This window comes from Castor canadensis, chromosome 9 (genome assembly GCF_047511655.1).
Source record: "Castor canadensis chromosome 9, mCasCan1.hap1v2, whole genome shotgun sequence".
Lineage (NCBI taxonomy): Eukaryota > Metazoa > Chordata > Mammalia > Rodentia > Castoridae > Castor > Castor canadensis.
The window spans coordinates 46482579-46626757 of record NC_133394.1 but is presented as its reverse complement, the minus strand read 5'-3'; the positions used below and the strand labels follow the sequence as shown (position 1 = coordinate 46626757).

At 36.3% G+C, this 144179-nt stretch overlaps 1 protein-coding gene and 1 pseudogene across 1 annotated transcript; both read left to right on the top strand.

Annotated features, from left to right (window-relative positions):
- The first annotated feature begins 67206 nt into the window (after positions 1-67206).
- Positions 67207-141886, top strand: Arsj (arylsulfatase family member J). The gene is made up of 2 exons (XM_074041588.1): positions 67207-69083; positions 136790-141886. The coding sequence occupies exons 1-2, from the start codon at positions 68686-68688 to the stop codon at positions 138189-138191; spliced, it is 1800 nt and encodes a 599-aa protein (XP_073897689.1). The 5' UTR covers positions 67207-68685; the 3' UTR covers positions 138192-141886.
- Positions 91942-97604, top strand: LOC141410866 (pseudouridine-5'-phosphatase pseudogene; annotated as a pseudogene).
- Positions 141887-144179: the final 2293 nt, after the last annotated feature.

Genomic DNA, 144179 nt, shown 5'->3' with positions numbered 1-144179 from the left:
TTTTCTATACACCAACAATGAACTAACGGAGAAAGAATACATGGAAACAATTCCAATTACAGTAGCCTCAAAAAAAAAAAAATACTTAGAAGTAAACGTAACAAAGGATGTGAATGATCTCTAGAAGGAGAACTACAAACTCCTGAAGAAAGAGATCGAGGAAGACTACAGAAGATGGAAAAATCTCCTGTGCTCATGGATTGGTAGAATCAACATAGTAAAAATGGCTATACTCTCAAAAGTAATCTACATGTTTAATGCAATTCCCATCAAAATCCCAATGACATTCATCACAGATATTGAAAAATCTACCCTAAAATTCATTTGGAAACACAAGAAACCGTGAACAGCCAAGGCAATACTCAGCAAAAGGATCAATGCTGGAGGTATTACAATACCCAACTTCAAACTATATTACAAAGCAATAACAGTAAAACACCATGGTACTGGCACAAAAACAGACATGAAGACCAGTGGAACAGAACAGAGGACCCAGATATGAATCCACACAACTATAACCAACTTGTCTTTGACAAAGCACTAAAAATATACGATGGAGAAAAGACAGCTTCTTCAACAAATGTTGTTGGGAAAAGTGGTTAACTGTCTACAAAAAACTGAAACTAGATCCATGTTTATCACCCTGTACTAGTATCAACTCAAAATGGATCAAGTACATTAATATCAGACCCCAAATTCTAAAGTTGGTACAGGAAAGAGCAGGAAACACTCTGGAAGTAATAGGTATAGGCAAAGACTTCCTCAATAGAACCCCAGCAGCTCAGCAACTAAGAAAAAGTACAGACAAATAGGACTTCATAAAATTAAAAACCTTCTGCACAACAAAAGAAATGGTCTCTAAACTGAAGAGACCACCCACAGAATGGGAGAAAATATTTGCCAACTATACATCAGAGGACTAATAACCAGAATATACAGGGAACTCAAAAAACTGAACTCCCCCAATGTAATGAACCAATAAAGAAATAGGCAACTGAACTAAACAGAACTTTCTCAAAAGAAGAAATTCAAATGGCAAAAAAAAACTACATGAAAAAATGCTCACCATCTCTAGGCGTAAAGGAAACGCAAATCAAAACCACATTAAGATTTCACCTCACCCCTTTTAGAATAGCCATCATTAAAAACACCACTAATAACAGGTGTTGGCGAGGATGTGGGGAAAAAGAAACCCTCATACACTGCTGGTGGGAATGCAAACTAGTACAACCACTCTGGAAAAAAGTTTGGAGACTTCTTAAAAATCTAAACATAGATTTGCCATATGATCCAACAATCCCACTCCTGGGGATATACCCAAAGTAATGTGACACTGGTTACTCCAGAGGCAACTGCACACCCATGTTTATTGCAGTGCTATTCACAATAGCCAAGTTATGGAAACAGCCAAGATGCCCCACTACTGATAAATGGATTAAGAAAATGTGGTACTTATACACAATGGAATTCTACTCAGCCATGAAAAAGAATGAAATTTTATCATTTGCAAGTAAATGAATGGAACTAGACAACATCATTCTGAGGGAAGTTAGCCAGGCTCAGAAGACCAAAAATTGTGTGTATACCCTCATATGTGGACTTTAGATGTAGGGCAAATATAGCAATGTGGTAGGACTTGGGTCACATGATAAGGTGAGAGCACACATAGGAGGTATGAGGATAGGTAAGAAACACAAAACATGATAGTATTTGATGTCCCCACTCCAGAGGAACTAATACAGAAATCTTAAAATGACAGAGATCAATATGAAGTCAGTTAGAGATGAATCACCTTAGAATGTAACATACTTGTACATGGAAGCAATGCTAGTAATCTCTCTGTATAGCTGTCCTTGTCTTAACTAGCAAAAACACTTGGTCTTTCTTGTTATTGTTTATACTCTCTCTTCAACAAAATTAGAGATAAGGGCAGAACAGATTCTGCCTGGAAGTGAGTAGAGGTAGGGGAGAGAGGGAGGGCATGGGAGTAGGGGGGAGAAATGGTCCAAACAATGTATGTACATATGAATAAACAAAAAAAAATCAATGTAACAAAATAAAGAGACCATAAATATATTTGTGTGGTTTTTTGCAAAAGTGACCTTACCACACAGTGCAAAATGATGGGTTTTTCCTCAAATGATGATGATTTAATGGGATACCTGTATGTAAAAATTCAATCTTGGCTCCTACCTCATGCCACACACAAAAACAATTACAGATAGACTGCAGATATAAATGTGAAAATCAAAGTAAAATAATACAAGATCATATACTTACAACAATGATTAGGTAAAGATTTCTTAAATATAAAGTAAAAAGTTCTAAAAATAAATTACTTTAATACAGAACTTTTGCTCCTCAAAAAGGTGGCATTAACAAAGTTAAAAACAAAACAGCTAGTCACAGGGGTTTTGGGGTATAGCTCAGTAGTAGAGAGCTTGCCTAGCATGCATGAGGCTCTGAGGTCAAACCCCAGTAACAGGAAAAAAAAATCACAGAATGAGGTATAAACAAATACATTCAATAAACAGATACTGATAATAACCTTATATGTGGGCAAAAACCAATTAAAAAAAACCCAAAGAAATCTGAGCATGAGCCATGTACCCAAATGCCCAACAAATAACATGTGAAGTTGTGTGGAACAGAACTAGTCATCAGGAAAACGTAATAGTGCACGGCTGCATACTCACTAGAATGGCTAAAATCATAGGACTTTCAGTACCAAGAAATGACAGGGAGGTGAAGCAATTGGAATTTCATACGCTATTGGTTAATGTGAAAATCCGTCTGAAGAACTTGGAAATCTGTCAAGAAGTATTCACAAAAATTGGACATGCACACTCAATTCCTATTAGGATTATTTCCAACAGAAATGCTTGCACACTTGTCTCAAGAGACATACAGAAGAATTTTTATGGCAGTATTATTCATAAGTGTCAAAAACTGGAAACCATCCCAATTTCTATCAATAGTGAAATACATAGATAAATTGTGGAATCTCTGGTGTAACAATAAACAGCAGTGACAGAGAATGAAATACTGCCAATCATAATGACCTGGATGAATCTGAGAGATAGAATGTTGTAAGGAAGAAACGAGGCATGAAAAGCACATATTTCATGTTTCCATTTATATGATTTTCAACTCAGGCCAAACTATGGTGAAGTAGGGAAAGGATAGAAATTGGGGCTAGCTCTTCTATAGAGCTGATCATTTTTCTATTTTTTGGCCTAGAAAGTACACAATTCATTACACACTATATTCATATATTGTTCACTTTTTGATAAGCAGATTGTATATTAAGTAAAAAATTTAAAACATGGTGGATAATATATTTTTTCTTCTTTCACTAATTTTTAAAAATTTATTGATGCTATTTTTCTAGAAAAGTTTGGCAACTATAAAACACTCTATGGATGTCTTTCTAGTTTTTTTTGAATACTTTTAAATTCAGGCATGCATTGAAGGTAGGATTACTAAGCATTTAAATAAAACTCTCACTGAGCAGGAAAATATTAGTGGTTTAACAGAGAATAAGCCAAGTTTGACTAGTTTAAATGATTTAAATTTAAATTTCCAAACTACTAAAAGTTTTCCACATCAAAGTCTGAAAAAAAATTCTACTAACATGACTGTGGGTTAAGGGAACATTTGTCAAGGATAAGAAATTGGCTCAGAACAACAGGAAAAAATGAAAGAAAGGAATAAATTAAGTGAATTTAAGTGTATAAGAATATGGGTTAACAAGAAGTTGTGCTATCCGGCATTCTTATAATCAATGGGGTAAACAACTCACATCTTTTCTCTTTCTTGGCTGTACTGGGGGTTGAACTCAGGGCCCCATGCTTGCTAGGCAGTTGCTATACCACTTGAGCCACTCCACCAGCCCTTAGCATTGGGTATTTTTGAGATAGGGCCCCAAACTATTTGCCCAGGTTGGTTTAGACCCTTGATCCTCCTGATCTCTGCCTCCATAGTAGCTAGGATCACAGGTGTGAGCCATTAGCACCTGGCTACAACTAACTCTCTCTTTTTTTTTTTAAATTTCTTTTATTCTTATGTGCATACAATGTTTAGGTCATTTCTCCCCCCTTCTCCCCACCCCCTCCCTCTCCCCCTCTACCCCCTCGCTTCCAGGCAAAAACTATTTTGCCCTTATAGCTAATTTTGTTGAAGAGAGAGTATAAGCAATAATAGGAAGGACCAAGGGTTTTTGCTAGTTGAGATAAGGATAGCTATGCAGGGACTTCACTCGCATTGCTTTTACAACTAACTCTTTATGTTTACTTTGATGAAGTCTGCCTTTGTCTTCTCTCATCTTTCCCTTAGAAACCTTTCTATTTTGCTCCTTTTGTTCACTTACTCATTTGTCTCACAATTATTTATTGGGGAGTATTACACAAACAGCTATTGTGCAGACCACTAGATTTTCAGTGGTAAACAAGTTGGATGATCTCAGTAAATTTGTATTCTACTAGAGAACACAGACAATAACAAAGTAGACGAGTAAATAAGTAAGATAAGTGCACAGGGCAAACCTGCACTTAAGGCTACTAAAATGATAGGTAATATGATTAAAATAATATGTGATAGTGAGCAATTTATTCTAGTGAGAGTGCTACTTTAGACACAGTGTTTAGAAAAGGCCAACCTTACGAGAAGAACATCAGCTAAGACCTTAGGAGTGAAATGTGTTCATTTACTTAACTCAGCAAATATATATTGCACACCTACTGCATGACAGGCACCATTGGTAAATCAACAATGAATAAGAAAGACAGAGGTGATATCTTTATATCATTGATATTGAGGTCTGAAAAAAGTTCCATGGTGATTCAACAATGACTGCAAAATAACCCACATGCAAAATAACCTTGATAGGTTTATTAAACTTCTCTAAGGACAGAGTGACAATAACACAGTGAACATTGGGGGAGGATACTGCAGTAGATTTGAAGTAGGCAGAGACCAGACCATAAGTGACTCTGTAGGTCATAGAAAGATGTCTGCCTTTTATTCTTAGTATATTTAAAAGCCACTGATGGGTTTTAAGCAGAGGAATGATAAGATTAGATTTAATTTTGAGATCCATTTGCTGCTTTGTGAAGAATGATCTGAAAGGAACAATAATAGAATCAAGAACCAAGCCAGTGAACTATATACCAGGCAAGAAAAAAATAGTGATATGAACTGAAATAGGAAAGTGGAGGTGAGAGAATTAGCCATAATAGGAGAATTACTTAGGCATACACTTAACAATTGCTTGATAGATGGATACAGTAAGGAAAAGAGAAAAATGAATTATTCTTACCTCCAGAAGAAACAACGAGGTGGATTTTGATGCCATTTACTAAAGTGGCAAAGAGAAAGGAATTTGAAGAGAAAATTCAGGCAGAAAATCACACTCCTGCTTTTTTTGGTAGATTATAATGCAAAGAATACAAAGCACCAAAGTGTGATGTCAAATTACCAGTCCAAAATGCAAGGCAAGACCTAAGTGTAAGTATAGCATTTGAGAGCCAGCATAATAAATGTTGAAATTATATTTATGTCAACCAGTGAGATCACCTAGAAAAAGTATGGTGAAGAAACAAAGATCTGGGATCTAGAATTAAGCAGCCCAAACATTTAAAAGTTTAGTAGAGGAGGGGTAACTAGCCAAGGAGATTAAAAAGACCATTAAGTTAAAGAAAATCTATGACGTGATGGACAGAAGCCAAAGCAGATCACAGTAATCTACAGCAATTTATGTATTTCAAAATGACTAGAAGAATCCAAAGGTTTCCAACACATATGAAGATAAATGGGAGATGGAAATGCTAATACCCAATTTGATCACCAAACATTATATAAATTTATAGAATTGTCATACTTTCCCCCATCTCTGTGTACAAATACTATGCTTCCATTTTAAAAAATTTTCAAATTTAGATGTGTGGGGAAAAAACAATTGCTGATGTCACATACTGGGGAGAAAAGAGCAAGATACAGACAGTGGAATATTAATGGTGACTTAGCGAAGAGAATTTTCAGCAGAATGCTAGCCAGAGTGCTGGGCACAGAAGGCTGACCTTAGTATGTTGGAGTGTAAATAGAAGGGAAGAAAGTGAGACAGCGCAATGATTACTCGAAACTGCAGATAAAGAATTCATGGCTTTCATGGTTGAAGCCAGCCTCCAGTGGCTCATGCCTATAATCCTAGCTAGTTGGGAGACTGAGAGCAGGAAGATGGCAATTTGAGGCCAACCAGGACAAATAGCTCATGAGACACTATCTCCAAAATAACCAGAGCATAAATAGACTGGAGACATGGCTCAAGTGATAGAGTGCTGGCTTTGCAAGCCCAAAGCATTCATGGGTGGTTTGAGAGAGAAAGTATGAATTCTTATCTCAAAAATTATCCCATTAGAACAAAATGACAGGATCAATGAGTATTATTGAGTGGAAATTGGGGATTTGAGATCAGAGTTCACAAAGTTATAATAATTTTAGTAATACTTAAATATTCTATGAAAGTTGTTCCTTGGTATAAATGATGTAATTTTGAAATTAAATATATGTTTTAACAATTTTTCTTTAAATTAGTAGACTGTAAGGGATTTGGGGAGAAGTAACACAAAGAAGCTAACATAAACCAAAACAAACAAATTACAAAGAGTGCCTTATTCAGTTTAAAGCTAAGTTAAACTAGTGTACACATGCTGCAAGTTTATGCTGCCCCAAGGCAATACTAACTTGTGTAACCAAACTTCACCTAGCTGATTTTTGTTACACCTCTAGCATTGCCACAGTTTGCAATCGGTGTGAAATGAGAGTTCTTTGCTCTTTTCTCTTTTAGGTAAGTGAGCCAAGATTTTTAGGTAGTTAGCCAAATAGCTACTTAAAAGTTAACTTATAAATGGTAACCATATTTGATCTTTAAAGAAAAAAAGCAAAATTTAAAATAATAGGTATCTTGGTCTTCACATTTTTAGACATAAGTAATCCCATCAAAAATTGCAATTTTAATAAATTTGCTAAGGGTTATTAACCTGTCCAGTATACATGCCTCAATTTCAAATGTATATAACAGAAGATGCATAGATAGATAGATAGATGATAGATAGAATGCAATACAGATTATTTCTGTTTCATGATCAATAATCCACACAGAATTTCATATATAGCATCCCAACAGAAATTTTGGTGGCATTCATAATACCATTGTCCATTTTTTTAGCACTCCTTCAATTTTTCACAAACTATATTTGCATTTTGAATTATGATTCAGACTTCTTCCTACTTACCAGAATAGAGAAATTTATATTAAAATGTGAGGAAGTAAAACTGACTGTACTTGTTGAAAGACAGGAAAAGGTGGTAATTCTTCCAAATTAAGTTAATGTAGAGAATGTCTTTTAAGAACTCAGTAAACAAGTATCTTTTGTGAAAGGGATGTTTTGTTTTGTTTTTTTCTTGCAGTGCTGGAGCTTGAACCCAGGGCCCAGCCTACATGCTAGCCAAGCATTCTAACACTGAGCTAACCAGCCCTGTGGACAGGATTATTATTTCTACACACTGCATGCTCAAAGTATCACAATATTTGTAAGAAAACTTTCATGTGGAGAAGAGTAAATATTCAATAAAATGTTGATTTTATTTGGTACTGAAATGATTATCAAATTTTATTTGATAACTTAGTTTCATCCAGAACTAAACTGCATAATAAAGATAAACTATGAAGGACTTTTTCAGTTGCTGCTGAAGATGATCACTCTTTGTTCATGTAATAATAACAAAGATACAATAAATTGCCTTAACTACATCTGATCTATTGGGAAGTTAAAGGCAAGGATGGAAGAATGTTAATTTTAGCATCCTCATCCACGTTCTAATGCATGGACTCTCTCTAGAAACAGTGCTAACTACTTAAAGTACAGTGTGCTTTCAATTTCTATTAGTTATTGCTTTAGGTTTTTTTTTTCCCTCTCTCTCTCTCTTGTTTCTTTTTTGGCAGTACTGGGGTTGAACTTAGGGTCTCACACTTGCTAGGCAGGTGCTCTACCACTTGAGCCACTTCTCCAGCCACTGCTTTAGCTGTCTAGGGCTGCTATAACAAGATACCAAAGACTGTGCTGCTTAATTAGGGGTTCACCCTAACCTCCTCTTTGTAACTTAACACCTCTGTAAAAGGGTGTATCTCTCCAAAACAATTCCCTTCTGGGGCATTGTAGGCTAAGGCGTTCAACATTTTTGCGGGGAATTCAAGTTAGCTTATCGCAGTTATTATGAATTTTATGTGGTGGTACTGGAGGTTGAACTCAGGACCTTGTACTTGCTAGACAGGTGCTCTACCATTTGAGCCACTCCTCCAGCCATTTTTGTTTTGGTTATTTTTTAGTTAGGGTCTGGAGTTTATGTCTAGGCTGACCTGCATCACAATCCCCCTATTTATACTTCCCCTACCTCTTATTTATGACAGGCACAGGCCACCATGTCCAGCTACTGGTTGAGATAAGGTTGACTCAACTATTGGCCTGTGACTAAACTTGAATCAAACATCCTCCCGAGGAGCTAGGATTTCAGACTTGAGCCATAGTGCCCCACTACGAATTTTTTTGTCATTATTATCTTCATCAAGTTTCTTAAACAGTAATTGGAAAAACTAGAATGTCTTCTCTGAAATTAAGTCTCCTCTGGAAAGTTCGTACTAAGACAAGTTGTTATATGGATATACTGTTTCTGTTTCACTCTTTCTAGCCTGCTCCCAGAACAGCTAACTTGTAGTGCAAGAGGGCATGCTCTCATGATCCCGGCAGTGCACCCACACACAAATCAACCTCACAAGTTGTTGACCCAGCAAAATTTCTTCAACTCTTAGCTGCAAGTCTTACCTCCTCTCTGCTCAGAAGTCAAAGCTGCAGTCTTGGGGAGTAAGCTCTTTTTCTTCATCACAGGACTTCTTCCATCAGGGCTTTGGCTTCAGTGTTGGGGAAAGAAAAGCTACCATCTTGGAAATGGCCAAAAGCACATCACTAAGTACATGACAGTGAGATAATCCTACATGCTTGCAAGTAGAGTGTGGTTTCCATGGCAGCAGCTTTGGAGAAGAATAACAGCAGCTACTGATTTTTTTTAGCTGTCCTTACTGTTTTTCCTTTAACATGAACCAGATATTTGAATATATCATAAACTATCCAACAAATAAGCTCTGGGACCCTCCATTGGGTCTTTACATTTGGTAGGATCTTTATTTTACTTAAACTAAACTCTTTTAGGAGTTGCAGTGTTTTCTCAAGTCCATAGGGATCTACACAGGCCTCCACCTCACATTATTCTATCAGACCACACAGATGTCTTTATTTCTGCTTCTCTTTACACTGCTTATTTCATTTCTTTCTCTTTTCTCTAAGGAATATGTCAATTGAAAGAATCATGTGCTCTCCTGAATTCTGCTTAGGAAACAAGATTATTTTGTTCCTATTTAGAAGAATTTAGCTGTAACAAAAAAATTGTTAAAGAAATCCATAGAAAGCTATAACTAAAATCTTATTTCATCCTCTGTAATTCTCATCTGTGCTTAATTGTTAGGAGTAAAGAAATGCTGTGAATCTCTAATGATTTGAACAGGTTAGATATGTTTCCTTGTTTTGTCACATTATGTTTTCACAAATTAAAAAATTGTTATATGACTGTAGTGCTTTCTTTTTAAATATTACACAATAGAATATTTTGAATTAATCTTTAAAAATTAGTCTATATAGATGCTGTTTATAGCATACTTCCAGTATTTTTCCAAATGGGTGACATTTTAGTAGATGATATTATTTCCTTTTATAACAATGTAGTGGAAAATTTCTTCCACTATATAATAATAATATATATTATAATATATAATAATAATTTAGAACATTTATGTCCATTTTTACTAATTTTATTCTTCTTCCATTTTATAACACATCTTTTTATTCAACCATGAAAAGGGAAATACTTCAACTTTGGGTAACTTTCTGCACATTCTCTACCTCACTAAAATAAATGGCCCCTTGGCCTTTTCACAACAGGCTTCCTGTGGACTGTTTTGTTTGTCACCTTACCCAAATAACTGTTAATTCTCAAGCTTAGATGTGGAACTATGTCTTTCAACACCAATTGATTTTAAACAGTTGATTTGCTTGTTGAAAGGAAAAGTAGATGCACTACCAATGGGTTGGGTTTTATTTGGTTTATAAGATAACATTTTATTTTTACTAGAAAATACTCAGCAAAGGAACCAGTTAACTTGTAACACTTTTATTGGCAAGTCTATCAAATAGCAGATGTTCATGTCCTACTTATATATTGAGTACAGGGCTAGAATTAAACTCAATATGCAAACGTGAACTTTGAGTTTATTTTTAATGTGAAAACCTATAGCTGACCTTTAAGTTTTTTCTGTTATTCAGAACACAGGAAATCAGCACAAAATTCTTAAATATTGTGCAATCAATCTATTGGTAACACATTGTCATGCTTTCTGCCAGCTGGCACCAGGATAGGAACTTTGCTCACAGTGTTAAGCAAATGTTTAGTATACTTATTTATAAAAATAATAATAATAGTTAATGGTGAGGTAGTTGGAAATTGAAGGAACAATTAATCTACAACCTTACTAAGTGGAAGTCACTGGACTAAAGATAAAATATGGCCTAAAGAGAAGGCTATGCCTTCAAGAATTTCCAAAATACTTTAGGAAATATAATAAATAAAAAATATATCAACCCTAAAGACTAACTGGTATACCCCATTATTTTAAGAAATGGGATATTTGGTGGATCAACAAATATTCTCTTATAATTTTTTGTAATGAGTCTTAAGACATGCTTTTTCTGAGAGGTTAGATTACATGTGTAAAATTATCTCTGCTCCCATGTCCATCATTCCCTCATAGATCTTTAAAAGTATTGCATCTTGGGCTTATCAGAATTTTAAGATTTCAAAAATATTATTGGCTCAAAAATATAAAAAGAAAATTATAAATTAAGATATCATTAACTGATATAAAATGTATACAACATATATCAACTATCCATCCACATTTAATCTCAATTTATCTAGCTAGATAAAAATAGTGCTTAATGTGGAATGTGAGGGCAGTCTAATAGAGTCCACCCTTAGTATCTGCATGTACATGGCCTGCCATTGAGAGTAACCTGCACATGCCCAGTCTGCATGGCAATCAGTGCTGTCCTGCAGATGCTGGATTCATTTTTTTCCCATAATACTGCCCAAATTCTGCTAAAGACATGCCTTACAACAAATCTCAAATTTTCACTTTCTCACTTCAAATAAATACATTGCCTTGCTTTTGGGGAGGCAGATTTTCAAAAAATTAAGGGCAGGGAAACATTAAGCAGATCACACAACAATTTAAACACCACTGATGATGACACAGGGCTGACTGGGACCTTCTCTGCATCAACTGAACCATGTAATGTACATAGGAATTTAAAACTTTTGTTTTGGAAATTTCTTTTAATTTTATTTATATATTTTAAACTGTGTACTTGGCGAAAAAATCTGTGTGTAATAAGTCTATAAGTAAAGCAGACTTACTACATACTTAATATAACAGAGGTTCAAATCTCTAAGAGCCCTAGATTGTAGAAAGGTTTATAAGTGGTCATGCCTCAAAGGATTCACGTGACACGGTTAAACATCAGTAAACAACATTCAAACAAGAAATCAATGTTTACTTCTATTAAATAATGTTGCTAAGCATGATGGGTAAACAACATTCTGACAAATTAATGTTCATTTCTGTCCACCACTTAATCACATAGCAGAACTGCTACCATATGAACAATTTTATGAAATTCAAAGGAAATGGAATGTCATTAACAAGATATAAAAAAGAATACAAAAATGTTTGGCTTTGAATCTACAAAAGTCCTACCATGTATTAAAATTTCAGGAAATGTAACAGCCAAATCACTTCGGTGACATTCTAATTGTACTGGCAATCATTTCTTACTTAACCATTCTTCTGGTAATTCTGTTGTTAGACTAATTTGCACACTGAGATGTTATTCTTACCTTCAATCTCAGTTTATGTTTTCCTCAAAAGGGAAGTCTTTGTTTTTCTTTCTCTACATCAAAAGTCCCATCTCTTCAATCTTTGCATTGAAAGGAAAATCTACATGTGCTAAGAAAACATGATTTCATGATTTTGTCATGAAAGACACATCTATTTAAATTTTGATAAGATTTTCAACTGCTTTAGTCTTTTGGTCAGTTTCTTTAAATCCACTGAATGGAAACCAGATGGAGAGAAGTACAATATGATTTCAGACACTATGGACCAGAACTGCCTATGCTCACCCTGCTTCATAATCATGTGTTCCCATTGCTGGCTCTTGACCCCTAAAACTAGGAGTGCTCTTCCAAAAGTAACCTAGTAAAACTAACTACATTCCCCAGGTTCCTGAGCTAGGGCTCAAGATCAATTCTGCTTCCCAGGCTCCCTGTCTTGGTTCTTGATCCAGGGTTCAGGAATTTCTCCCTGCGTTTTGGATTTGTTTTCTACATCTGTCCTTCAGCATTGCTACATGGTTCTCTGTCTTCATCATTCTGACCTTCACTATTCAAGCTTGCTCACTCTGAGGTCTTCCCCATCGTTCTGAACTGTTCATCTACCATTTACCTTTGTTATTATTTATTATCCTTCAGCTGTGAGACTCTTTTCTACCTACTCTAACTTGACAAATATTTTTCTCCAGGTTGAACTTATTCATCTTACATTAGAAAATTTATTGTTGGTTTTTCTAATTTTATTTTTCCCCAATTTTATTGTTATCATTGACAGTTAAATTTGTTTATATTTAAGTGTACAATTTAATGTTATGATATATTTATGCATTGTAAGATAACAAATCAAGTTAATTGATTTTTTAACTAAACTAACCATACATGTTGTCACCAACCTATTGTAACCTCTGTGAGGTATCCCACCCTTGAAATAAAACCAGAATCATTTTTTAAACTGGCTATGTTTTCTTACAGATTCACTTGATGTATTTTTTTCAGGGATGTTCCATGTATTGCTTCTGCTTAAAGGAAGAATATATTCCCTGGTCTAGATTTTGTATTAACCTCATTCTTTCTCTTGCTTTCTTTTCAAATTTGAATAGCAGTTATTTAATACCAGTAGTTAGTTCAGTTTAAATTTTGGAATAGGAGCTGGGCATCGGTGTCTCATGCCTATAATCCTAGCACTCAGGAGGCAGCTATCAGGAGGATCATGGTTTGAAGTCAGCTCAGACAAATAATTCACAAGACTTTATCTTGAAAATACTTGTCACAAAATGGGCTGGTAGAGTGGCTCAAGGTGAAGGCCCTGAATTTAAGCCCCAGTACAACAACAACAACAAAAAATTGGAATAGGAATTTTCTCCCCCTGGCTTAGCATACTTTCATAAGGACCATGACCATGAGGCCATAATCTTATGGACACCTTCAAGTTGACATTGTGTATGGGGAAGAATAAAATGAGGCACCATCCTCATTTTCTACAATAATTAGCAAAAGAAAGTACGTGTTATTGTGTTGTTCATAAAAAGGGATTGAATTATAACTTAAGCATTCTAAATTAAATCTTTCTACTAGAAAACCATTAGTATTTTTCAGAACTTAAGGAAATTCTTTATTGTATCACTATATTCAAACTAAAACCAAGATTCAAAACTCATTCTTTCCTCCGAGACTTTCTAGATGTTTTACAGCCTGAAGTCAAGCATTGATTTTTAAAACTGCAAACTGAGATACATAAGGTAATTACAATTTTTTTTTGTTACTCATGCACTTTACATCAAATGTGCCATCAAAACACACAGAAGTTTAGAGTAGTAAGTAAATCTTCAGATTGATGGATTAAAAAGGTAAGAATAAAGTATCTATATTGTTATTTTATGAGACATGGTAGTGAACATAATTTTTCCCATATTTGCACAATGGATGGAAATGAGGGATAGAGGTATCCAGTAACATTCTGAATCAATTAAGGTTTTCCTGGGAGATACAGAGAGAAAAACCAAGATGTAGGAATGAGGACTGTTCACTGGACACAGTAATGCCTTATGATGTTGATAATGTTCCTACAATGATCTCTCATGGTTACAAAGTCTTTTTAGTCAATACATCAATAAAATAAATTCAAAATTGATGTTTAATGTCCAAAGTAAAGAAAACTAAAAGAATTATGTTGTTTCAACCTGATTTTTCATTTACAGTAGAGCCAAGTAGATGGATTTAAAGGATGGATGTCTGGTCAAGATTTCATATAAAAGATCTGAATTGAATGTGGTTGATTCTGGAATAAGTCCAAAGAAGGCAGAGGAGGACTACTTCTGAGATAGCAGCCAGAGGAGGAATTATGCCAGGAAAGAGTTTTAAACACCAGGAAATGAATCAGGATGGTTGTGAATGGAGAGAGTCAAACATATCACTAAATCAGGAGGACTAGGCAGACAGGAAACCAGAGAAATGTACCAGGCTTTGGTAAATGCTCATTACAAATGAGATTGAGGCTAGATAAAATTATGTTTGCTGACTTATTGATCCACCTATTGTTCTTTTTACCCATAACCTGTTGGGCCATGGTAATTTCCACAGAGCAAGACAGGCCTACTTTCTTTAGGTTCTCATGTTCCTTAAAGAGAGAAATCATGTTTTCTAAATTTTGACTTTTTGTCAGGTATTTTGCCTTTTGTAAACTCTGAAAATAAGCTGAGGAAGACTTTAAGATTTAATATAAAAGGCATTTTTTCAGAAAGGAAAATTGGCATGTAAGCTATGTTGAATTTCTGACAATTATTCATTCACATATTCAACTAACATACATTTTACTCTGTGCAAGCCAGGTGCTTGGGCATAAAGACTAAGAGTAATCCTAAATGGCCATGGTTTGGAGATTTAGTAATGTAAATTTAGAAGGAAAAAGAAAGCCTTTCATCACATTAATATTGCTCAAAGCAAGCTATTACATATAAAGCTGACAAATAAAAGAAGTAGCAATTAGATAGTGTATTTATGCCTCGAAGGTCTAAGCAGAAAGAGAATGTTTCTCATTTATTTTGTTTGGATAAATTCCATGGTCTGTATGCCTTATAAAAAGATTGACCGGATGGACAAATGGGACTGCATGAAATTTAAAAGCTTCTGTACAACAAAAGAAATGTTCTCTAAACTGAAGAGAATACCCACAGACTGGGAGAAAATATTTGCTAGCTATACATCAAAGGACTGATAACCAGAATATACAGAGAGCTCAAAAAACTAAACTTCCCAAAAATTAATGAACCAATAAAGAAGTAGACAACTGAACTAAACAGAACATTTCAAAGGAAGAAGTTCAAATGGCCCAAAAACATGAAAAAAATGTTCGCCATCCCCAGCAATAAAGAAAATGCAAATCAAAACCACACTAAGACTCCACCTCACGCCTGTTAGAATGGCTATTATCAGGAACACCACCAACAACAAATGTTGGCAAAGATGCCAGGAGAAAAGAACCCTCCTATACTGCTGGTGGGAATGTAAGCTAGTACAACACTTTGGAAAACAATATGGAAGCTTCTGCCATATGATCCAATAATACCATTCCTAGGGATATACCCAAAGGAATGGGACTCAAGTTATTACAAAGGCCTCTGCACACCCATGTTTATTGCAGCTCTATTCACAATAGCCAAGTTATGGAAACAGTCAGGATGCCTTTACTATCTATGAATGGATTATGAAAATGTAGTATTTTAACACAATGGAATTTTAGTCAGCCTCAAAGAGGAATGAAATTTTGTCGTTCACAAGTAAATGGATGGAACTGGAGAACATCATCTTAAGTGAAGTTAGCCAGACTCAGAAGACCAAAAATCGCATGTTCTCCCTCATACATGGATTATAGACCTAAGAAAAAAATGCAGTAATATTAACGGACATAAGTCACACACTAAAGGGAGAACATGCATGGGAGTAGTAAGGAAAGAGAAGGAAACCTAAAACTTGAATATGGTTGATGTGTGCACTATAAAGGAGCAAATATAGTAATCTTAAACTGGCAGAGGCCACTATGGGAAGTAGCAAAGAGATCTGGTAGAGATTAACCAATGTGGGTTGCAATACACATGTGCATGGAAGCAATGCTAGGAATCTCTCAGTATAGCAAAAACGCTATGTCTTTCATATTATCTCTTATGTTTCCTTTTCAACAAAATTGGAGAACAAGAGGGCAGAACAGGTTCTGCCCAGATGTGGGGTTTTGGTGGGTGGGGGCGGTGGCCCAAATAATGTATACACATGCAAGTAAATGTAAAAACAATAAAATAAAAGAAAGAAAAATAAAGATTGATCTCTTTGCACATCAATTTAGTAGATAGTTTTGTAAATCTTACATTTATAATTTGAAAATTTAACAAGGTATTTCTAAAAAGTATGTTAAGATTTTTATCAATTATAACTAAAATTACACTTAGTGGCTTGTTTAAGATTTCTCTGCAAATCAGTAGTTGGAATGAAATCTTTATTTTATTTAAACAATGATATTTACCAAGACCACACTGAGTTTTCTCCACCACAGGCTACAAACTTTGTCACTTTCATTGGTGCTCAGGGAGTGGGAACAGAGCTGCCCAATCCTGCTTTATAAGGCATTAAAGAAGGAGAGTTCTTTAGATGAAAAAACATCCATTGAGATAACTTTGAAACCCAAATCAAATTACACCCCGGCATTGGCTTTTCGTTGCTTCTTTTTATTTTATATATAGTTGTTGATAAACTGATACCCTCAAGACAGACTTAAGAAAGTGAATAATACACTTACTTCTCCTAAACTAAAAAGGTGGGAGAATGTGTTGTTTTGAAGCATATTTAATTTCCAATTTCTTTAGCTTTCCTTTTTAGTTTCATTTGGTTGCTTATTATAATACTAAGTTATGTAAAGTTGGTAGGATGGTATGTATATATAGTTATTAAATAGTCTGTTGATCTTCACAATTGCCATAAGAGATAATGAATTACAATCTTTATTTTATGGATTAAGAAACTGAAACACAAAACTGTCTAAATAACTTACCATAAAACTCAATGCCTTATATTTCAAAACTATCACTAACATTTTCTGTTCTCATATCACAAATGAACTATTTCTTGAAGGATTTTCATGTAATATCGCAGCATGGAGGTATTTGCTTCCAAATTATTGATTTTTTAGTTAAAATATTGTTTCTAACTTAATATATTCTCCTAACTTGAGATTAGACAGCAATACAATGTCTATATGAGTTTAGTAAAAGATAAAAGTTGTATACAGTCTGATAAAACCAGAGTATTTCACACAAATTTAGGATCAAACCCATCTAGTCACTTTCATCAGAAATGAACAGACATACTTGTTATTATTTGAAAACTATTTTCCTTTCATATGTAAGTAGCAAATATTTTTCACATGAAATAAAAAGTATACAGATAAGTCTCTTTCTTTGTCATTCCTCTTTTATTCAGACACTATTTTCTTTTTTTCCAAAAAGAAATATTTTAAAAATTCATTGACATTGCTTTGGAATTGAATCAAAATGTTCAGTACATTTATTCAATACTTGAAGTGGTACAACTCAACTAAATACCTATGAAAAGCTAATTTCTTGTTAGAGAGATTATTCTTAATAAGTGTTAAGCAATCAGATATGGTCCAGCCAAATCTTTCATCTGTCAGGCTTAAAAGAACACGGTACTACCCATGAATTTAGTAACAGCTGTGAAATGGGCTTGGAGCCCATTCTTTCTAGGTGCTTCAGTGTTGTCTTGGTAGTCTTTTATATTTGCCTCTTCCATAGGGAACAGCAAAATTCTGTATGTTCATAACTTTAATGTAGGTCTTTTCATCATTTGCAAAGAGAAAAATCACAATATTTTGTAAAGCTACCACCAAGAGTTTTAGAATATTTGCTCAAAGCTGAGTGTGAATAATAGAAAAATTACTTTGTGGTCAAAGGCTGACTCTAATGATCTAGCTAACTAGGTTAGTAGGTCACTGAAATTCTTTACCCTTCCTTGAAGCTAATCTTTGTTGGGGAGAAAAATTCCATAACCAAGTATCAACAAGATCAGTTTTGTATTGTGCCTGAGTACAAAAGGAGACATTGTTGAAACAATTGAGTACTTTCTGCATAGGAAAACAGGATAATTTAAATAAAATACTAATGGAATAAAAAAATCAGTTTTATTACAGTTTTTAGAAATTAGCTCGAGAAAAATGAGTAGACTGAGTTAAATTCTAAAACTTTATAAGAAGACACTGTTTTTCCCATTTCTCTTCAGAAATGCTGCAGACAGTAAGGACTGAAGTGTTGTTTTTGTGTTTCCTGTCTCTTCCTAACTTGCTCTCTTCACTGGACCAGCAACCAAAATAGATAAACATGCAACTTCTCTGTCATTTTGACAAATTCCTTAATTGTCATCTTGTTGCTTCAATGTCCTTCTGTTTGTTTTAGCTCTGAGACTTGCATGTGCTTAATTTTTCTGTTTACACATTTCCATTTTTGGAATTTGACCTTATTTTTTCCATTTCAATTATCTTTCATTTACCATTTTAAAAATGTGAAGTTAAACTGGGCACGTTGCTGCAGAACTGCCAATCCAGCATTCTGGAGGCAGAAGCAGCAGGGTCACAAGTTAGAGACCAGCCTGAACTACATAGCTAGACCTTGTTTTAAAAATTTTATAAAGCCAAGCACCAGTGGCTCACATCTGTAATCTAGCTACTTGGGAACCTGAGATTAGGAGGATTGTGGTCCTAAAAGTCGGTAAAGAACATCTTAATGGGCTGAGGGTCAAGAGGCAGATGGGGGAAGATGAGCATTATCCAAACTGCAGAAGGAAACATAAAATATAAGGATCAGCGTCCAGGTTGGTTTTGGCAAAAAGCCATACTCTACCTGCAAAATAAGCTGCTCAGAATGGTCTGAGGCACGGTTCAAACAGTAGAGACCCTGTCTAGCAAGCATAAAGCCCTGATTTCAAACCTCAGTACCACACCCCCCCCACACACAGTAAAGTTAAAAATTGTATGTTCCTTCCATTTTCAACTAAATATTAGAAGTGTTTATTTAATAAGAGAAGAAGCAACAGAATGTATGGTAGATGTCAAACTGGACCAGAAGTTAAGGATCCTAAGTCTAAAGCCCAGCTCCTTCATTCAGACACACTATAGCAAATGTTTCTAGATCTTAAATTCTGCACAAGATACTGAAATAATATAATGCACAATACATTCATTGTCCCTGTTCTGATACTGAGAGCCTGATGAGGAAGGAATCAGAATGCAATGACAAAATGTAGTAAGTACACAGAAATAGATTGCTAGACCCATGGAATGAAGACTCAGAAAAAAGTCCATCCAACTACATGAGAAGCTTGTTCTCAACATAGGTGGCAAAAACATGTCAGATAAAATACAGCTCTTCAACAATGGTGTTGGAAAAACCTAATATTCACATGTAGAAGACTAAAATGAGATCCCTATCTCTCATCCTGTACAAAAATCAATCCAAAATGGATCAAATACCTTAATCTAAGACCTGAAACTTTGAAAATACCACAGTAAAACATAGAGAAAACCTTTAAAGATATAAGTAAACACAATGACTTTCAGAATAGGACTCCAATAGCTCAGGAAATAAGAGCAAGAATTGTATAAAATTTAAAAAGCTTCTGCATATCAAAAGAAACAATTACTAGAATTGCAATTATAATTGTAATACTAGAGATAGCTTGCAAAATGGGAGAAAACCTTTGCCAGCTCTTCATAGGAAAATAGATTAATATCCAGAATATATAAACAACTCAAAAATTTAAAAACCAAACGAACAAATAATACAATCAACAAATGGGCAAATTAATTGAATAGATACTTCTCAAAAGAAGGAAAATGGCCAATAAATACATGAAGAAATGTTCAACATCCTTATCCATAAAAGAAATGCAAATGAAAACTATAATGAGATTCCATCTCACTCCAGTCAGAATGACAATCAACAAAAAACCAAACAACAGATGCTGGCAAGGATGCAAGGGAAAAGAAACCCTTATACACTGTAGGTGGGAATGTAAGTTAGTGCAACCACTGTGGAAATCAGTATGGTGTTTCCTCAAAATATATGAAATAGAACTAAAAATAGAACTTCCATATAATTATGCTATACCATTCCTAGGCATAAATCAAAAGCAGTGTAAATCAGTGTACAATAAAGTTAGATGACATCCATGTTTATTCCAGCACTATTGCTGTAATAGCCAAACTATAAAATCAGTTTATGTGCTCATCAACAAATGAATGGGTAAAGATAATGCCACAAACACACACACACACACACACACACACCCTGGAGTATTGTTCAGCCATTAAAAATAATGAAATTATGTGGTTTGTATAAAAATGGATGGAGCTGGAGATTATCATGTTAAAAGAAATAAGTCAAGCTCAAAAAAACAAGTATCTTATTCAGAATCTAGACCTAAAAAATGAAAAAAAAATGGCATGAATGTAAAAGGATACTGTTTGGGGGATCACTGGAAGGAGAGAGAATGAGAAAGGTAATGGGATGGTGACTATAATTGAAATATATTGCATGCATGTATGAAAATAAAACACTGAAGCCCATCAAAATTCTAAAAAAAAGTGGGTGGGGGAGGGAAAAAGTAATAGAGGTGATAAATTTGATCAAAGTGCACTATACGCATGTATGGAAATATCACAATATACAATTAATATGTGCTTAAAAAAAGAAAGTAGTGGAATTTGAAGATAGCAGAGAAGTTAAAGTTTGCTTCCTGGAGCAAGTGGTAACTGTCCTAAGGTATGACATGCAGAATGGGATCGGGTCTAGGAAAGATTGGTCCAAGCAAGGGGAATTCATTAAAGGAAGGCCCTGAGGCAAGAGAATAGTTTAAATGAGAACCCATAATCCCCTTAGGGAAGGTGGAGAGAGGGTCCACATGTGACAGGAGAGGCTAAATCTTGCAGGACCTAGTGGGACTTGTATATGATTCTGCTATTAGTGCCAGCAACAATTCAAAAATATTAAGTCGATGTGATTTGATCTTCATTTAAAAAAAGTTACTAAGCCTAATCTGTGGAGAATGGATTAGAAGAACAGAAGCAGGGAAGAGACTTTCAGAATGTAGACTGTAGTCATCAGGACCAGAGAGATAGCAAGAGTAAGACAGGAAAATAAAGAGATTCATGATGTTCTTTATTTAAGAAAGGCAATCAACAGGACTTAATAAATGACTGGATATACTGGTGAGAATGTTGTCAAGGACTTGAATATTTTCCATTGACTGGAAAGAGGTACATATTTACAACAGAAGATCCTGAGTTTCGTTTTAGACTGCAGGCTGAGTAGCCCTTATGCTGCTTGGGAACAGAAACATCTTGGACTTCAGTTTTTTATTCAGATTTTGAAATATCTGCATATATATAATGAGAACTTTTGGTGATGGAACCCAAATCTAATCTTGAAACTCATTTATGTTTCATAGAAACCTTAAACACATAGCCTAAAGGTAATTGTATATGATATTTCAATAATTATGTGCATGAAACAAATTTGTGTACAGTGAGCCATCAAACTTGTCATGCTATGTCAGCACTCAAAATAAAATTCATATTTTGGAGCATTTCAACTGGTTTGCTGTTTCTTATTACTATTGTTCAATATATATTAAAGCATGTATCTTTGAACTCTAGCTCTCAAACTGGAGCTTTTAAAGATTTACTTTCTGTATTTACAAAGGGAGATACTGAGAAAATCATCTTTAAGATATTCCCTTCAGCTATCTGCTTTGATTTTTTTTTATTGTCCACATCAAGTCTTCTCTGGAAATGGAGAAATTGAATGTCCTTGCTCTAATAAATTACCTGGTTATAAGCAGATATTTTTAAGATTGGGACAGAAAGAGTTCTACCCTGATCTTGACCAAGCATATTTTCAAAGTTAGAAGAAAAGATATAACTGTAGTTTATTTTTCTTGGCCTTTAATTGAATACAGAATTAAATACCTTATCCAATTTCTTCACTAGTGGTCCTCCAACATTTCTACACGTCTCTTTTCCAAGGAATGTGGGAAATAAAAAATAGTAATAATCAAATTGTTTAAATTTTTGAAATGTTTTAAATATAAATAAAATTATAAAATATTGAATATAGAATATTAAAAACGTAATTACTAAAATAGTAAAAAGGTAGTAAATGCACAAAAATAAGAGGAAAATAAATATTTTTTTGGTAGGACTAGTCATTGAACTAAGGGCTTTGCACTTGAACTGGTGCTCTGTTCCAGCCACACCTCAAATACATTTTGCACTGGTTACCTTTGTACGTGGGGTCTTGCTAACTGTTTGTCCAGGCTGGCCTCAAACCACAATCCTCCCCATCTCAGTCTTCCAAATTTCTAGGATTATAGGCACCCTGCAAATAAATAATTTTAAGGTCAAGTTGCAAATGTATTAATGGTGCATATATTTCAGCAAATATAAGTCCTCTTTAGCCCAAGATAACACTATATTTTCAGTGATTACACAGGAGCCTTCCTGAAAAATGATAGCCAATGAGCTATCTACACAGGCATGTTAGACACAGGATTTCAGCAAATGTGGTTGGCATGGTCCCTGAGGATCCCTACCTCCCATCATTTACTGCCTTAAATAAAGGCTGCACTTACTGCTTCCAGTACAACAAATAAAAATGGCAAAAGATGGATTATCACTTCCAGTATTCAATTCTAAAAGATGCTGATTACTGCCCAGCTGGCACTTTCTTTCTCTTCTTCTTAGATCACTCTTTCTGATTCAGCCATATGGAAAAGGACCAACGCCTGCCAATTGCCACTTGCATGAGTTTAAAAGCAGATCCCTTCCCAACCTCTACCTCAGGCAGGTCTTAAGATGAGACTATAACCTCAAAAGTTCTTCCAGACCTTGACCTAGAGGCAACCAGCCAAGACATGCCTTGATTTCTTACTCAAAAATTGTAAGGCAATAAGTGTTCATTATTTTTAAGACATCAACTTTTGGAGTAATGGCTTATGCAATATGGTTGCCATTAAGTAATTTCCAGACACCAATATAAAACATTAAATTAGATTCTTCAATTATCTCTATTAAACACATGCCAATTTGGCTCATGTATACCAAAACAGTATCACTCTTAATAATTTATTTTGCTGCCAGTAAATAGCCCTTGATTGTTAAACCATGAAAGTCTATAGAATTTCCCATTTTTTCCATAGGGGCTGAAAAGGGACTGAAACTTCTGCATCAGTTCCTTACCTCTTGGCCGACACTGCTCCAATGGACCACGAACTTTACTTCAAACAAACAAACAAACCAACCCTAATCTATATCTGTACTTTCTCTGAGGAAATGCAAAGTGGAGAAAGCTGGGCAGTGAGGATCACAGTCTTCTGACAGAATTTTTGTTTTTAGTTGGAGATGGTGTACAACTTGGGAAGACTCAGTTAATGTGCTTTTCCAAAGAGCAGGATGGTATCAAATGGAAATGGAAGAGGAGGAGGGCTGCACTTACACTTAGAGTATATAAAATTACAAAAAGTCATCACTTCAACCAACAATGAGAAAAACCCAGATAACCTATAAGATAGACATGTTAGTCCCATCTGAGACCTTAAAACTCAAGGCAATGGGTGAACTTAATTGTAAAGGGCATTAAAACCCTTCCTAAGATAAATAGGACATGTAAACTGTGTACAATTTTCCATAGCAGAGAAGATATAATAATCTCCAAAAGAGGTAAGAAAAAAATTAGTAAAATGTATAAAAGCTGTTAAAAGTAAGGACTGACTATCTTGAATATTTAGAGCCCCTTGACAAAAGAAGAACCCACATGTACCCACCAGCTCCACAAGACTCCTCCAGGTGCTCAGAAGTTTGGGAGGAAACCTGAGAGATTCCCTCCCTCACAATCAACTTTACAACACAACCAGCCCTACCACAAGGTCTGCATCTGCAGGTTCTGTATCCATGGGTTCCACCAACCAAGGATCAGAAATATTTTCTTAAATTACATGCAATGTACAGACTCTTTTTCTTGTCATTATTCCCAAAACAATGTGGCAAAAAATCTATTTACATAGTATTCATATCATATTAGGTATTGTAAGTAATCTAATAATACTTTAAAGTATACCCAAGGAAATGTTAAATTATGTATCAATACTACATCATTAAATGTAAGACTTGAGCATCTATGGATTTTGGTATCTGGGGGGGTGCCTAGAACCAACCCCCTGCAGATGACAAGGGCAACAGCACTTGCTACAGTTTGAGTACAGAACAGAAAGAACTATAAAGACCTATTCAACTTTCAGGCATTGCTGCTGGGAGACAATAACAAACCCACCTATGCTCCAGACTTTTCTCAGATCTTAAGCAAAAATTTTGGTGGAAGAGCAAGAAATCCAGCCATGTCCAATGCCCTGCATTGACACAAGGACAAAGTTGTCTTCTACAGTTGTATGGACATTTGGATCTCTTGTCCTTACAATTCCCTTTGAAGGACTCTTGCTGTCTTCACCAAGTCTATCTGGATGTACTCCCTACCTAACTAGAAGCCAAGAACCCAGCAGAAACATCTTTCTTATTTATAACATATTCAGAGCTAACAAGTCATCTTTTAGTTCTCCATTTGGAAGATTCAACTATGAGAAGGATCACAGCTGTGTCCCAAAACTTTTAGCTTCTTATCCAAGGTCAATTATACACCCTAAATATACCTTTATACTTTCTCACAAGTGTATTAATCATCCTTTCATGAACTATAGCAGTTGACCAGTTACACATTTTGAAAAATTCTGGAAGGATAAAAATAGCACACTAACATAACATTTTACCAGGTTAAAGCTTCAGTAATATACCACGTGTTTACTTCAATCCTTAAACTGTGTGAATAACATATTACTAGTACATTCATAAATAAAGAACTTGGTACACTGCTACAGCTCAAATATCTGCATTCCCTCCAAAATTCATAGCAAAACTCCATTGAAATAGTATGAAGAGGTGGAACCTTTAGGAATTGGTTAGGTGGTGAGGACTCCTCTCTCATGAAAGTGATTAAAGCGCTTATGAAAAGCTTCACACATCTTCATCTCTTTTTCCTTCCACCTTTCACCATGTGATGATGAGGCAAGTACCGCCTTGGAAACAGAAAACAATGCCTTCACCAGACCTTGAGCCTGCCAGCACCTTGATCTTGTACTTCCAGCCTCCAGAACTGTGAGAAGTACATTTCTGATCTTTATAAACTACCCAGTCTTAGGTATTTTGTTATAGCAACCCAAATTGACTGAGACAAACACTTTAACAAGTGCAACATTGTCTTAATAAGTTCAGGCTGCCACCACACAATACTTAAGCAACAGAAATACATGGAATTGGTTCCTTGGTGCAAGGCCTCTTCCTGACTTATAAAGAGAGAGACGAAGAGGGGGAGAGAGAGAATAAGAACTCCAGTCCTCCTTCTTATAAGGACACTATACCATCTTGGGGTCCCCACATTCATGACTATTACTTCCCAAAGGCCCTACCTCTAAATACCATCCTATTGAGGGTCAGGTTTCAACATATGAACTTGGGGGAGACACAGTCATAAAAATGACAGTATTCAAGGTCTAGTACTAAATAGAGCAAGGCTTATAGCAAACTCTATCTGATTCTGAACTGTACTGTTCCATGGCCCTATTCCAATCCCTAAAAGACATGCTCAAAGAAGGCAGTATACAACTTTTCAAAAGGGCCCTTTTAGATATTACCAGCTACCTAGAAGTCCTCATTTTCTCTTGGATCCAGTAGCAGATTTTCTCACATCTTCAGTGTTGGAGATGTTTCTTATTATTTTAGAATTCTCCGGAAAGCTTGGATATGTGTTCATAGAATGAGCCTCTTCCAATGTTATCTCTCCCATGGAACAAAATAGTTTTTCTGCTTCATTTTTGTTCAGTTTCATCTCTCTCATCTCTATTGACATATTTGTAGTACATTTGTATGTGTGTGTGTACGTATGTGTGTATATGGAGGGGTTGGTGGTAACTGGTGGTAACCCAGGACTTTGCACTTGCTAGGCAAGCTTGAGCCATATCTCCATTCCTTTTTATTCTGGTGATTTTGGATAGGATCTTGCTTTTTGCCCAAGCAAGCCTGAACCACAGTTCTCCTATTGGATGTTTTCTATTGGCAATGGGATAACAGGCATGAAACACCACACCCAGCTTTTTTCCCCACTGAGATGGAGTCTCACAAACTTTTTTGCCTGGGTTGGTCTGGAACCACCATCCTCCTGATCTCAGCCTCCCAAGTAGCTAGGATTATATGTGTGAGTCACTAGCAACTGGCATGCTGTCGGGTTTTTGAGATGCTCCTTATGCCTCTTCTCAAATTATGATGCTACATTTGCCATCAATAGGAAGGAGTAAATAATTCTCCAACCAGCCAACCAAACAGACTTCCAGCTTCGATTCCATTGTTGGGGTTGATATTTCTAACGGAAAGCTTTCCTCTTGAGACACAGTCCTTAGCAATTTGCTTAACAAAATATGCGATAGAAACAAATGCATGCATTGTTTTCATTGAAGCTAATCCAAGCAAGATTTCATGTCAAGCTTCCACTTGAGGAATGGTGGACTTTGTTTTTTGGTTTGGGCTTCATATTCTTAAAGAAGAAACAATATTTGTACCATGTAAAATCAATTAACAAGTTCTCTAGAAGGTAACTGTTCTCTTGAGGGAAAGAACTTCCAAGCAGGAAAAGTGGCCTGTGAATCAATATGGCATCTCAGTGTGCTATAGTACTACTGCCTGTGATGAAAGAGGCCTTGACAAATGGTCAAAGTTCTATTTGCTGCCATCCTAGTAGTTAGTATGATGTACTTGTTAAATATTTGGTGAATAAAAGGGGATGAATAAATTAATGAAGAGCTAAGTTATCTCAGTGTATTTGTGAAAGACAACAACTGTTTGTCAGCTGGACATGTGATGGGGTGTAGTAGCAAGAGCATCAAGAGTTTTCCAGAAAAATGAAAATGAAAAAAAAAAAAAAAGTTTTCCAACCAATCTTTCACATCCAAAGATGGGGGGTTGTTCAATGAGGCATTTTTAGAATCAAAGGATGCAATATGAAACATTCCCTGAAATAACTAGATTTAATGTAGGAAGGACTCTGTTCCATGCATACAACATCAGTCTCCATGGTCTCTTGCTATTCAGCTAATATTTAGTAAGCACTTGTGATGAAACATGCACCGTATTAGACTAGAATGATTAAAAAACTGATCTGTTTCCTTCTCCACTATATTTGTGTGCTACCAATCAGCCAAGGGCTCTTTTGCTCAATTTTAATAGAAATCATGAAAGTACAGGGCTTTTTGGTGTCACTAGCTCTCAGCTCTCAGTGTGATCAGCAATTAGTATGACCAGTTCCACTGAGGATCCTTTGCTCACTCTGAGATAGAAATCACAGGAAGGCAAAATTATACCATCCAAACAAGGCTCTATTGGCTTTTATGCTCAAGCACTAAGGAGGCAGTAATGGGGTAGAGTTCTAGGATTAGCTGTCTAAGGAGAAGGCATGAAGCTTATGAAGGCAAGGGGATGGGCAGTTAAACAATTACCTGCTGACTCTACAGTCTCTGCACTGCCATACTAGTTACTTGCCTTCAGCTCAGGGGTTTGCACTTTATGGAACATGCAGGTTGGGTCAGTCTAGATTGAGATGTCATGAGATGATATAGGTACTCACTACCACCACCCCCCATGAAGCTGTGGGAAAATCCTGTGACAAACCCCATAAGCTGTGGGAAAATCCTGTGACAAACCTAGAGGCCCATCATCCACTGGTCAAGGAGGTGTGGAGATGGTTACCACGGTAGCATCAGAAGTAGCATCAGTTGCCGTATACGTGGCTTGGCAAGGTAGCAACACAGGTGGTGGCAGTGGTAGCAAGGTAGGTCGCTGTGGAAGTGACAGTAGTGGTGATGGTTGTCACTGTGGGATGGAAGATGCTGATGTTGGTCCCAAACTATCCCTGCAATGGCTGATCTCCTGACTAGAAAGTGACAGTGGCCTGGATTCCAAACTCTGACCCATTTCCTCCCTATCCCACAGGCACAGCACAGGCCCCTCTAGTTGTACTCCCATGACAGTAGGCATCCATAAAAACAACCTATGTCTAGGAGAGGCATAGAAAAGCATAACAATTTTCCTCTTAAGGAGAAAGATTTCCTTTGAGGTGGGTCAGGCCCCTCCTATCCTATCTTATGTGTAAGGGGTGGGAGTTAATCAAATATCCACATCACCTTTATAAATTGAAAGTAATGTTCTGAAGAAAACAAAGATGGCATAGATGAAGGACAGAGCTGATGTATGATTAGCTGCATCAAAATTTTTAAAAACATAATTGAGAATAGAAAATAGATTGGAAGAAATCCAAATAATTTCTCAGTAAGTGGTAAAATGTTCTGATGTCACTTTGAAAGGGAACTGGCTTTTTGTATTAGATTAATAAAAATGCACATAGAAATTCATTTTTATGTGCATTTTTCTGGAACTCTTTAAAAGAAACCTTATATTCTGTATGGAAAAACCTGTAACTTGGAAAGTTCTTAGGTAAAATTTACCTAGGTTCATAGTTCTTTTGATGTTTTAATTGTGTGTTCTTTTTACACATGTTTTAACTAGAGCAGGGTCTGAGTGGGTGGCAAGTAATCACCCTTTGTTAAAACTTGCTCTAATCTTTTCTTCATAACACAATTACCAGTGGGACCAGATTCAACTAGTTGCTTTTTAAAAAAATTTCTGAATCAAAGTACTAGGTCAACATGTATCCTGAAAAGAAATTAAAGCACAAAATTGCCTCTTAATACTAGATTCACCTAGTTACTTCCAGAAAATAACATGATATGGAAATATGGATATTTTAATAGCATAGGAAAATGTTAGTCTTTTATTGAAAGTGACTTAAATAAAATAAAGGTCAAAATATATAAGGATTAGAAGCTACACTTTACAACTTCTCTACGGCTCAGAACTGAAACAGCCAGAGAGCAGCAGCTTAGCAAGGTAGGTGATAGAAGGAATGAACTGACGTTCAATATTGGACAGAGACTTCAGGAGACCAAAAGACTGGTTATCAAAGGAAAGAGCTAGAAAGAGTGTATCAGTGCTGAGTCCTCAGTACCTCAGGAGTATGGCTCAGGGTTGGGGCAATGGGGAAAGAGGGAGAGACCTAGTGGGCAAAATTGACCCAAAAAAGATGCAGAACAGAAAGGCAGTCTGAACTTAGCTGATATGGAGGCTGTGTAGAGGTCTAGTACTCCAAAATTACTCTGCATTTCTGAATTAAGAGTGAGGTGCTGTAATAAAGAATCCATCTTGAGAAGGCCGTGCCTAAGCCTATATTGCTTTGTGAAGCAAATATCCCTATAGTTTTCTTTCCTATACATTCATAGCAAGTAATGTCACACTGTCTAAGCCAGACTCTTCCCTGTGGCCCAATGTAGCCTTGGCAGAACACCCCTTAAGTAAGCTCATTGGGAAAGATATACATTAGGATTCTGGTCAGAAACACAAATATAGTGGAGCTTGCCTTCCCTTTAAGACTGCCAGCTTCAGCAGTCACCCGAAGAGTGTCAGCAGGCATGTGAGATTATGTACAGGGCCTGGGCTTTATTTATTTTTTTTTTTTACAAATGTTTACAGCAGCTTTATTCATAGTTGACAACACCTGGCAACAAGTAGCATGTCTGTTTTTTCCCTCCCTTGTCTTTGTCTAATTTTGGTTATCAGGATAATACTGGCCTCGTGAAATGAGTTAGGAAGTTGCTCTCTCCTCTTCTGATTGCATAAAATCGATACTAATTCTTCTTCAGATGTTCAGTAGACTTCCCAGTTTACCTCTCTGGGTCTGCAGAGTACTTTTCTCAGAGGCTTTCTAGTTACAAATTAAATTTCCGAAGTGGTTTTATGACTATTCATATGACTTCGGCTGCATTTTGGTGTCTTGTACTTTCCTCCATGTTCTTGAATTTCTGAGTCTATACTTGTTCATTATCTGATGGGGGCACTGGTTCTCAACTCCCTCCCTTGCTGGAGCGAGCTTTCTCTTTCACTCCTGGTTATTACTGGACATAACTGGGCTTAACTGCGGGTGACTGGAGATTTTATTTTATTTTTTTTTTTTTCATTTTTCTTTTATTATTCATATGTGCATACAAGGCTTGGTTCATTTCTCCCCCCTGCCCCCACCCCCTCCCTTACCACCCACTCCACCCCGTCCCGCTCCCCCCCTCAATACCCAGCAGAAACTATTTTGCCCTTATCTCTAATTTTGTTGTAGAGAGAATATAAGCAATAATAGGAAGGAACAAGGGGTTTTGCTGGTTGAGATAAGGATAGCTATACAGGGCATTGACTCACATTGATTTCCTGTGTGTGGGTGTTACCTTCTAGGTTAATTCTTTTTGATCTAACCTTTTCTCTAGTTCCTGGTCCCCTTTTCCTATTGGCCTCAGTTGCTTTAAGGTATCTGCTTTAGTTTCTCTGCATTAAGGGCAACAAATGCTAGCTAGTTTTTTATGTGTCTTACCTATCCTCACCCCTCCCTTGTGTGCTCTCGCTTTTATCATGTGCTCATAGTCCAATCCCCTTGTTGTGTTTGCCCTTGATCTAATGTCTACATATGAGGGAGAACATACGATTTTTGGTCTTTTGGGCCAAGCTAACCTCACTCAGAATGATGTTCTCCAGTTCCATCCATTTACCAGTGAATGATAACATTTCATTCTTCTTCATGGCTGCATAGAATTCCATTGTGTATAGATACCACATTTTCTTAATCCATTCATCTGTGCTGGGGCATCTTGGCTGTTTCCATAACTTGGCTATTGTGAATAGTGCCACAATAAACATGGATGTGCAGGTGCCTCTGGAGTAACAGTCTTTTGGGTATATCCCCAAGAGTGGTATTGCTGGATCAAATGGTAGATCAATGTCCAGCTTTTTAAGTAGCCTCCAAATTTTTTTCCAGAGTGGTTGTACTAGTCTACATTCCCACCAACAGTGTAAGAGGGTTCCTTTTTCCCCGCATCCTCGCCAACACCTGTTGTTGGTGGTGTTGCTGATGATGGCTATTCTAACAGGGGTGAGGTGGAATCTTAGTGTGGTTTTAATTTGCATTTCCTTTATTGCTAGAGATGGTGAGCATTTTTTCATGTGTTTTCTGGCCATTTGAATTTCTTCTTTTGAGAAAGTTCTGTTTAGTTCACATGCCCATTTCTTTATTGGTTCATTAGTTTTGGGAGAATTTAGTTTTTTAAGTTCCCTGTATATTCTGGTTATCAGTCCTTTGTCTGATATATAATTGGCAAATATTTTCTCCCACTCTGTGGGTGTTCTCTTCAGTTTAGAGACCATTTCTTTTGATGAACAGAAGCTTTTTAGTTTTATGAGGTCCCATTTATCTATGCTATCTCTTAGTTGCTGTGCTGCTGGGGTTTCATTGAGAAAGTTCTTACCTATACCTACTAACTCCAGAGTATTTCCTACTCTTTCTTGTATCAACTTAAGAGTTTGGGGTCTGATATTAAGATCCTTGATCCATTTTGAGTTAATCTTGGTATAGGGTGATATACATGGATCTAGTTTCAGTTTTTTGCAGACTGCTAACCAGTTTTCCCAGCAGTTTTTGTTGAACAGGCTGCTATTTCTCCATCGTATATTTTTAGCTCCTTTGTCAAAGATAAGTTGCTCATAGTTGTGTGGCTTCATATCTGGATCCTCTATTCTGTTCCACTGGTCTTCATGTCTGTTTTTGTGCCAGTACCATGCTGTTTTTATTGCTCCTGCTTTGTAATATAGTTTGAAGTCAGGTATTGTGATACCTCCTGCATTGTTCTTTTGACTGAGTATTGCCTTGGCTATTCGTGGCCTCTTGTGTTTCCATATAAATTTCACAGTAGATTTTTCAATCTCTTTAATGAATGTCATTGGAATTTTGATGGGAATTGCATTAAACATGTAGATTACTTTGGGGAGTATCAACATTTTTACTATGTTGATTCTACCAATCCATGAGCATGGGAGATCTCTCCACTTTCTATAGTCTTCCTCAATCTCTTTCTTCAGAAGTGTATAGTTTTCCTTGTAGAGGTCATTCACATCTTTTGTTAGGTTTACACCTAGGTATTTGATTTTTTTTGAGGCTATTGTAAATGGAATTGTTTTCATACATTCTTTTTCCGTTTGCTCATTCTTAGTGTATAGAAATGCTAATGATTTTTCTATGTTGATTTTATATCCTGCTACCTTGCTATAGCTATTGATGATGTCTAGAAGCTTCTGAGTAGAGTTTTTTGGGTCTTTAAGGTATAGGATCATGTCGTCTGCAAATAGGGATATTTTGACAGTTTCTTTACCTATTTGAATTCCTTTTATTCCTTCTTCTTGCCTAATTGCTCTGGCTAGGAATTCCAGTACTATGTTGAATAGGAGTGGAGATAGTGGGCATCCTTGTCTGGTTCCTGATTTTAGAGGGAATGGTTTTAATTTTTCTCCATTAAGTATAATGCTGGCTGTAGGTTTGTCATATATAGCTTTTATAATGTTGAGGAACTTTCCTTCTATTCCTAGTTTTCTTAGAGCTTTTATCATGAAATGGTGTTGGATCTTATCAAAGGCTTTTTCTGCATCTATTGAGATGATCAAGTGGTTTTTGTCTTTGCTTCTGTTAATGTGGTTTATTACGTTTATTGATTTTCGTATGTTGAACCACCCCTGCATCCCTGGGATGAAGCCTACCTGGTCGTGGTGAATAATCTTTTTGATGTGTTGCTGAATTCGATTTGCCATTATTTTGTTGAGGATTTTTGCATCAATGTTCATTAAGGAGATTGGCCTATAGTTCTCCTTTTTGGAGGTGTCTTTGCCTGGTTTTGGGATAAGTGTAATACTGGCTTCATAAAATGTGTTTGGCAGTTTTCCTTCCCTTTCTATTTCATGGAACAGTTTAAGGAGGGTTGGTATCAGTTCTTCTTTAAAGGTCTGATAGAATTCAGCAGAGAATCCATCAGGTCCTGGACTTTTCTTTTTGGGGAGACTCTTGATTGCTGCTTCAATTTCATTTTGTGTTATAGGTCTATTCAGGTGATTAATTTCCTCTTGGTTCAGTTTTGGATGATCATATGTATCTAGAAATCTGTCCATTTCTTTTAGATTTTCAAATTTATTTGAATATAGGTTCTCAAAGTAGTCTCTGATGATTTCCTGGATTTCCATGGTGTTTGTTGTTATCTCCCCTTTTGCATTCCTAATTCTACTAATTTGGGTTTTTTCTCTCCTCATTTTGGTCAGGTTTGCCAGGGGTCTATCGATCTTGTTTATTTTTTCAAAGAACCAACTTTTTGTTTCATTAATTCTTTGTATGGTTTTTTTGGTTTCTATTTCGTTGATTTCAGCTCTTATTTTTATTATTTCTCTCCTTCTATTTGTTTTGGGGTTTGCTTGTTCTTGTTTTTCTAGGAGTTTGAGATGTATCATTAGGTCATTGATTTGGGATCTTTCAATCTTTTTAATATATGCACTCATGGCTATAAACTTTCCTCTCAAGACTGCCTTAGCTGTGTCCCATAGGTTCCGGTAGGTTGTGTTTTCATTTTCATTGACTTCCAGGAACATTTTAATTTCCTCTTTTATTGCATCGATGATCCATTCTTCATTAAGTAATGAGTTATTTAGTTTCCAGCTGTTTGCATGTTTTTTGTCTTTACTTTTGCTGTTGAGTTCTACTTTTACTGCATTGTGGTCAGATAGTATGCACGGTATTATTTCTATTTTCTTATATTTGCTGAGGCTTGCTTTGTGCCCTAGGATATGATCTATTTTGGAGAAGGTTCCATGGGCTGCTGAGAAGAATGTATATTGTGTAGAGGTTGGATGAAATGTTCTGTAGACATCTACTAGGTCCACTTGATCTACTGCATATTTTAGATCTTGAATTTCTTTATTGAGTTTTTGTTTGGATGACCTATCTATTGATGATAATGGAGTGTTAAAGTCTCCCACAACCACTGTGTTGGCGTTTATATATGCTTTTAGGTCTTTCAGGGTATGTTTGATGAAATTGGGTGCGTTGACATTGGGTGCGTACAGATTGATGATTATTATTTCCTTTTGGTCTATTTCCCCTTTTATTAGTATGGAATGTCCTTCTTTATCTCGTTTGATCAATGTAGGTTTGAAGTCTACTTTGTCAGAGATAAGTATTGCTACTCCTGCTTGTTTTCAGGGGCCATTGGCTTGGTAAATCTTCTTCCAGCCTTTCATCCTAAGCATATACTTATTTCTGTCGGTGAGATGAGTCTCCTGTAAGCAACAAATTGTTGGATCTTCTTTTTTAATCCATTTTGTCAAACGGTGTCTTTTGATGGGTGAATTAAGTCCATTAACATTAAGTGTTAGTACTGATAGGTATGTGGTGATTCCTGCCATTTAGTTATCTTAGTTGTTTGAAGGTTTGATTGTGTGTACCTAACTTGATGTTACTCTCTACTGTCTTGCTTTTTCTTATCCTGTGGTTTGGTGCTGCCTGCCTTTTCATGGTTAAGTTGGGTGTCACTTTCTGTGTGCAGGATCCCTTGCAGAATCTTTTGTAATGGTGGCTTTGTGGTCACATATTGTTTTAGTTTCTGCTTATCATGGAAGACTTTTATTGCTCCATCTATTTTGAATGATAGCTTTGCTGGGTAGAGTATCCTGGGGTTGAAGTTATTTTCATTCAGTGCCTGGAAGATCTCACCCCACGCTCTTCTTGCTTTTAATGTTTCTGTTGAGAAGTCTGCTGTGATTTTGATGGGTTTACCTTTGTATGTTACTTGCTTTTCTCTCTTGCAGCCTTGCAGTCAGTGAGTTCTTGCATTTTCTTTTCACAGGTCTTGAGTTGTTTAATTAATAGTTCTTCAGTTTTTCCTTTAATTACCATTTCATCTTCAAGTTCTGAGATTCTGTCTTCTGTTTGTTCTATTCTGCTGGATTGGCCTTCCGTTTTGTTTTGCAGTTCTGTTTCGTTCTTTTTTCTGAGGTTTTCCGTATCCTGGCAGTTTTCTTCTTTATTGTTGTCTATTTTTGTCCTGAGTTCATTTATCCATTTATTCATTGTGTTCTCTCTTTCACTTTGGTGTTTATACATTGCTTCTATGGTTTCCTTTATTTCTTCTTTTGCTTTTTCAAATTCTCTATTTTTATTGTCTTGGAATTTCTTGAGTGTCTCCTGTACATTTTGGTTGACCCTATCCAATATCATCTCTATAAAATTCTCATTGAGTACTTGTAGTATGTCTTCTTTTAAATTATTCTTGTGGGCTTCATTGGGTCCTTTGGCATAGTTTATCTTCATTTTATTGGAGTCTGGATCTGAGTTTCTGTTCTCTTCATTCCCCTCTGGTTCCTGTACTAATTTTTTGCTGTGGGGAAACTGGTTTCCTTGTTTTTTCTGTCTTCCTGTCATTGTCCTTGGTGTTGTTACTGTCCCTGTACTGTGTGTAATTAAGTATTTTCTAGCTTGTAATAATAACAATGGTCATATTGAGAATGGAAGAGTGAGCTGAGATTGAAAGCAAGAAGTTAAAGAAAAGGGGAAAACAAATATACAGGCAAGAGGGAGAAAGCAGAACAAGGTATCAGACAAGAGAGTTTCAAAGGTATAAACAGGGAGTGTTAGTGTGCTAATCGACAGTAAGCTGAACAGACAATAGAGAGACAGAGAGAGGATTGAAAATCAAAGATAAAAAAATAAAAAATAAGTATATGAAAGTAATATCTATATATAAAAATGAATTAAAATAAAATGGAAAATAGAAAATTAAAAAAACAAAAAACCAAAAAACTTCCAAGTTTATATGCAATGCAATTTCAGTCTTAATAATTTGCATGTCCGTCTCAATCTCCAGTCCTGGAGTTGGTGCCTCAGATGTTGTTCTGTAGTTGCAGGGCCTGGGCTTTAGAAAACCATAGTCCTGGGTTGTAGAATGGGTGGGACTTGTCATATCCTCTCCCCCAAGTACACTTAGTTGCTGTGCTTTCTCTGTGTGCTTTATAGGGATATCTAGAACCCAACTTGTTGTTAGTCCTGCCCTAGGGGGTACCTCATGCTAATCTGTCCAGGGTAAACTCTAACTGAAAAATCTTTAGTTCCATGCCACCTTGATCTAACAAGCAGGGAAGTTAAAATTTATTCCAACTAGCTTTGATCTTAAAACACTCCCACTGACTAACTGACAAGCAACCCCAAAAATGGAAAGGACAAATATTAACCATGCTTTGTTCTCTCAAAGGGGCACATAGTCAAAGAAGACACAGAAAGAAGTGCGGGTCCTCATATGTGCTGAATATCTACTTCCACCCAAATGAGCACACTACCAGAAATAATATTTACATTTTTTTATTAAAACTTTTTCTTTGTATTTGTTGATTTGGTTCATTTATACACATATTTGCTTTCTTAGAATCTATCATTTTTTCTTTCTTCCTTCCTTTTTTAGTTTCTTTGTTCCATACATGATTATTTTTCTTTTTTGGAAGTACTGGGTGTTGAATTCAGGGACTTGCAATTGCTAAGCAGGCACTCTACTAACTTGAGCCATGCTCCCAGCCCTACATGTTTTTCCTTTTTGTTATTATTTTTATTATACTCTCTTCCTCCATTAGTCATCAATTACTATAATTATCTATCTCCCTTTTAATTTTGCTCTTTATTTCCCACCTTTCTCCTGAGTTCTCCCTAATCACTTTTTGACTATTTTAATTTTTCCTTCTAACTTCCTATTTTCTAATCTCTTAATAATTTTCTCTCCCTCTCTTTTTTTTATCATTTTCTGAAGCTTTTTAGTTTATATTGTACCTACCTTCACCAGTCCTGCTGTTGTTAGTTGTTCATGTCATAGTCGGTAATTGATTTTTACTTTATTTTTTGTATCTAGTTTACTACTATTTGTTCCTGTCACTGTCATTTGTTTTTCTCTTTCTGCACAGTGCTGGGATAGAGCAAATCACTTTGAATACATTGTGTAGAGGCTCTGCCACTGAGCTATACTCCTAACCTGATTAAGAAATGAAAACCTTGTTCTGTGAACAATACAGATCTGGACAGTATGCATTGTGCCAAAATACACTAATCACCACCACAAAAGTAAGGAGGAAGCTGTACAACAAAACCCAATGGAAAAATATTCAGCACTACACAGCAATCCAACAGTCTGACAACCCAGGACACATCATCAAGAGAAGGCTATTCACATAAAAAGGCTCTCACATAAAAGTCAAAGAGATATCCATCTCAACAGATATGCAAATCTTATCAAAGAAATACAAGAAATATGGCATCATATTTCAAAAGTTCACAATTCTCTGTCAATACTCAAGATATTGAAGTGGTTCAAAATTCAGATAAATATAAAATAATGATTTTTTTTAAGAACACTGAATTCCAAGAAAATACAGAAAAGCAGCTCAATGAATTAAGGATGATAACACAGGATATGAGTGAGAAATTTAAAAAACAGACAGAGTTTGGAAAAGAATCAAATAGAAATCTTAGAAATGATAAGTTCAATAAGTCAAATAAAAAAAATCTTTATGGAAAACCTCACCTACCAACTATCTCAAATGGAAGGAAGAATGTCAGGGCTTGAAGATGAAATTGATGAATTAGAACATTCAGATAGGAATAAAGAAAAATAAGTTGTACACAAAGCCTCTGAGGCACAATTTACATATTTTTGGTGTAGAAGGGGTGAAGGTAGAGACTAAAGGCATAGAAAACCAATCCCATGGAATTATTACAGAAAATCTCCCTAATCTTGGAAAAGATGTGAACATTCAGATACAGAAGGCATTTAGAACTCCAAACATGACTACAGGAATAATCTTCTCCAATTACTTTATGGTGAAAATGCTAAGAGTACAGAACAAAGGAAAGATATTAAAAGCTGTGAGACAGAAGCACCATGTCACTTGTAAGGCAAGCCCATCAGAATAATGGCAGATTTCTCATCAGAAACTAACAGCCAGGAGGGCATGGAATCCTAAAATTGAGCATTCAAAAAAAATAACTGCCAACCCAGATGACTATGTCCAGCAAGGTTATCCTTCAGAATTTAAGGGAAATAAAGGGCTTCCAACATACGCAGAATCTAAAGTAATTTATGATTTCAAAGTTGGTGTGCAGAAAATATAAGAATCTACCCACAAAAGAGAAAGATATATACAATTAAGAGGGCACACAAAGGAAAGAATAAAGTGCCAACACAAAAGTAAATAAGCAAATGAGAATTGTGAAAGAATGAAACATTAGAAAACAACAAAATTACAGGAATTAGTTCATATTTTAGTAATAATTCTAAATGTAAATGGGCTTTAATTTGCTAATTAAAAGGCTGAGTGAATGATTAAATTAGGATGGCAAGTGATAGTTCAAGTAAATGGAAGCTAGCAAAAGTAGTGATACTCGTATCAAATGAAGCATACATTAAAGCCAAAAGTAGTTAGAAGAGACAAATGAGATCACTATATATTAGTAAGGGGATCAATACAACAATATATAAAGATTGTAAACATATATGCACCAAACATCAGTTATGCAATTTCATAAAACAAACACTATTGGCCTATTAGGATAGGCCTTCCTACAAAAACAGTGGGTGAACTCACTACTCCACACTCATAAAGAGATAGGTAATTCAGACAAAAAAAATCAACAAAGAAAAATCAGAATTAAACTCTACTCTAATAAATTTAACAAATACCTTATAGAATATTTAATCTAATGAAGCAGAATACACATTTTTTTCAGTGGCTCATGGAACTTTCTGAAAAATAAATAATATTTTAGGCCAAAAAACAAATCATAACAAATAAAAAAACTGGCATAATTTCTTGCATCTCATTAGATCATAATGTAATGAAACTAGAAATCAACAAGAGAAACTACAAATACTATGCAAATGTGTATATGGAACAATACATTTTAAAATGATCATTGAGTCATTGACCTCTGTTGTTTTAAGGTTACTGTATTAGCTCCTCTGCAGTGGAGACATCAAATACTTTCAAGTTTTCAGTTTCCTACCTATCCCCATTCCTCCCATATGTGTTCTCCCCTTAGCATGTGACCCAAGTCCAACAACATTACTGCATTTGCCCTAGATCTAAAGTCTGTATATGAGGGAAAACATATGATTTTGGGTCTTCTGAGCTTGGCTAACCTCGCTCAGGATGATGTTTTCCAGTTCCATCCATTTGCTTGAGAATGATAAGATTTCATTCTTCTTCATGGCTGAGTAAAACTCCATTGTGAATAAATACCAGATTTTATGAATCCATTCATCAGTAGTGGGGCATCTTGGCTGTTTCCATAACTTGACTATTGTGAATAGTGCTGCAATAAACATGGGCGTGCAGGTGCCTCTAGAGTAACCTGAGTCTCATTCCTTTGGGTGTATCCCCAGGAGTGGGATTGCTGGATCATATGACAGATCTATGTTTAGATTTTTAAGAAGCTTCCAAATTTTTTTCCAGAGTGGCTGCACTAGCTTGCATTCCCACCAGCAGTGTGTGAGGGTTCCTTTTTCTCCACATCCTCACCAACACCTGTTATTAGTGGTGTTTTTAATGATGGCTATTCTAACAGGGGTGAGGTGAAATCTTAATGTGGTTTTGATTTGCATTTCCTTTATGGCTAGAGATGGTGAGCATTTTTTCATGTGTGTTTTTTGGCCATTTGAATTTCTTCTTTTGAGAAAGTTCTGTTTAGTTCACTTGCCCATTTCTTTATTGGCTCATTAATTTGGGGGAGAGTTTAGTTTTTTGAGTTCCCTGTATAGTCTGGTTATCAGTCCTTTGTCTGATGTATAGCTGGCAAATATTTTCTCCCACTCTGGGGTGTTCTCTTCAGTTTAGAGACCATTTCTCTTGTTGAGCAGAAGCTTTTTAGTTTTATAAAGTCCTATTTGTCTGTACTTTTTCTTAGTTGCTGAGATGCTGGGGTTCTATTGAGGAAGTCTTTGCCTATACCTATTACTTCCAGAGTGTTTCCTGCTCTTTCCTGTACCAACTTTAGAGTTTCAGGTCTGATATTAAGGTCCTTGATCCATTTTCAGTTGATACTAGTACAGGGTGATAAACATGGATCTAGTTTCAGTTTTTTGCAGATGTTTAACCACTTTTCCCAACAACATTTGTTGAAGAGGCTGTCTTTTCTCAATCATATATTTTTAGTGCTTTGTCAAAAATAAGGTAGGTATAGTTGTATGAATTCATATGTGGGTCCTCTATACTGTTCCACTGGCCTTCATGTCTGTTTTTGTGCCATTACCATGCTGTTTTTATTGCTATGGCTTTGTAATATAGTTTGAAGTTGGGTAATGTGATACCTACAACAGTGTTCATTTTGCTGAGTATTGCCTTGGCTGTTTGTGGCTCTTGTGTTTCCAAATGAATTGCCAGGTAGATTTTTCAATTTCTGTGATGAATGTCATTGGGATTTTGATGGGAAGTGCATTAAACATGTAGATTGCTTTTGGTAGTATAGCCATTTTTACTATGTTGATTCTACCAATCCATGAGCACAGGAGATTTTTCCATGTTCTATAGTCTTCCTCAATATCTTTCTTCAGGGGTTTGTAGTTCTCCTTGTAGAGGTCATTCACATCCTTTGTTATGTTTACTCCTAGGTATTTGATTTTTTTTGAGGCTATTGTAAATGGAATTGTTTACATTTATTCTTTCTCAATTTGTTCATTGTTGGTGTATAGAAAAGCTAATGATTTTTGTAAGTTGATTTGTATCCTGCCACTTTGCTGTAGCAGTTTATCTTGTCTAGGAGTTTTAGGGTAGAGTTTTTTGGGTCTTCATGATAAAAGATCATGTCATCTGCAAATAGGGATATTTTGACAGTTTCTTTACCTATTTGTATTCCTTTTATTTCTTCTTCTTGCCTAATTGACTGGCTAGAAATTCCAGGACTGTGTTGAATAGGAGTGGGGATAGTGGGCACCCTTGTCTCATTCCTGATTTTAGGGGAAATGATTTCAATTTTTCTCTATTAAGTATGATGTTGGCCGTAGGTTTATCATACATATTCTTTACAATGTTGAAGCACATTTCTTCTATTGCTAGTTCTTTTAGAGCTTTTATCATGAAGTGGTGTTGGATCTTGTCAAAAGCTATTTATGCATCTATTGAGATGATCAAGGTTTTTTGTCTTTGCTTCTATTGATGTGCTGTATTACATTAATAGATGTGCATATGTTACACCACCCCTACATCACTGGGATGAAGCTGACTTGGTTGTAGTGAATGATCTCTCTAATGTGTTGTTGGATTCAGTTTGCCGTTATTTTATTGAAGATTATTTCATCAATGTTCATTAAGGAGATTGGGCTATAGTTCTCCTTTTTTGGAGGTGTCTTTGTCTGGTTTTTGGATGCATGTAATACTGGCTTCATAAAATGAGTTAGGCAGTGTTCCTTTCCTTTCTGTTTCATGGAAATGTTTAAGGAGAGTTGGTATCAGTTCTTCTTTAAAGGGCTGATAGAATTCAGCAGAGAATCCATCAGGTAATGCACTTTTCTTTTTTGGGATACTCTTTATTGCTGCTTCAATTTAATTTTGTGTTATAGATCTATTTAGGTGATTAATATCCTCTTGGTTCAATTTTGAATGGTCATAAGTATCTACAAATTTGTCCATTTCTTCAACATTTTCCAATTTATTGAAATATAAGTTCTCAAAGTAGTGCCCGACGATTTCCTGGATATCTGCAATGTTTGCTGTTATCTCCCCTTTTGCATTTCTGATTTTACTGATTTGGGTTTTTTCTCTCCTCATTTTAGTAAGGTTTACCAGGGGTCTTTCAATCTTGTCTATTTTTTTCAAAGAACCAGTTTTTTGTTTCATTGAGTCTTTGTAGGTTTTTTTTGTTTGTTTGTTTCTATTTCATTAAATTTGACCCTTATGTTTTTTACTTCTCTCCTTCTCCCTGTTTTGGGTTTTGTTTGCTCTTGTTTTTCTAGGCGTTTGCAGTGTAGCATTAGGTCATTGATTTAAGATCTTTCTGTCCTTTTAATATGTGCAGTCATGGCTATAAACTTTCCTCTCAGAACTGCCTTTGCTGTGTCCCAAAGGTTATGGTAGGTCATGTTTTCATTTTCAGTAACTTCCAGGAAGTTTTTAACTTACTCTTTTATTTCATCAATGACCCACTGATCATTGAGCAATGTGTTGTTCAGCTTCCAATTGTTTGCAAGTTTTCTACTGTTGTTTTTGTTGTTGAGTTCTAGTTTTAATGCATTGTGATCAGATAGAATGCATGATATTATTTCTATTTTCTTGTATTTGCTGAAGCTTGCTTTGTGCCACAAAATTTTGGAGAAAGTGCCATGTGCTTCCAAGAAGAATGTATATTGTGCAAAAGTTGGATGAAGTATTCTGTAGACATAAGCTAGGTCCATTTGATCTATGGTGTGATTTTGTTCTAGAATTTCTTTATTGATTTTTTTGTTTGGATGACCTATATATTGGAGATAGCTGGGTATTAAAGTCTCCCACTACCAGTGTGTTGGAGTCTATATATGCTTTTAAGTCCTTCATAGTGTGTTTCATGAAATAGGTGCTCTGATGTTGGGTGCATATAGGTTGATCATTGTTATTTCCTTTTGGTGTATTTCCCATTTTATTAGTATAGAGTGTCCTTCTTTATCTCATTTGATCAGTGTGAGTTTGAAGTCTACTTTGTCTGAGATAAGTATTGATACTCCTGCCTGTTTTGGGGGCCCATTGGCTTCGCAAATCTTCTTCCACCCTTTAACCCTAAGCCAGTGGTTATTTCTGTCAATGAGATGGGTCTCCTGTAAATAGCAGATTGTTGGATCTTCCTTTTTAATCCCACTTGGAAAATGGTGTCTTTTGATGTGGGACTTAAGTCCATTAATATTCAGGGTTAATATTGATAGGTATGTGGTGATTCCTGTCATTTAGTTGTTTTTGTTGTTTAAGAGATTGTGTGCAGCTAAACCAGTGTTAGTCTCTGATTCCTTATCTTTTCTTCTCCTGTGTTTTGATATTTCCTGCCCTCTCATGGTTTTGTTTGCTTTCATTTTCTGTGTGCAGAATTCCTTGAAGAATCTTTTGTAGTGGTGGCTTGGTGTCATATATTGTTTTAGCTTCTGCTTATCATTGAAGACTTTTATTGCTCCATATATTTTGAATGATAATTTTTCTGGGTAGAGTATCCTAGGGTTGAAGTTATTTTCATTCAGTGCCCAGAAGACCTCACTCCATTCCCTTCTTGCTTTTAAGGTTTCTGTTGAGGAATCTGCTGTGATTTTGATGAGTTGTTTTTTCTCTCATACAGCCTTCAATATTCTTTCTCTGTTCTCTGTGCTTGTTGTTTTAATGATAATATGTTGTGGGGTAGATCTATTTTGGTCAAGTCTGTTTGGTGTCCTGGAGGCTTCGTGTACCTGAATGAGCATAGCTTTCTCTAGATATTGGAAATTTTCTGTTATTATTTTATTGAATGTATTATGAATCCCTTTTGCTTGCACCTCATCTTCTTCAATACCCGTGATTCTCAGGTTTGGTCTTTATATGGAGCTGTGAGTTCTTGAATATTCTTGTCACAGGTCTTGAGTTGTTTGACTAATATCTCTTCTTTTTGTCCTTTAATTTCCAATTTATCTTCAAGTTCTGAGACTGTGTCTTTCCCTTGTTCTAGTTTGCTGGAGAGGCCTTCCATTGTGTTTTGGGATTCTGTTTCATTCTTTTTTCTGAGGTTTCCATATCATGGGTCCCTTCCTCTTTAATATTGTCTATTTTCATCTTTAATTCATTTATCTCTCTATTTATAGTGTTCTCTATTTCACTTTGGTGTTTATTTAGGGCCCCTTTGAGTTCATTTATTTGTTTCTATGTCTTCTCATATTCTTTATTTTTGGTGTCTTGAAACTTCTTGAGTGCCTTTTGTACGTTTTGGTTAACCATGTTTAGTAACATCTCCATTAAATTCTCAGTGATTGCTTGTAGGATTTCTTCTTTGAGGATGTTCTTATGGGCATCATTGGGTTCCTTGGTGTTGTTTATCATTGTTTTCCTGGAGTCTGGAAGTGGGCATCTCTTCTCTTCATTTCCCTCTGAGTCCTGTATTAAATTATTTTTGGGGAGGAGAATGGTTTCCATCCTTTTTTCTTCTTCCCATCACTCCACTTGGTGCTGTGCAACTATGTTCTTGATAAGGCTAGTTGATGGTTTCAGTCACCTGTTTTCTTTCCCCTGGTTTAATTTTGTTTTATGGATGTATTGGGTTTTTAGCTAAGTGTGTGTGTGTGTGTGTGTGTGTGTGTGTGTGTGTGTGTGTGTGTGCTATGTCTGTGCCTGATCTGGGTATAATTAGTGTTAACTACTTCACAATTATAAATCTAACAAAAAAAAAAAAAACAAAGAAATCAACGGGGAGATATGAACAGACAAACACAACCAGACAAGAAACAAAACAAAACAAACAAACAAACAAAAAAATTAGAATTTCAGTCTTAGTTCAGGAACAATAGCATTTCAGTCTTAGTTTTAGTTTTGGTGTTACTCCTTCAGCATCCAGTCCTGTTGTTGGTATTTAAGTCAAAGCTCTGTACTCTTGCCATGAGGTTGGCTTTGTGGGTAGTGTTTATTTTCTTCTGTCTTTCAGCGGCAACTGCTTGGTCAGCTCCTTCCTCAGTAAGGTGTAGCAGTTTAAGCTTGTATGTTGTCCCAGTTTCCAGAGATCAGCTCTGTGGTCCACCACCTGTCCTGCTTTAGTGTTGGATTTTTGCTATGTTGGTTCACTGGGGGCTTGTTTGTTTGCTTCACCCCCTTTCTCTGGGGCAAGATCAGTGATCCACCACCCAGACCCCTCTGTCTGCGTGTTGTGATGATTGACTGTTTGTTTTTCAATTTTGCAGAGCCATTTGGCTTTGGGTGTTCCTCACTGATTCAGGAGATGACCTTTATAGACCACTACCTGCCCTATTTCAGGCAGTGACTTATCACCTACCCACTCTGCCTTTTCAGTGTTTGTTTACTGACGTTCCAGTGGAGATCATCTCCTTGCTTCTCACCCTCTTCTCCAATGTGCTTTCAGAGTTCCCAACCCCTTTGTTGTGTGCTAGTTTTCAGTTCCTTGATTATTGTTCAGCTTTTTTTTTTTTTTTTTTTTTTTGTGGTAGGATCAGTCAATCTGCTGAGGGGGCTATGATGGTTTATCCCAGTGGTGGCTAGGGGAATACTGTGTGATGCTTGGAGCTCACCTGTTTGTATCCCAAGCAGGTTTGGAGCCAGTGTCTGACAGCCGCAGCAGCCCACCTATTTTCTCAGTGTAATGTGGTATGGAGAAGCTTTCTATGGGCTAGGGGTTCAGGGTGTCAAAGTTTTGATTTGCTTTTGTGTTTTATTTCCTCCAAGTGTGGTTCCAGTGCCTCAGCAAGATTTTTGATTCATGGAGCTCACGCTGTCTGATTCTGCACCCTAGTCACCATCTTGGATCCTCCTAGTGCTATTCTTAGTAGCCAAGATACAGAATCAGCCTAGGTGCCTAAGAATGCATGCATGCATAAAGAAAATGTGGTACATACATACATCCATATATATACACACATATATAATATATGTATATATCATATATATACACACACATAAGCATTGTTGTTCAGCTGGAGGTAGTGAAATCATGTCATTTATAGGAAAATGAATGGAAGTAGAGATTATCATATGAAGTGAAATAAGCCAGACCCAGAAAGAAAAGTGTCACATTTTCTCTCGTTTGTGAAACTTAGAAAAAGAAAAATGATAATAGGAAAGTAGAAGGGCCACTGCCAGGGAAGAGGTAGGGTATCAGTGGTAAAGGGAGGGGTGGAATTCAGATGATTTTTAGCATTATAAGGGTTTCAATTCCTTTTTTTGCATTTTTGGCCTTTCTTTACTTTGTAGATCAGGATCTTAATCCTTTTGTTCTGGATACTAACACAAAACCTTATGCTGGATAAGTTAGAAAGAAAATAGTTTATTTGAGCTTACATTTCTGGAGGTGCAAGAGCAAGGAACCACATCCGGTGATGGCTTTCTTCCTGGCAGAATCCAGAAGGAGCACAAGAAATGATGTGACAAGAGACAGGAAGTATGTTTGTCTCTTCTGGTCCCTCTATCTCTTCTTATAAAGTCACCAGAATTCCATAATAAGGGATTTAACATAATGATTTTAATTCCAATCATATTCCCAAACCCTTACCTTTAAACACTATAGGATTAAGTATCTACCATTTTAATCTAACAATGAGCATTAAACATGAACACATGATACCTTGTAGAACACACTCAAACTATATTCAAACCACAGTAGTAACTATGTATAAGAAATTCCTTAATTTCAAACATAATTAAAGTTTACAGACATGGGGGAAAGAAAAATTAACCAAAATCAAAGCTATTTTCCACTTAATTTATGAATTTCAAAAGTTTCCATCATGCCAGCTGTACTTATAATGGTTATTTTATGTTGAATTAAAATACATGTAAGTTAATTGCATTTTCCACAAAGAAATGCTAAATGTTGAAATGTATATTTACATGTAATTTTTGACAAACTATTAAAATATCATTGCAAAGGAAATACGGTTTCTTCAATCAATTCATACAAAAAGAAAGTTAAGAATGTTATACAACTAGTTTTCATATGGCATTAAACTAAATAAATACATTCAATTTATTTCCAAGGGGGTTTTAGGGTGCATCTTTTTTAATTTTAAATTTAAGTCAGACTTTATGGCTTAGAATATTCAAGATGCTAATAGAAACATCTGCGCAAAATCTGTTTTCTTATTTATTGTGGCAAGAAAACACAAGATTTTCATTAGGAGAAGTATTTTTTATAATATCTTATTTTTCTGAAGCATATCTTTGATATCAAAAAGAAATTTAGCCTAGTATAATAATGCTTAAGTTATTGAAGTATCAAATATATTCCTCATGAGATTATTTTAATAGGAAAACCCAATAAATAACACTTTAAAATAGCAGATGCTATTTGAAAATGTATTTTTGAAACCTATTAAGCAAAATAAACATTTCATATTTTGCACCAGGAGTATTCCAAAATATCTCCAGGTGTTTTAATGTTGGCAAGCAACAGTTTTTTTGCCTCAGCTGACCTAGTGACTTAAATCAAATGCTTCCTAAAAGAATGTGGGGGGGGTGCTGTATTAGGGTTCTCCAGAAGAATAGGACCAATAGAATGCATGTTTAATGATAAGAAGAAATTTATTACTTTGGCTCTAGTGATCAGAGGCCAAATAGTCCCATAACAGTTGACTGCAGACTGAAAAGCTGGGAAAACAGTAGCTGCTCGGTCCAAACTGTATCTTCAGAATAAGAAAGACCAACAATGCAGTCTCAGTCCAAAGCTGATGGCTCAGGGCACCAGATTCACTGCTGTAAGTCTGCATTCAAAGGCTAAAGATCCCAGAGTCTGATGTGTGCTGTCTGATGTCAGCAATATAAAATGTATCCTCAAAGAGTTCCCTCCTTGGTTTGCTGATCCACATGTCAATCATATCTGAAAATACCCTCAGGACACACCCAGAAGTGTGCTTTACCAATTTAATATGTGTCACTCAATCCAGCCAAGTTGAGGGCCAAGATTAACTATCACAGAGACTGAGAAGGAAAGAAAAAGAGGGGGGCTTCAGAAGACTTCCAACATAATACAAGAGCATATTTATTATCAACTCAATTTAGCTTTTGAAAATTAAATTATTTCTGAACCAAATATATAACCTGACCTTATTAGTAAATTTTTTATATAATGCTATGTTTTTGATGTTGTCTCAATTAAAATCTTCTGGTGTTTACAAAAAAGAAGTAAGACATATACTTTCAAAAATAATAAACGGACATGATGTAATAAATGAGGAAGGCACAGAAGCAAAGGCAAGAGGCTGTGATTACCACTTAAACACTGATTTGCTATGTGACCATGAGAAAGTAACAATTCAAAGCCTGTCTTATTTGTAAAGCAGATACACAATAACAGTTAACAGCTGTTTTCAGGTTTAATGAGCCTGGGTGGGGCATTCCCAAGTAAAATAAATATACTCCAGTTTGGCATGGCTGAGTCTATATACTGCTAAACAGACAGGCTTTATCGAAAATGGCTGGGACCCAATCCAGACACCAACCAAAATGGCACCAGGCAGCTCAGATGAAAGCGATGCTCCCACACTGCAAGACAAGTCCTCTTCTGGCCTTTGCAGGATCAAGAGTGGAGAGTGAAGAAAGAGATTAAAAAGAGAAAATGGGGGGAGAGAGACAAAACTAGCATACTTGGAGCACCTGCTGTAAAATGCAGATAGTAATACTACTTGAGAGAGAAATCATGAGAATTACATGACTTAATTTTACTTGTGAAAAATTTAGCAAAATTTCTGAAATAAGAAGTGCTAAAACAAACAAACAAACAAAAAAACTCCTTGGAACCAGACTGACTAAATTCAGACTCATACCGACATGTTAGCTGTGTTGCTAATTACCTAACTTTGCTCTGGCTCAGATTTTTTAATTTTAAAATGGAGGCGAAGATACTGTCTACTCATAGGACCGATGCAAGGATTGAATATGTTAACACATACAGCACAAAGAACTGTACCACCACCTGGCACCCAAAAGTCATCAATAAGTGTTAGAGGTGTAACAAGCACTTCATATCCTGCAAGGTACCATGCATGATGCTTTCGCAGCATTGTATCTTTTTCCATGCCCAAATTAAGGGTCTTTTTTGATGAAAGGTAGGGGGTAGACTATATGGTGACCTGGGCTCTCCTAAAGCAAGATATCACAAAGTTGTCATGATGTTTATAACCTAAATAAATATGATGCAAAATAATTGGTAAAAAGGGGAAAGTATTAGACAATATGCTTATGCTCTTACTAATCTTGATATACTCCTGATTGGAAAACATCCATTGGATTCACTTATTTTCCAGGTTAGGAGACCCCAAATGAAACTGAGCCCAAGGGTATCTAAAGTGGAGCTAAGTAGGACATTAGACAATTAAAGGACTTAATAAATTAGGGATCTATACTTTAGAACTAAATAAGAGGGACACTTGTTCTGTATCCTACCTTATAAAGAGGCTACTCTCTGTCCCTCCTCTAGTCATGTCTCTTCCCAGAGGGTAAAGCATCTACCCTGAAGATAATCCCTTCCAGTTCACGTTTTTAATATCTGTGGCTCTATTATTCCTCACAAATCCTTCTCCAGGTCCATTCTCCTGAGGGTAGACCACACAATTATTATATGTTCCCTGGAGCAGAGTGTGAACCAAACTGAGTTGTCTGAGAAAGGTTTAGACAGTTTGGACAAGTGGTCTAGGGTATCTATGTGCTGTATCCAAGGGCCTTAGGGCAGGAGCAGGGACAGAAAGAGAAAAGAGTAAGTTTGGGATGGAGACCAGAAAATCAACAGATAATGACATGGAATCCTGGCAAGTCTAGGAAATGTAATCTGGAACCAGGGTTCCAGATCATTTTGAGGTACATATACCTTCTAGCTCTTGAATTATACCTTTGTTTCTTTTGCATCATTCTTCTTCCTCTTTAATCAAAGAGAATTTAAGAGTTTTGGGATAGAAACCAGTTGATCATCAGCTGAATTTAAGTCAAAGAGATTTCAAATGGAAGCCAGCTAGAGGAATTTGTTGTAGAAGAGAGAAGGATAGAACCTAATTTATTAAATAATTTAAAACTTAACTTTTTATACACAGTTCTCCAGTTTTAAAAATTGTTGCAGCCCTATAATATTAAGGGTAGGCTTAGCCATGATGCTTACCTTGGAATCAAAAGCTATGATTCTGAAATTGTCGGTCTCTGCACATTGGCCTCAACTGGTTAAGGGGACCATTTCACAGCAGCTGGCTTTTAGGTTTAATAGTTCCACTTACTTTTTAGATGGAAACTGACTTATTTATTTTCTCAGAAGTCCCATACAGAAAAGGGCTTCTGAAGTCACAGAATTGGAGAAAGATGGGGAAAGGTTAAGAATTTACAGTGATGCAATGGTTACAAACATTTTCATATGAAAAATAAGAACCCAATTCTTTAAAAAGCCCTTAAAAAGCAGATTGGGAAGACCCTCTTAAAAGGTGAGAGAATTTAAAAAGCACTTGCACCTTGATTGATAACAAAAATAGAACTTGAATTTAGTCCTTAGCAATCATTTAAAAAACAAGTGATATGTTTATAAAATTTGAAAGATTTTAAAAGGACAATATATATACACCTATAATATCTCTATACAGTTTCATATTGAGAAGATGGTTTATCAGTTTTTGAAAAGGCACATCTCTGGGTAGCTTTTGTTTGAAAATTCTCAAACTTCACCATTGCAGCTGATGTCCAACTGGCATCTGCCCTAGAAATTCTTCACTTTCTTCTACTAAGGATAGAGAAAAGGAACATCAGAGAGAAACAAAAGATACAATTTTAGGGCAGAAATACATCAACTCTATATATTTATTTCAGATCATCAAAACTTAGAAAAGTCAAATGAATTTATCTGAAATCAAAACAGATGGAAGGAAGAGCCAGGCCATGAAATCACATCAGATTTAGAATTCCAGGCTTCCCCTTTCTTTCCCTGTGTCCCATGAAATAGTCTTCACTCAGTCCAGTTAATTTTGTTCCTTGTTTTCTTATCATCTTCTCTTCAATTTAACACTGTCTCTGCCTAACAATTCAGAATTGCTAATTTGAAGCTATTGAATATATCTCTATGTATATATTATGTATCTTATGTAGTCAACATATATATTTTATAGATAGTTATAAGTTTAGCATACAAAATATTTGTTATTTGTCCTCTGCATTCCATATTTTGTTTCTTTATTATATTCAAAATGATCACTTCTAGTGATTATAGCATCATACCATATTCATGCTCTATAATTTATCTGATTCATTTTCCTATTAATTAATATTAAGATTTGTCCCATGTTTTCTTTTGTAGCTGACACTGTTGTGACACTTTCATAACTACCTCTTTTCTTCAGCTGAATTATTTTATTAGAGTCAATGTCAAAGAATGATATCACTACTGTGCTGTGTAGAGATTCTTATATTGTTTGTTATTATTGCTATATTATGGAGAGAGCTTTCTCTCACTCCTGGTTTTTACTGAACCTAACTGGGCCTAACTGGAGGTGATGAGAGATGCAGAAAGGACACAGGACAGACAGAAAGTTGGGTCAGGTGTGCTAGGTTCTCAGTGGAGATACACAACAACCTCATTGCTTCTCATCTCTATTAATCTCTTGTCTTTACTCTGCTTCTTTTCTCTCTCTTTTCTTTAAGGGCTTACTCCTTTACAATTCTTTAAAACCTTGCTTCTAAAAGTAAGTATCTTTCCTTAGATTCCCTCTGTCCCATGTTTTCTCTTAGCTTTTCTTTAGCTTATCTTTTCTAAAGCATATGTATAAAGTTCTTCATGCAGACTTGCACTGTCCCATGTTCTCTCCTTAGCTTTCTTAAAGTCTCAGCCCTCAGACTTGCAGACAATCAACAGAAGCCATTCCCTCACAAACTGCCAACTAATTCTATAAACCTCTCTTTAGCAATTCCCCTTTGACAATTCTTTTCCCTTCAGCAATCCTCCCTTCAGCAATTCTCCCTTCAGCAATTCATTTTCCCCCTTCAGCAATCTCCCTCCAGCATTTTCCCTTCAGCCAAAAACCCCTCATCAAAATCCTCCCCCATCAAAAAAGCCTCCCTTCATCCAAAAGCCTCCCTTCATCCAAAAGCCTCCCTTCATCCAAAAGCCTCACATCCTCCTTCAGTGAGTCTTTCACACCCAGTGATAAACAAGGAGGTGGGGCAAAAATTCACAGGGAGGGGCATGACATTATAACAGGAGAAACCTACATTCCTGCTTCTAAGCAACTTAGGAAAAGCAGCTGAGCTGCAGCTCGCCTTCTTGCTCTCTTCTGTGGCTGGGGCTGTGCCAAATCTCAGCATACAGATTATTTGACATAAAATAATCTTAGGAAAAGCAGCTGCTCTGCATCTTAACTCTAGCCTTCTTCTGTGGCTGGGGCTGTGCCAGTCTCAGCCTGCAGAATATTAAGTACAACTTGTGCTTATGTCCTCATAGGCTTCTCCTACTCCACTCTCCACAGTATTATTTTAAGAATACTATATCAAACTAATGCCCTTTACCAGTTTCACTCCAATCTTACCTATATTATATCATACGCCACATTTTTGCTAACACGATAAGTACGAAAGTGTACCATGTTGGCTTACTTTTATTCCTTCACTACTGAGAAGACATTTTACTTTCTTTTCACTCATTTCTATTTGCACTATTGCTCAGACTCTGTATTTATTATTGACAGATGGTTTTATTATAAATCTGAACATATTCTTTTTAATGAAGCATTTGCTTGCTATGTTACTGAAAATATTTTCTCAGGTTATTGTCTTTCTTTGGTTTAGTTTTGTAGTTAATTTTCATACGACTAAAAATTGTACATCTGTTATACTGAACAAGTACAACAAATAATTTAGGCAACTTTTATTTCACAATGTCTCTAAATTCTGTGGACCTAATTCCTCTTGACTCTGAGATTTCTGCAGTCACTTAACTAACAATTAGGCTTTTGATTGCTGCACATCACAAAACCTGATGTCAGTAAAGAAATACGATGAGTAACAATATATAATCATGAAACTTCTAATCCTTGATTAAAGCAAATCTCTTGTTCTTTTTCCAGATCTGGAAGCATGAGGTATCTCCCTGTTTCATCATGTAGTATTTCTACTCCTCCTTCCTTAAGTCGTCAGCCTTAACTTCTCTTCTAGGATTGATGTGCAGAAAGGGAGAAAACACAAGAGTTGAGTAAGTTCTTAAATGGCCAATATGATGTACTCTGTACCTGCAGGGGTTCAAAGGTGACTTCCCAATAGGGGCTCCACGCTCATCTCTGGGGACCTCTTATCTGAAGTTCCCATGAAATGGGGTGTGGTATCTCAAGCATGCTAGAGAGTCATCCTTTCAGAGTGGCGAACTGACCCTCCCATCTCTTTATAGAGGCCTGTTTGAGCCACATGAGGCCTGCCTACCCAGAACCAAGGACAACCAGGCCAGTTTTCAATCACACATGGCTCATACCTGGTTCCCAGCCAATACTCAAGCAGCCTTTACCCTGATGAGCTTGTGGAGAGCCAATCAGCTACTGTAAGCTCCTCTCTTCCTCTGGTTCACCAGAAATCAATCCTGAGGCTTTCACAGGCAGAAGCCAGGCGCCAGACCCCTGGAATTTCAGGAGGTCGGTATCCCCTGCCCTGGCCATGTCACAGGAGTAGGTCATACCATGATTTTTTTTTCAAATGTCTCTTCACAAATCCTCTCCAAACTCTAAACATTCTACCTGTGTTATTACTTTGGTAGGAGTAAGAATTTTAAGAGTTGTCTAACTGGTTTTCAAAAATCTCTTTGGAAAATTGGCATCTAGTTCTGGCACACTTATTTGGAAAATCACAGTTTTGAATTTTGGTTCCTCAGTTAAAACTTCTACTTTAATAGTGTGTTAAATTCATTTTACACTCAGTCATTTGTCATCGAAAGTTCTATATTATTTAAAATCTGAAAGCAAAATCATTCCCCACATATCTGACAATTAAATCTTCTCTTTGGATTTCATTAATCTAAATATATATTTTCATTTAACTTTCTAATTTTAAATAAGTATGACTTTCTTTTGGCATGTGCTAAAAGATATGAATCAATTTTCAGTATAGTTACATAATAATATAAATATTATGTTTGTTACTTGGAATGTTTATCCTTTCTTCCATTTTGAGTTTATTTTGATATATTTTTTATACTATCAAATCCATTTTTGGGCTCTCTTTCACTAATCAACATATATTATTATTGTATAATACTATGTCTTTATAACAAGGTTGGAGAGTCTTTTTTGAGATTTCTTCATGTTGCTTTCTAAATTATTATCTTTGAGTTGATGTTTTGATTGCAGCAACACTAAAAATATAAATGAGTTTAGGAAGAATTATAATAAGAATGGCAAATGGAAACAAATATTAATGGAGATTACAATGGATCCTACATTTTTTTACATAGTTCTCAAATATTACCTAATTTTATTCTTGAAACTATGGTAGATTTAATTATTAGTCTCAATTCTTCACCCCTTTCTGTACCTACAGCTTTACCATAGCCTCATCCTGGAGGGATGCATTTAATTTGGTCTTGGTCATATGATTTGCATCAGCCAACGGGATATGAAGAAAAAAGATGAGTCTTGGTGTATACTTCCTTGGTTGGGCTTTCTCTTTTGTGCTTTGGTGATTGGCATAAGGAAATCATGTGTCTTTCTCACTGGTCACAGCAAGACATGGGAAACACTGAAGGAGAGCTGCCCTAATGCTCAGATTTGTAAGGATAAGTTATAGTTGCCTTAAATCACTGGGTTTGGGATATTTGTTAAACCACATTTCTTGACAATAACTAACTAATGTGACACACAACAAAGTAGGTACTGCTGTTATCCCTACTTTACAGATGAGAAAAATGAGACAAAGAGAGGTTAAATAGCATTAGCTAACAAGTGGGGATGTGGTTCTAGAGCTTATGCTTTTATTCATTTTTTTAATATTTAATACTTAGTTTTGGGAAAAGAGTTAATTCCAACATATTGGTTCACTTTTGTTATCTCCCAACGTAAATACATACTTTTTTATGAAGACTCTATGTGACACAGGGATTAGGCAAGGAGTCTAGAAACTTTTTTTGGGGGGGGATATTGGGGTTTGAACTCAGGGTTTCCCATTTGTAAGACATGCTCTACCACTTGAGTCATGCTTTCAGCCCTTTCTTCCCTGGTTATGTTGGAGATAAGTTCTCACTATGTTTTTTGTTTAGGTTAGTCAGGACCGTAATCCTATTTTAGGCTTCCAGCTACAGCTGAGATGAAAGACACATGCCACTGTGCCCCACATTTTTTTCCATTGAGATGAGGCTTCAAGAACTTTTTGCCTATGCTGGCCTGGAACCATGATCTTCTCAATCTCAGTCTCCCAAGTTGTTAGGATTAAAGATGTGAGCCTTTAGGATTAGACTGTGGTTAGGAAACTTTATGGCTGAGAATGATGGCTTGGATGATGATTAAAAAAAAACATATCCTGGCCTGTTAATGTTAATGGAATGACTCCTGACCTACAGTAGGTTCCCATTGTCCTACAGCAACTCAAGCCCATAAAGAATAAAAAGTTCCTGTGGCTGTGATGACTGTTAGGTGAACTTAAGGCTAGTTAACACATAATTACCCTTGAAGTTAGACAAAATGTCCATCCACCCAGGTGCCATGACAGTCCTGATGTGACCATCTAAGGTCAAAATCCACCTTGCCTGGGAGAAGCTGATGACTTATAACTGAGTTCTCATGACAATTCTCCTGTTTCCCAAAAAGGACCACCCTGATGTCTGAAAGCATCCCAATAAGACCTTGAAATCCTAAGCTCCTCAGGGCAGCCACTAATTCTCCATCATGCCAACTCTCCTGTCATGAGAGTGTACTTTCATTTCACCTTTACTTTACTTTCCATTAATAAACCTGCTGCTCATTCTTAGCCTCCTCTGTGTCTGTCCTTGAATTGTTTCTCTGACAAAACCAAGAAACTCCTAGCCCCAGACCTGGTACCTGGGATCTGTTGACATCTCTTGGCAAACCATCTGGGAGAGTCAGACCCTCCTACCTGGGACCAGGTGACATTATTTTCTTTTGATTAGAGCAGGTTAGTCTCTCTACCCCTGTTCTTCTTGCTTATACCTTTTTCCTTTGGATCAAAACCAAACTGCCACATGCTGAAGGCATGGGTTTAGCACATAAGTTGTACTAGGATGCTCATAGATTGAAGGCTTCGATGACAGATTGACAGGGTCATGGAATGGTACAGAGTGACCTTAGGCCTACCTTCCCTCACAAGTCAATCTCCGTGCAATAATGTAAGCACCTTGTGAATACCATCCACATCATCCAATCCCTAAAGCTCATCCCTTTTAGAAATTTTTTTCCTTTTCAGTTTTTTTTTTTTTTTTTTTTTTCATTTTTCTTTTATTATTCATATGTGCATACAAGGCTTGGTTCATTTCTCCCCCCTGCCCCCACCCCCTCCCTTACCACCCACTCCACCCCCTCCCGCTCCCCCCCTCAATACCCAGCATAAACTATTTTGCCCTTATCTCTAATTTTGTTGTAGAGAGAGTATAAGCAATAATAGGAAGGAACAAGGGGTTTTGCTGGTTGAGATAAGGATAGCTATACAGGGCATTGACTCACATTGATTTCCTGTGTGTGGGTCTCATTTGTTTCCTTTTTTTTTTCACTCTTTTCCGTGAGTGAAAAAAATCCACCTTGTCTTTTATCAGCTATTTCATCTCATACTTATTTTGCTACCCTGTTGTCATGATGGTAGGGAAAGGAAGTATGTGGCTATTTTTGTCATGCAGTAGTCAGGCATTTCCCTGTAAGGCAATGTCTAATTTTTACTGCGCATTGGAATGTTTTCTCTTCTAACCATTTTATTTACTCTTAGAAGATCCAGAGAGCCATGATTTCCTCTCATAGGCTTATCTCTTTTATTATCTGATCTCCTGCCATCACATACAAAAATGTGGTATACTCCAGTTAGTTTGACTTGGACTGACTGAACTTTGGGAGATCCAGGTGTACTGAGAAACCAGAAACAGAGTGCTCAAGGGTTTTCTTTTCTAGTGACAATGGCATGTTTTCAACTGGCATAAATGAGACTCTAAAGAGGGGAAGGGAATCTTAAGAGAACTTAGGGTAAGACAGGATGTAGAAACTAGGAGACTTTACTCTGGGATCCCCAAGAGAATCATTAGCTATAGACTGTGGAGGACCCAAAGAGGCTTTGAGCCCCAGAGTGGCCAATGGTGGACTGGATCATGGATTCCAAGACACTGGAGTGAAAAGGGTGTTTGTTCAGGAGTTCACTCCCTCCTTGGCAAAAAGACTAAGCAAAAACTCCAAGATATTTGTTTCTCCTCCAATCCTCTGGGTTTCCTCTAGGAAGACCTGGTTCCCATTATTTCAGATTTACTCTTTTCCTCTTGTCTCTTATAGACCATAGAGTTTCTCAGTCTTTCCTGACCAACTCCTGTCTGGGACGGCATTCCCAAACATTGAAAGCAGCTTTCTATCGATTTCTTTTGAGAAAAAAGGTTCTAATCTATTTCTGTAATATTATTTAGCCCAATATAAATTAGAGGATGAAGATATTTGGTCTGAGAATGGAAATGTAAATTATATTATTCTGCAAGTGGATCTCTTCTGTAGAAAGCAGGACAAATGGTCTGAGGTGCCATATGTAGGGGCCTTTATGACCCTGAGGAACAAACACAACTCATCTATAAATGTTATCTCCATAAGAAAACATAATTTATTCTTAAGGCCTTTGTTGGTTCCTAAGCCTCAAACCCCACACATCATGGCTATGGCACCATCTCACGTCCCGTTATCTGAAGTGGTCCTTTTCCAGACTCTGGACAGCCATTCCTGTACAAATGTCTATGTACCATTATGCATGAACTAGTTTCATTCATTCAACTCCAATATCCTATGCTCAGATGCCCACTCTTCTTAGAGTGGTCACAGTAGCCATTAGAAAATGGCTGACCCATTTAGGTCACTCCCCAATTGATTGGGCAACCATCTGAAAACATTAAGAAGAAGCTCTAAAAGTTAGAACAGGGACCAAGACCTCTCAGAACCAACTATTAGATGTAGCCTCCTCAGTCCTTAACAGCTGAGATCAAGCAGAGGAAGAGCAACATGTGCACAAGAAGAGAGATGAGGCCAGAAGCTGGACAAGAGGCAAACTAAGATCTGGCTGCCTTGGAGCCATGACACCTCCAAGTCACTTGGGAAGTACTCTCCCAAGGTTTCAAAGTAAATAGGTTTGCTTTAACTGCAAGCATCCTAGACACTAGAGCAAGGAATACTCTGAAGAATGGCAGCCACCAAACATTCCCAGTCTCATATGCAAGCAAAAGGGGCATTGGAAATAGAATTGTGCTCATCTTCAAAGTGAGCCAGAATAAAGCCCAGAAGGGCATATGTTGGCCATGTTTGACTGAAGCTGCCAAGGGTCTGCTGCAACCCTCTTTAGGACCATCTCCATCAGAGGGGAAGAGCTCCAGGTGACTCTGGATGTGTCTGATAAACCTACCTAATTCCTCCTTAATATTAGAAGGTCACCATCTCAGCTTTGCTCTTATTCTAGTCCTTTACCTGCCAAAAACTGAAGTATTATGGAGGTTGAGGGAAAGCCTCAACAGTAGAGGTTTATTCCCCCTCTGTCCGGTGACTGGGAAGACCAAATAATTACTCATCACTTTTTGGTCATGCCCAAATGTCTGACTCCCACCCCACTGAATCAAAAATTTCTACAAAATTTGAGGAGCACTATCAATTTTTCACCCTTGATGAAGCAAGAAGATATAAAGTAAGCACTGGGGAAAGGCAAGTGCTCTGGGTCCAGTCTGCCACCCATGCAACCAATGATGGATTTTCTTTCCAGCCTATTCCCATCAGATTCCCTACTCTGGCCCTCCAGGGAAGAGTAGCCATTTGCCATCTCCCTTAGTTCTTCAGGGAAGAGATGCCTTTTACAACCTAAACTGCAATTACAGGGTTAACACGTAAAGATTTTTGGCTCTTTGTGTATTCTCTTTCCCTTCCGCTTTTTTTTCTTGCCTGCACTAAGATAGTTTTGCTATTCAAAGTCATTTGGGAATTTTGTTATCATAACCAGAGATGGCTGGAATGCAATGTTCTGTAACTCTTACACTCATAGGAGATCAAGGAAAAAAATGTATAGAGTTTTTTTTTTCTTTTTTAAACCAAGGAACCAGTAAAGTCTGTGTAAGACCTGCAACAAAATAAGAAAACCTAGTTTAGCTATGTGGACAAGTGATAATAATTCATTTCATAATGTCATGAATGTAGTTTGGATTAAAGAAAGAAAAGTAGAAAGAAACCAAGAAGTAAGAGATGAAGACAGATGTAAAGAAGGTTATAAGAAAGAGAATATTTTTTGGGTAAGAAATGATTTTATACTATGAAATAAGGCTTTGTCCAAAAGTAGAGGGTTATTCTAAAATGGAAATATCACAAGAGAATGTGATAGGTAGGAGGAGGAGATACAAAGAAGGTTATAAGTAAGAGAACATTTTCTGGATAAGAATGGATTTCATATGGTAAAATAAAGTTTTGTCTTAGAAGTAAAGGTTTGTCCCAACATTGAATACATAGAGAAGGGAAAAAAACAAAGGGTAAAATGTATGTTGCAGAAGAAATGTGGCAGGATGTGCCCATCAGTGCAATAGTGGTACAACTAACTTGGGTGCAACCAACAGGTCACTTTGCAGAAGGGAACCCATGTTTGGTACTATAAACCAGGACAGAAACTGTGTCTGGGAAAGTCATAGGTCCCAATGGTGAAGTGAAGCCACTGCTATTGCTTTTTTAAATGGATATGATGTACCAGTAAACAGCTATGTAAACATTTATGTCTGTTCCCATAGATTACTGCTGCTGCTAGCGACAGTTTAGGGGAACCTCTTGCCAACATCCAGCAGCAACCCACAACTAATCCAAATGTTGGGCTTCAAAAGTTTCACCTGTAAATGATGGTAGACCAGAGCTTTCAACTAATACTGTAAAGTGAGCATCATAAACAACTGGAACTTCTAGATCGGCCCTTCACATCGTTCTATTTTATCCTTTCAGTCTCAGTCATCACCCCTAATAGACAACAAAGAGAATAGGTGGACTCATAGGTAAGGCCAATATCCGTTTTCAGCAGGGAGTAGTTTTGAAAAAAAGAGATCTGTAATTTCTTGCCTTATAAGAATATATGGGTCCACATTTCTTGAGGGAGGAATAACAGGGATTAGGCAAGAAGTTCGGAAACTTGGTGACTAAGAATAATGGCTTAGATGTTGATTTTAAAAAAACACACATCCTGATCTAATGACATTAACAGAATGTCTCATGACACAGAGCAGGACCTTGTTAATCTATAACATTCACAGCTCAGAAGATGGAAGGTTCCAGAAAGGTTGATGACCAGAGCTGAGACATTATCTCTACTCACTCACATGTGCCATGACAGTCCTTGTCTGACCATCTAAGGCCAAAAACTACTACACCAGGCCTGTGGAAGGAGTAGATGGCAATGCAGTTCCCACAAAAATCCTCCCATTTTCCAAGAATGACCACCACTCATGTCTACAGACCCCAATAAAATCTTAAAATCTCATGCCTGTCAGGTCAACCACTTATTCTCCAGCTTCTCCACTCTCCTGTCTCCAAAGTGTATTTTCACTTTGTCTCACATAAATATACCTATCCTGCTAAGTTTCCTCTGTGTCTGTCCTTGAATTCTTTCTCTGACAAGACCAAGAAACTTCTGGCCTCAGACACATTGCCCCAAACCCAGTATCAAACATGTCTCATGTAGTTTTTTTTTTTTTTTAACATTTATATTATTTGGCAATTATCAGCTCTTTTTATAGATTCTGTATTAAAACCCTGTTTCCTTTTCAATTACCAAATTTTTAGTACTTTAGAGCTCTATCTTGTCAATTTTTAAACACACAGATAAGAAAAAAAAAATTGTAAACTATTCAGAGGGACTCTCCTAATAAACTATTACTGCTATTTTGCCTTTTACCACTGGTCCTCTACCTCTCTTGACCCTGTCATCCTCTTCCATTTCCTGGTGTTCTATTTTGTTTCTTTTATTTTTATCTTTGTTCTTTGGATATTTGATATACAGTTCCCTTATGATGTTCTTTTCTTGCTTTACAACCCTTTATATAACCAACTTTCTTTTCTTACATGTACCTACCTGCATAGGGTTAGTGTGATGAGCACTAAGATATTGCATGTGAAATAATTTAACATAGTACTGGAACCATACCATTACTGAGTAATGCTAATAAATGTTACTATTCTTTCAGTTACATTTCTCCCATTATTTCTTATCTTCCCTTGCCTTAAATTTTTCTCTTTTAGATACCTTTCTCACTCCTTAATCTTTACTTTTTCCTGGGAAATTCTACCCACTCTATCCAGGTACCAGGGAAATTTCCCATCCTGTGCTCTTCCCTGAGGTCCAAATCCATCCTGCACTCTTCCTTTGAGATGCTTCACAGAATTCAAGTTCAACAGCATGAAAATAAATTTTTATCTAATCTACAAACCTTCTCATTCTTTTTGTGACTTTTACCATTGTAAATGATAATACTATGCAGCTATCCAAGTCAGAGACTAGTTATAATCATTTATTTCTCCTCTTTCTTATTCTCCACTCACCAAATTCTATTGATTTTACTACTGAATACCTTAAAATTCATGAGGCCATATCAGAAACTTCCTCTTACTGATTAGCCTACCCTGAATGGCACAAATGTCTACACTCATTGACAAACTAGCCCCCTTCAATCTCAAGAAGAGGTACCACATGTAGAATACCAGGAATTGATCCAAAAACATAAATTTGGGGAAACTACATCCAGAAGTTAGTTTTTCCCTAGTGCTTTGTTTGACTGTATCTGAATCTGACAACCAAGGAATGCTCAGATGGCTCTGACATGTACCCAGTTAAGTGTTCTATGGTTTTCCTTTCTTTCCTTTATCGTGATGACATGGCCATATTTCAACCTTGCTTCTTTCTGCCATCTTACAGGAAGGGAATGCTCAGTCCCCAGATCTTCTGAATCTAGACTTACTCATTTGTTTTATAGTTAGGTTTCCTATATTGTTATTTGGTGAATGGCAACAACCTCACCAATTAAACAATCCCATTAAAAGTGTTTTGATGCTTTAGGTTCTGGTTCAGTGGTTTCCAAAACACAATACACATAGAAGCACCTGGAGAACTTTTTGTTATAGAAATGTTTCTAGACTATAGATAGTTTGCTTGAAGTCTTGGGTAGGGTTGGGAATTTCCTTAAAATAAAACTCTGTAATGGGTTCTAATAGGGAACCAGATTTACAGATTGATATTCTAAACAGAAAAATGATATGTAAATAATATAGAATTTAATTTACAATTTAAGCAATAGGAACAGATTTTTAAATTTAGAAATTATAGGATTTTCCCACAATAACATTTTTTCAAAAAGTTAGCTTTAAAGAAAAACATTTGATGAGTGAAAGAAAGGTCTCTTCTTGGAGAATTTAGATTTTTCTGAGTTTCTAAAGCCAAAACCATGATAATTTTGAGTGGCTACATTGAAACTTCAGTGTTTCTCATATCATTCTCTCCCTTATAAATTATTAGTTTGCATCCAAAAGAGACTTCCCCCCAAAATGAAGGAACTAAAGCCGAATAATTATTAAATTATCCTATTTGGTCTTATCCAGAAAGCTCATATTGCTTGTGATTATTTAATGGACCAAAGTAGCTTTAGTTCCATACCTTATAAAGAGTTTAACCTGTGGGGTTCATGTTGAAATGACCATATTAGGATAAACATCCATTTTAGACTGTGCATTAGTTTAAGCATGGTGATTTCCTTTCATTTTTAAGTACTTAATGTACTTATAAACCCAATAGCAGTTGAATTTTAAATCTTTTTAGTAGTCTTTTAATCCCAGGATTGGCAGTTTCACATTTTTTAAGCTACATTTAAAAATTTGTAATATCACTCAATCACCTATTTAGTTGAAAATAAATACCTACAGAATTGATGAATCAATTTGGGTTGTAATACACATGTGCTTGGAAGCAATGCTAGGAATCTCTCTGTATAGCTATTCTTATCTCAACTAGCAAAAACTCTTTGTCTTTCTTATTATGCTTATGCCTTCTCTTCAACAAAATTGGAGAAAAGGGCAGAACAGGTTCAGCCTGGAAGCCAGGGGGGAGGGAGGGAAGAGGAAGGGGATGGGGTTGGGGGGAGAAATGGCCCAAACAATGTATGCACATATGACTAAATGAATAAATTAAAAAATGACAGCAAAAAATGCTGGGCAATGGAAGGGACTTAGTCCTTGCTAAAGATACAAAGGAGGGGAAGTAATCATGCCGAAGGGGAAAGGAAGGGAAGCAAAGGTAACTCGTCTAGGTCTCCTTCCCAAAGGAGCAGAGATTGCTGCAATCTTGTTCCAGGGGTTCTGAAAAATAGACAGGAACTTGGACAGTTACTGACAATCTCTAACATAATAAAAAATATTGAACTTCAAAAAAATACCTCCAGAAGGAAAGGGAATATGTGGCACTCAGGTTGTCTTTGTAGGCCTTCCTTCAAAAGAAGTGTAGGTATAATCGATTTGCAAATTAAAGTAATTCTGTACATGCCCATTGAGGAGCTATGGGAAGTGTCAGTTTTATGGTGAGATTTAATATGGATGTTTCAAATAAATTCTGTTCAATTACTCATTTTACTGATTGCCTGGAATGTTCTCAGTTAGTGACCATCCTTTCAATTTGCCCTTTCTTTTATTTTTCCATTATCCAAATAGAGTCCTATTTGGGGTCCCTTATTCTTTTTTCTCCTCCTTTTCATTTAATTGGTTAGTTCTTTCTAATCTTCTAATGAATGTTCTTCTTAGGCCATTAGCCTAAGGAATATTTTTCTGAGCAAATTTTAGTCTCTGTAGCAGTTTAATGATTCTAGTCTTCATTTCTTCAAATCTTTCCTGGAAAATGCCCTAGATTGCTTTTTCTATATTTTCATCATGTTTTTAAAATATGTCAATAGATTTAGACCTCTTGGAATAAAATGACAACTAGTGGTACTGGGGCTTACATGCTTGCTAGAGAGGTTCTCTACCACTTCAGCCACTCCACCATCCCCTTTTTAAGATAGGTATTGCATACTATTTGCCCGGGCTGGCTTCAAACCACCATCTTCCTGATCTCTGCCTCCTGAGTAGCTAGGATTGCAGGTGTGAGCCACCATTGCCCAGCTAAAACTACAACTCTTTAAACTGTGATGAACTGAAGGAGCCTATTTGTTAATTCTATTCCTGTAAATTCAGCCTAGAAATAATGACCTCACTAAAAATACTTTATCTTGCTATGTTCTGCTATATCTTGCTATGCTATACAACTTCATCATTCCCAATGGCCCCAGAAACAAATTTCATCTTTTCAAAGCATCTCAGTATCAGAACATCCTAACATCATTTCCTATTATCTTACAATCCAAACATGTCTTCAAACAGCTGGTGTTCTCTTTTCTTTTACCTGAAATGCCTTTCATTTAATTTTTTCTCCTCTTCTCAAATGCTATTTTAAGAAATGTTTCAGTATCACAGTATCACCTCCTGATTAAGTCTGACCTGAAATCTACAGTAATTTCTCTACCAAGTAATCCTGATTTCTTTTTTTTTTTTCTCCAGTACTGAGGTTTGGATTCAGGGCTTCATGCTTGCTAGGCAGGTGCCTCCAGTATGACTCTAGCTACTTTGGAGACATCATCTTGCTCTTTGCCCAGGCTGCCCAGACTTGGATCCTCCTATTTTGTGCTTCTCCTTGTAGCTGGGTTGCCAGACATGTGCATCTCATCTAGCTTTTTTTTTTTTGCTTTGGTTAGCCTCCAACAACTTCCCAAGTAGCTAGCATTATAGAGGCACTGGCACCCAGCTTCCTTTCTCTTTTCCCCTGAATCAAATTGTCCCTTTAATTTTATATAGCCATTTCACAATTAGAGGGATTTGTTTGCAACGTGAATATATACAAACTGGATGAAACTAAAGATGGGATTCTGTAAGCTAATTCCTAAACACCAAAATGCTCATTCTAAAATCAGGAAAGAATTACTAAGTTCACACTTCAACCTGAAACTTCATAAGGATGGTAAAACTATCATTTGGAGTGCATGAAACCCAATCCTATAATGAGGAATACAGTTTATATGCTTATGATACAATATACATGTATATTAAAGCCCAGGGCATTTAACAGATTCTCATTTCATTCTTTAGGTCTTCCTTAAGAATGTTAAAATAACCCTGACTTGCCGTGGTAGGGCCCCCAACTGACCTTTATTTTCTTCTTTGAGTCACATCTTACTTGGTCTATTATTGCATGACTGTTCTTGCTTTTGGCTCTTTGAGTAATTTTGAATTGTTCTTAGCCTTCCTTCATGTCAGTCTTGTTTGATCCAGAAATGGCTTCTTAGGCCAGAGTTCTACTTTCTTTTCTATCCTGAGTGTACAGGGTCTGCATGCCTTGTAGGGAGATAGGATCCTAACTCTATCAGCTGTGTTCACTCTGCGCTTTGTGGCTGGAAAAATTTTAAAACCCATTTGCAAGAAGAGCTATGTTTTCTCCTTTATTGTTGTGCTGGGTGGGGAGTACATTGTGGCATTTGCAAACCTTACCAACACTGAAATGTACAGTACTTAATCATTCTGTAGCATATTTTCTGCAGTCTCCTGCTACTCTTCTTTTCTTTTCTTTTCTCTCTTTTTTTTAATTTGGTACTGGAGTTTGAACTCAGGGCCTACACCTGGAGTCACTCCATCAGTCATTTTTTGTGATGGATTTTTTTTTTTTGAGAAAAGGTCTCGCAAACTATTTGCCTGGGTTGGCATTTAACCACCACCCTCCTGATCTCTGCCTTCTGAGTAGCTAGGATTACAGGTGTTAGTCTCTGGTACCATGCCATTTACAAAGGCTCTTGCATTGTATCAAATGTATCATACTTGAGTTTACTCCCTCTACCATTTTCCCTTTCCCCCCTCTCCCAATTCCTGGTACAGTTTCAACAGGTATCATTTTTGCAAAGCAACATCCCCTCAATTAGAGGTCCACTAACCTGAATTACCTCATTCACTAACCACATCCAGTCACCAAGTTTGTTTGTTTCAAAATTTCTTTGAATTGTGATCCTTTTCTCCAAAGCACTTATCTCATAGGGAACTATTGGAGTTTGGGTGATTAGTTGATCAGTATATTTCTTCCGGATCATGACAGAGATTCCATTACAGCAGAGATTGGGTCTAGTTTAATTCACAACGTTCCCAGACTCTAGCATTGCCCTAGCTCTCAAATATGGCTGGATATAAGGATGCTTCATAAATTCAGTGGGGAAGAAAAAGAGATAAAGTATTTATAGCATTAAATAAATATTACGTAGCATATATGGATGTGTGTGCGTGAGTGTATCAGCGCTCATGTATTAGTAATATACTCATATCAGAGTAGTATGGTTAACACATGGCAAATATTCCACAAATATTAAGCATATCAACTTGTTTGCGGCATCTAACCTGGAAATGGCTACCTCTCAGTGCTTTTTAGTCCCTTGATATTCAAGACTGTCAACACATGTTTGGAACTTTAAACTCACATTTCCATATATGTCTTATAAAATGGACCATCTCTTCCCAGACCAACCAGAATGGCTTTAAGGAATAACACATGCTGGTAGACAGAAGGCCTACACATGCTAGCAAAATTACTGCATAAAGAATCATCCTGTATTCCATTTTTACCAATTAAGTAATTAATTGGTATTAATTAAGTTTCCATTTTTACCAAGTTGTGCTGAAGAATTCAACAAGAATGTTAGCAACAGCAGAGAATTAAAAATAAAAGACCAAATGAAACCTAGACTAAGTCATGAATTGAAAGACTCTAATCTAACATGTTATAACGGTAGGCTCAATTAAAAAAAAGTGCTGAAAAAATTGTGAAGAAAACCATACCTCAGTGTCACGGTTTTGCTAAGAGGCGTTGCTTGCCTCTTCTCTAAAGGGATACCATGAATCTCGTTCCTGCCTTTTAGCAATGCTTTAAAGTACTACAATTCTAATAAAAGTAGTTGTATTTTCTCATTCAAGACAAGTTTTTTTTAATGCCTTTATGAAAGGAAGAAGGGGAGAGAGAGAGGAGAGAGAGAGAGAAACTGGGGGGGGAGGGAGGAGAGGAAGAGAGGGATGAGGAGAGGAGGGAAAGGAAGGGAGGGAACTACTGAGGAAAGGAGGGGAGAGAATAGAAGCTCCCGAAATTATTGGATGCGGAGCAGTGGTTTCTTCATATGTCAGAATTCAGACTGGCTACGCGGTTCTTGCGGGTGAAATGTGTAATTCCCTTCCTGTCCACGTTCTTGGCTGGAGAAACCCTGTGATTAAGTTTGAAGAGAGGAAACAGGAGCGGGCAGTTGTAATATCTTCCCTTAGGAAGAAGCTAAGGAGTAAATCAGGCTGTAATGGTCGAAGAAATTCAACTTTAAAAGTTCTAGTTGTCACTGTCAAAACAAGAAAACTGGGCGGAGAGAAAAAGAAAAGGAAAAAATGAGACGGGGGAGAACAAGGGGTAGAAGGACTAGTGGAGGAAATGCAGAAGAGGAAGGAAGAAAGAGTATGTTATGCAATTTGCTGATTCTCCTCTGTCTCACTCGCTCCAGAAGCTTGAAAAGGTTTGGGATGGGCAAGAGGGTCCTTGGTCCACAGACCCAGAGAAAACAACTTCCACTTCACCCTTCCTCCTTCCTGCCGTGGTCCTTTCCCCCTCTCGGGATGATGAAGGGCAGCAGGCGACACTCTTGGGAAGCAGTGGCCTGGCGGATCCCCCTGGATCCTGGAAGGCCCGCACAGCCTGCAGCTGTCCCTGTGCCAAAGCCACCTTCCCTGTCCATCCTCCTCGAGGAAAAGAAACAGGGCAGCCTGAGGCTCTCAGCCGGCCTTACCCCCTCCCCCTCTTCCTGGGGGAGCTGAGGCAGAAAGTTCTGTGATTCACCGGCGAGAAAAGAGGGAGGAGGCAAAAGAACTCCGAGAGCCAAGACTCAGTAAGTTCGCGCAAAAAACGCACACAGCTTGCCGCGCCTGGCTGCGCGCAGCTCCCTGCGGAGAACGAGTGGGCTCGGCCAGCACCGGCCACGGGCCTAGGTCCCCACGCACTCCCGCGACAGGGACAGAGATCCGCGGCCCACGGTCCTGCAGGAAGGGGATGGTTAGCAGTGGCGGGAGATCAGGAAGCCGCCTGGTGAGTGTTGGGGAGACTGGCAAAAGCCTAGGAGACCTGGCAAAGTGGAGAAGGTGATCGGTTCCGGGCAGTTTGTCATTCGCAGGGGACAACTTCGCAGTGTTTCCAAGGTGTTGGGACCGCTGCACCGGCTGCCATCCCACCCCGCTGCGTGCGCGCGTCCAGGACATACCGGTTCCCCATCGTGGAGGACACTGTTCTTCTCCTGAGAACTTTTGGGTGGAGATATTAACTTTTTTGTGGCTGCTGCTCTAAGCAATGAGGAGGAGGAAAAAGTGAAACCTGCTAGGGAAGTTTGCCGGACGTCCCATCGGTCAAACCATCACTTCTAGATTACAGTTGTGGGGCTTGGTGACAGCGGAGAGGCGCGCAGACTTGCTTTCCATCCGGTGTGTCCGCCCTCCTGCTTGCATGTGTGCGCCAGGGGCGGCGCGGGGTGCTGGCTTCTGCGCCTGGAGTCTCGGCTGGGACCCGAGTGAATGGCCCCCAGGGGCTGCGCGGGGCCGCCGCGTCCCCAGCCTCCACAGGCCTGGGTCTGGCCTGGAAAGATGTTAGCTATGGGTGCCCTAGCAGGCTTGTGGGTACTCAGCCTCCTCACTTATGGTTACCTGTCCTGGGGCCAGGGCTTAGAGGAGGAGGAAGAAGGGGCCTTGAGAGCTCAAGCTGGAGACAGACCAGAGCCCAGCGGAGCTGCCACCTCCCAGCCTCACCTCATCTTTATCCTAGCGGATGATCAGGGATTTAGAGATGTGGGTTACCACGGATCTGAGATAAAGACTCCTACTCTTGACAAACTCGCTGCCGAAGGAGTTAAACTGGAAAACTACTATGTCCAGCCTATTTGCACACCATCCAGGAGTCAATTTATTACTGGAAAGTAAGTGTTACTACTTCTTATTTTTATTCCTTGGAGAAATCTTAAGTATTTATTTAAGATTCAACTCCTAATTTAAGGGAATAATATGGGGAACGACTGAATAAATGAATGAATAGATGAATGACTGAACAATGTATGGTGTTGGGTTGTGGTATTACAATGGGTGTCCTGTTAATAATCTTGACAACCTAGTCAGTAGTCATCTTCTTTCCTCACAATGAGAGAGCCACCTGTGAACTTTTGAATGCGATCAGGACTTGTAACATTCATCTAACAACTGGAGAACTTCAGAATCCTTTCCTGTCTTTTCTAGTCTTATCTAGTCTTTTCCGACTTTTGAGTATGCTTAGACTTTGTTTCAGATGTCACAGTAGAATTCATACTCACCATCACTGATAAGAAAGACGACCAAAATTACTGTGCAACCCTTGATTTTTTGCTAAATCTAGCATTGGGTGGTCAAAGCCACAAGTCATCACAGGGAGAAGAAGGGACACAAAAACACATGGAAGGTAATATAAAATATGAGCTGTGCACATGACTCTGCTTGGGTCTTTGATGGATCATTTTTTCTTACGGTATCACTAATGAGGCCATATTTAATTCTCAAAATGCAATTCTCAAATTGCAATGAAATTCCATGCTAAATGCTCAACAGGTACAGAATTTCATCTGAAGTTTTCTGCTGCTTTTCCTGTGTCTGGAAATTTTCTGAGTAACTAACAAAGCTAAGATTATTTAGATGCTGAAGTGGAGTGTTTTTAATATTATCCTCACTTTGCTTAAGGTGTTCTTTTACCCTGACAGAATATGGGCTGCTGTAACTGACTTTACTGTGTAAATTCAGTCTGGAATGGAAATAAAGTGGGAGGGCCAAAGGTCAAGCTACCTGTACAGAGGTAGAACAGAGGCCTTGGTGGATTCCATCCATGAGCCTTGTGATTTCAGTTGTGGGACAGAGAACCCTTCCTTCTGTCAAGTTGTTCTTGGAATTGGATCTCGTAAGAGTAGCCAGTGTCCAGTGGAAAAATAAAGACTACAGTAGTTTGTAGGAATCTCCGTCTTGCAGACTTTTTGCTTACAGCATAATTTCCACTGCTTAGAAAACTGTCAAAATTTAGCAACACTGCCAGAAAAAAAATACCCTATCCTTAGAAAGAAGAGGAGGAAAGAGAGAAAGATCTCAGTATACTTCAGAGTCATTTTAAAGGCTAATCATGGCATCCTAAAGTCAAGGGGATTTAATATTTATAAAGGAGCAGATTGTTGGCTGGAAAAATGACAAGTCCATCTGGTAGCCTGGAGGTCAAGTTTTTCATGTTTAATCTTGACCATCTTTATATTTGGCTTATGAATAAATGTGTCATAAAGCTTCTTCAACTAATTTACAGAATTGAACTTTGAACAAATAGCCAACAATACTTGAAAAATATGTAACTGAATTATGTGATTTTATTTTTACCATATATGTTCAAGGCTTTGCACCAAAATAGAAAATTTAGTTCTAAATATCTTGTACTGATAAAATACTTGGGTTTTATCTTTTTAGTCTTTATGTTTACTTAATAATATGGAGCAAAAACTAAGCTAGAAATATTCCTAATTTTTTCTCTTTGGTCAAAGGTTGACTCTTCTGTATATTCAATGCAGTCAGACATTTAATGAGAAGATTTGTCTTCATATTAAAATTTCCTATTCAGCATTTTACAACAGACCAAAGTTTAAATAACTACTATGATTTGCCTTAAATTTCTACTTGAATTAAACAGTTGATATTGTTTCACTTGCAGTTCTTCTTTTAGATAAATTTCTGGAACTTTCCTTTAACTGAACACAGATGTATGAAAGAAAACAAGTATAGAAGTTTAGTTCCAGTCTTAATATTAATAAGGCAAGTTCCAGAAAATATGGTCACTTATCCTCTGAGTAAGCACATATCTGATTTCTGGATCCTCTAAAGTAAAAAAAGGAAACAACAGAACCTAAATCTACTGGATTATTTTAATGGGGAAATGTGACAGGATTCAAGTATGCTTCATATGACTTAACAAGAGTTTAAATGACCAAAGATGAATTTACTTTTGACACTATTAACCAAAAATCCCTCCTTCCCTTTATATTTTGCAGGAACCAATATGTAAACAATCTTTTTTCTGATGCACACATCTATAACAAATTCCAGATTCTTTTACTAACTTGTATCTTACAAGTGTGGACATAGTAAAGTCAGCCCATCAATAAGCATTTGTCGCATGCACTGTATGGGAGCTATGAGGAACAAACATGGAGCCCTAATCTCTGGATAGTAGTTCTTAAATTTGAGTGTGCAAATTGAACCATCTAGAAGATAGCTAGAATTTCTGGGCCCATCCAGTGATTCAGCTTCAGTAGATGAGAGGTTAAATCTAGAAATAACTACTGATTTAAAGCATGATGTCAGGTTATTCTTATGATAAGACTATAGTAATAAAGAGCACTGGCATTAAATGCTAGCATCTAGTGAGTGGTCACTGAGTTCTGGGATAACGTATTTTACATGCATTATGTCATTTAATGCTTACAAGGTAGTAGCTAGTGTTTCCATTAGCAATGAAGCAGCAGATTCCAAGAGGGGGATACTACAGTGGCTTTGGTCATCAGATTCGAGAAACGCACAGCACTCTAAGGTGTTTAGAATTGGCCTGGTGAAAAAAATAAAAAGTTGACTGAGAAAGCAGCTGCCTCCATTTGATTGATTTCAAGGTGATTTTCTTATTGTTTAAAAAAAGAATTTTCCAAATAATGACACGGAGAAATGACAGCATTTTTTCTTAAAAGAGAACATAATGAGACTGGAGGTGTGGCTCAAGTAGCAGAGGGCCTGCTTTGCAAGGATGAAGCCATGAGTTCAAATCCCAGTGTGGTGGGGAGAGAGAGACATAATGAAGGCTTCAGAGAGAATTATAAGTTTGTAAAATTTAGACATGCATTTTTGAGGAGTTTGGAGTAGGAAATACTGGCTATTTGAACTGAACTCATATGTTTGACATAATTTTGTGTTTTTACTATTTTGCTATCACTTATCCCACTTGAAATGCCATGATGATCATTTTAACAAATGCAAAGGTAACTCAAATAATGTGCCTCTGGAATAACGTATGTGATAAATTCCTTTCACTTAAACCAACTCCTGGGAAGTTGGTATGGTTATGGTGTCTCACATCTATAATCTCAGCCATTTGGGAGGTAAAGAAAGTAGGATCACAATTCAAGACTAGCCCAGGCAAAAAAGTTAGCTGGACTCTATCTCCAAAAACAAGCCGGGTATGGTGGTGCATGCCTAAAATTCCAGCAATGTGGGAGGCATAGGTTATAGGATCTTAGTCAGAGACTGATCTGGGCAAAAAGCTCAAGACTCTATCTAAAAAAATAAAGAAAGAAAAGAAAAGGTAAAAATGGCTTAAGTAGTAGAGAGTTTGTATAGCCAGAGTAAAGCCCTAAGTTCAAACCTCAGTACCTCATAAAAACAAAAACACCAAACCCAACTGCTGCACCCTGTCAATGATAATCACTTTCCTGTCTTCTAACACCTTACATTTATCTGTCTGTTATTGATCTTTATATAAATGGAACTACAATGGAGGTGTTACTTTATGTCTGACTTCTTTCCTTCAGCACTCTAAAGTGTTCCCATGTTGGTGCCTATGTGTATACAATTTGTTCATTCTCGTTGTTGGATAGTGCTCCTTTGTATACATTTACTATTAATGATTTATCCATCCTACTGTGAGAACATTTGGGTAGGTTGCAGTACTGGTCTGTTATGAATGGGGCTGTCATAAACATACTAAATATGTTTTTGATGAACATGTGTGTGCATTTCTCTTGAGTACCTATCAAGAAGTAGAACTGCTCCATTACAAATATCTGAACATACAGCTCTTGTATGGACTGCCCAGCAGCTCCCAAAGTGGTACTTCCATCCACACTGTCATTGCGAGTTTGTGGAAAAGCACATCTTTGCCGACATTTGGTATTATCTCTCTTCATTTTAGTCTTTCTGGTCCTTATGTGCCACTACACAATCCTTGTTAAGACTTGCATTTCCCTGATAAATAATGAGGTTGAGTAAATTTTCAGAAGTATTTAGTGAAGTCTTTTCCTCTTTAGGTGATTAGTTTCTCCTTATCAATTTGCAGTAGTTATTTATATATTCTATTCCTTTGTCACATATTTGTATTTCAAATATCTTGCTAACTCTGTGACTTGCTTTCTTACTCTCTTAATCATATGTTTTTGGTGAACAGGTTTTAATTTTATGGTGATCCAATTTACATTCTTCTTCTTTTCATGTCCTGTTTAAGACAGTCTTATCTATACCATGATGATTACAATAGTCCATTTTTTACCTAAAAGGTTTATTGCTTTAGTTTTACATTTAGATCTATAATTCATCTGGAATTAGTTTTTGATAAGGTATAAATCAGAATTCAAGATAGTTCTTCTTTCCTATATGTATCCATTTTGTCCACATTTTCATTAAAAAGACTACACGTTCTCTACTGCCCTGCACCTGCTCCATAAATCGGGTGAATGTAACTTTCATCTGTTTCTGGATTCTATTATGTTTCATTGTCTATCTTTATGCCAATACTGCATTCTCTTAACTACTATAGCTTTATAATAAATGTTGATATAGAAAATGAAAATCTTCCTGTTTGTTCTGCAAAATTGTCTTAGCTGTTCCTTATCAGTCCATTCATTCTAATGGAAAAGTAGAGAAAATGGATGTAAGATGCAAATAAGTTGGGGTATTTGTTTGGGGGGAATATGAAGTAGTTCTCTTCTGAATTATACTACTTTATAAGTAGAATATAAGTGTGACCACCAGCTAAGAATGAAGATCTAGAAGTTTAAAAAGAGATATACAAAATATTTTTCCAGGATAGTAAGAAAGTGAATTGAGTAGAGAAATTCAGTAAAATTATTGGTCAATAATGAATACACACTTGAGACTTCTAGTCATAAATTTTAACAATCATCATTTGTTTGTTTTTCTCCTACCATACTCAGGTGCTTATGTGAAGGAGAATTATAATTGAAGAGGTGGTTTTGAGAAAAATTGTATATTTCACAACTGAGTAGACTGGTGGATCATGGATTCTGAACATGGAAAGGAAGAAAGGAAGGGGGGGTTAATGCTGTCTAAAAAAAATAGCACCCAGGGGTTGATGACTTGAATGTCTTAATGGGGGTGAGGTGAAAACACAACAGTAAATTTGGAATGCTGAAATGATAGGTAATAGTGAAGTATATGGTTGAGACCAAAATTTTGTAAGTTGTACAGTTTTTGAAAAAGATAGGAGAGTGAGTGCTAAAGTGAAATGGAGGAAGTGAGGAAAGCAAGGCATTAGAAGGACATGGTGTTGTATGGACCATATCTGTGGACATTTAGGTCATCGTAAATCACAAGAAAAGTAGTAGAAAGGGGGCAGTTGCCAATGCTGATGTCATCTATGAATGGGGGATCAGGAAAGGGACTGTAATTGGCTAAAAGACTCTAAGAAGAAAGTTACTAAGTCTAGTCTGTTATGCTGCTTTTCAAAGGAGTTGTGCTTTCAGAGGGAAACAGGAACAAAAAAATAGTCTACAAGTGCCAGCAAGGAACTAAGAAGATACCCATCCCTGCTCCAAGCTCTGTGAGAACTGTAAGGTGGTGAAAGACCATCCTTAAATTGAGATTATGACAGAAACAGATGTCAATCAATTAGAGCAGAAAGGCAGAAAGGTAGAGGAATGCCCAGGAAAGAGACAAGATCAAAGGAGAATTTCCAAATAATAGACTTTCAGTAATAGCTTATTGGAAAGGTTTGGAGAGTTGGGATATAGGGAGGGATTGAATGAGAATTTAGGAAGGAGACATTTAGAGATTTGAATCACAGCAGACATGTTGGGAAAATTGGATTTGTGGTGAAGACTTAAATAATGGAATTCCTATTCCAAAAACTCTTCAGGAAATAATAAGGGGTTGATTTTCATGATAATCTCTAGAATCCGATTGAGCTGGGCCTCCCACCATCCATCATGAGCCATTGCAACCACACTGTGTCAGTCAGAAGTTCCTGGGGCTTAGTTTGGCCCAGGACGATAAAGATCCAGGTAGGCCTCTCTGTATACTGCCGAGGGTTACCAAGACAGGGGAACATGTCTTCCAGGAGTTTTCTCAATTTATGTTATGCTAGTTTTACAAATCCTGAAAAACAAACTGTTTGAAATGCTCTCACAGTAGAAAGAGTTAGGAGAAAGTATAGGGGAATAGGGTTTGGTTAGTTCATCTCTTTGGCATCTCAGCTTACATTGTAAGTGTCAAGGTGATGCACGCTTCCTCTTCCATTCTTATACCTTTATTCAAGGCCTAGTTTTAAGTAGCATTCTATATCTAAGAAATTCTATACCCAATAAATATCAGTTACTAACAGTTCACTTACTATCTGCATAAATATTTAGTTCATATTTAGACATTTAGAGAAATGTAAATTTTCGGTTAGATGTTCAGAAGAAACAGGCATTCCTTCAAGTCTTACTTCTCCTTTGGAATATGAACATAACAAGTGGAAAGGATGACTTTCAGTCCTTAAATATGCATTTCATAAGGAATGGCTCAACAGTCAAGACCATTCAACAGATAGTTGCCTATTCCTATTTGACCCTGTGGATTATTGATAATAGAAGCATGTTCAAGCAAACTATTGACATACCTGATGATCGAAGCCCCTAATTTTAAATGAGTCTTTTAAAAAAGATATCCTTTCAAATAAACATCCATTCAGGTAATACTGTTGGGTTTTCCGTGTAGCTGCTCTAGAAGTGGAAATTTATCCAGGTGCACAGAGCTAAGAACATCTGTTTTCATCTAATGACCTTTTTCAGAGATCAAAGATGGATGACCAAAAGACTTGGAGCTCCTGCTTTTAATGTGGGCTCAGTATGAAAGCTTCTTTTATGTCAAAGTTTGGTTTCAATCTTGGTTTTTTCCTCTATGGTAATATTCTAGAATTAATTTTGATTTGATCTTTTCCTGTGTTTTACTGTGATATATAATTAGTTTGTTGAAATGTTCTTTTATCATTTTAGTTATTAAAAATTCCCAGTAATGTTACCTCATTCAGGCATCTATTTCTCTTGTGTTCTCTATTATAATAAATAATAAATTTCTGCTTCTAAGTTTTACCCCTTTCCTCTTACTAATTTATCCAATGCATTTGCTTTACTAAAGCATGACTCTCATTACATCATCCCTCTCAGCACACACCTTCCTTGGCTCCCCACTGACTACCAAAAACAGGAAGAGATTAATTTTTACTGAGGGCCTTTGTGTGCTACTTGCTTTTAAAGTATCCTGTTACTTGATCTTCACATCCACCCAGAAAGTAAACTGTTTTTATTATTTTCAAAATATTATTTTGAAAAGATTAAGCAAATGTCTTAATGTATGGATGCCATATAAAAATTGTAGAAGAATTATATAAGTTTGTTGTGATCACAGTTTCTAAGCTTCAAAGCACATATTTGAATTTGAACTTCTATGGCTTCAACAAAACCCTTATTGTTTATGTCACCCCATTCAGCCTGCCACATAAATTTCAAGCACCTTAGTATAGTCTTCACACAATTTTTGAATCCTCTAGCTCTTCAAACTTTCCACACCAGAGAAATAGATGGTTCACAGTTCTCTGAGTACATCTTGATATCCCTCTCCTTTTGCTCATACTGTCTTCACTCCTTGAAATTCACACCCTTTTTCTTTTTGCCCAAATGCCAGCCACTCACTAAGACTCAGCTTAAATATCACATTTCTCATACAGCTTTCCATGATTCTTTAGCCAGAAATAATTTATCTTAACGATGACCTCTCATAATTCTTTTTATAACTGTCTTATTAGGCATGATTTTCCACTCATTCGCAGCTATTACTGAACCTTTTACCACCCTTGCTGGTCCCCTGAGAAGCCAGACTCTGATTTATAGTCTCCATAAATCTCACAGCACCCAATCCAGCACTCTGTACTAAGACAAGCTAAGTAAATGTGTGAAGAGTGAGTGAATGAAATGAATAAACGATTATTTACTTCCCTCTGGCAGGCAATGCAATTGAGCAAAAATAGCATAAGAATTTATAGTGAGGAAATCTGAATTTCAGTAAGCACTGATTCAACAAATTACTTACTGACCTTGAACAAGTCATTTAATCTTCCTGAGACACACTTTTCCATCAGTAGAATAGGAATAATGATCTTATTTACTTTTCCAGCCTCAAAAGTCATCTCACTGACCAACTGAGGTAACATAATAGAAAATACCTTGAGAATGTTTGCATATTATATAACTAAGTAAATTTTATTTTAAACCTCATCTCCATGATTTTTAATCATACACAAATCTTAAAATAACTGGCTATCTATTCTTTTTAAAAGCTTTCCATGAGTATAGCCATGTCTCTTTTTTTTCCAATTTCAATGTCAGTAACAAGATATATTTTAGTGTATATATCTGCCAAGATTTTCCAGGTCGCAATGTTAGTTCTGAGATATCCTGGAGATAGTTAGTTCTGAGATGTGGGGATTTTGTTTGTTTGCTTGTTTTTTGTTTTTAGTTTCTGCACTTGCAGACCGTTTCTGTTGTTATTGGTTGTCATGTGTGCCAGATCCTGCTGGAAACCTGCTAAGCCTGGGACAAGTGAAACATTTAAACAGTGATGTTAAATGAGAAGAACTGAAAAGAGGATAATGGAAAAGCCAGTGGCAACTTCAAATTTCTTCAACTTATTTTATTTTACTTTACATTTAATTTTCTCTTACCTCTTCTTATTTTATTTGTAGTACTGGGCTCTACCATTTGAGCCGAGCCTCAGACCAATCATTAATTTCAAAATATTTTATTAAATAACCTTATGTATGGTATTCAGTTTTGAATACCAGCTCACACCAAGGGCCACCACTCAATATGTACACACACAAAAAGGTCTGGAATTAACACATTGTTCTAGGTTTCATGGAGATTGGACTTCATGTGCTTTGTGATCACCATTTAAGTAACCTCTTAAATGGTTATAGGGCATATTGCATCTGAATCCACATTCCACAAACTTTCTGAGTGAAGGTTCTGCAATACAGTTGAAATCTTCCCACTCCACTGCTTAAAAATTTTAGTTGCTCAATACAGTTGAAATCTTCCCACTCCACTGCTTAAAAATTTTAGTTGCTCAATACAGTTGAAATCTTCCCACTCCACAGATTAAAAATTTTAGTTGCTCACATTTTCTCTGAGCTACAGCCCAGTTCCTGAGAATTACACATAAGGACCTGCAAAATCCAGTCTTTGATAAGGTTCTGGTACAATCTCCCAACACTTCTCCATTTATTCCCGCTTTGGGGTCAAGATGCCAATACTTTCCCATAGGACTATGTCTCCTTACCCTATTTCCTTGTAGACAGATCCCTTTGCTAAAATGTTCTTTGTTTTCTTGTGTCTTCATTCTCTTCTGGGAAAACTCCATTGCATCCTCCAGAGCCTCTACCACCCTCACCTCTCCTCATACCAAGGAGAGATGAATTGAGTGTATTGTTCACATACCCCAAACTCCCATGGGATCTTCTGCATACCTCTAGTTCAATTTTTATGCATATTGTAATCACCTACCTCTTTCTTCCTAATCCCCAGATGTACAACAATGCAATACTTATAAACTCAGCACAGAGTCTAATTTTAGAATTAGAGAGGCTGGGTGTGGTGGAATGCATCCTGAACTACATAGTAAGATTCTGTCTCAAAAAGAGAGAGACGGGGGAGAGAGAGGGATGGGGATGGGGAAGAGAGAATGGGAGAATAGTAGTTAAAAGTAAGGAATTTGTGTGATGTCAGACTTAAATTTATGCTTCAGATTTGCCATGGGAAGTGGGAATGATAAACCCGAACCTGTAAGGGCTTATCAGAAGGATTGGTAGGATTATATACATAAAGTACTTTGAAAAGGGCTTGCTATATAAAAAACCCATGTGACATTGATAATCTTGGTTATCTTCAGAATGAGTAAATTTAAGCCATCCCCAAAATAATTAACATTTGTTGATAAGCAGACTCTCATCAAATATTTATTCAATAGTTGTTTTGAATCAAGTGAAAAGCTCTAAATGAGAAAATATTCAAAAATATGTTAAGGGTTTTATGGTTGACATGCTTGAGCTCATACTGAATTTTAGAAACTTTCATTTTTGTTCATGAACTAGTACAATGGCTTGAAATTTAAAAGGAATGTTCTGATTTAAGACTCATTAGCATTCATGTCATCATTGCTCATCAACAGTGATTTGATGGTATGAGTATTTCATAGTTAGGTGGACATAGATATTCAGGTTGATAACAACATTGAATAATTGTTCTAGTATAATTTTAAATGATCATATTCAGAGAAAGCAATCATGTTAAGTGGAAGTTATTTGAAAAGCAGTAGGCATTGGATTGAAGATGTAGGTCTATGCACCAGCTCCCCATTTAACTGAAACTTTAGCTTACTTAAAGCCTACAAGTCTGCTCATCAAATGAGAAGAATGAGAACTTAACACACTACTACTTTCTGTGGTTTTCTTATTAATGGGATGATTTGATAAAATTCCGTGGAGCATTGCCTGACATATCATAGATGCTCAATACATTCTAGTTTTCAGTTTAACTGAATTCTTCAGCAGGGTTATTATGAGTATAATAATATTATACCCTCATAATAATATTATGAGTATAAAAGTGAAAATAATCCCAAAGTCTTAACTACTCTTTTTTTTTTTTGCCAAAATGGGCATATGAAGAATATTTATCAGAAATTATGTCCATACTGATGATTGAGTTTTTGCCTTTTTTAATATACCCCAGACCTCTGAAATATTATTTCCAAATTCTACATCTCTTTAATCTTCCAATATCCTCTCATCAGCTCATTACCTTCCTTCAAATTGTCATTGAAAGAACAGAAACCATAATAAATTATCTCATTTACCAACCTTAAATTTATGAATGTACCAACATTGACAGCCATGTTTTCTGCCTTCCTTCCTATAGACAGTGATTGATTAATCAAAGACACAGACTTCCTCAGCTTCTTCCATCCTCAAGACTTGATTCCTACAATTTCACCCACTATGTCTCCTTTGTTATTGATTTTCTATCTCTACTAAATCATAAATTTGTTTAAATAACTTCTATTTAAAAATTAACAAAACCAAAGTAAACAACACAGTTGACCCAACTTCTCTGCTCGCCTACCTAGCAAAAATTAATGACGTTATCTGTATTTGCTAACTCCATTCCAATTATTTGCCTATGCTCTATTAATCTACATTATAAATTTAATAGTGTACTTATAATAATTAATTTTTGCTGTAAATAATCTTTACTATAATTTACCAAATTTTTTAGTAAATCTATAATTTGTTAAACAGTTATGAAAAGATAGTACCATAATCTTAAATCTGAAGAACTCAAAAAGTTCTAAATTGCTTTATCAGTCTTCAAAAATTGACTTCAGGTTTGAACATCATGCGTCATAGCCTTTGAACACAGCAGGTCTTTGCACATAATAAATGTGTTTGAACTGAGTAACCCAGACTCATCAAATTAAATTTTAATTTGGTTTAGATGTTTTTTACCACATTTGAAATATAAACTCAAACCCTTAAAAACAAATATTATACTTTGATCCTAGTTTGGTTGTTTTTGTAACCCTATGAATTCTAACTTAATCATACTTTTTTCTAACTAAAGGAATTAAAGATTGCACTTAGTGCTACAGAATATATTTTGTGCATATTATTTTTTAACATATAATCTTCCAATATATCTATTTTTAAATATGTGTGTTTAGTCTGGTGTAGGTGGCTCACACCTGTAATCCTTAGCTACTTGGGAGAGGATTAAGGTTCAAGGTCAGCCAAGGCAAATAGTTGGCAAGACCCTATCTCCAAAATAATCAGAGCAGGACTGGAGGTGTGGCTCAAGTGGTAGAGCCCCTGCTTTGCAAGCGTGAAGACTTGAGTTCAAACCCTAGACCTACCAAAAACAAATAAATAAATAAAATGTGCTTGTCTACCCCTGGATCTCTCTACATATTTTCTAAGTCTCAAAACTGTGACGGTAATGACTGTCCACATTTTACACATGAAGAAATCAAGCTCAGAGAAATATGGTGTCTTGGTAAAGGTCCCATAGTAACTAATGATACTAGAATTCTGACTCCAGCACTGATTTTTCTACTACGTTACTGGGATGGTTGATCCAATGGGTTTGGTATAACCACACAGTTTATCTTTGAAGTGCAAATCAATAAATTCCTTTTGTTAATCCAATAAAGCAACAACAGGCTAAATAGATATGGTTATTCTAAAAAAATTAATTTTCAAACTAACTTTCCCACTTTCCCATGCAATTTTGGAAAATTGGAATAACTTCTTGTTCTTCATTTGTTTTGTATATAATTAAAGATGACAATATTAGTTTACCTTTCAGAATTTCTAATATTTAAACCACTAGCCAGACTACACTTTCTCATAATGAGAGATGAAATGTCTTAGTATTTTATTACTATAGTATCTTAAATACTCATAAATACAGATTCTCATAGGTATTTAATATACAATTCCAGTTCTATTTTTGTTACTGTGTTTAGAAGCAACAGTTATCTAGCTCCTATAAAATATTTTATTTTGCATTTGAAAAGTTTTGACAATTTCTTCATGTACATTGTTGATTCCAACAATCACTTAAATATTAACAATTACACATTTAAATAATTAATATCTAATTGAATTAGATATTAAGCAGTGCATAAGAATTGCATGGAGAATTTATTAAAACATTATTCCTCTGCTCTCCACCTTAGAAATTTTATTTCAAAGGGCTTAGGGTAGAGCCTAAGAGTCTGCATTTGCAATAAGTCCCATAGTGATGAAGTCACTGATCTGGGGACCCCACAATGGGTAACACAAAAATAGGATTCTGGTTTTCAATCCTCCCTGGCTGCTATTACTATCTTCATCTCTTATTTTTCACTGCCATTTTCTTAACACCTACCATATGCACATAACTTATGTACTATTCAAGTAGCAAGTCAGTTGACTCGTGTTTGACTCTACATACACTCTGCAATTGAAAGCTTGGTTCAGGTCTCACATCCATCTTTTAGAAGACACATGGTCTCTATTGAAAGTGTTTCTTTTCTCCCATAAGATGAATGATAAAAAGAGTTTCATTTTAGGCATAGCAATTGGTTCGAGAGCAAAAAACAATGGAATTTCTGAGAACTAAATCATGAAATTAAAGTTATTAGGAGATTTAATATTTGGACTATTCCTCTTTTTGAGCTTTTATATGACAATGCAACTTGAAGGAAATGGATGGTTATTTTGGAGTCTTGCTTGAATAGGTTGTTTTAAAAGCTATGACTTTGACCTAGTTTTCATCATTTTCGTGGTATGTACATATATATCATACATACATACCTGACATGAGCAACTTAAAGGAGGAAAGATTTATTTGGGTCCACAGCTCCAGAAGTATCAGTCTACAGATCTTGCACATTGATTCTGGGCCTCTGGTAAAGCAGAACTTCATGGCAGTGGGAGTGTGTAGACAAGGAGTTTCTCACTTCATGACAGATACAAAGCAGAGAGAAGGAGACAGGAAGGGGCTGGGAACAAAACACCACCAAGGACCTACTTCCTCCGGCTAGGCCCCCTTCCTAAAGTTTCTAGAACTCACAAAATAGCACCACTAAATGGCAAACTAAGCATTAACCATGAGCCTTGAGGGGACATTTATAGCCATATGTATCATAATTTCCTGAAGTGTTATAACAATCTGAATTAGCTAGAGAGTTCACCAACATTATGTATCTTTTAAAGAAAATTGGATTAATCAAGGGTTATTATTTCTCCATTTTATAAATGAGATTCCCATGGTAAATACATAGCCCTAGGAATTCTATAAGGGAGAAAAATTTACTGTCTAATTTATAAACCTTCACAAAACTTTCCACTACCAGTTAGTGGTTCCTGATGTGCTGATCCCAGATTTAGTTGGTCTTGGGTGTAATTCCCTGAAATTCATTCATCATTCATCATTTGATATTCAGTTCTAAGCACTGGAAAGCATGTAAGTTCATAAAACCTACAAAAGTCCTTGCTCTCATGATATTTATATTCTAGTGAAAGGAGACATAAATGAGTAAAATGTCTTGTATTCTAGAGGTTAATATGCTCTACAAAGGACAATAAGATGAAAAGGGAATATGGAGTCACAGTGGGTTAAGGGCAATATTATAGTGATCAGGGAAAGTCTCACCAAGGAACAAGGCAAGTGAGAGAACTCTGTATGCAGCTGCTTTGAGTGGAAGAATGGTAAATTCATAGTCCCTTGACAGGAGCGCCTTTAGTGTGTTCAGGTTCCATCAAGAGGCCAGCCCACTAAGGCTGCACCAGAGAGAGAGGGAAAGAGGTCAAAGCAGTTATAGAAGTCAGATCTTGTAGTGCCAAGTCCCCAAACTCTCCCTCTGAGTGAATGGTTGTCATTGGGGGCCTGGATCATAAGGGTGACATGATCCAACTTAGGTTTTACAGAATGACTTTACTGGCTTTACTGTAGAGGTTGTAGAGGTTGTATTTGCATTAGGAAGACCTGTTAAAGAGACCCTGATATTAACCTGTGTGAGAGATAATGGGTATAGAGAAGAGTTATGAGAGGGGTGAATTCTAATATATTCCACAGATAGACCAGGCAAAAGGTTTTAATGAACTCCAAATGAGAGGTTAAGAAAAGAAGGTGTATTCCTATTATTGCTTATACTTTGTCTTCAACAAAATTAGAGATAAGGGCAAAATAGTTTCTGCCGGGTAGAGAGGGGGTGGGGGGGAGAGGGAAGGGGTGGGGGAAGATAAGGTGGATAAGGGAGGGCGGGGAAGGGGGGAGAAATGGCCCAAACATTGGATGCACTTATGAATAAAATAAGTAAATAAATAAATTTTTTAAAAAAAGAAAAGAAGGCATAAAAGTCCACTTCAAGGTAGCTCAACTATGAAAATAAAGAACATTTTTCAAGCAGATAATCACACCTTTCCACAAGTTATAGCAATCTATTTAGTAATTACATTTTTCACTTTAAAGTCTACCAAAAATAATATAATAGGTTTTATAGTTTGAGGAATTGCAGTTATAGATATTTTCTTTTTTAACTTGAGCATAGTAGATGGGTCAGAATGCCTGCATCTGAGTTGTGGCCACTTACTAATATTTCAAAAGAAGTCATAGCAGTGCAGGTGAATTCGTGGAGGAGGGGTGCCATAGCAGGGCAGGAAGTGCTAATCTGACTCAAGGCTGCCCCAAGTGCATTAACTGGTAGGTAAACTCACCATTCTTCATCTCTTCTCTGCCTCACAGGCACAATGCACATTCTCAACACATTCACTTGCTCAGATGAGAATAGGAAACCACCAAGATGTACCCAGGTGTGAACTTAACATTCGATTTCCATAAAATGAAAATGCTGCTACTTTAGGCTATTATTTTAAATATCAAATGTTCACACACACACATACACGCACTTCTCCCTTTCTCTTGGATCCACATCATGGCAACAGAGTTTGGGTTATAGTTGGTAACTGGCTCTACATTTGAATTTTTGGAGTTATGATATTTAGAGATTTACTTCTGGTAAATTTTTTTTTTAACTGAGGCACACCCTTTTCGTTTCTCATTTTAAGATGGCTAAAAATATGTCATTTGCTTTTATTTTTAGAAAAATCTTTTTTGCGTAAAACTTTTCCACATGGTGATCTCTTCTTTGTTTTCCAGGAGCAAAGCACTTACTAAACAGTTTATGCACCACCCTGAGTAAGTTGTATTACTGCCATTTTCTGCTATTGATTTTCTGAGCCAAAGAGTTAACAGCTGTGCAGACACTAGGAAATTTTTATTGAGATGAATATTTGTTTCAGTGCATTCATCTTAGTTACCACACCCAGTTTTGAAGTAAAAATATGCAATCTCCATCTGATAGAACATGTTAGCCCAAGCATTCCTTTTCTTGGATTTTAAAGGCAAGCAATGTAAAAAAAAAAAAAAAAAATCTCATTCTTATGCAAAAGAAAATTTTTCAGTTTATTTCTTAAAGAATCCTGAACCTAAGGAATCTTTTTCAGTTTCAAATTCCTCCTCTGAATCCCTTATTTGAAATCTTAGTATAAACTTTGGGCAAGCCATGTTGTCCTGTGCTGTAAGTGCTATTTCACTTCCCAAGTGCTGGAAACCTCCTCCAGCCCTGTGCAGCCATGAGTGTCAAGTCTCCCTGCTGTCTGAGTGAGAAGGGCACTGTAGTCTCTTTCTTCCAAACTTTGGGAGACCTATATTAGCTGGCAGGTCTGCACATGTTTGTGTGCCATAGGTAAATTGGCTTATTTCCTTCTTGGACTTAAAACTTGTTTTATGATTTACACACTCTTTTTCACTGTGGAACTTTTCATTCAAATGATTTCTTTGATGGAAAAACCCAGTACATAAAACAGATGAAAGTAGAGCTGCTGGCAGTTGTCTGCACCAACCAGCCACATCCTTCCAAGGCAGACTCAGGGCACTTCCGCCTCAGCTCCAGGACTCCTGGGTCATTGTTTGAAACAGTGTTTTTTTCCCCGCAGCATATCATGGAAGATAACTTAATGGCTTAATACTACAAGTGAGTAACATACTGATAATATAATCATGTTCAAGAAATAAGAATCAAATTACAAAATATAAAAATGACTTAGCAATAGCAAAAAGACACTACTGATTTCTGCAATAAATCTTTTATAAAGAAGTGCTGATTCTATTTTTACAAAGTATGACTTTGATGCATATACCAGAATGAAGTACAGCTATCAAAGATGAAGCAGTTCAAAAATTATCTTACGGTATTGTAGTGCTACAATGGAGGTGGGTGTGCAACGCTTTAGCATCCAATCCACGGTACAGGGAGATTTGTGAAAAATAATAATGAAAGAGCAATATCTGAAAGGTAGAGAAGATTTCTCAGATGTCACACTTTCATATTTTTCTCTTACAATCCAATGCCATTTCAATAGCCCAGTAGAAAAGAAAGAGTATAAGAAAACTATTATTTAATAGCAAAGTGAAAGATAAGCACATATAGGAAACAACCACATAAAATATGTTCTCCATTGATGTGTGTTTTGTAAAATGCCTGTTACAAGTTACTGTCAATGACTCATTTTTACCATCTCAATATTGCCTTATTATTATTTCATCAATGTCTCATCAATTTCCTAAGCATACATTCCCAAATCAGTAGAAAGTTATTGGGATGAGAAATAAGAAACTGAAATAAAAATCCATAATGATAACAGTAAAAATGTAAAAGAGAACAAAAGACTCAAGAGGCATTCAGTGGCAAAAGCCACATTACTTAATGTTCCAATGAATATCAGCTTGAAATAAGAGAGGAAACAAAAGACTTCCAGAAAAAGTTCTGTTTGGATGGCTGGTAGAGCATAATAACATTAACCAGAACAGAGATAACCAAAATGCAAGATGGGGATTATTCTGACTTTAAACTGTGCCATTTGGCTTCATATTTTCATTCCATCTTTCATAAACCAAATGCCATTTGATAATATGCTATGATATAAACACATTCTGGTGAAACAGTTAATCCCATGTTGGCTATCATTGCCAAATGGTCTGAAAAACTTCATGGTAAGTTAATGTATAGTAAAACAGCAGCTGTCTATAAAGTTTTTGTTTAAGTGCCATACTTTATTATAATCTCCTTAAATAGAAAATGATAAAACTAAGGTTCTCCTGATAAAAGCTATGCATTCAAGAATGATAAGACATGAAAACACTGAACTATTATTTCTGTCTTACCCTAGCATCTCATAACAGCTAAAAATTCTGTTCCCCATGAGACTGTGAAATTGTTCACAAGTTTATATATGTCCCTCTTTTCAAATCTTTAAGTGTCTCAGAGTACTTTATTACTCTGACTCATGCTTGGCCAGATGATTTAATAGCAGGGAATTGAGTCACTAAGTCAGACCAAATCTGTGCATTCGAAACATTAAGCAGAAGATTTTTTGAAAGGAAATGTCATGCATATTTAGAGGCAAAGCCGTTAATGAGATGGAACACTGGGCTGAGAGTAAACAGAAATTATTTTCCCCCACAGTGTACTGTTGGATTATGGAGTTTGTGTTCTATGCAAGCCACTCCGGAAAGTACCCAAAGCAACTTGAGGCATATTACTTAATATCACAATGTTTACTTAAAAAGAAATGTTCTTACAGATAGTCCCAGTCATTATTAAAATTTTTATTGTGTGTTAAAATTGCCCTTTTAAGGAGAAAGATCATTTTTATCCCCCCACTCCCAAAACACAAATGGCTTAAATTCTGTAATGTTATTTAAAAGGATGAGGGGATAAAACTGGAGAGAACAGTGTAAACTATGCGAGGGATTTGGCCTTGAAGCAAAGGAAAGAGACAAATGCCATGGCAATCACAAAGGCAGGGGGTTCAAAAGGAAGGTATTTTCTAGAAAGCCACACATTTGAAAGTGTGAATGAAAGCAGAACAGAAGATGAAGGAGAATTTGTGGAAAGTAAGATTAAAGAAATGGGAGAAGTACATTTGTACCACGGTCACCCTCTTCTCAGCCTATTAGGATTTTACTTATCTTTAAAGATCCAGGTAAATGCTATACCCTTCTCCAATCCTCTATGCCTGAACTCCGTATATATACATTTATATATATGTAACAAATTATGCAAGTTAATATCCATAAAGGAAAACATAGCCAGTCAATGATGTAGGACCTGGTCTCTATCAAAGCTAGACCTTTGATTATCACAGGGGTCCATGTGGGGGTAATACGGTACAAATGAAAAATTAATTAACATATTCCTTAATTTTCCTCCACACAGGTAAACATGAGACCACATTCTGTCTTTAGTTGTAATTGTTAATGACACTGTTCATGGTGCTGGTAATGCCTCTAATTTTTAACAAGAATTTTGTTTTTATACTTTTCCCCCACTAGACTAGACTTTCATAGCACAATACTTTCTGCAGAGGAGCATTCAATGAGATGACTGATTTTTCTTCTCCTCTTAAATCAGACTGCCTTATTTAATTCGAGCTGCATCAGAAGAACTGGTGGTCAGCTTTCTTTTGTAGGGGATGTTTGGAAGGAGAGAGTCAGAGGGAATAAAGGCTCCTAGCAGTGGCAACAGCTGGAAGGCATCTCTAATTAGATTCCAAGCAAACTAAGGCTGTATTTAGAAGTTTCCATATGCTGGCTTACAGTTTCTTTTTAAAAGGTTCCCAAAACAACATGCAAATTAAAAAAATTTGTTGCACTTGTATATTGTCACTCAATATGAAATTGTTTTTCTTGAGCACCTTAGCATGGAATTCAAAATGGAAACCACTAAGTCTTAACTTAGAAGGCGTTATCCAAACAGGATGTCTTATGTCTGTAGGCTTGCTCCATGTGCTATTTATTCATAAAAGTTTTAAGACTGCATTACCTCATAAAATTAAGAGAGGTATTCAAGCTTGTAAGATGAAATTCTAGCTTGCTTTTAAGTTTTTTCTCACACAAGCAATTTGTAGTCTTTGTTGCAAGTTAATGTTACTTTTTTAAAAAGAAGCATTAAAAGAAGCAAATCACTATGTTCCATATGCAAACAAATGAGTCCCATGAAATAGGAAAGCACATGTTGTGCCCTTGTGATTTTGCTTTTGTGCTCAATAATAGAGAAAGGGCTTGGCTTCCTGGGTAGCGTTCCTCAATGTTCTAGCCTGAAAAGGTTGACTTAAGATTTCCCTACTTAAAGGAACCAAAGATTACATTTGTTATAGAACAGCAACTTTAAGGATCTACTGCCATTCTCAAATATGTGATCATTCTACTTGGTTTTATATTTTATTTTCCAGTAAAATTTACTGCTTATTGACTTTGTAAACTTTCTCTTTTCTGTTCACTTTTCTCAGGAAAGGTCTCTGAAATTAACATTTTTAAAAGAAGGAGAAACATCTATTGTGTAAGGATGCTAATGTAGATATTTAAATTAAAAATGGTGGTAATACCTTTTGAAGCAGTCAATTCCAAGGGATCAGTCATCCTGAGGCCTCTATGACTGTGAATTTATTGTGTAATGAATCCTCCCCAAGGACCTCCTCCCATAACTGGTCTCCCATAACATTTCATGTTATGGGCTGCCCACAGTCCTTAAACACAGTAACCATTCTGAACAAAAATGCCTCCTCTAATTTGTAACTGCATAAATAATTCTGTAGGTTTGTTTTGCCACTAGCATTGTAACCACTGTGAAATGGCCCATTGCTCCCAGTCTCATCTGTCAGCCATTTTTCCTCCATTAAGCCACTGGAAATGTCTTCCTACATTATACATCACAAAATGTCTTCAAAATGTGTCTATTTATTGGAGCTCAGAGAGTGACAACACCTCCTTTTGGTATAAAAGACCCTTCACACATCAGCACCTTGCTGCCTTTCCAGACTCCCTTCTCACCACTCCACACCTATCCCACAATCTTGCAATAAGCAAGCAGCACTTCATGGATTTCTTCTATCTCATACCTCTGTGTCTTTGCATAGGCTGTTCCTTTTGAAGTGCCTTTTACCCATTTCTCATGCTGTAAATGTATGAATGACCCTTCAGAACTCAAATCAAATGTTACTTCTTCACTTATTTCTTCAGACAAGTTTCTCCTTTTCAGCTGGCTATTTTTTCTTTTTAAGAAATTGTTGTAGTGCTGAGGATCTAACCCAGAGCTTCACACATGCTAGGCAAGTGCTCCACCACTGAGCTGCATGCCTACCCTTCCTTACATTTGCCAGCGCAATAGCACATATTGCTGTATTCCCAAGTGCACTTTGAAGTCTTCAGTGATCCTTAGAAATTTAAATTTGCCTCAGTATCTGGCAGTGCTTGGCATAAAGCAAACAGCCAATAAATATTTATTAAGTGAATGTGTGTTTCCACTGATTTCAAATATATTTATAATATTTCTTGATATTTTTGTTTTTAATGTCTTAGATTCCTATCTCCTATTCTTTCTGCTTCATGATTAATATTAAACTTTTCACATCCTAAGAGAACAATATTTTAAACATATCCATAAGAAAGGGAGCTATATTATGAATAATTTGAATCCTAATGCATTTTGATCTATGTGTATATTTTGATGAAGTAAGTTTTATCTCATTTGCTTTGAGAATCTCTACAAATTCTATTCTCCCTAATATATTTTAACTTTTGTTCAACTTGAGTCTGGAGCTCAATAAATGGTCAACTTCCCCAATGCTGGTTTATAAAAATTATTATTATACCTCAATCCATTTCTATTAACTTGTTCCATCCAAAGTTGGCTAACAGAAAAGAGTCAATGAATATTTAATTATAGTTTGAATTCCACCTTCTTCTAGCTAATTAGAGAGTAACCTAGTTTAAGCCAGTTGGAAATCTGAACACAAGAAGAATAAGGGAAAAAGAGAATTATCATTAGCTTGTAAGCCAAACAGCTAGTATTTGGGTAAAGTTAGCATGGAAATATAAATATAGATGCTGTATGTTTTCCACATATTTTATATCCATTTGGTTTTAATCATTAATGTATCTTGTAAAAAAACAGTAATATCTCCATCTTACATAAATTTCAAATCAAATCTTTCAAAGCCATAAGATTATTTTGTCTTAACTAAATTTACTTGTTATAAATAGAATTTTTATTTGCCATATTTCATTAACATATTAGTATTCTAATCAAAATGGGGTACAATAGCAGAGTTTAAGTTATCTGCTGTGTCTTCTCATAAGTATTATGTACTATTGTTATCCTGGAACAATTGGGGATGACCCATTTTTTTCTGCCACAGCTTAGGTTCATTTGCTTAGGTTAAACTGGAGTTATAAGTGAGCTCAAAAGGTGTGTTGGGTGGGGGGTGGGAAGGGCCCACAGTGTTGCAAGCCTGCAATCCTAGCTGCTTTGGGGGAAGGAGGGTTTCCTGTCACCCATGTTTGTGGCATATTCAAGATAGTCAAATTATGGAGTAAACATAAAGTGCCCATCTAGAGATGAATGGATAAAGAAAATGTGATATACATACACAGTGGAGTATTATTCAGTCATAAAAAGAATGAAATTGTATCATTTTCAGGAGAAAAGATGGGACTGCTGATCATCATGTGAAGTGAAACAAGTCAGACTCAGGCAAATATTACATGTTTTTGTTCATATGGGAAATCACAAATAGGAGGATTACAGTCCAGGCTGGCCAGGGCAAAAAGCAGGATCCTATCTCAAAAAACAAAACAAAACAAACCAGATCAAAAAGAGCTGGAGGTACAGCTCAAGTGGTAGAGCTTCTGCCTAGCAAGCATGAGTCCCTCCTTAAGTAAGCTTCCAGTACAAAAAAAAAAAAAAACCCTCTCTCTGAAGTAAAATTATTTTGAATCACACAATCAGAAAAGCTCCCTTTCACAACCAATTTTAAATTCCAGTTAGACTTCTTCAGTCCTTCCTCAGAGTCACTGGGATCAGTATACTTACCATAAATCATCATTTTTTTCTCTTATATCAAATTGACTTGTACATATAATAAAAGTTCAATGTGAAATAAATATTAGTAAAGCACTATAGTTATCATAAACTGTATTATGAATTATATATAGTTATTTATAATTTATATATTTATGACTTAAAAAAAATTTCATGGCAATATCTAATCCCTTAACCTGAAAACTAAACAGAAAACAACAGACAAGATAGAAAGAAAAAGCTACTGCATGTTGCATTCTTCCTAATAGAAGTGGATTTACAAGAAATTGTTTTCAGCTAAAGAAAATATACATTTAATGAAGATAAACAGATAAGTTGTATGTAAATCTTAGGTTTTATCATTGAAATTCCTGATATTTGGACTTTTATAAGCTATAAAAAGGGCAGTTTTGTATCTTTGTCATTGGGGAAACTAGGGCAACTTAAAGAAAAAGAGGAAATTAACAATTTTCTAAAGGGCGCTGAGCAAGGGTATCTATGAAGAGAGCATTTGTGACTGGATGAAATGAGGAACAAGGTAAGCCAAAACTGGCCAAGGCTGACTGAGCAGCAGCAGCAAAGATCCAGGAACTGAGACAGCTTGGCGTATTTAAGAAACAGTCAAATTAAGTGAACAGACACTTGTCAAAAGAAGACAGGCAAGTGACCAATATATGAGTAAAAAAATGTTCAGTGTCTTTAGCAACCAGGAAAATGCAAATCAAAACTACATGGCCACCATCAAGAAAACAAACAACAAATACTGGTGAGGGTGTGGAGCAGGAGATGTAAATTAGTTTACCATTGGTGGAGATGTAAATTACTTTATAGAAATCAGTATGGAAGTTCCTCAAAAAACTAAAGCTAGAATTACACATGATTCTGCTATCCAACTCTGTTTATATACCCAAAGGTATATAAAACCAGAGACAGCTGTACACCCATGTTTGTGGCATATTCAAGATAGCCAAATTATGGAGTAAACATAGGTGCCCATCTAGAGATGAATGGATAAAGAAAATGTGATATACAAACACAATGGAGTATTATTCAGTCATAAAAATAATTGAATTGTATCATTTTCAGGAGAAAAGATGGGACTGCTGATCATCATGTGAAGTGAAACAAGCCAGACTCAGGCAAATATTACATGTTTTTGTTCATATGGGAGATCTAGATTTTAAAAAAGATATGAAAGTAGAAGAGAGAGTATTTGGGAGGAGAAAGGAGACCAGTAGAAGGAGAAAGGGGGACAAGAGAAGGCAAAGAAGAGACAGACAAGTGTGATCAAAGTACACTATATATGCATGAATGAACATGTCATAATGAAACACATTATTTTGTACAATTAGTACATACTAATAAAACACATGTAGAACCAAATCAACAACAAAAACTTCTAAGAAAGTTTTCACAGCTTAAAAAAAGAAAAAAAAAATGGCCAATGTATTGACATAGAGTGAGCTGACAGAGTGTGGTAAGAAATAAGTACAGAGACAAAGTCAGGACGAGGCGACATATGGCTTAGCATGGCAGACCATGGTAAAGACTTTGAAAGCTACCCAAAGTGAGATGGGATGCCCCGGAAGGCTTCCTGCACAGGTGTGACATGATCTAATTTATATTCCAAAACAGTATTTCTAGAACTTAACACCTAGAAATGTATGTGGCAGAGAACCATGCAGTCTCACAGAAGAAAGGGAAGTTATGTCTCCTAGGATAGAGTGAAGTTTGCTTTTTCTACTCACGGTCACTTGAGTATGAGGATCAGAAAGAAAAAAAGGAACATAATATATAGATGCTGGTTGCTGGACAAGATCAAAATCTACAAAAACAAGAGACTTGTTAGTTGTGTTCTGTTGTTTCTATTAAAATTATGAAAGTGAGGGCATGCATGTGTGGAGCAGCCATCCTGGCCTCATCCCCACCCTCATCCCACTGAGCAGGTGGCACCACTGCAGCTCTCCATGGCCCATCACCCACCTCATCTTTGACATGGACTAGCTGCTTCTAGACACTGAATGACTCTATTTATTGGTGTTTCAAGAATATACGGTTGTCATAGAAAGAAATACACCTGCAATGTCAAGTCCCTGGTAATGGCTAACAAGGCATTAGAAATAGTTCAGACCTTAATACACACCCAGCAGTTCACAGTGTCCAAAGAGCAGCTGGTGGAGGAAAGCCAGGGCAAGTTTAAGGAACTGTCCTCATCAGCCTCCATCATGCCAGGGGTTGACAAACTGATCCTAAGCAATGTGATCTTGGCTGTGGCCACCAGCTCAGGATCCATGTCCTTCAAAAGGAAGAGGAGCAGACATGAGAAATTGGGTTGGGAGATGATCCAGAGGTGAAGCAGGGCTAACCAGCTCCTGACAAATTTCTGTCTTGTGCCAAGAGTTTCTCTCATCCTCCCACCCTCCAAAGAAAAGTCCCTGCTCTATGAAGATGTCATCAACAAAGGAGAAGGGGCTCTGGCAGCCAGAAGAAGGTGGCCATGGTTCCTGATGACATGATAAGAAAGCATACCCTGGTTCTGAGTTGCCTGCAGAACCTCTGGCTCGGCTGTTTGGTCTGTCCACGTGCCAGTGAGGGTAAGAGTCCTCACTGCTGCTCTGAGGCTCATGGTGCCCCCAGGCCACAGTCATGACCCCTACCACTGAGGGACAGGGTGGAGGAAATCCTCAGCCCCCAAATTGCAACCTGCATAGTCGCTGTAGCCTTGCAAAGCTGGCCTTTCCATCCGGTATTGGCTTGGTCCAGTCTCCCAAGTGTTGGTAGCAGTCCACTTACAAGTGGCAGGGACACAAATAGAGTCTAGAACAAAATCTAGCTTTACTAGCTGAATAATGAAGCTGATGCAGTGTATGGTAAAGGAAATGATGCACACGGGCATGCCACTATGTGAATATGCATGTGTGTATGCATCATATGTAAGTGTACGGATGCATATATAGGTATCGCTATGTAAAATGTATACTTCACCAAGGCAAAATGAAATTATATTTGTGTTTGTTTTGTAGTTTTTCCCAACATTGGCAATTGGAAAATTTAAACTAAGTATACATTTATGTATATAGTTTCATGTGTTGAAAATATGTAGGTATTACATATTTTGTATATTATGTACAACTTTGCTCTCTTCAGGGTTGGATGCTAACATTCAATTGCAACTGATTATTGAAGTGGTAATTCTTTCTGCCTTGTAATCAGAGTGGGAAAGCTTTGTTATTGATGAGTCTGAAGTAATTCTCAGCATTCAAATTAGTTTTGCACCCTTAACTATCCCTTTGAACCTTTACTCAATGATTTACTGAGCCATATCATTGGTAGGTTGTGTGTGTGTGTTTGAACATTTATCTTGCATCTATATCCTTATCCATGATGGAGAATGTTTTCTACCTCAGAAAAATTATTTCTGTCCTTTAAGACCATTAATTTTCCACTTTTTTCTTATAGAAATAGAATTGGATTTTAGAATTGCCACTTAGTAAGCCATAAAATACTTTTAGCATAATCAGCCATCACATTTTTGTAGATTTGCTCAGCCTTTGAAATTTGTCTGTAATTTATGAGGGAGAAATTGCAAAAGGCTTTGAAATGGAGAATAAAGGAGCACTAACATCTTTGGCTTAACATCTTTGTAGGTGGCCTTGCCATTTATTGTTGCTAGGCCATTTTTTAGCTCTGAGTTGTAGAAAACATGCAGTAATATGAGGAATGTCCCCGGCTGTTGACCAGTTTTGCCTCTGTGTAGCAACTTCAGTTTTCCTGATTACCTGTATACTTGTCTGCTCTTTAAATTCTCCTTCAAACAGATAACATATTCCTCACAAGTTAATTCAGTTAAATAAAAATCCTTTGCACGTGTTCATGTAAAAAAATTATGAAACTGTCATTTTTCAATGCTTAAAAAAATTTAACTGCTCAGAACTTTATAACCTATTCCTTATTTCAATTAAATATTTCCATGTTTTGCCTCACGCAAAAGTGAACACACTTCCTTTAAAATTGGAAAGAATTGCTTTTAACTTTTCTTGAACAGTTCCATTATAGAAATATTTCAGGCCTTTAACTAAAAAGTGTGAGCTCAAGCATGCTTAGCATGAGAACATACCATCTTGGAGACTGCATTGCCTAAAGACCTGGTTATCTGGTTTTTCCTTATCTCATTGAGTGCGTATCCTTTATCTTTAATTCAAACACAGTGAGCACTGAAGCAGCATCTTACGCAGTGTTGCTCAGGAGGAGTGTGCTTTGAAACGCTTTCTTAACACACATTTAAAGTTTTCATTTTAAGTCAGTGCTCTTCACCCATGCATTACATTGTATGTTAGATAGCCCATCTGTATAGAACACAAATCAGTAACCATGAGGTTCTCTGGTAGCAGGGGAGAGATGAAGGAGTTGGAGATAGATTTTTTTCTACCCAGACTGCAACCTTCAACACATGGAAAAAAATTGGGTTTGATCATAAGTAGAACCAAGCAAAAGTGTCTAACTGGGTTTCAATAACATTTCAAGGATTCTGTGTCCATGCTGTCATACTAAATGGCTCAAAAATACTATCTTCAAGAAAATATTGGATCATAGCTCCTATTGGTGAAAAATACTAAAGAGCAACATTTTCTTAAAATTACATTAAAAGATAAAAGTCATAAAATTATTGCTCCTGCCATGTAGACTGACTTTAAACATTTTTAAAGTGGCAGCACAATGTAGGAGAAATAATACTGTATTTGAAACCCAATAACTTTATTTGGAGTTGAAAGGTATGGCTTAAAGACACGGGTTTTATGCTAAGTAATCTTCACTATATCCCTTCACTTATCTAAGACTCAGTTTCCTGAGTCATAAATGACGATTGTAAGTAACAGTTATGAAGGTTAAACAAAGCAAAGCAGCACATACACTGGAAAGACTCTACAGATGTTAGTCATTATCATTTATTGAGTTCTGCCCTCTACCCGTGTGAATTTGGTACTTGGAAATACCAGGCTAATTGCACCCTAATAGTTTCTTTTCTAATAAAAACCATAGCACAACCCCTACAGGATGGCATGAAACTGGGGCTTCTGAGTGTTTCTTTTCCCCTAAGAGATTCTTGTTTTTCCCCTGACAGCCTATTGAATTATGTAGTCATTTAGATTACTATGAGTCCATACAGATTTAAGATCTCAAGTATGTTGATTAATTGAGTTAGGCTAATATGTAAATAACAACCAAGATGCACATTTACTCTGACAGATTTTACTTAGAATTTGGAGGAGAGGAAGGTAAGTTTAGTATATCTGGAAAAACTGCAATAGACGCTTTTCAAACTGTATTTATGCAGTGCCATTGGATCTAGCGAAACTCTGAGAAATGGTCTAAGTTTATTCTTGACAATGAGTGTTCGCTTTTCAGTTCTGCCCTTCCTTTATCTCCTGCCCCTGGTAAAGGTACCTTGATCTCCTTTTCCTCAGATTTCTCCAATAATTAATTTTGTCCATCTGGCATGGGCTCAGAAACAGATGCTATGTGTTCACATATGCTAAAGAAAGCAGTCAAGAAATTGAGAAGGGAAAAAAAGAACATAGCTCTATTTACAAGAGAAAAAGGGGACTAAAATAACACAAGACAGATAGGTGCAGAGAGAATAGCATAAGGAATGGCATTACTGTGTTAGAACAAGTTCAGAATCATTTCTAAGAGGTTCCAAACAGCTGACCCCTGGGGCATAAATGTTGGATGTCCATAGACACTTCAGAAACAGGACTGCTTTTTAAAGGGATGGCTCTATTTTCGGCACATAGGATGCTAATATACCACTGCCCTGTATGAACTGGGTTCATTTATCCTGCTGCTATGACATAACACTTGTACATCAAAAAGCACCCCCAAGATTGGACTATGAGCACATGATAAAAGCAAGAGCACACAAGGAAGGTGTGAGGATAGGTAAGACACCTAAAAAATTAGCTAGCATTTGTTGCCGTCAACGCAGAGAAACTAAAGCAGATACCTTAAAGCAACTGAGGCCAATAGGAAAAGGGGAACAGGTACTAGAGAAAAGGTTAGATCAAAAAGAATTAACTTAGAAGGTAACACCCACACACAGGAAATCAATGTGAGTCAATGCCCTGTATAGCTATCCTTATCTCAACCAGCAAAAACCCTTGTTCCTTCCTATTATTGCTTATACTCTCTCTACAACAAAATTAGAAATAAGGGCAAAATAGTTTCTGCTGGGTATTGGGGGGGTAGAGGGAGGGGGCGGAGTGGGTGGTAAGGGAGGGGGTGGGGGCAGGGGGGAGAAATGAACCAAGCCTTGTAGGCACATATGAATAATAAAAGAAAAAAAAAAAGCACCCCCAAGAACTGTGGAAATCTTTATCCTTTGGACAACTTGTACAGTGGGAGTTAAGACAAATGGATGTGGACTTTTAAAGTAATTTCTATATTTAATTTTAAATAAAATAAACAAATTTTAGGTTTTTTTTAACACAGAGCTTCCTTGGTATTTGGTTTCAGGCAAAACTAGAAACAAACATAGTTTAAATTTTTACAAGTATTTAAAGATCCTTATAAAACATGAGAAATAAGCAAATAATATGATTGTGGACAAATAGTCCATAAATATGAATTTTTCTTCTATTTCATAGTCCCTGAAAATTATAGGTGTTTTTGGATAAGAGAAAACTGCTATGAAATGTTATCTATTAATATGAAGGAAAAGCTTGTATTAATTGCAAGCAAGCTTTTAAAATGTTGCCAATCTATTTAAAAATATTGCCTTTCTGAATCTCAGATTTCTTAAGCAATTTTACTCAAACATATGTCATGCATCTTTGACCCCAGTGACCTTATCATTGCTTGAACTATCTTTGGATTCACCTTTTCTATCAGAGCGCTTTGTCTTCATTTGTAATTTATTGAAGATTCAGCAATTTTAAAATCCTTGTATTAGTCAATCACTGGCCAGTTTGTTCTAAAATTCATTTATCTATCTACCTGAAATTAGCTTTACAGATGCTAAATTGAAAATGTTTTTTGAATCCCCTTTAAACTTTCCTTGCCTTAATTACTTAGTGTGCACCTTCACTATATCAAACTGGTGCCACATTTGTGTGAGCCAATGTATGTTTGGACCACATGTACAAATCTTCATTGAAATTATTACAGGGAGTTCTCATTATACTGTTTGTATTTGATACATAGAACTTTAGAAAGTTTGTTTGCTTCAGACTTTAAAAAATCAAATGTATTAATAGAATGTTTTGTTTTCCTCATCCTTTAAAACGGAATGAACTTCAAACTGTGAGGGACTGATGAAATGTATCAGCAGCAAAAAGAATACCAAGATATGTAAGAAGATACAAGGTCAGGTCTTTAGAGCAGATTACCACAAGCTTTTTACCATGTTCTCCTTCCTGAGTTCTCATTATTGAATCAGGATGTTGTGCAGTCTTTCAGCATCAAGTAATTTCTGCCCAGATCCTAGTTCTGCCACTTAAATTCCTTAAACCCTGTTTTGCAATTGCTTGCTTATAAGATAGGGATAATATTACTTTACAAAGGTTGTTCCAAGAATGGATTGTTGGATCATTGCTAGATATAGAGTAGACACTCAAAAAAATTGTAATTAGTATTGCACTGTATACTATTTATCTTGGCTTTGACTTCAACCATGAAACTAAGACTTCATATGTCAACATTATTGTCTATCATTGATACCAGATTTCCTAAAAATGTTCTGCCATTTCTTTGTGGTTGAATTTAGTGCTGACTGGATGATCCATCTTGACATGCTCAAGTTCTTATGTGGACATTGTCTACAATGGAATTTCAAGGTAAACTTGAGAGATTTGCCTCTTCTGGAGAGGGTTGGCATAGGAAATGGTGCTCCATGGGCTGGCCTGCCCACAGAGAACCATCCTAATAGTCTATTGGGTCCTCTAACCAGGTCACACAGTCCTGTACCCGTTTCTCAGCCTTCTATTGCCCTCTAGTGACTGCTTTCAGCACTACCTCATCTAGGGTTTTATCCTTGCACTTGGCTGTCTATGCTAATGGATTAAAATCATTGAGAATCCTGAATGGATTAAATTACAATCTATATTTTAAACATTAATACATGTACTAAAATATTTTAAAGCAGCCACTCAGGTGCCCTGAATAAAAACTTCTCCTTGACTAGTCAATTGATTGTTATGGAGTAAATTACTAATTATTTAGGGAACATTGAAAACTACCTTAGGTTATATGAGAAGAAATCTTGCCAAAAATTATCACTTAAATTTGTTCCCTATTTAAGTTTCAATAACACTTACTTATGGAAAAGATAATCCTTTCTAGTTAAAAAAATAGACGGAATAGTAAGTAAAAAGTTGAATATACCATTCCGAGTAAGTTGAGTAATAAACCAAAATTTAATTAAGAGTGGGTATCCAGTAACAATTTATAAGAATTTGCTCTAAATTCTGTTTCCTGATTCAGATGGGGACACATGTTTACCAAAATTATCAGAAGGAATAGCTAACATATTCTATTACAAAAGCAAGTATCTTCTAGACTTTTAAATAGGAGGAAAGAAAGAAAGCATTAAGAAATGGGAAATTCTCAATGTAGATTCACAAAATAAACTGCTCCTCTGCAAGATACAGGGAACCTTGCTTAAGAACAGCCTTTCTGGAAAGAAAATATCTTGGGGTTTTAGCTGCCTGCAAGCTGACCATGTGGTGTGCTGTCAGATGAGCTAATACGAGTCCTAATAAAGTGTCAACCTCAGATCAAGGAAGCTAATGATCCCACTGAGCTTTGCACTGCTGCCACCACATCTGGAGTATTATGTTCAATTCAAAGTGCCAACATTTAAGAGGATACCAGCAAACTGAAGTGTGTGCCAAGGAGATCTGGCAGCCACAGAGCATGAGAATTGGCTGAAATAACTGAGACAACTCAGGAACATGGTGACGGTCCTCTCATATTTGAAGAACTATAGTGTGGAAGAGATTCTACATTTACTGAGATTCCAGACAGAGTAGAGATTCTACCTACCTGGATGAATCCAAATAATAACCTTCTATTAGTAAATGCTTCAGAAAGAAAAGGAGCTGTCTTGGTGACTCATTGACTCTCCCAACACTGGGAATAATTCTACAACAGGCAGTAGAAATAGGTGACAAGTATGGATTTTCTATTTTGTTTTGTTTTGTTTTTATGGGACAGGGGTTTAACTCAGGGTCTTGCACTTTCTAGACAAACACTCTACCATAGTCCTTTTGTTTTTTAGTATTTTTTCAGATAGAATCTCACATTTTTGCCTATGCCGGCCTTGGACACTGATCTTTCTACTTTTACTTCCCAAATAGTAGGGGTTACATAGTAGGCTTGTATTTGAGACAGGTTTTCAAATATTTTCGACTGGGTTGGCTTCAAACAACAAACCTCCTATCTCTGCCTCCTCAGTAGCTGTGATTACAGGTGTGTGCCACCTTACCTGGCCTAGTACTGTTCTTTATTCTAGGTTTCTAATGTCAGTTTCTAATTACAGAATATCGTGGTCACACCAGTATACCAATGCTTCAACTGCATGCAGATATCTTTAAGAATAGGATGCTCTCTTGGAACAGACTTCAGAGAAAATAATCCCATTCTTTTGTCTAGTTATGACTCATCAGGAAAGCATAGCCTCTTCAAGAATTTTCAGCCTTTTTTGGAGAAAATTCAGTATCTCTTTACATTTCTCCTTCCTTCCTCCCCATTCCCTCCACCCTTTCTCTCCCTCCTTTGCTTACCCCTCCCATTTTCTCATATTCCTTCCTTGCTTGCTTCTCTCTTTTGATTTCTCTTCTCTTTCAAGATTTATCTTCCAGATGTTGGGCAGTGTTTCTCAGTGGAACAATTCAATGTCCCTTTTCTGTTTCTCTGGAACTGTTTCCTTATTGTCAAACCAGTCCTACTGTCAGTTTCAGGGAACATCTGGCTGGTGCTCCCAGCATCTGCTGTGTTAAGTAGTGTTTCCCTTCCCCAGCTGGCCTACAGCAGGGGTGAGGGTGCAGGGAGAGGCATGCATTAGGGACTCAGAAAAGGGACAGGGCGGAGGAAGCTTGGCCATTTCCTTTCTTCTTTGTGATGAATTTCCTTAGGACAGCCCTGGACAACGAAATCACTTCAAAGGGATGGAAATGGAGAAGCTGGGCTTTCAGAAGCAAGTTTCTTGCAGACAGACCAATGTTATTAGTCCTGTGTAATCACATTTCAATTCATTTCCTTAGGACTTCCTCTATTTCCTGAGAAACCATACAGTTTGCATCTGTGTACCGTGAGTGTCTGTGGACCTCCAGAGTTTTGGCTTACTGAATCCCTTCCCCATTTAAAAGTAGGGAAAATCTAAGAAAAGAAGATCCCTCACACTTTCCCCTCTCTAAATAACTTCTTTTAAAATCAGGTGGAGGAGAGGCTAAGAACCTTGACCATAACCTTCTACTTTACAGAGGTATTAGGAGGAGTAAAGAGCTAAGAAAATGCACTGGAAGAAGAGCATATATTTCACAAGTTCAGTATTAGTGACAAGTCACCAGTGCCATCTTTTTTTTTTTCATTTTTATTAGCATATATTCATTGTACAGGGGGATTCATTGTTCCAATTCCAAATAACCTTATATTATATATGGTTTGATTGCCCTCACCATCTCCTCCCCCACGACACCCACAACCTCCTTCCCCGTCCCACTTAAAACAGGTTTCATCGTTCTATTTCATATACACATACGAAGCCCATCACCCATATTACCTCACCTCCATCTCCTCCATTCACCCTCCCCCTTCCTCAAGTGCCCCCCTACACACTGCAGTGACATCTCTTTATCCCCTTGTTTCTTCAAATTTAAAGTGACACTAATATACACAGCTCATGGGGTAATTGATGGAAGAAAGTAGGCAGAGGGAGGCAAATCACCCAGCATGGAGACTGGCATGGAATAAGTCCCTTATAAGATTCATCTATTGACATGATTCCCATTGTTTTTTAAGACAGATGTGAAGGGGACATTGCTAAGTACCTATCAAATGATGGAAGGCCATTGAATGCCAGTCTTAGCGAAGTGTGTGTGGACTCCACACTTCTTTCAGAGACTACAGATTTTAGTGTGCAGCCCTTCACATTTTATCCATGTGCCCTTTTTTCCCCTCTTTTGATGAAAGTCAGATATAAACAAAAGAACTGTTCTCTGTAATCATCAGATCTTCAACTTCAGCCAGAAAACCTTGCTAGAGAAGAGGTAGTAGATTTCTTGCTAGTGGACTTTAAGAAACTCCTTGAGTATTGTTTCAATGCAGATGTACAAAAATTCCAAAGAACAAAGCCAGATTAGCAATCAAGAAGCATAGAAGAATTTAGGAATGTCTGCAGCCAGCTCCATGCCACAGAGCAACACAATTCTGTCTAAGCTCCTCAAGACTATACAGTTGTTAGGTTTTCCAACATGTGCTTTCAAAACATGATTGCCTCAACATATAGAGAAAAGATTTGTGAAGCATAATAAATAATTCAAGGCTATAAGGTTGCATTAACACAATGCTTGGGAAGAAAATCCTAGAATATTGAATACTTGCAACTATTATCTAGATATAATAAAATAGAAGTATTTGGTTTAAAATTCTTTGAATAAATAAAACTGCCTAGATATTCTAAACATGACATTTAATATCCATCTAGGGTTCAAAGAATGTCTAATCCTTTGTTAATACTAAGGAAGTTTCTGAAGAAAAGATAACTGAAGTTTTTCCTAATTCCAATTTCTTGATGATATCAATACATCATTTAGGTTTATTGACCCATAACCAATAGATTTTAAATTTCAACAAATAATTCCCTAGTGGAGCTCATATGTATAAGATAGGCTGGTAAAGCTATAAATTACTCATAAGACATTACTTGGTAATAGAACAAACACTATATTTTTATTACATAGAAAATTTTAAAACTTACTTTCTAAAATTCTGTGATTAAAGGAAATCTCTGTAAATCTCTATTTATCTCTATAGTATCCAGATACATTTGGTTATGTTTTACTATATTGCACTTGCTAAAAAGGCTTTTAAATTTTCTCAAGCTAAGCAAACAAAAGATAAATGGAAAACTTATTAAGAAACTTGTAAGATATAGTCTGTATACTGTATACTTCAGGCAGCTTACTCTCTTCCACATAAAGAAAAAGCTATTTTTAGCATTTTAAACCACTATTAGAATACATAAAATTATGATTTGAAATATTTGAATATATGTCCAAATTATATAAAATGTATAAAAACTTGTTGAGGAGGTTTTATTTTCATTTTTTCTATCTAGTTCATGAAATTGATGGGAAATGTAATTCATAAAAATGTTAGGGAATCATCAACTATTGGATTCCACGCCATTTTACTGATACCTCTCTTTCCATGGAAGGAGTTTCAAATATATTAACTTTTAACTGTTATTACAATACCCTCGACACTTTTATATTTGAAAATGTGAAGACATTTAGAAAAAGAAAATGAAAAGTTAGTAACAACTGTAGAGAAAAACAGAACAGCTATGATTCGAATAACCAAAGTAAGTTTAATACTGCATCTGTTTCCTCATTTGATGCCTACTGAGCTCAACTGCAACACTGTGTGAAAATAAATTGCATGATTTATGCAAGTATGAACTATTATGGATGTGTTGCTATTATTATTGAGGTCAAGGAGAAATGCAGATTTATGTAAATAAGGATAGAAGTTGGAGAATTTAGCATATAAAATATATAAATAATAGTCATTGCTATGTGCATACATATTGTGTATATATAATGCCACCTTTCTTGATTTTTTTATTCTAAATGTTCAGTGGCGACCATGAGCATAATTTGGGATGCTGGGCCATAGCAGAACATGACATTTAAATTATCTTCAATATCTTAACATTTTTGTCTTTCAAGTATATGTGTTTATGTTCTTAAAAATGTCATTCGATGTACATGAGTCTTCTCAATGTGAAACTTCTACGTGTGTCTACATCCTTGTATTGGTACATAGTGATTTACAAGTGATTAAAAGACATGGTTACACTTAGTATTTCTATTCACTTTAATTTTGGAAAACAAACACCATTCCTATTGTTTCTAGTCCCTATTGTTTCTAGAAAACAGAAAAGAGGGAGATACTAACATGGAGAAAAAGACACCAGGAAAGGGCGAAGGAGTAAACATTGATTTACTTTTTACTTTCTTCCACACAGCCAGGGGAATATGGTTAGAAATGACTTACACCTCCTTTATTTTAAGTTCATTATTCCAACAAAGCAAATTATTTTTATGCCAAGGGGGTAAAGTGATGCTTTGGGGAAACCAATTTAAACTGTAGAGGAAAAGTATTTCATGAGAAATTGCTTTCCTAGATCACTCTGCCAGCAACTATGAAGAGATTTGATATTTTTAAGTCCCCAAGGATCCTGTCAACAACAAGGATTGTTGGTTAAAATTAGAGCAGAAGCTGTGTGGATATTACTTGGGAGAAATATTTTTCTTTTCATGGGGAAGAAAGTAGGAAGAAACCAAAGGACAGACAAAAAGGAAATATACAGGTTACTTCTAAACAAATATCTTTTCTTACACATAGATCTATATGTACATAAAAACAAACTGCACTAAGAATATTTGCATATTAGTGAAGAAATGGAATTTATGATGGTAATTACACCAGTTTTCTTGTGATTATTAATATTTTTGAAAAATTGGTCCCTTTTCTAAACAAAAATTTCCTTTAATATAGGTGTCTAGGATCAATCCCACAAGTATTGCATCACAGGAATAATATTTCCTAAATTCCACTGACTGATTTTGAGTCTAAGTATTAATAATTCACTTATTTCTGTCTTTATTGTCTCATTGTCAGGAATGAGCATTTGAAGAGAGAGAAACAAAAAAACTAATCACAGTATCTGTGTTTCTATTTGGACTTAAAAAATGTTCCTTGATGTTTTATGCACTATGTTTTTCTTGTTAATGTATAATTTCAAAAGCTAAAAATATTCGCTCTCAAACATAAAATAAAATATGTCAAGATTTTATTAAAAGTTATTAAGGAATGAACAATTTAAAATGCCAGTATTATTTCAAATGAAAATTTGAAGAAAGGTATATATGCAATCAAGAATGTTGAAATGAAATTGATAATAAACATAAAATCTGGTTAATATGCATAAATTATAATGTTTGTAATCATCTCTATAGTAAACAGATCATTTTTACCTCTACTACACAAAATTCATTTACATTGCTATGGGACAAATAATTTTTATTACTCTGAACTTTCTATCACTATAGAGTTATAAAATAGCCTTGTCAGTCATAAGATACACACCCCTATAGAATTGATGTTCCCGAATATCTGCTGGAACACTACCTCCCAGCTCTGCCCTGAAAGGACACACAGTAATTTCTTTGCCTGTTTCCAAATCATGAACAATAACCCTTTGACATGTCTATAATTTTTTGGACAAATTAATTTTTTAACTTTCCTTTTTTAGATAATGGGTCCTTTTTGGTGGCTAAGTGACATTAAAATTGTGAAAACACTTTGCTTGTGGAAATCTTAGATATCTGACTATCTCATAAGGAGCTAAGAGATTAAGAAACTGAGAAATTAATGTAGTTATCTCAAACTTTTTAAGTCAAATCTACTGACTTCCTTTCTCCCTCGTTGTTGGCAGAGAGCCTTAAACACAAATGGTAGGAATCATCCTGGCTCCTGTTTATGGATCTTCCCCATCTCAATCACAGCGATGTCTCCCTGGCTAGTCCTATCAGATCCACCTGCAAATCTTTCCCTAAATATCACTTTTTAGAGTACCCTGGTTTCAAGCCAAAAACATCACTTCCAGGACTCAGATTCTTTCTTCTCTAATACCTAAAATTCTATTCTCTACATGTCAGAGATTTGTAAAAACATATCTGCTTAAAACTTCCCCATGGCCTTGCCATTTCAATTACAATATAAGCTCAATTCTATTACAGGGCCTACAAGGAACAATGCATTCTGACCATTACATATTTCCGTGGCCTTGTTTCCTACCATCCTCCCTAGCAAGAGGGATCTCTGTTCATAGACATAGTTAACGGGTTCCCAGTTCAGAGCCCTTGTGTTTATTGTGCCTTCAACTGTATAAAGAACCGCCCCCCAACCCATGGTGTCATTCTACTGGCTCCATTTGAGCATCCTACTGTTGGCTCAAAAGCAACACTCTCACAGTTGAGAATGGAGCCTATGGCAGATGTTGACTCTATCAACATTTTAAAGTATCATTTCTGAGTATCTTTGAGCCTACAGCGATGATCTTTGACCAAAAAAGAAATTAGCTAGTGGCCTCCAGTTTAACCCTGACACAGCTTGGGTTTGAGATGTGTGGGAAACACCAAAGAGATTCATAATCTACCTTTGTGAATGAATACTTCATGATTCTTGGCAGATTCCCTGCACTACTTGTTAATATCTAGGAAAATTGCTGGCTCACTGGGGAGACATTTTCTTCATATGTATGTACTAGCTACGCCAAAGAGATAATTATTCCAGACTATAATGGAACATACATTAAGGGTACTGTTTAGTAATTTTAAAAGAAATGTTCTGAATTTTCATATTTTTATGACTTTTTTCATTTTAAGAAAAAGCTGTGAAAACCCAGCAGGGCCTCCTGTTGTGTGTATGCCAAATTAAAATGAAAATCTAAAAGATCACTCATTTCCCATACATGCTAACAACATTCCCTGTTCATTGTGGATTGCATTCTGCCATGTACTTAAGGGGAGGGAAAGTCCCTGACAGAGATGCTCTGCAAATGGACCTTTATATATGGCCCCAGAACAAAGACTAAATCATTTCAAGTTGTTATAGAAATGCTGTTGTTTGGGGTTTCTTTGAACAGTAAGGAAGGGGACCCTTGTGACTCTGGTTTGTGGAAGGTTGCAGCCATAATTTGAAGGTCCTAATATTCTTTGTACTTTGTAGGTAACTGTTTTGAGCAGCAGGATTATATCATTGGGATTTACTCATACACTATTGATCTGAAAGTTGTTTAATATGTTAGTGTGAGCAGAAAGATATGGAAGTCCAAAAAAGGAGTTAAAAATATTAATTCAGGGGCTGTTTCCATAGTTCATGTTGAACTGGCCTTTACTTGCCCTTCCAACCTTCCTATGTTATATTCCAAATAACTTGACTTTATTGTTCTCTCCTGTTCCTCAAAGTCCACTATATTTACCTAAGGAGATTCCTTGCGACTGGAATCCTGACTTCCTCCCTCAGTGTATCAGCATCTAATCATACTTCATGGAAGGCAGGTCTTTGCTGCTTCTCAAACCTCCTCTCAGCACTCTTCGATGCAGCGCTGCTTCCTGGAAATATGGCCTTCCATGCACTTATTAATCTGAAAACCCCTCATTTGGAATATGTAATAATAATAGTTTCTAACTCAGAATTTTTCTGAAGTAGATAATGCATGAAAGATTTTTGAGCATTCTAGTTGTTTTAGTTTAACTTTAATTTAGCATTTTGTCTTGTTGATGACAATTTGTATACCTGAATTCCTGCTTAATATAACTTATAATTTAATTGAAAGTTGAAAGTATGTATTTATTTTACTTCCACCACAGAGTTTGGTATGATGGCTTGCACATTAGACATTTAATTTGTGTTTCAATTTTAATTAAATGACATTTTATAATTTTTAAAAGCACATCTGTCTTAAATTATGACTACTGGTGGCTTCTGGTCAACATAGCAGTACAAGATGCAAGCTGATTGAAGGCATGTAAGCCACGACTCCTCATCACTGCATTATTCTATTAAACTCCTAGCAGATTCTCTTCTATATAGTAGGAACCAAATAAGCATTTGGTAAGCCAAAACATGAGTAAAAGGGAGAAAATGCTTGTCCTTTAAAATTCTCCAAGGTGCCAAAGAACTGCACTTTAGCTTGCACATTAATGTGATTGAGAACTATGCATTTTGTTTTATATCTTGCACTGTCCTTAGACAATCTGATCAGTGCCTCTTATTTTCATGTTGCTGTGGATATCATGTTTACATTTAGAAATAACTCATTCACTCTTTCTAGAAACGCATACAGCCCCACAATGGTCCTAACTGTGTGAGGCGTATAGAAGTGCAAAGGTAGAACTAAATGGAAACATTGATTAGCTCTCCATTGTTGTTGGGGTTTTGTTTGCTTGTTTTTGAAACAGGGTCTTGGTATACAGCCCAGGCTTGCTAGAACTCATAATCTTCCTGCCTTGGCTTCTAGAGTGCTGGGATTACAGGTATGTGCCACCACATCCTGCTTACACACTTTCAGTGAGTGGAATCCGTTTTTGGTAATTCTATACCCCTTGCTGAGTCTGCTTGTGTCCTTCTGGGCTTTCCGGCTGCTTGTATCCTGTAGGACCTCATTCTCACTAATGTTTAAGTGTCCTCAGATGTCACTGCAGGATTATTAGCATGATTTGAACTATTACAGACAGACTGAAAAAATAAAACCTAAAAAACGACTATGTGAGTGTTCAGAATCTCTGAACATAGCGATTTTCAGAGAGCATGTATTGGAGAAAATCACACTAAAACTAGAATATGCTGATAACCACTGAATATTATTTGCTGACTGAACACAGTCATTTACTAATCCATAATGGCATACACATTTTTTTATGTTGGCTCATTTTCTTTGAAAATCGTTTTGGGTGCTCTGAATTTTTCAAGATTATGTGCTCTTCAAGGTAATAATATTCTTGAATTCACAGACTTTATGCAATAAAATTGAAAGTGGAAATATGAACAGAAGATGGTAAAGACACATTAATACTTCATCTGAAATAACCAAATAATGCTATATTCTTAGAGGTGTTTGCTTTTTTACAATATGCTACTTTTTTTGTTTGGCTTATATTAGCTGCACCATAAAAATAGTTTGGCATTTGCACTATAAGAAATTATCTTCACCTTTATGATTAATGACAGTGTGATTCCAATTATCTTCAGATTAAGGAAAGCCTAAATGTATCTGATTCTTACTCAAAGAGAGTGCATGTTAGTTTTTTGAAGTTTCATAATTTATTTTGTGATTATATTAAGTATAGTATAAAAAATAGAGAGTAAATTATGTTTAAATGAGCCCACTACTTTAAATTCTAGCTATTAGAAAGCTGTCTTCTACAGAGACAGATTATAACATTCTCTAATCAATTTAAAATGTTTAATGAAAAAATATTTTTCTGTATTGATGTTTTATATTAGGAAGATCATACTCTTGTCTTCATTTTCTGAATGTCAGTTGAAGACAGAAAGTCTAATTTTTGTGTTTCTAAATCAGTTTTAGTGCAGGGATCCCAGATAGTATCCTGCCCAATTCCATGTGCACAGTGAATATGGAATAAATACTTGCTGTTAGTGATGAGTCCATTTTTCAAGGCAACTTTTCTCATTTATAATAATGACTTTATTTCCTTCTCCAGTCTGCCCTGTCTTTACACTAAGATACTCATGCTGTGCTATTTCAGTCATACAGGCATCAGGCACTGTGTGATGTACCAACAATACAGTGAAGAAGTCAGGAAAGGCCCTTGTCTCACATTATAGAGAGCAGCAAAGGGAGGAAAAAATCACAGTCCAGTGAGTGAGATTTCTTCAGACTATGGTAAACAGTCTGAAGAATAAACAGGTTGATTTGATAGGGAATACTATTTAGCACTTAACATTCACTCATGCATGTTTTCATCCAATTTATTTGTTAAATAGCTATTAATTAAGCAAAGTGCCTGTATACAAAGTGTGTGAAGCAGCTCCTAATGCAAGTTCTAGATGAGCTTTGAAATGTTTTTTTAACTGGCCAAAGTAGATTGTCTTGTGAACTATATCTGGTCCACTACTGGCTACCACTGCATGACATACAAATGTCCTTTATAAGGTAGAAGATATGTTATTTTTCTTTTAATTGCCAGGCTGCTATGTGGGCATGCACATATACAAAATGCCTTTGTTTCTTTTTTCACTCATTCACTCATTCATTCCGTAATCTTTAAAGTGACAGTTACATTTTAGACTTGTACAAAGTGGAAAACAAGAATGTTAGGACTCAAACTCTTCCAGGAAATCATAAGCCATGTGACAGCTGTCTCAGCTGCTCCTCATCTTCTGTCCAGAAAGAATTAATTTCCACTACTTTAAAACAATTCAAAAATTATCTTATGTGCATTTCTGTGGATGTCTTGTCCTATAATAAATATATTATTTCTTATATATCTTGGCTTTCCTCATAACGTAAGAACCTCTGCCTGGCTGGTGAGTGGCTCAAGTGGTAGAGCACCTGCCTAGCTAGTGTGAGGCCCTGAGTTCAAACCCCAGTAATGACAAAAAAAATAATAAACTGTGCCTAACCCACAGAAGTGACTCAGTACATTTTTATTACATGAATGAGGAAAAACACAAACTAAATCAAGGGTGTTTCTTAGGTGATCACATTGTTTTTATAGGTTGCAGTCATGTTTCTCATTTACATTCCAAATTATGCTAAGGTTACAATGGACCACACCTTCCTTAACAATGTGGTTTTATTTGACATTTAATTTCTTCAATTGGCATCCTGAATTAATTGCTTAGGTTTAGAAAGAACATCTAAAATGTTTTAAATTTTCAGACAGACTGGCTTTCAGAAGGAAAGTAATATGAAGTCCAAACACTCCTAATGCCCATTTTAGGAAATGTTTGAGAATAATGGTATAAACTTAGGATGAATAGGAAAGTAGAAAAATAGTTGACCAAGCAATCAAAAAAGAACTAGATGCTAACCCCTTGACAGACGTGCTGCTTACGGATGTTTTCTCCCATTCTGTGGGTGGTCTCCTCACTATGTGGATTGCTTTCTTTGCTGTGAAGATGTATCATTTGATGTGACCTTATATGTCTACTTTTGCTTTTGATGCTATGTTTTTAAGGTTTTATCAAAAAAAATCCTTGCCCAAGCCAATATCATGAAGCATTTGCCCTATGTTTTCTTCTAGAAATTTCAGTTTCAGGGCCTTACTTTTAAGTCTTTAATTTTTTTTTGAGCTGATTTTCTTAATATAATGAAAGATAAGGATATAATTTCATTCTTATGTAAGTGGATATCCAGTTTTCCCAATTCTATTTGTTGAAGATATTATCCATTCTTCAATGTATGGCCTTGGCAACTTTGCCCAAATTAATTGGCTGAAAAAGGTGAAGATTTATTTCTGAGGTGCAGTGGGATATGTATACAATGGAATATTATTTAACCACGATGCAGAATGAAATCCTGCCATTTGTGACAACATGAATGGACCTGGAGAACATTATGTTAAGTGAAATTTGCTAGGCACAGAAAACAAGTATCACACGGTGTTACTCATATGTGGAATCTAAAAAAGTTGATCTCATAGAAGAAAGAATAGTGGTTACTCAAGGCTGGTGTGACTAGTGAGGAGGGTTGCATGGGGAGATATAGATCAGAGGACACATCTTTCTCGGCAGCTCACAAAACTTTGTCTAAAATAGATTATGTTTTAGGGCATAAAGTATCAACAAATATAAAAAAATTGAAATTACCTCTTTCATTTTATCAGACCATAATAGGATAAAATAGACATCAATAGCAAAAGAAATTACAGAAAATACACAGCCTTATAGAGGCTGAACAATACTTTAAAACAATCAGTAGGGTAATCCAAGCAATAAGAGGGGAAATCATAAAAATCCTAGAAAATGAAAACAACTTACCAGAACCTTTGGGACACAACAAACAAAGTGTTAAGAGGAAAATTTATACTCTGAGTGCCTACATTTAAAAAATCAGAGAGATTACAAATAATTAACCTAATGATACACCTCAAACTCTTAGGAAAAGGAACAAACCAAACTCCAAATCAACTGATGAAAAGAAATAATATCTATCAGGGCAGAAATTAATGACATGAGACTAATACAACAAAACAAAGAACTAATGAAACAATGACTTGGTTTTTAAACTGAAAGAAAGAGGGAGAAGACCCAAGTTAATAAAATTAGACATTAGGGGATATCTCAACAAATACCAATGGTATTCACAAATTAGGGAAAGTTTCAAAAACTTATATTCCAGTAAGCTGGAAAATATAGAAGAAATGGATAAATTTCTAAATGCTTATGATCTGTCAAAATTGGATCAGGAGTCTATAAACCACTTGAAAAGATCTATAACAAGCATCGACACTGAAGAATTAACAAAGAGTCTCCCAATAAAAAGAAAGAAAGAAAGAAAAAAAAAAGCCCAGACTGAATGAACTCACTGGTAAACATTAAAGAACTAACACCAATGTTCCAGTGCTACTTATGGAATCATAAAATGGAAAGAGAAGGACTGTGTCCAAACTTATTCAACGAAGACACTTTTATCCTGATGCCACAACTTGATAAGGACATGATAAAAAATGAAATTATAGATACGTTTACTTGATGTACATAGATAAAAACTTCTCAACAAAATACTTACAAATCAAATTCAAAAACACATTAAAAAGATGTGCCAATACCAAGTTGGTTTCATTCCAGAGATGCAAAGATGATTCAGCATATTTAAATCATAAATATAATACAGCACATAAGAAGAATAAAGGACAAAAATCACATGAACATCTCAATATATGTAGTAAATGTCTTTGAAGAAATTCAACATCCCTCATAATAAAAGCCAAAGACACTGGGATAAAAGGAGCATACCTCAACACCATCGAGGATATATATAACATACCTATAGCCAGCACTGTCCTGAATAGAAAGCATTTCCTCTGAATGCAAAAATGAGAAAATGGATTCCAGTCTCTTCACTCTTATTCAACATAATACTTGCTTTATTGCTCTGGCTATGAATTCAAGAGAAAGAAGTAAAAGGGATATAAATAGGAGTGGAAAATATCAAATTACCAGATATACGATCCTATAACAGAAAGACCCTAAAGACTCACCAAAAGACTTATTAGACTTGATAAACACTTTTGGCAAAGTAACAGGATATAAAACCAACATACAAAAATAACTCTTTTGTTTATCAATAATGCACAGGTAAAGAAAACAATCAGGAAAACAATCACAGTTTAAAAGCCTTAACAAAAACAAGAAGTGCCTAGGAAGAAAATTAACTAAGGAGGCAAAAGACCTATAAATGAAAATTATAAAACATTGAAGAAGACATAGAAAATGGAAAGACCACCCATGCTCACTGATTGACAATTAATATTATAAAATGGATATACTAGCCAAAGCAATCTACAAATTCAAAGCAATCCCCACTAAAATTCTAGTATCATTCTTAACAGAAGGAAATCAGTCCTAAAATGAAAGCATAACACAGCCCCAAAAGGCAAAGCAATCCTAATTTAAAAAAGCCATGCTCGAATTATCAGAATATCTAACTTCTAATTATACTTCAGAACCTGAGTAACAAAAACAGCATGGTATAGGCACAAAAACAGATTCATACGCCAATGAAACAAAGTAGAAGAACTGGAAATAAGCCCACAAAGCTGTAACCATCTGATTTTTGACAAAAGTGCCAAAAATATATGTTGTACAAAAGGCGGCCTCGTCAACAAATGGTGCTGGGAAAACTGGCTATTCACATGTAGAAGACTGAAACTAGATCCCTATCTCTCACCCTGTACAAAAATCCATGCAAAATGGATCAAAGAACTTAATTTAAGTCCTGAAATTTCAAAACTATTACAGGAAAATAAAAGGAAAACATTTGAAAATATAGGAATAGGAAACAAATTTCTGAATAAGTCTCTAATGGCTTAGGAAATACTACCAAGAGTTGTCAAATGAGATTTCATCAAATTAACAAGTAACTGCACTCAAAGGAAGCAATTACCAGAATGAATAGACAGCCTGCAGGATGGGAGAAAATGCCAACTCTTCATAGAAAAAGGGATTAATATCCAGAATAGATATAAACAGCTCAAAAATGTAAACACCAGAAGAATAATTCAATCAATAAATGGGCAAATGAATTGAACTTCTCAAAAGAAAAAGTGAAAAATGGCCAATAAATACATGAAGAAATGTTCAACATCCTTAGTCTTAAGGTAAACACAAATCAAAACTATACTGAGCTTCCATTTCACTCTAGTCAAAATGACAATCATGAAAAAAACAAAACAAAACAAAACAAATGCTAGTAAGGATGTAGGGTGTGTGGGGAGAGAACACTTACACACTGTTGATTGGAATGTAAATTAGTTTAGACAGCATGGAAGTTAGTATGGAGGTTCCTGAAAAAACTAAAGTTACAATTACCATATGATCTTGCTATACCACTCCTGGATGTATATATATCTGAAGGAATGTAAGTCAACATACAGTCAATATATTTGCACACACCATGTTAATAACAGCACTATTTATAATAGCCAAAATATGCAATCGGCCTAGGTACCATCTACTGATAAATGGATAAAAGAAATATGGTATACATATATGATGGACTATTATTCAACCATAGGAAAAATGAATTGTGCTGTTTATAAGAAAATGGATAGAACTACCTATCATCATATTAAGTGAAGCAAGCCAGTTCAGAAAAAATCTACACCTAAAAAAAAGGAAAACAATGACTTAAATATAAAAGGAGAATTATTTAGGGAACCAATGGGAGGGGGAGGATGAAAGGAGAGAGTGATGAGGGATGAATATGGTAGAAGTACATTATATGCACATTTAAAAATATAATAATGAAACCCATTAGAACTATAAAAGAAAAGGGTAGAAAGTGGACAAGAAAGAATAATACAGGAGTAAAGTTGACCAGTCATTATAAACATGTATAGAAATAACACAATGAAACCCTTTTGTAAATTAAACTACACTAATAAAAATATTAGTAAAAAAAAAGAAATAATCTCCCCCCAAAAGAAAATTTTAAAGAATGATAAAATATATATAGTGTTTTTTATTCTTTTTTATTTTCTGCCTTTCACCTATTCTGAGGTAGACACATTCAGTTTTTAGGTCACTAGCCAAGCACTTCTCATAGGGACTAGAAAAAATAAAGAATTCAATGACAAAGACAAACAAACTGGAGAACATTCTATGAGATGCGAAAGAAGCATTGTCCCTCTGACTTCTTTTCTAAGTTACTTGTAAATCATTGGTCCTCGTTGTAAGTTGCACACTTCTTTTGGGATAGGTGCTAATGTGACTAAAAGTTAAGAGGTGATGTCTCTGCCCAATGACCTTGACCCAGGTCTTCTCACATTGTTTTTCTGAGGTTTAATTTTTATTACAGGAAGCACCTTTTCCTGGTTCTGAGCTTATGAGGTTGCTACAGTTACACCCCAGCACCCACTATTGCATTGACTGCACTGTAGCTCATCTTCATTTGTGGAATTTCCTCAAATGACCTCACAATTCAAAAAGAAAAAGTTATCTGAAGCTGGCTTGTAGAGCTCTGACCTGTCTTTCCTCCCTCATCAACTGGGCCCCAGTGCTCTGTTGTGTAGTCTGTGCATGTCATACTTCCTTGCCTGGTCCTGATCTTCACAGACAAAACCAAGGCTCTATGCCTGTCTTCCTGCATCCCATGTTTTAAAACGTTATGAATTCCCATTCCTTAGTATATGTATTCCTTCCTGTAAATTGAAAGTCAGAACAACTTGAAAATTATATAGGTCTTTGGGCAAAGGAATGTTAACAGGCACCCCAGTTAGATAGTTTTCCAATTCTTTTTATCACAGTCAACTCTTCCTCCACATCCCCACTGCTGGCCCTTGCCTGCCACATTTGAGCTACTTAAAATCTCATCATTATTCCTGTTTACATCATCCAGCTTCTGCTTGGAAGGTTCTTTCTCACCAATCGTAACCTTTCTTTTCCAAATTCAAGTCTTAGCTTAAATATTTCCTCAAAGAATATTTATTTGAACATCCTTGAGTTATAAACATTTCAGTCCCCATGTGACCCTGTCATCAATCCTATATGTGAACACACAGCACACTGAATAGAATTACCTGGACATTGACTTTATTTTTTATTTTATGGCTGTATACTCCTTGAGATAAGGCACTGGGTCTTGTTCACCTGTGATTAGAAACAGTACATTGTTGGGAAGGAAGGAAAGGAGGGAGGAGGGGAGGAAGTTAATTATAAAACTAAAGAAGACGAAAGAGCAATGGGTCTTTGCTTCCACCTTTAATCAGACAAAAGTAAACATTTGGCAAAATGCATTCCCTGTATGAGGAACAGAGACCTACATTTGAACTTTCATAATGATGACATACAAAAGACAATTATCTTTGTTGAAAGGTATTCTTCTCAAAGTCCCTGCCTGATTTCTTTCTTATGGTGCTTTAAAATGTTTATATCACTTTGATATGTAGACTTGAGATATGTATTACTCTGAATATATGTATAACTTCATGTCTTATTGATTATGAGATGCCATAATAAATAAATAGAGCATTGAGAGCCTCATGCCTGTAATTCCAGCTACTCAGGAGTCAGAGAACAAAAGAGTCATGGATCGAGGCCAACCTGGGCAAAAAGTTAGCAAGAACCTGTCTCATCAATAAGCTAGGTGTGGTGATGTATGCCTATAATCCTAGACACATGGGAGGTCATAAGGAGGAGGATCACAGTCTGAGGCCCACTCCACCCTGGCCAAAAACATCATACCTTATCCAGAAAAAAATAAATAGATAAAGCAAAAAAGGCTTAGAGGCATGACTCAAGTGTGCCTGCCTAACAAGCATATGGCCTGAGTTCAAACCCCAGTATCATCAAAAAAAAAACCAAAAAGTGTACAACTCAATACATTAAATACATAAGCCAATTGTGAAATACTTCATAGTTTTGAAATAAGTTGTGAAAACCTCTATCTTAGAATTGAAAAGTATAGTAATATCACTAACAGTATAACTAACAATTAGCTAGTTGAGTGACTCAAGTGGTAGAGCTCCTGCTTAGTAAGTGTGAGGCCCTGAGTTCAAACCCCAGTACTACCAAAAAAAAAAAGAAAATCTAACAATTACAAAATGTAAAGTGCTTTGCATACACTATAGTATTTAATTATCAAATCAATCCAAGGCAGCAAATTCTACCATCATCATAGTACATATGAGGAAACTAAGGCCCCAGAGAGGTCAAGTTCACAATGGTAATAATAAATTCTGGAACTACATTTTGAAGCTACAGTCTTGTGCTGGAGATGTGTATCCAATAGGATTTTACTTAGTGACAAAAGTGTTCCGTATCTACACTATTTAATAAGGTAGCCATTAGCCACAATTGGCTATTGGAAACTTGAGATGTGGCTCATGTAGTGAAGAAACTTCTTTATTTACCTTACCTGCATTTAATATAAATAGCTGCATTTAATGTAAATGGTTACTGTGTTGGACGGTGCAGCTCTTGACCATAATTCTAAAACCCTGGATTCTATCACTTCCTCTGTCTTTAAGTAGGGACAATGGCTGTGCAAACAGAATTTTGGAAAGTCACACACCACTGATGATGTGTTAGTTCTGCAGCTAGTTAAATCTGGGTGTTCCTTTTGTTAACTAAGAAAATTTAAAAGGGAGCTAAGAACTTTCTTGCTCACCCTTTTATTGAACAATAAAAAATCTAATTCTAATTAGAGAAAAGTATACAACTTTCATTGTGAAATAGTCTTTTTACACTTTTTGTTCTAATATTTTCTTTCAAAGGACAGAGTTCAGTTTACACTGATCTGCATAATTATGAAGATTTAAAAGGCTATTTCCTTCAAACTTTAGCTTCTATATTATTTTTTATTCCTTAAAATGTCAAGAAATATCAATGTCATTCAAGAGTGATTGTTTTTGAGACAGTTTTAAAGGCATCTATTGTTATTTCAAGTAATAGTTGTATCAACCAGGATTCTGTAGAAAAAACAACAGAGTGGGGACGGGGGAGAGAGATTTATAAGAAATTCATTTTAAGGAATGAGCTCTTGCAATTCTGGAGGCTAGGAAGTCCAAAATCTGCTTGGTGAATTGCAGTTCAAGTACAAAGGCAGAATTTCTTCTTCAGGAGAAATCACTCTTTTTCTTTAAGACCCTCAATTTATACAACAAGGCCCACCCACATTGTAGAGGGTAATCTGCTTTACTCAAAGTCAACTGGTATAAATGCTAACATCATCTAAAAAACACTTCCAAAGAAACATCTAGAATAATGTTTGACCAAGTACCTGGGCACCATGCCTTACCCAGGGTGATGTATAAGATTTACCATCACGTGGTTGTGTATGCAGCAAATTCCACTGTTCCATGGAGATATTGGAAAGGAATTCGACTAGTACTAAAATAAATTGTTTTTGAACAATCAAAGCCAAAAACAAACTGTCCCAGTGACTCACATCGGTAATCCCAGCTACTCAGGAGGCAGAGATTAGAAGGATCGCAGTTCAAAGCCAGCCCAGGCAAATAGTTTGTGAGACCCTATCTCCACAATACCTAACACAAAAAGGGCTGGTGGAGTGGCTCAAAGTGTAGGCCCTGAGTTCAAGCCCCAGTGCTGAAAAAAAAAAAACCTTGGTGTGTTTAATAAATCACCAGAGGGATCATTCTAAATTAATCTTACATTGATTCATAGTATTCTAAAATTCTTTGCTACAGTTATTATAAAATAATATTTTTTTTTGCAGTACTGGGGCTTGACCTGAGGGCCTTCCTTTTGAACCATTCACCAGCCCAGTTTTTTGTGATAGGGTTTTTCAAGATAGGGTCTCAAAACTATTTGCCAAGGCTGGCTTTGAACTGCCATCCTCCTGATCTCTGCCTCCGTAGTAGCTAGGATTACAGGTGTGAGACACCAGCACCCAACTAAAATAGCATTTTCTTATTTTCTATAATATGTGAGGGACAGTATAAAGACTATTCTAAATATTATCATTTTGATCATAGTGAGATTATAACAGTGATCCATCAGAGTTAAATCTACCATGATCTCCATCAATCAACTACAGAACACGTCTAGAACATCTGGACGGTGGGAGTGGGGAGAAGCACAGGAAGAAACTGATTGGACAACATCAGGTTATGCATGCCATAATAAACCTGGAACAATAGCTAATCATGAAAGAGTAACTAGAGTATGTTAGCAACCTTCCTATTTACATTTCAGATATGAAAATTAAGTGCTAAATTACATGTCTTTGTTGATTGCAAACTCTTACCAATTAACATTATTTAAAATTGAATAAAATTATTTGATTTGGATTGATTTATAATTTCATACTGAAAATTTCAACTCATACTTTTCTAGCATGACATCTTTAACAAAGTATGAGATTTTATGAAGGTGGCTCTTGGGAAAAGAATTAGAGATATTTCCTGGATTTTTTTTTTCTAATCCAATTTTACTTTTTATTCAGCATACATTGATAGTATGGGAAGTCAGTGTAGCAATTCCTTAGATTTGTACTTTGAATAAGTTCAATCTCTCCATTGTATTCTTGTGCCCCTCTTCCCCTCTTCTTTTCCCCTTATCACCTTTAAAAGTGGCTTTTTTTTAGTGGAAGTAGAGAAGGAAGAAAGGAAAGAATACAGAGGGATGAAGAAGAAAGACACATGCCTCCTGGATTTTTAAAAAAAATCCTTCCATGTAGTCCATATTACTTTACTCACAAACTATGACGATGATGAATGGAGAAGATGGATCAGACAGAAAAAAAATAAAAACAGCTGTCCTGTCTGTGCTAAAAATGTTGGCTGCTAATTGAATTGTTCTTATAACTACATGACAATTCCTTGGCATTGGCTCACTTCTTTAGTGTCCAGCTGAAGTTTCTGCCAGTGCCTGTCACTCAGTAGTTGTTGTACATCAGATAGCCTGAGTGTGGCTGTTGTGAAAAATGAAATTTTGTGTTGCATTTTTTGGATGAAGCCTTTATTAAAGTGGTTTGTAAAAGAGAAGACTGGACTAAAAATGTGCGTAACTTTGAGACTAAGAAGAAAAGCTATGCTGTTTAGCAAGTTAATTAACACAAAGCTGGGGAGGTTATTCCTAGAGGTGGGTTAATAGTCACTAAACTGCTGGCTTCATTTATAGCCCAGATAACGAAGATTCCCTGTATCAAGCCTATTTAATCAACTTTGTAGTATCTACAGCCCTGAGCCTCTGGTTAAAATTTACATCCTGATAGACTTAACAAATTTTGTAGTTTTGGGTAAATAATGACTCTTGCCCCTTCTCTGCAAACATTAGACAGAGGAGCAATCATCCAAGTTAATAAAAGAAAGCACATGTACGAACTAAGAGAACTTTAACTAAGTCCTTTACAATACACAGTTTCCCTCACTCTCCTAACTGCACTCCACTGGGTTCTCTTTCCTCTGTACTGAAGAGAGGAATATTCATCACAGTTCTTGGAAGTTGAGGCACGTGGGTCAACAAGATTCCTTTCTCTCCAGGTTTGTCATCAAATACTTTTGTGTATTTAGTTTTGTTTACTTTTAACCAAAGAGGACTCAGAGTTTGAAGCTTCTAATTTTTGCTTCTGTACTCTCATTTCCCAGTTAGTCATTTAAAAAGTGTGTATGAGTGTGTGTGTGTGTGTGTGTGTGTGTGTTTCAGAAAACTTTAAACAGTATTCTCTTTCTCTCCTTGTCTGGTGAATCTGAACCAGCTCTATATAATATCAATACAGACAACCATCCCATGTCCTAAACCTAAAATCCTCCAGTGTTATTATCAGTGTCATTGTTCTTTTAATGTGCTCCACATTAAATTATTCATGAATATGAATGTGACACTTGTAGTTTCCTGGGCCACAATGCTATTTAAAAATTCTACAACTCCATACTTACTCTGGAATCCTGATGCACACACAGAATGCTTACCAGAGTGACTTTCTTATAGTGGGTACACAAAACAGACAATGCTGACAACCTATGTCCCTCACTAAATTTCATTTGATCTAGATTGATACTAAGGCATGCCATACCTTTCTTCAGTCAGCCTCCAAAGAGACACACAGGCTTCTGGATCATTTATGATATTTTTTTAAGCAAAGTTCTCAATGTAGAAGAAGTCAGTCAGTCCATCTTCTTTCAGGTTTCTTTCTTTCTTTTTTTTTTTTTTTTTTTTTTTTGATTTTTTGATGGGAAAAGGGTTTGAACTCAAGGCTTCACACAGGCTCTCACAAAGCAGGCACTCTACTACTTGAGCCTTGCCTCCAGTCCATTTTGATCTGGTTGTTTTCGAGTTGGAGTCTCACAAACTATTTGCCTGGGCTGGCCTCAAATTATGATCCTCCTGATCTCAACCTCCCAAGTAGCTAAGATTACAGGTATGAGCTACCACTGCCCATCCATTTTTCAGCTTTTAATTGCCAATAAAATTTTCTAGTATATAGTTAGTTTATTAGAACCAAAGGACTCTGGAGGTTCCTTAATTTTGGACAACTTATGTTATAGAAGGAGTTTTGTTAATTTTTTTAAGAATTTTCCTGATGTTGACTAGTATATTTCTTTAGGCATGTTACCTATAAATAATTCAGGCTTGTTTCTTCAAATGTGTGACAAGTCCATGGTATACTGGGATATTGAAAAGTGATCTGGGATAATTTTTGTGTATACCGCTGTGTTTTGTTGATGTGTACTTTAAGTCTGCTCATTTATACTAAAAAGCTACTTAATGCTTTTCTAAAAAAAAATTTGATATTTGAACATTCATGCATGCATACATTTTCCATGGAGGCTTTTTCTTCCTCACTGAAACTTATTACAAGACTGTATTAGTCAGGGTTCTCTACAGAAACAGAACCAATGACACATATAATTATTAAAAGGAATTTACCGGATGGTGCACATTTATTGGAGGCTGGGTAGTCTAGCTATGGCCATCTTCATGATGGAGAGGCAAAGAACACAATAACGGTTCAGTTCAAGAAACTGGAAGCCTCACTGGAAGGAGAACCAGTGATGCAGCCCCAGTCAGAGGCTAAAGGCCTCTGGGAAGCTCCCTGGGAAGTCACTGGTGTGAGTCTGTGTTGAAAGGCTGAAGAAGCTGGAATCTGATGTTCAGGGGTAATGACAGAAGTAATAGATGCACCTGCTCAGGAAGTATGAAGTTTGCATACACTGGATGGCTTTCTCGTATTCTCCCTTATTCTCCCCAGGACCCCAGCCTATTGGATGGCACTGCCCAAATTCAGGACAGGATTTTTCCCTCAGTGGCTCTCCCATATGTTAATCTTACCTGGAAATGCTCTCACAGCACACCCAGATGTGGGCTTTACTAATCTCATAGATCTCTCCCAGTCCAATAAAGTTGACAATCAAGGCTAACTATCACAAAGCCCAGAGAATAACTGTGATCTTTGACAGAATGATTGTTTTAATTTTTCTAACTCTCAGAAACTAATCATTGGCCATAAGGTCTACTCTAATAAATAGATGAAAGAGTATCAAACTGCCCTTTTTTAAATTAAAATTCAAAAGAATGTGGAGAGCCATATAAAATACACAGAAGGAAATGTCTCCCTTCAATAGAAGAAGATTGTTTCTAATTCCTAATAGAACTCTTCAGTAAACTTGACCATACTTACTCTATAGAGAAGTGATTCCTGTTAGAGATGAAACTATGTAGACACTCATCACTTCTTGGCCTTTCTCAGGCTACACTCCTGTGTCTCTCTGTCTTGCAGGTTCTTCTCCTTTTAACACAGTCATGAACCTTTGGTCCTCTCCTTTCTCCCTCAGTTAAGACATTACCAACTTTACAAAAAATTTGGATTTATGTTACATAGCAGTGGTTTGCTGCCATTTTTTCTGGCTCCACAATGCATACATGGCACTTCCCAAATCCAACACCATAATACATGTCTGGCCTACTGCATACAGATGGGGAGAACTATGTCAAGAAAGAGTAGATGAAGAGCAAAATGATGGAGCATGACCAGGAAGTCGTGTGTTCTGGTTATAGATGCAGGGTTCCTTTGGTAATTTGAACATTATCAACAATAGCCATCTGTTGAGCACATGACAATCTACTCAAACATGTCCTTTGTGTTAACTCATGTAATTTTTAAATAATTCTGTGAGCTGAATATTATCATTCCATTTTGCAGAAGCAAAAGAAAAGAGGTATGGTCACCTCTTTTTACAGATGATGCTTTGATTTAGTTAAATCCTATCTTCTAATCTAGGATGACACATCTCTCAGCTTCAATGCAGATATGAAAAGTGGTCCTTTTAATTTATTTCAAACTTAAAAAAAAACTATAGACAACTACTTTAGAAGTTGAAGGAGGCAATATAGAAAATTTTCATGGCAAACACAAATTATGTCAAAATTCATACACTATTTTGGCTTTAAAAATATTTTTTCATCCTGCTACAAAGTTAATAATGGATTCCACATTGAAATGATTACTCCAAATCCCAGGTTCTATTTAACTACAAAATACTGAACCATAAAATTATTTACTTAGGTTTGGTAATGGGAGGGTTTTTTTAACCTAAAGAAAGAGTATTTGGCATATTAGCATTGGCTGACTTCTATTCAGAAAATGTTGATCATAGAAGAATTTACTGAAGTTTAAGACAGCAGATCTCAAAATTTTGACCTCAGAATCCTTCTGCACTGACAGACCATTGAAGATCCAAAAGACCATTTGCTTGTATGATTCACACTTACTGGTTTTTACATAATAGAAACTAAAAGTTTTTGCAAAATATTTATTCATTTAAATAACTGATTATGTGTTAATGTAAGATCTTTTACTAATATACTCTACAAAACAAAAGGTGAGGAATGAGAAGGGTAGCTATTTGTCATTTTTTCTAGTCTCTTTAACATTGGTAACTGGGTTTTTCATCACTATTTATTATTTCTGTTGATGCATATGTAGAAAATTCAGCCTCGCAGAGGAAGGTATTTGGGAAGGGGAGATGTATTTGAGTTACCATCAGATAATTTTGGGTACACTTCTTTGATACTGCACCAGAAGTTGATAAATGATAGTTTCTTAGAGAATCTTACTTATTAATAATAATCTTAATAATCTTACTTATTATTGTTAGGTGAGGCCAAGAGGCAGGAAATGTGTTGTCTGCCAAAATTCTATGAACCTTACTGGGCTCTTAAATCTTTTAATTTTGTGTTTCTACGTGCTAAGCACTGCTCTAAGCACTTCACATAAATTCAGTCTTTCAATCCTCATGATTATTCAATGAGAAAGATGTCATTATTAATACCACTTTATGCAAATGAGGAAATGGAGGCATAGAATTCTTTGAAGTAAATTTGTCACTTTAGTCCTCAGTTGCATTGTTTTATGCACAGTTATTTCAAAGTAAAATAAATGTAATGAAGAAGGTGTGGAATTAAATTGCAGTTATTAGTAAGCATAAATCAATCATATCACTCTAATCACTATATTGGTAAATTATAAAGGGAATAACATAATTCTCTTGTAGTAGGTCAAATCACTTATTATTCTTTTAGTATTCCTCTGACTATATTGTCATGGATGAACTATTTTAACATGTGCTTCTAATATAATTTTATGAAGATGACATTAATATAAGCTTCTGAATATAATTTCCAGCTATCCTTGTGCTTTTACAAGCATTTTCACATATATTCTTATAAAATATCATTAAACTAATTTTGAGAATCTATGTCTTGGATCCAAGTAGAAAAACAGCTAAGGCAGCATTTCACTTTCCAGCATTGCAAAAGTTTATGGAGGTCACATCTTGGGATGCTACAATACAAACTGTAAAAGGAGATGGTAAGTAAGCAATAACAGGAGGACGCTTGAATCTTCTCATTGGTATAGGAAAGGATTAATGAACACTAGAAGCAGCAGGGTAAGGTGCATTTACTGCAGAGAAGCCTAAAGGTACCTACAAGGAGCTTCCAAGGACCAGTTTAGAAACCTATGGCCAATAATGGGTGTGTCTTCCCAAGGTAATAGATGCAGCACTTCTGTAATATTTTGGAAACCTATCTGTTGTGATATAAACAAGGAATAAGAAAAAAAATTGATAGAATATCCTAACTGAGAATTTTCACTCAATTTTTCCCTCTGATAGATGAGATAAACATTATTTAATAATGTTATAGCAGTCCAAGAAAATTTTGAAGAAGAAATTTACCTCCACATTTTGAATATATCAAGATACACATATTAAATTAACACTGGAAAGTCTAACTCAGTTAACTAATAGGTCAGTTGGTCTGTTTCTAAGTATTTATAACTCAGCATACCGGAAGTATACCTATGGATTCAACATCTATCCTCCTTTTAACAAACTGCCTCCATTCAGAATATTTCTTATTTTGCAAAAATAAGGCTGAATAATTGGCAAGTCACTTAAATTGCCATATAGGGTAATGCAAATTATTCATTTGCATTTCTCTGTAGGCATTTAAAGGAACTGACATGTTAGTCAAATCAAAGGAAGGTAAGAAAGCAACTCCATGAACTAAATTTTGGTTTGATGTTTGAAAATCCCAATCTGACTACTAAGAGAATGGGCAAGACACTGTTTCCCCAGCAGCAGTCCCCTGTTCTGCTTTGGTTTGGCTTTGGTTTCTTCACTTCCACACAATAGAGAAAAAAGGGAAGGAAGCTGTGGAATTAAAGGAATGATGGACAAGGAGGATGAAAGAAATGGATATATAGGAAGAGCTAGTTATAACTAGCACTAGCACTTACATAAAATTTTATAATTTGCAATATGCTTTTATGTTTTTTGGGAATCTATAACTGACTTTGATAATTTCAATTTTTGTCACAGGATATTAGTTAGAGATAATTTCTTTGCTATATCTTATTAGAGTAAATTTGGGAGCATCAAGCATGGTTTAATATTTAAGCAACTGCCTGGTCTATATCTTTAGTGTATTTTGTGTTTTTAGAGATTTAAGCCTGTACATTTTTAAAAAATTGATCTTATAGTATTCTGTGGCCATCTTGAAAATAGCAAGAAAAAAATTTGTTTTGACAATATGGATGCACGGAACATATGTATTTTTGAAATAGTCTCTGTAAATTAAATGATTTTAAATGTCCCACAGAGTTTCTTCTTAAGTTTTTTTCTGCAAATAATTTTACAAAAGAAGAGCCCATTACTTATATAAGTATTTATTTTGACAGATGCTTGGTAGTTAGTGATTTTTATACCAAATCTTACTTTTTAAAGCATAGGTCTTCGAAGGAATATCCCCCCCCCAATCCTACAAAGGAAAGAACATGGAAGAAGGGAAGTAGAAAGAAGACCCTCCAGTGGGGAAGTAACTTAGTTTCGAATGGAAAGGATTTCGAGAAAAGAACCACTTAGTGTGATTTGTAGCCGTGTTTCCATGGAGACAAACGTGACTATTATCAGTGAGAAAACACTACAGTGTCATAAATGTTAACAAAGTGTGGATGAGCAAGGCAATTGAAAGAACAAACACCAGGTACTGATGACCAAGAAAAATTATCCAAAGGCGGAAATTTACAAGTTACTCAACAAGATGTCCTCATTTGTTTGCTCAGTGAGGGGAACATTGTGTCTGGCTTTGAGAATACAATTACAGAAGCTGTTTAGCTCCCTGCATCCCCTTTCTTCTGGTCTAAAGGTAGCCTTGTAAGTAGATGTCCCTGTTAGGAAGAACACTGGGCAGATGAATGCTTCCCTCTTTTTTTGCAATTTTATTTGATCTTTTTAATTTAAAGATAATTTGTTGCCTTGATAAAAGTTAGCTCCATATTAATCTAAGGAATAAACCAATTTGTTTGAGAGCCAGTCATACATTGTATTTACATAGAATTTCATTTATGTAGAAACTCATAAAATAGAAAGTAAACGTTTCTCTTCTCTAGCAATGGCTATCTCGGTGGAAACAGTTTGATGTAACTTACATTTTTTTCTCCATATGAACGTACAGACTCTCACATTCATTTATTCACTTATTCAGTAAGTATATGGATGTCCAATTATGAGCCAGATATAGTTTTAGGTGACATGATATAGTATACCATGGAACAGCATTCCCCGCCCTCATGGCACTTACGCATTTTTATTAAAGTGTAGTGATACAATACACACTCTGCCACAGCCATTGGTCTTTCCCTCAACATTTTATCATAAACACTTCTGCAACAGCATTATAGACAAACCTCTTGAAATAGTCTAGGTTCATACTCTATACTTCTTCACATTCCATTCATGTCTCCACTCCTTAAGTTCTGGGTGTTTTCTCACAACATTATATTAGAGTGTGTTTGCAAAGTGATACATGCTTGTTGATGATTTTCAGTCTTTGCCTTTCCTGGCTTCTCTATAGTATGTGATGTCATAAATGCTATAGACCTCTCCTCTACCACTCCAGTTCACACAGTAGATGTTTCATCTCAGACTTTTGCTAGTACTTTTTGCTTTTATTCTAAATGTGGGTATTTTCTGAGCTCCATCTTAGTCTCCATTGTATTTTTATATGTTCTCTTTATATGGACTACAACCCATAAACGGATGAATTTTAAATCTTTACTTCACCCTACATACCTTCTAGGTATCCTACAGATACCTCTAGTGAAGCAGAATTGGCTCATATCTGCTTTTTCACACCTGTTCCTCTTCCTGAGTTTCATAACTCAGTGCAAGAAACCTCCTCACCCAGTCACCCAGACCAAACACATTGCACTCAATTTTAACATTTCCCTCTCCCGTGCTTCCCAGATATACTTTATAACCCTACCAAATATCATTTTTTATGATCTCTAATTTTCCCCTTATCTTGTCTTCACTGTCTTTAATCCCAGTTTTGACTGTGATCATTCATCTCTTAGAGTGGGATAAAACTCCCTGACTATGTCTTTTTTCACCTCAACCCATTGTCCATACTCCAACCAGAGTGGTTTTTCTAAAGCAAGGCATTTGTTGTTTATCCTGTTTGCAAAAGTACTCTGTGCCTTCCTGTGACCTTTGCACTAAGTAGAAATCCTTGATACAGCTCTATGTTGCAATATAGCTCTCTTGACATTTAGCAGTTACTTGCCTCTAAAGACTAATCTCCCATCAAGATATGGCTGAACCCTTGCCCTTGTGCTCTGAACTATCAATCCATAGAAAGCTACACTTCCTTTTGCTTTTTGCCTTAAACATTCTGCTCCTGTTTCTGAAGCACTCTCTGTCTTCCCTTCAGCTCTTCACCTGGATGGCTCATTTTCAGGCAAGAATCCTCTGAGATTCAAGTTCCCTTGATAAGGTGTTTTGTTTTTGCAATATTTGGGCTTGAATTTGGGGCCTTATGCTTGTTAGGCAAGAACTCTACCACTTGAGCAATGCTCAAAGTCCTTTCAGTTTTAGTGTATTTTTTTTTTTTTTAGATAGGGTCTTTTTTGCCACTTCTGTTCCACATCATCACCCAGTAACCCTATGGATGCACTCAAACTCTAATCAAACATGGCCCCATGTGAGAGATTTCTGAACCCTGCTATGAGCACTTCTAGAAGTCTGTGATTGTTGACTGCAACACTTACAACACTTACTGCTGTCATGATGCCCCTGATGATTTCATGTCTGTCTGTCCATTGCACTCAGTTCCTTGGGTCAAGGACCATTACCATCATATCTGTGATCCCCAGAGTTAGCACAATGTCTGGCAAATACGGACAATGAAGGATAAGTGAGTAATTCACCCATTCATTTATGAGAAGAGAAATTAGGGATGGTCTTGTTGTGACACTCCTCCCTTAGCTATACCCACCTCCAGAAGACATAATTGGCAGAAAGATGAAATTAAGGCTTAGACATAGAATTAGTCTTTGAAAGAAGAAAATCTTTTAGAGGGAAGTGATAAACAAATACCTTTCAGAATATTAATTATATTTACCTGACTTATGAATGTCTGACTATAAAGTACAGTCTCATGTACCTATTTCCTTTCCTTTGGAAAATCAATTTATACTCCAATAGTGGGTTATTTTGTACTCTCTAAACATCTCGAACTTCAAAATCTTTTTTTTTTTTTGAGCAGTTTGGAAAATATTTAGTGTCCCAAGCCATAGTATAATAGATCAAATGGTCCTAAAATTTATTGCTGAATAGAGTGCTTAAGTTTATTCAAGGATCTTATTAAATTTGGAGAAAATGTCATTAGTTAATAGACTCACAGAGAGTAAGACAGCTCAAGAGCAATTTGTGGGTTTAGGTGTTGTTTCCCTTTACTTAAGGATTTAAAAAAATTTTTTTTTGTTTATTCACATGTGCATACAACGTTTGGGTCATTTCCCCCCACTCCCTGCACCCTCCCTCTCTCCCGCCCCCTCCCTCTCCCCCCCCTCACTACCAGGCAGAAACTGTTTTGCCCTTATCTCTAATTTTGTTGAAGAGAGAGTGTAAACAATAATAAGGATATCTATAAGGACAGCTATATGGGAAGTTGACTCACATTGCTTTCATGTACATATGTGTTACATTCTAAGTTGATTCTTCTCGAACTACCCTTTTCTCTAGCTCCTGGTCCCTTTCTCCTATTGGCCTCTGTCACTTTTAAGTTTCTGCATTAGTTCCTCTGCATTGAGGACATCAAACGCTATCTTGTTTTTTGGGTATCTTGCCTATCCTCATACCTCCCTTGTGTGCTCTCACCTCATCATGGGATCAAAGTCCAATCCCCTTGCTGTATTTGCCCTTGGTCTAAAGTCCACATATGAGAGAGAACATTCAATTACTGGTCTTCTGAGCCTGGCTGACCTCGTTATGGACTTCTTGGCATTCATATTTTATTCCACTTATAAAGCTGTATTAAATATGTATTAAGTTAAAACACTAATGTTGTGCTAAACATTCTTAGACAAAGAGTGTTCTTTAAAAACTACAATATCTAGCACCTAGGGATACAAATGAATGTGAAAAAATTACGAACTCTTCACATACTGTCATGCCAACCTGAAAGGCCCGCTCACCCTTTCTCTTTCACATCGACAGCAAACTGAGAATAATGGTGGTCTCACTTCATAGATTTGGCGTCAAGGCTAGGTTCACTATTGTTTTATGGAATTTTCTTCACATGGTAGGCAGTCAGTGACAAAAAAATCCACTGAACTTCAAAATTATTTCCATTATCTTTTAGCCTAGATGCTGCAAACATTCAGGCCATATAATATCAAAAAGACCTATTTTCACATTGATTTTATATTATGCAAAGAAAGAGCCTAAATATACACCAGTGTGTTATGGAAACTCTTTCATCAAATACCTGTGTTTTACATAATACACTCAGTTGATAAAGCTTTTCTTGGGTTATATGGATGTCTTAGTGAGATATGAACCATAGTCATGGATTCTTTTTTGGCAGTGCTGAGGTTTGAACTTGGGGCCTCATACTTGTTAGGCAGGTGCTTTAACCATTGAGCCATGCCCTTGCCCTTTTAGTTTTAATCTTTTTTCAGATGTTTATACCAAGCCTGCTAGGCCAACCTGGACCACAACCCTCCTATTTACACCTCCCCCATAATTGGGATTATAAACATGAACCACTACAAAGGGTTTATTGGTTGAGATGGGGGTCTTGCTAACTTTTTTGCCTGGGCTGGCCTCAAAGTGAAATCCTCCCAATCTCCACCTTTGAGTAATGAGGTTTATAGATGTGAGCCACCATGTCCAGCCTTGGCCCATAGATTCTTATAATGTGTCCAATTTATAAATAAACAATTGTATCTAAATTGAGGCACGTGCTTAAATATTGAATGCTATTTCCATAATTGCTCTAGTTAATGTCAAGTAAGATTATTACTGCTCAGAATTTATGCAATGTCTTTATGTAATCTAGTATCTTACTAGTATTTTCTCATTTCTCTATCTTGTTTTTTTTTTTAATTTAAATTCATGGTCTAAGGAATCCAATTTCTTGGATCCATTTACACATTCTTAAACAACTATCAAGTAAAAAAATTTTAACTGAAACTTTTTTCCTTAGGTTTTCTCGCACATCTTATATAAATTTTTTAAATAATTTCATATACATAGAAAAAATGGCAAGTACAGCACAAGTAACATTTTTCCTGAATTATTTTGAATGTTAGTTGCCAATACGAGGACCCATCATCCCTGATACTTTACTGTCCATTTCCTACAAACAAGGATGTTCTATATTAGCCACAAAACAAGCATGAGAATCAGGAAATTAATATTGTTATTCCCATTTAATTCTGAGATTCTGTTTAAGTTTTGCCGGTTCTCCACATGTCCATTTTTGTAACAATTGCAATTCAGAATCACTATTACATTTAGTTGTTGTATCTCCTTAGCCTCCTTCAAACTGAAAGACCTCCCAGTTCTTCCTTGAACTGCATAATCTTAGAGTTAACATCACATTACACATCTTTGGCTGAAACAGCCCAGAAATAATAATGTATTCTTCTTGGTGCATACTACTGGTGAGGTACCACCATACACAATTTTGGTTTATCTTATTACTGATGATGTTAGCTTTGATAACTTAATTGAGATGGTGTCTATTAGGCTCTTGTCCTTATACAATTACTAATTGCTTTATGAGGAGGAGCTTTATGTATATATATATATGCCATTCCATATCAAATTTTCTTTACTGATCTATATCTACATGGACTCAGTATTTCCTATTTAGTGAATGTAACTTTTATTAACACTATTTATTTTTTGTGCTCAAATTGCTCAAGATTTGACCACTGAGAGACCTTCCAATCAGGCTTCTGCATCCTTTTAACATATTCCTATCAGTCCTTGAGGCTTTCCTTATTTTTGTATATATTTAACTTCCAGGGCATTTAGACTACTTTGAGTCTTGATTCTGCCACTGCTGGTGTTGACTATTCCTCCTGATAATAAGCATCTCTTCCACACCTATATTCAAGTCATAGGCAATAGTTACTAATGAGTTGAGGCAAAAGAAAGGGTCCCATGGTACTGATCCAGAAATGGCTTTGTAGATCAGGGGTTTTCAACCAGTTATTCAGGATTTGGTGGTATATTTTGAATCATTATCTCATTAGTCTTCAAGCTAGTTGCTGCTGTCAAGGTGAAAGTCACTATCAAGATGAACACTCCAGCTAGGCACCTGTAGCTCACACCTATAATCCTAGCTACTGAGGAAGCAGAGATCAGAAGGATGACAATTCCAAGCTAGTCAGGACAAATAGTTCAGGAAACCCTGTCTCAAAGATACCCAACACAAAAAGGTACTAGTGGAGTGGCTCAAATGATAGAGTACCTACCTAGCAAGTATGAGCCTCTGAGTTTAGTACTACCAAAAAAAAAAGAGAGAGAGAGAGAGAGGGAGAGACAGTCCAGAAAGCTCTTCTCTGTATTTCAACCATATCCTTCTGAAATGAGATGATTTGTTAGGATTTTTAATAGGAAAAGAGACAAAGAACCTCTAGCTTGTTCTCCACATGATTGGCAGGTGTGGTCTTCATTCCCACCTGATTCCAGGGCCCAGAGAATTTATGACGTGAAGTCACCCCACTGTGATCATTATTCACAGTTCCCATGGTAGCATCAAAGCTTTTGAAAGTGGGGGGGGCACCAACTTGTTTCTTGCTACACATTATGTATGCAGTAACATTGCTTATCCATGAAAATTAATAAATACTTAAGGTTAATGCAAATAAATTAAACTAAACTTTAAATGGGTCTGTTTTATGCACCATGGAAAAATACAAAAAGCCAAAATACTGGATTCAGATCCTTAGGACTCAAATTGTAAAACTTGGGAAAGCCACTAAGTTATTCTGAGGATTTTTGGAGTTGTTGTTATTGTTGGGTTTTGTTTTTGGTTAAATGGAACATCACTACTACTTTGCAGACTTATGGAGGCCAGAGAAAAATCATGTAAATGTAAAATTTCTGCTACAAAAGATTATCATTCTTAACATTAATAGAGTTGATTTTCCATTATTTTATAAGACAAGAAACATAGGCAGATTTTTCAAGTGCTACATCATTCAAAGCCATTTGCCTAATACAGATCCTTTAAAAGAAGAAGAGGAAAAGGAGAAAGAAGAAGAAGAAGAAGCTGCTAATATGGCAGGCTTTTTGTTTTTGACTCTGCCCAATTTGTCCTTTTCAAAATATTCATAAATCATCTTCTTAAAAAATCATTCTAGGGCTGCTGGAGTGGCTTAAGAGGTAAAACACCTGGCCCGGAAGCATGAGGCCTTGAGTTCAAGCCAGAGTACCAAAAAAAAAAAGTCATTCTCAACTTTTCCTGTGATCAACATGAACCTCACTATCCACTTTGAAATTTCTTCTGCTTTTTGATTGGAAAGTTAGAAAAGATTTGGTTCTCTTAAGACTGCTGGCTTCTTTCCTCTCCCCCTTGATTTTTCAGGAAGTACTAATATTAACTAAAAGAAGAAAGAAAACATCAAACTTTCAGACTTAGGTCTGCTGTTCTGGAATCAGTGTCACAGCCTGGTGTGGTCAGGTTGAGGGAGGTGGGAAAAATATCACAACTTCTCTACCTCTCTATTTTCCCATCTATGAAATGAACATACAGAATCTGACTTCTCACTGCAGTAGTGGTGATTAAATACAGTCATACATATGAAGGAAAGTCTATGAATTATGAAATTTTTTACAAATACTATGTTGGGTAATCAAAGTACTCATGATGATCATAGTAACAGTTGTCATTCATTAAATGTACTCTCCTTCCTTGACCTGTTTCTCTTTCAATATCCATAGCAACCCAACATGTATTTTTACCCCTATTTTACAGATGAGGAAACTGAGGATTAGAGGAATTAAGTACTGCTAAAAGTCCCACAGATGATAAGCTATGGAAATACAAACCCAGTTCCTGTCTCATTCCAAAACCTATACCCCTTACTCAAGTCCTAAATTCTACTTCAAGCTCCCTCTCATGTGACCCAGAGGCTCAAACTCATATTAGCAGAAACTGCCTTAAAATCTCTCACCTGTTACGAGCTGCTGCCAATGCTTTCTGTTGCAGGTTCCAACTTTTCCAATATGAAAAACATTGAACTTTATGGAGAACACAGAAAGCACATAGTGGATTAATGGCTCTGAATTCTCATTTATCTGCTAACACTACACTATCTATGGAAAACAGCAAACCCCTTTTTGTCCCCTGTTTTTCATTCAAATATGTTCTGTATTTTATTTTTTCATGAGCCTCTAAGTGAGAAAATGACCTTTTGCTTTACCACTAAGTGAGAAAATGATCACTTTAATTAGAAAGACTTGACTTGGCTAGCCTTTTAAGGAATTGAATAGACATTATAATTAAGAACATTTTCTGCCTATGATAATTGTTTAGTTAACTCATCCCCATGAATCATTTCCAAAATTTTTATCCATACAGATTTCTCCCCTTTTAATTGTCTCCAAGTTTGCCCTGATAAAGTGTTATGAACTTATCATAAACCTGTACAAAAACAGCTGTCTAACAGGTGAATATTTTAGATCCTGAACTGGATCAAAATTATTAAAAACATTAATAATGCCTTCTAAATAGGGTGCTTAATAATACTAATGGAATGTTTATTTTTTTGGGAGTTTATTGGATTTTAAATTACCACAACTGTGATAACTGTGCAGCTTTGACAGCTAATAATAAGTTAAGTAGACAGGGCTTGTATGAATGTAACTTTGCAATAGTGACTAGCTACCACCTCAGCCCCCACAAAGCCATCACAGTGAGTCTCCAATTAACACTCCAAAAGAATTCACAAGTGCATTACTGTCATTTGAACATTTAAAACTAAATTGAATCATTTGCCCAAAGTATGTGTAACATGTTGACCATTCAAGTTAAATCACTGTATTTTTTTTTTAAGTCAATGTTACTCTTTGTAATTTCACTCCAAGAACTCAGAACTCTTTTCCATTTATCTAAACAACTTTTGGCAGATCTCATTTTTTAAAAAATATTTCTGTATTTTCTATTATAAAAGTATTTTTTAATTTATATAATAACTCTAGTCAATCACTCTTAAAGTGTCATGAAAAGACACTTGTGGACCCAACTGAAGATTCACATACATATGTGGTAACAACCACTTCTGGGAGAAAGCCCTTGAAAAAGTATCTTTGGAGAAAATCACATGACAACAATTAATATTCACAAATTGCAATGTGTAGAAAGGTTTTCTTAGATTATAAGTGTAATAAAAGTGAGACTGTGGGAAAGCACTGCAGAAAACACACATAAGAGCTCATTTTCTGCTAATATTGGAAAACTATAATTGTCAGCTCTCACTACAACATCTGTTCTAAAGTGGCTTTTCAACAATAAAGTATTCAATAGCAAAAAAAAAAAACCCTCTTTTTCTTTTCAGAGATGTAACAGTCTAACAGGACTGAGTGTAAAATATTGTTTGACAATCAATCAGGAGGTTTTGTATAATTTTCATATGTTTTTAGTATTTAAGAATGAGTTTGAAATAAATGATCTCAGGAAATAATTTTGGAGCTATTATGAGATCCCAGATTGAAAACACTAATAGTAAAAGTACTCCAATTCTGTGTACTCTTTCTCTTATCTTGTTTGTTTTCTGTCAAATAATTAAAAAACTAAAGTTTATTTGAATTAATTCTGTTATAATGACTTTAACACTTTGAGAAAAGCAGTGAAATCTTTGCTTCAAAAATACTGACTTAAAGGCTGGAGACCTGGCTCAAGTGGTAGAGTGCCTTCCTAACATGCTCAAAGCCCTGAATTCAAACTCCAGTACTGCCAAAAAATATGTACTGATTTAGATTCAAATGCTAAACATAAAACTCATTACAGCACAGCTTTTATTTCTTTGTTTACATATTGTGGTTCTGGGGGTCGAACCCAGGATCTCATGCATGCTAGGCAAACACTTAACCACTGAGATACATCCCCAACCCTAGAATAAAGCTTTGAGTCAAGAGTAGAAATGCTGAATTGATCACATATTATTTGTTGTTAAGTTAATCTTCATAGAAACATTTAATTTAGGGATCATTTTCATGTGCCAAGTATCTCTTTTATCCTGCTCTGACAAATTGTTTGCTTTTTTCTCAAGGTATCAGATACACACAGGGCTTCAACATTCAATCATAAGACCTACCCAACCCAACTGTTTACCTCTGGACAACGCAACCCTACCTCAGAAGCTGAAAGAGGTTGGCTACTCAACCCATATGGTTGGAAAATGGCACTTGGGTTTTTACAGAAAAGAATGCATGCCCACCAAGAGAGGATTTGATACCTTTTTTGGCTCCCTTCTTGGAAGTGGTGATTACTATACACACTACAAATGTGACAGTCCTGGGATGTGTGGCTACGATTTATATGAAAATGACAATGTTGCCTGGGATTATGACAATGGCATATACTCCACACAGATGTACACTCAGAGAGTGCAGCAAATCTTAGCTTCCCATAGCCCCACAAAGCCTATATTCTTATATATTGCCTATCAAGCTGTTCACTCACCTCTGCAAGCCCCAGGCAGGTATTTTGAACACTACCGATCTATTGTCAACATAAACAGGAGGAGGTATGCTGCCATGCTCTCCTGCTTGGATGAAGCAATAAACAATGTGACCCTGGCTCTGAAGACCTATGGTTTCTATAACAACAGCATTATCATTTACTCTTCAGATAATGGTGGCCAGCCCATGGCAGGAGGAAGTAACTGGCCTCTCAGAGGTAGCAAAGGAACATATTGGGAAGGAGGGATCCGAGCTATTGGCTTTGTGCATAGTCCACTTTTGAAAAACAAGGGGACAGTGTGTAAGGAACTTGTGCACATTACTGACTGGTACCCCACTCTGATCTCACTGGCTGAAGGACAGATTGATGAAAACATTCAGCTAGACGGTTATGACATCTGGGAGACCATAAGTGAAGGTCTTCGTTCACCCCGAGTGGATATTTTGCACAACATTGACCCCATTTACACCAAAGCAAAAAATGGCTCCTTGGCAGCAGGCTATGGGATCTGGAACACTGCAATTCAGTCCGCCATTAGGGTGCAGCACTGGAAGTTGCTCACCGGAAATCCTGGCTATGGTGACTGGGTTCCCCCTCAGTCTTTCAGCAACCTAGGGCCAAACCGATGGCACAATGAGCGGATTACCTTGTCAACTGGCAAAAGTATATGGCTTTTCAACATCACAGCTGACCCATATGAGAGAGTAGACCTATCTAGCAGGTATCCAGGAATTGTGAAGAAACTCTTAAAGAGGCTCTCACAGTTCAACAAGACCGCAGTGCCTGTCAGGTACCCCCCTAAAGACCCCAGAAGTAACCCTCGGCTCAATGGAGGAGTCTGGGGACCATGGTATAAAGAGGAAAACAAGAAAAAGAAAGTGAGTAAAAATAAGGCTGAGAAAAAGAAAAAGAAAAGCAAGACAAAGAAGAAGCAACAGCCAAAAGCTCGCTCATTTCCACATTGTCGTGCAGGTGTTACTCGTGGCTAAGTATAAATTTTTCCCATTTGCTCTCACCTGTTTGCTAAGAAACCAGAAAATCTGGCTCAGAAATATCACTGCCATAAATGTCAGATTTATTTTATTTTTTCTTTCCTTGTTTTCATGTCATGCCATTCCAGTGATTTCTGCTTCCTGGCTACCACATGGAAAACTATTATAGTTAGTGTCAAAGGTACTAATTCCATAAGACATCCCTGAAAGAGAATGTAGACGTTTATTTCTCTCCATCCTTTGTAAAAGGTGGTCAATCTTAAGTTTATGCTTCAGTCAATCAACGAAACACTACACTTGAAGTCATGAGAGGAGTCTATTTAACTTGCGATGGACAAGCTTGCTAATTGGATGGAAATGACAGGGTAGTATGGTTTAAAACTACTTTTATATAGTCAAAGATTGTATCACCTCAAAAGCCTTGGAAAATATATTTTCTAAGTTAACTTTTGCATCTCTATCTTATGAAAGTTGGGTTTTTAAATTAATTCTATTTCATGTATCATTCCTTGTCCTGTGAAAATAAGCTGTTTTTCTCACATGTAAACAGCTTGTACCTCGTTTTATCACACATGAGGGAATGTTTGAGCACACTGCCAAAAATGAATGTAACTCTTTTCTAAACACTTTAATAGAATAACATTTCAGTATAAAGTTCATAATTTATTTTTGAAGAAAAAAATACTATTTTGTTTTCATAAAAAGTTATGCAAATGACTTTTATTATTTTATTTTTATTTTCTACATACCATTACTAGAAGAATTTTATTTCACTTCTTCAAGATTACCAAGCACTGTAATATTATAAATTACTTTAATATTATGTGAATTCACAGAATATAACAAGAAAATTATTGTTAAAGTAATGAACTCATCATTGTTCAATCATTATTTTGAATGTGATAAGATGAATATATTTCTTAGAAATTACTTGGAAATTCAGTGTTTGTGCAAAGTTAATGTAACTTTATTGTTTCTACCATAAACTATTTATGTATGCTAATTATTAAAATGATTTATTTTATGGCACTAGAAAATTACTGTGGCTTTTCTGATGTAACTTCTAGACTTGTAGGTAAAATTGTATTATTCATCTCAACAGGCAAAAGTCAAATAGGCAGTTGAAGGTATGGTTTCCTAACATGGTAATGTACCCAGGATTTTACAAAGAGAGGTTTTTCCACCTAGCTACTGCATTGAGAAAGGTGCTCACTTACTAATAAATAACATTTATAATGTATAGACTCTAAAGTAGACACGGTGGGGAGAAACAGCAATGTAAAATGGTGGATCCTGCCTGGAATAGTTAAAAATCTACTTTGGAACTTAAGTATGCAAACACCATGAGAATTAAAGGAAGATTATCTATAGTCAAATTTATCGAGGGCTATCAAGGGGCAAATGTGGTTCATATAGGCCCTGGAGCTTTCTTTGAAGAGCCCTCTCCTATGCAGATGCCTCAAGCCACACTTGAGTCACAGATTGCAAGGACTGTGACCTATGAAGCTACAACTCTGGTAAGAAAAGGGATGTGACAGTGTGGCGGAGTACCATTAAATCTACATATATAAGAACTCTAAGGACGGGCCTTCATAGTTTCTGGAAATCTATAAAAGAATCTGCCAACTAGTACTTTCACTCACTAAGTAAAATGGGCAAAATGATTTAAATTCCCTTAATTTTAACATTTTATTTCTAGAATATATAGCTCCATTTTACTGTAAAGTATTAAGTAGTAGTTCCTGAAATTTAGTCTTAAAGGAATATTGTCAGTGTTTTTCCTTCTAAAAATAAAATTTCCTTCTAAAAATGCTGTGACCAGGGTTCTGATGAACAGCTGAACACTGCTAGTGTAAGCATAGAATATTCTGGAAGTTCCTAACAAGATCAAAAGTAGGAGCAAAGAGACAAATTAGGTTATGAAAACTAATTCATTTTGGAGCCCAGTAGATTTTACCTGTTATGATGCGATTATAAGTTCCCTACAAATTACCATATGTTCTCAATGAAAATAAATCAGCCTATAGTTTTCTATCTGGAAATGGCTTTAGGGATATTGATTACCATTTTAAAGAAAGTACCTGCCACCTGCACAGGGCTCTGGGTAAACTGTGATTTAAGAGAAGTCTCAGTGTCTTGCCCTTAAGAAACTAAAATATAATATAATCATCATGTATAAATAATGAACAAAAATGTTTCCAAAATGCTGGCAGCATATCACTAAGCATTTTAATATGGTCAGGAAGGAAAAAACAATACACTTGTCCTAATCAACAGAACTATGTTATCCTGGGGGATTTATTCTCCAGCATCCTCCTCCTAAACCAGATCCTCAGGATGCATTTCTAGCCTGTCTATGGCTCTTTTAAATGTAATATGCACCTTTTAGACCTCTGACCCTTTTCCTAGGATAACAAAAGAAACTCCCACTAGCTCTGTCAGAAGATAATTTGTGGATGCAGCTATGTGTCTGGAATGATAAAAGATATAAAAATTCTTCCTTCAAATAAAAACAAACAAAAAAACACACTTGCAGCATCTCTTAAAAGCAGTGGAAACATCTATCCCGGTCTGTGAAGTCTACCTAAAGACATTGCTTCAACTGTATTTATTTACTTTTTTGTCATTTTTCAAAAATAAAAATTGAACGTACTAGTTTTCTCCACCAGGCCCCCTTTAAAAATTTTAAGAATATAGAGGAAACTGTGTCATTGAAAGTTGAATACTTAGGTAGTCAATGCATTTTAATATTTGATTTTCAAAGATATAAGAATCTGTCATCCAGATTGATTCCCTAAGCATTTTATTTATAACATTCTTAAACTCACCAATAGTGAATTTGTCACTCACAGCCAAAATGAGTATTGAGGGAAAGAAAAAGTTGATCTGCAAAAATCAGCAAATAAAATCCATATGTCAAAAGTTGAGAGTTACATTGTTTCCTCTTAGGGAAAATTATATCACAAAATTCATTCATTCAGCAACATTGACCAAGTCTTATAGTCTGTCAGGCAATCAGTGTGTCAGCTGCTTGGGATATATCAGTGAAAAAAAAATGTATAAAAATTCTTACCTTTGTGCAGTTCACCTTCTAGCAGGTACTCAGTAATAAACATAAGCAATAAGTAAGTTATATGCTATACAAAACATTGTGAAGAAAGAAAGAGTGCATCAGATCCAAGGAAGGATTCACTCAATACCTGGTACTGGAGATTGAACTCAGGGCCTCGAGTTTGAGGCAGGCACTCTACTACTGCTCCAGTTCAACTCAACACCAAGTTTGCACATCCATTTGTTAAGTGCCTCAATTAATACTATATGCAGGTGTGTGGTAGCAAGCATCAGGCTGGGTCCCTGCCTCCAATTAGTGTCCTTCCTCCTGGAATAAAATAACCAAACTCCTCCTTCTCCCCTCCCGTCACCACTACCCTCCTTTCCTGATTGATTTTTCTCCATAGCACTTCACATGGTTTATTATGATTCATAGTTTACTGACATCTTGTCTTTGTTGCCCATTGCTTCCCACTAAAACATAAGCTTCTTAAGTGATTAATGTCTATTCTATTTACATCTGTATTGCCAACATATAAAATAATGGCCCACTCATAGAACTCTTTCTATATACATCTTTGAATGAGTAAATAAAATCACACATATCCATAATATTCAGCTACATTTGATTACATTTTCTCTTTCCATTTCTTGTATAGGGATTTCACTGTTGAAAACAGAATTAATGATCTTTAAATACTGTTCTTCATAATAATAGCAGTGATATAAAGTACAGAAGTTTCTAGCATTATAAAAACTAACTCTAACAATGCAAGGTTGTCAGAACAGAGTGTTATAGCAAAGACAAGCAAAAATCACACAAAACTGAAAATAAATTTTATTTATATAATCTTTATTACTTAACAAGGTGTGTTATTATAATACTAGCTAGCATATTATAGAATACACTGATTAAATGAGAGTTTCCAGAAAGAAAAGACAAGAGCGGAAATAATGACTAGTTTCTTTGTATGAAGTTGTGAAAGGAAAAAATTAATTAACAAATAAACTTTTATGTCTTTATAGAATTTTGAAGATAAAATGGTCTGTGGCTCACATCATTAGTCTTTTATTACAAAGCTCTCCAATGTGGTGGACCAGGAATTCTGCTTTTTATCTAGACATTTTTTAAGCATTTTATTGGCTGTGTCATCTGTATGAAGTTGATTCATTGGTTAGGTATGGTATTATTTAAAGCATGACACCAAAATGTTGCCTTTGGAAATTAGGCAGATTTGAACATAACTTCTAATTCTTAATTTCATCTCTCTGATTTGAGATTTCTGTATTCTCAAATTTTCTACGGTTCTATAACATCCTCTGTCATTTCACTTATGTAATTTCAGTTAAAAATCAACCCTGACAGTTGAAAAGAAACAAGAATATCTACCTATGCATGCTATGTAGAAACTCTTTAGCTGATAATTATAAGTGGGGAGCATCCTAACTATGAATCAAATAAAAGTGAAATTTGTCTTTCAGGATAAAAATGCAAAAACAATCTTCAATGTGATTAACATCATATTAATCCTTCCAGAATCAAGGCTTTAAAAAACAAAGTCTCATCAGGCACAGTGGCTCACACCTGTAATCCTAGCTACTCAGGAAGCAGAGATCAAGAGGATTGCAGTTTGAAGTCAGCCCCAGGGAAATAGTTCATGAGACTCTATCTTGGAAAAAAAAAAAAAAACACCACAGAAAAAGGGCTGGTGGAGTGGCTCAGGTGGTAGAGCACCTGCTTAGCAAGCATGAAGCCCAGAGTTCAAACCCCAGTACTACCCTACCAAAAAAAAGAAAGAAAGAAAGTTCCAGCCTATAGTCAGTGGCTCATGCCTGTAAACCTAGCTATGTGAGAGACTGAGATCCATCACAGTTCCAGGCCAGCCTAGGCAAAAAATTTTGTGAGACCCCATCTCAACAGAGAAAAGCTGGGCACAGAGGTGCACAACTGTTATGCCAGAAATAGCAGGAAACTTAAAATAGGAGGGCAAAAAAGCAAGAACAAAGGAAAAAAGGTTGGAGGCATGGCTCAAGTGGTAGAACACCTGCCTAGCAAGCATGAAGCACTGAGTTCAAACCCCAGTTCTGCCAAAAAAAAAAAAAAAAGAATTAAAGTCCCTTCAGAGCCAGGCTTGGTAGCTCAAGACTGTTAATCCCAGTGACTCCAGAGACAGTTAGGAGCATTATAAATTGAGGACGGCCCAGAAAAAGTTAGTGATACCTTATCTCAAAAATAAAACACAAACAAAAGATCTGGGGGCATGGCTCAGCTGATAAGAGAATATTCCTGAGGCCCAGGGTTCAAATGCCAAAGTCAGTAGAATGATTCAGCCTTGAGAATTACAAATGAAGGAAAACAACAACTGACCTTCTAAATCCATAACAATTAAATTTATAGTCAAGCGTAGAGTCAAAGGAAAGATTTCTCTTGGCCCTGAAAAGGCTTGTGCAAATGAACTGTGAATAGATTAAATAGGACAAAAGATGCACACACAGATGTAATACAAGTTACCCACTAACATAACAGAAGCTTAAATGTCCCTTTTTTGTAAAGGAGACAGTGGATAGGGAATGTAGACAATTTTGAAGGAAAGAGTAAAATGATGTTTAGGGGAAATCAGTGAGCTCAGAGAAACACTCAACAGCCAGGGACAAAGTCCTTCGGGCCCATGAAGCAGACAATGGATTGTAAGACCAGATGAAACCAAAATAGAAGATAAAGGTGTGTAACAAAAGTCCATATGTGTGTCGACAGACCTTGGTCTTCCTACAATGAGTTTAGCAAATGGAAGCTCAGAGAGCGGACCAGAGAATTGTTTTCTTCCTTGGAGGGTCCAAACTTGAGCATATAGAAAGCTATCAGAATAAAATTTCCTGCAGCATCTTCTGCTCTAAATATCACCATACCAGGACAGTCCTTGGTTTTCTTCACAA

Bases quoted from the DNA above. Each gene is read 5' to 3' on its own strand.
- Arsj (XM_074041588.1), top strand. From the start codon at position 68,686: ATGGCCCCCAGGGGCTGCGCGGGGCCGCCGCGTCCCCAGCCTCCACAG. The intron at 69,084-136,789 runs GTAAGTGTTACT...TTTTTTCTCAAG, and splicing joins AGTCAATTTATTACTGGAAA to GTATCAGATACACACAGGGC.